Source organism: Amia ocellicauda, chromosome 15 (genome assembly GCF_036373705.1).
Source record: "Amia ocellicauda isolate fAmiCal2 chromosome 15, fAmiCal2.hap1, whole genome shotgun sequence".
NCBI lineage: Eukaryota > Metazoa > Chordata > Actinopteri > Amiiformes > Amiidae > Amia > Amia ocellicauda.
This window is the reverse complement of record NC_089864.1, coordinates 11,467,761-11,583,298: the sequence shown is the minus strand read 5'-3', so window position 1 is coordinate 11,583,298 and position 115,538 is coordinate 11,467,761. Positions and strand designations below refer to the sequence as shown.

Sequence of the window (115,538 nt, the reverse complement as noted above, 5' to 3'; positions counted from 1 at the left end):
ACGTATTTCGACTGATTTCCATCTGCTTTGCCCAAACCGCCACCCCTGGAGAGCACAATAATTATGTGTTGATTCTTGCTGCCACCTTGTTAGTATTTTTAGATAAGCAGCAACATTTAACAACCCTAAAATGTAGAACCTGTAATGTATCTTTTTATATTATGTATCTAGAATTTGAATGTATTAAAATGTAACTTCTATATGGGCATTCACTTTATATTAAATTAAATGTATTCCTAAGTAACAGGCACCTTAAACTGGAACCATCTAATTAACATATACTGATGTAAATTTACAGTATGGTAGAAGTCTGTATCACAAATTGCCGTAATACCTTTTAGACAGTTTTCTTTCTATCTAATGATCTGTAATCGATTTGGTACTTGCATACAGTATGTCTTTAAGTTTTGATTATTCAATTGTATTAAAGAAACGCAATCTCCCTGCATAACATTTGAAGTCTTAAAAGGAAGGGACATCAGTCACATAATTCAGCCTTGATAAAGTCCCTCTTTGTACTTATGTCTCCAAACACCAGATGGAGCCACAAAATCCTGAAATGAAGGAGTACAACAGAGACTGACCTAATTTAAAGCCGACTGTGCACAGACATTGATTAGCATTTCCTCACGCCTGTCATGCAAACATAAATGATGCAATCTGATCACCTGCTGGGGTGTCATATAACTTTGTTTCACTGGGAAAGAAAATGATGAAAGGCTATAGGATTGAATATGTGTTTCCACAAGATATCTTCATATTCAGTATATGTGACTGAATAAATTGTCAGAATACACAGTTTGGCAAATAATACTATGCTTAGTATGTTTTTTGTAATACAGATATTCATCATCAGATGTGTGTGTGTGTGTGTGCAGAAGACTGCAACACATTTCACTAGCAAAAGGACAAAGGATTAACATATAAGATAAAAACTAGTAGTGCAAAGTTACTTTTCATCTGCTGTGTATGTCAATCAACATCCCTCTCTCCACAGATCATCAGTATTTTAATTTTACTCTGAGATACAGTATCCTCAGTTTACTCTACCCGGGAAAATAAAATCCTTGCTCCCTTAACTAATAATTTACCTTCAAGTCATTAAGAATAAAACTATAGACATGACTATATATTCATAGTAAAGCAATTGTATGTACAGTCACGTCAATGGCTGTGAGCTTGTGTTTGTAGATGGTGGGGGAAATAAGGAAGCAGTAAAACTAATTATAAAAGGTTATTACTAGATACGTTTATTGTGAATTGTGCAAGGGACACCTCTTCCGCCACAATCTGTGGTTTAAGTTCCGGTCTGTTCGAATCCTGCTGAGAGAAATGAAGAAATGTATGAGAGAAATAAATATATAAAAATCATAATCATTGCATGGATGAAATATGGCAGAAAGCTGATAATATCCCAAGGCCAGGACACTATCGAGTGGCACTGCCATTTGCAGGACTGATATGAAATGTTATTTTCCATGTTGCAATCACACTTCGTATTGCTACAAGGCATCACAATGGCCTGTATATTGTACATGGAAGAAGCTGTGCCATTCATAGACACTCCTATACTACTGCAGAGCCCTGAGTGCCGCAGACACAGACAGTTCCTACATACTGTGCTGTACCTGCAGGACATCAAGATATCTCATGTCATTTGTATCCGAATGATGAGGGATGTAGGCAAAATTTTCTAAAGTAATCTACATAGCATTATGCAAGTAAACTTAATATAAAACTGGTGTGATGGCCTTTATTAAACTGGGCTTAATTTGAATATATGAGTAACAGTTCTTTTTTTCTTTGTTTTGTAGAAAGAGGGAAATTAGCACATTTTGGCTGAACAAAAACTTGGCACAGGAAAGGAGCAGGTAAAACTATGAAAGACGTCAGCACAGATCATTACTGGCAACAAAATAACAAGCAAACATTTCACTAGCTTGGCTCCACCTACGGCATGACTGAAATCAATGTAACTTTTATGCAGTTTGCTGCAGAAAGAGTAATTTAAAGATTATAGTGAGAAGAATTATTGAAACAGGGTATTACTTTTACTTCATTAAGCACAGGAAAGGGTGTGATGTATCCATGTCATCAGTTTTTAACCAGTTTTCTTATTCACAATACTTTTATTTACTCTTTAGACAAAATAATGATGTGTCTTGATATATTAATACATTACGCATGAACAGTGATGCTACACACTGAATAAATCAAATTAATAAGGGGACTGTTTCACTGCAATAACGATATCCCAGTTCTCTTTACTAGATTTACCTCTTTCAAGAAACCAGCCTCAATTGTTTGTTTGTAAATATTTATTTACAATACATTCGTCTAATCACAATTTCTGAGGTTAATGCAGAACATCATTCTGTGAAAATGCTGTCAACATGTAGTCTTGGTTTTCCCCTCACAATTCTTGAATGTCAACATCAATACATCTGTACCCTCATGTATATGAGGGTCATATTAGCCTTATTGACAGTCACTTGGATAGAATTCATCATGATAAAGGATATGTTAATCAAATCAAAGCACTGCCTAATGTTCTCATACATTTGTATATATCTTGATTGAAATAGGAATAAAATGGCTTTGTGGACATCTTTATTTAAAATATATTCTGCGCTTCAGAGTAATTCAGAAAAAGCTACTACAGTGCATTAACTACTGTTTAATTTATCATTGTTCTTATGTGGTAATATTGTGTGATATTGTAAAATAAGCATTTATATATTCAAATTAAACAAATGTATAACTGTGGCAAAAACAAAAAAGGATTTAAACCTTTATCTGTGACTGCGACTATCCTCTTTCCACTTTGTTAGAGACAAGTAGTGGCTTACTAATCAATACATGTCACTTCCACTTGAAACTAATATTGGCAAATTAAAACAATAATTTGGGGTTTGGGAATGACTATCAGCCAGTCTTTACAGAGACAGTGAATAGGCCTTTACTAAACTAACATCCTCTGAGGACATATAGCACAGACATGCCATGCTCCAGGGCTGGCAATGCATCAACTGGGAAAGATCTGAGCTGCTCATCTGAAATGGTGTCAGTGCCGTTATGCAATTGCGCCATCTAAACGCCAAAGAAAGTCTCTTGATATGTTTATGATTATTCTCATGAGGTGCTTCATATATCAAACATGAGTCAAAACTGCTATTTACGCTAAACAATCCCCAATTTTCATTTTAGCCACACAAAGCAAGTAAATCTTTTCATTTGTAATGGGAGCTGATGGACCTTGCACTTTCAATTGCCATGCTCTTTTTTCCTTTCGCACAATAGGATTTCATCACATGGCAAGCCAAAATCATCACATACATTTGTGCAGATTACTACGCTGTTGCTAATGACCCTGTTGATGGTGACAGCTTAACTTGGATGGTAGGCCAGCGAGTGTCAACCTCGACAGTAATCCCCAGGAAGCGGGTCACATTCGCACACACGATTATTTGCAGATTTCAGTTACATAAGGTGACAGTTGTTTGGGTGGGGATTCTGACATGCTGGGGATGCTGATTGGCATGTTTCTTCGTCTGACTGTCAAAAAAGAGTTTTAACAGCATTTGATAAGGATTTTCTTTTGTTTTGATGAGCTCTGAATTCCAATTCACATTAGTCTTTTGATACTATATGTTTATTGTTACTACTTAGAGTGTACAGGTGGTGTTACAGTGAGGGAAAAAAGTATTTGATCCCCTGCTGATTATGTACATTTGCCCACTGACAAAGAAATGATCAGTCTATAATTTTAATGGTAGGTGTATTTTAACAGTGAGAGACAGAATAACAACAACAAAAATCCAGAAAAACGCATTTCAAAAAAGTTATAAATTGATTTGCATGTTAATGAGGGAAATAAGTATTTGATCCCCTATCAATCAGCAAGATTTCTGGCTCCCAGGTGTCTTTATACAGGTAACGAGCTGAGATTAGGAGCACTCTCTTAAAGGGAGTGCTCCTAATCTCAGCTCGTTACCTGTATAAAAGACACCTGTCCACAGAAGCAATCAATCAATCAGATTCCAAACTCTCCACCATGGCCAAGACCAAAGAGCTGTCCAAGGATGTCAGGGACAAGATTGTAGACCTACACAAGGCTGGAATGGGCTACAAGACCATCGCCAAGCAGCTTGGTGAGAAGGTGACAACAGTTGGTGTGATTATTCGCAAATGGAAGAAACACAAAATAACTGTCAGTCTCCCTCGGTCTGGGGCTCCATGCAAAATCTCACCTCGTGGAGTTTCAATGATCATGAGAACGGTGAGGAATCAGCCCAGAACTACACGGGAGGATCTTGTTAATGATCTCAAGGCAGCTGGGACCATAGTCACCAAGAAAACAATTGGTAACACACTACGCCGTGAAGGACTGAAATCCTGCAGCACCCGCAAGGTCCCCCTGCTCAAGAAAGCACATGTACAGGCCCGTCTGAAGTTTGCCAATGAACATTTGAATGATTCAGAGGAGAACTGGGTGAAAGTGTTGTGGTCAGATGAGACCAAAATCGAGCTCTTTGGCATCAACTCAACTTGCTGTGTTTGGAGGAGGAGGAATGCTGCCTATGACCCCAAGAACACCATCCCCACCGTCAAACATGGAGGTGGAAACATTATGCTTTGGGGGTGTTTTTCTGCTAAGGGGACAGGACAACTGCACCGCATCAAATGGACGATGGACAGGGCCATGTACCGTCAAATCTTGGGTGAGAACCTCCTTCCCTCAGCAAGGGTATTGAAAATGGGTCGTGGATGGGTATTCCAGCATGACAATGACCCAAAACACACAGCCAAGGCAACAAAGGAGTGGCTCAAGAAGAAGCACATTAAGGTCCTGGAGTGGCCTAGCCAGTCTCCAGACCTTAATCCTATAGAAAATCTGTGGAGGGAGCTGAAGGTTCGATTTACTAAACGTCAGCCTCGAAACCTTAATGACTTGGAGAGGATCTGCAAAGAGGAGTGGGACAAAATCCCTCCTGAGATGTGTGCAAACCTGGTGGCCAACTACAAGAAATGTCTGACCTCTGCGATTGCCAACAAGGGTTTTGCCACCAAGTACTAAGTCGAAGGGATCAAATACTTATTTCCCTCATTAACATGCAAATCAATTTATAACTTTTTTGAAATGCGTTTTTCTGGATTTTGTTGTTGTTATTCTGTCTCTCACTGTTAAAATACACCTACCATTAAAATTATAGACTGATCATTTCTTTGTCAGTGGGCAAACGTACAAAATCAGCAGGGGATCAAATACTTTTTTCCCTCACTGTAGATGTCATGACACCATTTTGGAAAGCATCCAAAAGTACATTTAATAAAGCAGCCAATATCAATTTAAACATTTTCAGAATTCTACCAATGTATATACTATAAATATATATGTATAGAATAATCTGAACAGCACCACAGTGTAAATAAAAAAAAGGCTTGCATAATGCTCTGGTTCTGACCTTTTGTGTGCAGAACTATTGACTGTCAACATATTACAGTTTGCCACAGACTTCCTGTGCAGTTCATTCAAATTGTTATATAAACCTTGCATGAACCATGATTACATTTTGCAACTGTTTTCGCTGCCACACACAAACGGCCTTGACTTGTCCTTAGGGCCAATCGGAAGAATAAATGCCAAGTATAAATCTCTGGCAAGAATTCTGACTATGGGCCAAACTAAAAAGTCAGTAAGAGGACAGGTCACTGGAAAACTATATTTTGGCAATGAAAAACAGTTTTCCTTGTTCATTATTCAATGCTGCTTTAATATGTAGGTTTAGTGTGGGGTATTATTGCTGTTCTCCCAATACAATATCAAAGATGTCATGCCAACATGTTATCAGAACAAAAGACACAAAGGGCTCCAAATCAAACACTCTACAAAGAAGTCGTTTAATTATTTTCTGTAGAAAGCACACGTTTTTCCTGCAGTGAAATTAGAGAGAAGAATATGTTACGGTGAAGGTTATAGATCTGCTTATGAATGGGGTTTTCATGATATCAGCTGGTAGTAATACAGAAGCATTTTCCTCTTCCCGCCTCTGGTCAGGCTTTCCAGAGATTAGCTGTACTGTAGGATGATTCCAGGAAAACACTGAACAATCAAATTCACCTCAGCCCCCTACAAAACATAATCTTTGCTACACATTGTTCACAAATCCAGCTCGATATTGGATGGCACTAGCAATGTGCAGCTTGGATTTTCTTCTTAAAAAACCCTGCTATGGCACTTTGTGTTGAATCCTTAAAGTACTTAAATGAAAAGGGACTCCGAACCGTCCTTAATGTTTCTTTATGAAGAGCAGGCATCCACTCTGCTGACTCTCTTCGACTCCAGTCTCAAAAGACTGCTCAGCCCCCATTCATATTTAATAGCACGCCAGCGCTGCCATTGCCTGTACACAAGAAGGGCTGCAAACACAGTAATGATTGGTGTGGGAACGCCAGCACCTGCCCCTCCTCAGAAACAGGACTCCCGGCATCTCCCTAACACGATGAACCCCGGAATGCAAAATGGCGCTCGTTAATATTCATGGCGCGCTCATCCCTGCTGTCAATTGTTTATCAGAAATGTTGCTGAGGTGGGATTTTAAGCATCCACTTGGTTCTCCTGCAGAAAAGAGGGGGCTGCCTGCATGTGAAGTGGTGACGTCAGCATAGGAAGCATGTGAGCGCTGCTGCATGGGGAGGCGTGCTGCAGTGCAGGCGCCGACACTGCGCCATGAGGGGGACTCTGGGAGAGGAGAGGAGGGATGGGTGTGTGTGTGTGTGTGTGTGTTGGGGGGGGTAGATGCTGTATGTTTCCACTCCAGATGCATATGAGTAAGGGACTTCCTGTTGGGATAGCTCTTTAACTGTGCAAGTGCTAGACACCACAGCTGTGTGGTCGGCTGATTAGTGCTACTGCCATTGCAGAGGATTCTGTCAGCTTTCAGAAAATGCCTTCACCGGTAAAGGAAGTGGTGATGGGAGGAAGTTTAGCTGACTATTTGTTTTGTGCTTTGTATGTCCATGTAAAAAACTGGAAGGCAAATAGAAGTAAAAACATATACTAAATCAATGATTTATAGAAATGCATCACCATTCCTTTAAAAGAGAAAAATATTTTTTTCAATCACTTGCTCCCAAACTGAATTCTAAACAGGTCTCCTTGCAGTGCAGACAAACTGTCACAGAGCATTGAATCAAACAGGACAGATCCTGAAAATGCTAAATTTATTCGGAGATAGATAGTTCAGATTATTCCACTGTACTATTTCTAAATTAATTAATTAAAATCCCACAATAAAAACATGCTTAGGGAGAAAGAATTATAAATTCATCATGTTAGAGCCAAAGCTTTAACATGAACACTATAGTTGCATTTCTTTAATTATAGTAAAACTGTTCATTAACTTTTTATTTTAATTAAAAAGTATTTCAGTAGCTGTATGCATGTTTTGCTTTCTCTATTGCCACATATTGCCTCCACTTACAAAACATATAAACTACAATTGTGTACATCACAGTTTTAATGGCAATCCCAGTATCTAGGTCAGTCAAGACTCAGGCAATTTTGTGTACCTAAAAATGGGTTAAAAGCTTAGGGCTAGTGTTTCTCAAATCCGCTTGTATTTGTATGTACCTTGTCAGTTGCAATAATGAATTAAGTTCATTCCTCACATATTTTAAAGGATGTGCCTTCCATGTTTTGTATGTAGCCATTGAAGAAGCCCTTGAGGTTAAAGATGCTCTGTAATTAAACCAGATAGAGCCAACAGCTCTCATTATCTTTGACTGCTACAAAAAACAGACCAGTTTATTATGCATACAGTTATCCAAGCCGGGAAGGTACACAAATATACATATTCTGTATATAGAAGAATATTAGTTAAAAAAATCACTTCCCAGGTTGTAGTGTGTTTTTCAGAACAGATTTTGGTATATTATACAATAAATCTTAATAAATAAGAAATATCAAAGATTTATCCCTTTTCTTATTTCTAATACTTTTTAAAATATAGTGGTTAAGTGTAACTGCCATCAGAGAAGATAGCAAACCTTTTTTCTCAAGAGTATTAAGCACTTACATCAAGGAAAGTATTTTCCTGTATAATAAGTATAATTTGAATTACTGCCCTAGGGATCTTTTTCATCATTCTTCATGATAGCAATACTTCAATAATCATTTGCATGTCTCTTCTCCTATTACTCTTTTTTTGGGGGTCCACATAATTTCTGTTATTGTTTCTGATAACAATTCCAGCATAGCTTCAAAACTGAGAGCAAATACCATGAGAGAAAAATCAACCACAAAGTGATATTTTCTTAACAACACTAATATGCTTTCAGCGCTTTCTATTTACATTAACCAGAGCTGAACAATTTAATTTTTTCTTTGCTATATATTTTTTTGGCATTTCATATTTTTTATAAAACCATTTAATCATGTAGGAAATGTATTTATTTATGTATGTCTGTTGGTATTTGCTTGCCACAGGCATTCCATGAAATGTAAACATAATAGTTATCTTTTTACAATTTAAAAAAAAAAAGTTTGAATCTGCAACAGAATTACCTTTAAGTTACCATTAATTGACCTAGTATATAACACATTTACAAGTGTATTGAAAGTGTATGCAACTTATTTCCTCATCCTTTATGAAACACTACATTACATTACATTATTTGTCATTTAGCTGACACTCTTATCCAGGGCGACTTACATTTGTATCCATTTATACAGCTGGGTATTTTACTGGAGCAAACTAAGTGAAGTACCTTGCTCAAGGTATGCGACCTTCCAGTTATGAGTCCAGAGCCCTAACCACTACTCCACAGTGCTAACGACGCATTACAAAAAAAGTAATTAATATATATATATATATATATTTGTATTCATATACATATTCATAATGTGTCTGAGTTTCCCTAATTTGTTTATCATGGTTAACAATACATGTCTATGCTTTCCTATGAATGCACATGCTTTACTACATTTTACTATGCTTTTACCATGGTATATGACTGTATGAATGTATGCTGTGGATAAATATTCCTTTTGAAATTTAGAAAATATGTAGCCAATCAATACAGAACAAATGCAGAGAACATTACATTCACAGAGTACACTACTGTTACCATTTCCCTACCCTGTAATAAATTATTAAATTGTAATGACAGACACTGAAGAACCCAGCGATTCTTCTAGGCTAATGAACACATACAAACACTGCAAGATGTACTGGAGAGACTTAACACCAAACTCAAAACCACAGTTAATACAGTATGTACTGTATGGCAAAGTTAAGGTCAGCAAGACACTGAAATCTTTCCATCGACGTGTGAAAAATGCCATGTGCACGATGAATGTAATTTAGTCCAGAAATAAGATAAATTGTATCTGGCGTCAGGGCATCCATTTTCCTTTCAAAGGTTATACAATAACCATTGTAGCACCTTTCAAAACTCTCTGCACCCTCGTTGTGTAATCCTCGAAGATATTTCTGTGTGGAATATATGGGTCATATCCCAGGTGCTCATAAAGTAAGTCTTTAAAGAAGCAGTTTAAGGTCTTTAATTTACAATTAATTATCCTCCCTACATATTGTATTTTGTGCAAAATGGTTTTAAATGCATGAGTTAATCATGGTATCACATGGTTTCCTCACTGCTGAATTGCATAACTGTATGTCTACATCTGCTTATCCTAGCAGTAACATTTTGTTGTATTTTGATGATAATCTTTTGATTTATATGTCAGAAGTTATATATCAAGCAATTGAGCATCCCACGTATAAGGGATCCACCTATGGAAGTTTATTAGAGTACAGAAAGCAGAACGATGTTCTCCAAGTGACCGCAAAGATAAAATAAGCTTCACTTTTTGTTCTCGGCAGAACTTTCCAGATACCATCGTGGATTGTGCAACATGAATAAACAATCTGAAATTCCAAACCTTTGAACCAAAGACCATATTTTGAGGTAAAGCACCAGTAGAATGGACTGAAAAGAAAGGTCTTACAGAGATAAAGGAAGGTATGAGCAGCAGGTTTAACACTGTTAGAGCTGCGGCTTTCTTGTCTTTAAAATGTACAGCTTGATATTGCTCATCACTGTTAAACTCTTCTTACCACTACATTCACTGACGAGGATCATTGAGGCCAGTGACTGGATTTGTTCTTCCACTGAAAATCCGAAGAGTCCACAAAGAAGACAAATATTTAAAGATGACATATTTCAGAATAATTTGAAGACACACATATGTCAATATTTCAATGTCCACCTGAATATCTTTGTATTTGATGAGGCACATGATGATACACATGATGCCAATTGAAAATCTACATCCCCTTGAACTTTTTTCACATTTTGTGTCCGTGCCTCAGTGTTTAATGCATTTAAATGTTTTTGTTTCCACTTTTCTACACACCACACTCCACACGTTTAAGGGAAAGAACATTTGTATTGTGGAAAAATATAAATCTAATATTTCAGTTTTGTATTTTTTAAATAAGTGGATACATTTCCACCCCCCTGAGTTAATACTTGGTGGAAGCACCTTTACACCTATGAGCCTATTGGGATCGGTCACAACTAGATTTGGCAATAGTTTACCATTCTTCCTTCCTAAACTGTTCAAGCTCTGTCAAGTTCCTTGGGGAGTGGTGATGGACAACAATCAAGTCATGCCACAAATATTCAATTAAGCTCAGGGCTCTGACTGGGCTATCAAATACATTTACCTTTGTCTTCCTTAGCCACTCCAGTGTAGCTTTGGCTGTGTGCTTCAGGGCATTGTCAGGACTTTTCTATTATCCATTAATTTCCCTTCTATCCTGATAAGTGCTCCAGTCCCTGCCGATGAGAATCTTCCCCATAACATGACGCTGCCCCACCGTGCTTCACAGTAGGGGTGGTGTTATTTGGCTGATGCGCTGTATTGAGTTTGAGCGAAATATAACACTGTATTTAGTAAAAAAAAATCATAATTTAGTCACCTCATGTAAAAATGCCAATGGTGTGATGCATTCTGGGTATTGTAGTTTTATGTTGGAAGTCTGCTTATAGAGGGCTTTATGGATGAAAAGTGGTGAGAAAGAGACTCCAACTGCCATAAACTGTAGGATTTAATTAAAGTCTATATTGGACTCTTTGTAGGACATGAAATGTATTTGATCTAAATCAAGAGACAGTAAGTGACCGTGTTGTATTTATGTACTAAATTGTATACGTACTGTATGTGTTACAATTTATTGATAGCTCAATTGGGGGTTTATGTAATTTGTGAGTAATTATGTACGGTATCTGGTATTAATGTTATTTACACTTTTAGCACAGCTTATGATATATTGTGTCCTTAATTGGTGACTATAATTAGTGATTTTTAACAGGAAACTTGTTGATCACAATTTTATGTTGGTGACTTACTGTCCTGTCCGTAAGTTTTGTGTTATAAATTGTCGCTGGTGATTAATTGCCGTAGACCCATGATGTACTATCAAGGTAAAGTTGGTTTTATATTCACACATTCAACAGACATTCGCCAATAGCCCTTTAACGCAGTAAAATCAGGTATTGTCAAAGAAACCTCAAACTAGATACAATTTAGTCTAAAATCGTCTGGCATACTTTTACAACCTTTGTTTTGAATCAAAATTCTACTTTTGATTTTATAAAAATACATAATACATAATACATAATATTGCATTTAAGGCGGTAAAGAATCAATAACTAATTCAGAGATTGTCACAGAAACCTCAAACTAGATGTGATTATTGAAATTAAATTCTAGTTTTGATTTGATAGAGGGCATGTATTCATCCCAGAGCGAGTTTAGTTGAAGTCGAGTCTGCAGTATTCCATTCTGAAGGGGCCTGACAGAAAAGTCGCTGCTCAAAAGGAGTTACGGCAAAGAGGCCCCTTCCACTGTTCATCTTCTCTTGCTGTGGTGAAGCCTCTCTTGTTCATTCCCAGACACGAGGTGTGGTACCATCGCTGGCAGCTAGAACATTGTATCTGCAAAATGAATAAAAGAAACACATATAACTGACAGAACATACAGTTCATACATTACATTCTTTTTGAGATTATATCATGTGTGGCATAAAACATGTATATCAACATGACCATTGAATAACAGGTGTGTTATGTTTGTAGGTTATAAAACAGGTATGGCATCATTGTGGGTGTGTCATTCAGTAAGGAATCTCTGTAGAAATTACAGTACTCCAGGCATGACACGACAATTCCTAGGAGTAGGGCCTGTCTGTACTGTCTGAGGTGTCACCCCTCAGGTTTCACATTTAACGAAAAGGCCAACAACCAACGATATACAGTAATGGTGCAAAAAGTTATATATATTTTTTGCTCCAAGAATGTTTCAGTAACTGATTTGCACAGCCTAATTCTACAATATATGACAAAAACGACACTAACCCATTGGGAGAACCTTTGGGAATCTCCTTGTGGATCATTGCTTGCACAAATTGGGCATTCTTGACTGGCTTTTAAGACCGAAAACAGATCAGAATTACCACTTTTAAATTCAATGTTTACAAATTTACAGAAATAAAAAAATATTCATAGTTCAATAGAAAATATAGCCGGAATTTAGATGTCAGGTAAGACACTTCATCAGTCATAGTGCTAATTCCTTATTCCCCACCTGATGCCTGTAGAACGGCCTTCATTCTTTTCAGGGACAATTCCTTCTTTGAGGAATTTATGTTGCAGATATGAGTTGTAAGGTTGGGGAAGCTGCCAACAACCTGTGTGGCCATCTAAATATTCAGAAATATATGGTCAATTTAGTTGCAATCCAAACATAGACATTTGAAATTTCATTTCAACATAATGAGGTAATATAATACTATGTAAGTACTATAACTTTATTGTCCATATGTCACAGCGAACAACAACATTTCATTTTCTGCTCTGATCTCAATTATTCATTAATTTTATCAACTCACCTTCAATACAAAGACCCCACAGCTGAAGGAGTCTTTTTGCACTGTATGTTGGATGGTGGCTCCCTTCCACCTAACCCACACCCAGTCATCCATCCCATGGCGGTTCAACCATACTTTGAAGAATTCACTGTTTGGGAAAAACATTATTGTTTTAAGCTCATGTCAGCATTGTAATGTATAAAATTACATTACTGGTTATTAGTGGAAGTGAAATTATAATACAAAGGACAAAAAAACAGAGCAATAATGTGTTTTCAATACTAGATATTTTAATGACCTTGCTAGATCATAAACAAAATAATTCCAATATACAGGATTTACTTACATTTTAAATTTAATTAAAACTTGAATTAAACAGGAACAATAACTCACAGAATACTGTTTGGCCAAAGCACACACTCTGTGAGAAAGAGGGGGAACAAAGAAAACATGGCACTATAACAGAGGGGCAACACCCCTCATCAAATAAACAATCCTTAATTGTTAGGTCCAATCTATCTGTTCATTAATTGAAAATCTGTTAAATTACTATATTGAACTTAAAGGGGAGAATTTATTGAACTTTATTATTTATTATTTATTGAACTTTATTGAACTTAAAGGGATATAATTGTTTCATGCCACATATGATATATATCAAAAAGAATGTACTGTATGTTCTGTCAGTTATATGTGTTTCTGTTATTCATTTTGCAGATACAATGTTCTAGCTGCCAGTGATGGTTAGGCTCTGCAAATCAGTTACTGAAACATTCTTGGAGCAAAAAATATATATAACTTTTTGCACCATTACTGTATATCGTTGGTTGTTGGCCTTTTCGTTAAATGTGAAACCTGAGGGGTGACACCTCAGACAGTACAGACAGGCCCTACTCCTAGGAATTGTCGTGTCATGCCTGGAGTACTGTAATTTCTACAGAGATTCCTTACTGAATGACACACCCACAATGATGCCATACCTGTTTTATAACCTACAAACATAACACACCTGTTATTCAATGGTCATGTTGATATACATGTTTTATGCCACACATGATATAATCTCAAAAAGAATGTAATGTATGAACTGTATGTTCTGTCAGTTATATGTGTTTCTTTTATTCATTTTGCAGATACAATGTTCTAGCTGCCAGCGATGGTACCACACCTCGTGTCTGGGAATGAACAAGAGAGGCTTCACCACAGCAAGAGAAGATGAACAGTGGAAGGGGCCTCGTTGCCGTAACTCCTTTTGAGCAGCGACTTTTCTGTCAGGCCCCTTCAGAATGGAATACTGCAGACTCGACTTCAACTAAACTCGCTCTGGGATGAATACATGCCCTCTATCAAATCAAAACTAGAATTCAATTTCAATAAATCACATCTAGTTTGAGGTTTCTGTGACAATCCCTGAATTAGTTATTGATATTTTACCGCCTTAAATGCAATATTATGGACTATTTATTTTTATAAAATCAAAAGTAGAATTTTGATTCAAAACAAAGGTTGTAAAAGTATGCCAGACCATTTTAGAATAAATTGTATCTAGTTTGAGGTTTCTGTGACAAAACTTGAATTAGTTATTGATTTTTGTACTGCTTTAAATGGCTATTGGCGAATGTCTGTTGAATGTGTGAATATAAAACCAACTTTACCTCGATTTGTGTACCAATCTTTGGAAGAGGACCTATTTCCATGAATTTTTGATTTCATTCCTCTATTGAAATATAAAGTTAGACTCCATGCAAATCAGTTAGGATAGTGGTGCCAATTCCCATTAGACACCTGCAGACCAGTCTGGTATGGTCTCTTCAAATTACAGCACACTAAGACATTAGAAAAAGCATATATTGGTCCAATTAAGCAAACAATCAGTTCTGTAAACTAGGAGCTCACGAGGAATGAAAACTAGAAGACATTGTTGACCTGACTTCACAGTCACTAAACAAACCCTGTATTTCTGTACAATTTAAAAAGTGACTAAGAAATAATACCTGTGTGTGCAGAGGTGTAACTAAGCTTAAAATGGATCCAGCAAAGAAGGCCAAGCTTTTGTTAACAATGTGCTGTTCAATGGGGAAGTAGGTCAATAGTGTAAGGGAGGCGGGTGAAATTTCACCTGGCCTTGTAGCATTAATCATGTTTTGAGCACTGCATTATGTTTTGAAAACTTTATGAGGGTGAACTTCTTGTATTTATGTAATTTTACCAACATCTTCTAAACATTCAGCCAACAGGAATGTGAATCTGGGGTTCAACCCTAGATCAAAAAGAGACAAATAAGACATTTGTGTTTGCTTATGTTTATTTTCTAAAACGCCAAACAATCTAAATAGCCTCACATATTTTTTCAATTCAAATGGTATGTGCTGTTTAATGATTAATGGCATTTTAATTTAATTACATAAATATGAATATAAATATTTGAATAAAGTGTAAATGGAAAAAGATTGTAGTTTAATTGAAGGGAAATCTAAATTTAATTGGCAGTGTGATTAAGTCATTGTTCTCTTCTACCCATGTTTACAAAGAAAGAGTTTTGTAAAATTGAGGATTGTCAATTAGGATTGTATAAAGATCTTACTGAGATTTTTCTTTACTTTTTTTTGGAGGAGTTCCTATGATTAAAATACCAACTATGACTCTTTAAACAAAATCAATGACATGGAGCATACTTAGTTTTCCAGGATTTCACAACATAAAATAAAATATACACATTTAAACTAAATATAATAATTAAAACAGAATGTTGTCTGACCTACATCTGCCCGCACACTATTTGCATAAGGACACACACAAAAATCACAGGTAATATTTATCCTGATCTGGTACTCACTGGCTTTCAACAACAGTAGTCAACTGGAATACGTTGCATCATCTCCGTACTGTAACATACGGTTTTAGCAGATTACTATGGTGAACTTGAAAGACTTGTTTACGTCGTTTGCTAATCTCTACCCATCCATGTGATATACTTACTGTTTCTTGTTGATTGAATATGCCTTACTCAGTTGAAATTATACATTAATCATTTAAAAAGATACAAAATAAATGACACATTAATTAAAATATGTTCCTAAAAAAAAAAAAACTGTTACAGTTTGTATGAATTGTAAAACATATTTCTGTAACATTATCTTAACTTAAAATGTCTTACAATATTTCTGAGATGTGATTCAGCATCATTCCATTCATGTAAGTTCAATTAATTTACATGTCACATTTACATGTCACATGGCTTTGACTTTGAATTAGATTTCAATTACAACAAGCAGCATATTAAAAATCCCCTGTCACCCTTTACCTCAATTATGCTAAAACTCACAGGAATAATGACACACTGTGTTTGGGTCTTACAGGGCGGGGCTACAGTATATCAGCAGCCAATATAGTAGTACAGGACTTAAGCTGTTTATCCAATAATGGCAACAATTTCAAATAAACACTTAAAAAGTATTAGGGTAGTTAAGGTAATGCTAGCTGACATTAAAAGGTACATATTAGCCTCAATGATTGTACAGGGGTTACGCTTGTTTACACTTACCATTTATTTCTGTCAATGTAATACAATACGGTATTGCTATAGTTAATGCCTTTTGATTATGTTAATGAATCCCTAACTAGACAGTGTGTTACTAATGGGCTAGGTGATTGCTAGTCAAAACCCCAATCGCAGCCTTTAACATTCAGTGAGAAAAACACAGACACAGTCCTTTTTATGCCTTACATACCCATGTACTACTCTTAGGCAGAGGGACAGAGTACTGGCACAGATAGGGTGATGATTTGATCTGTTTAAACTGCATACATGAAACTTTATTTTGACTGAATTGCCCTGACAGCACACTGACGAGGCCACCATAGAGACCCCAAAACAAGTCACCATACGTAAAATCCACATTCCTGGAGCTAAGTCCTAATTATTCCCATTAAGACAGAGCATCCAGGCTTTTAAGAGGTCTTGACGTCGCCCCGTGAGGGATTCTTGCAGCTTAGCAGCTCTGTAATCTTTCTGCTGTGGTTGATCCTTGAATGATGTCTGCATACATGCCTAATCTTTCTGGGTCTCAGTTTTTCAAATCTCGCCACTAACCATTACAAACACAGGATGTTTTCACATTTTAGAAAATTGAGAACATACATTTGTCTGAATTTGATACATTGGAAAACATTACAAAAAATCCTAGTCACAGTTTTACATACATTGACATGTTTGTGAAGCAGAACTGAATTTATTGTATTTATCTGCAGGTCAGCAAACGTTGTGTTTCAGGTGAGGGCCAGAGTTCCTCCTTGGTCTCAGCTGGAGGTCACTGAGTGAAGTTTCAGCAGAACATGGCAGAGCTGGTGTCTAGCCTGGGAGGTGGGGACAAATCTAAGAAAAGAGAAGGTAGGTTTTAACATGCACTGTCTTTAAATTACATTGTAAAGGAAAATAACAATATAAGAAAGTTTACAAATGAGAGGAGGCCATTTGACCCATGGTGCTCGTTTGGTGCTCGTTTCATTAATAACTAAGTGATCCAAGGATCCTATCCAGTCTATTTTTGAATATTCCCATATTTTCAGCTTCCACCACATCGTAGGGAGTTTGTTCCAGATTGTAATGACTCTGTATGAAGAAGTGTCTCCTGTTTTCTGTCTTGAATGCCTTGAAGCCCAATTTTCATTTGTGTCCCTTTATTTAGGTTGGTCACATAAAATGGAGGAGATCTCAAAATATAACATTAATTGCAAGTTATTTTTCCACATTGTTCAATGTTCTATTTTAAGACCAGGTACTACTGTACACAATACAGAATTATATAAATGTAGTCATGGACAGTACCAGTACAATTGGTTCTTATGTTTATAAACAGGCAGGAGTGGTTTTGGTACTACAGAAGGACTGTTCTGCTCATTATGTCTGGAGATATCCAGTTATACGATACAAGAGCCCTCTGCCATATTACAACCACTTATCTAAAACAGACCTTTCATTTGTATCAACCTTTTTATGAAAAATTGAAATTGACATTGTAATGCTTGACATGGAAGGTCCTTAAACTTTCATTGGAGATTAAAAACAAATCTTAGAGCATCATGCATTGCTATTTCATTAGATTACAGTGATCCACTTACATATGTACCAGTTTGTATTCACTAGGGTCACTGAATGAACTGGAAAAGCGGCCATAGGTTTGCTGTGAGATGTGTGCCAAACACATGAGCTAAAGAAGAATATGGTTTCAATGGTTAATTATGAAGAAAGTTATGATCTGGGGAAAACCGTTTTCATTTTTTTCTCGTGTTGTAGTCGGGGTTGTTACAACAGCTTGTCATCTTCTGCAAGCATTGGGGGAAAGTACAGAATTAATGGAACCAAGTCTTAAGAACTCCAGGAATATCTGAGCCTATTAAGATAGGCAAAGTTCAGTATTTGAGAGCAGTCATGTCCTGTTAAGAATGTTTTTAACTTCCCATCTATTTAATGTAAGTTGACTCCTTTGTGACTTGCAAAAGTATGTGGGATTATACTGTAACAGTATTCAGGGGTTTCTCTCTGCTGGCAAGCTTTTATATTTAGTCTCATGAAACGACTTAATTTTCATTTTTTCATTGACTAAAACATCACATGCACCATGTGAAAATAAAGTGCAGCCCTTAATTTGACATATATATCATCCTAATTACAACAAATTATCACCATCTATTTGAGATTTTAAGGACAAAAGTTCAAACTATTATCATCTTAATCACCACACTAATTTATGTATAGATAATAATCTCAAATGCCCTTGAAATAGTTGTTTTGATTCAGAAAGATTTTACTGATATCCTGCCAAAGTTCTGGGCAGGTTTGCTCATCGGTCTTGAGATCTTCACGAGACTGTCCATCCATAGTGAACTGGGTATCTTAGTAATGTGCAGTGACCAAAAGTAACAAACCACATGAAAAGAATAAAACTAAAAGTACCTCTACAAATATGGAAAAACAATTATGTGTATCTCACTTGGATTTATACAGTACTAATAGAAAGTCTCCACCCCCCTGAGTTAATAGAAGGTGGAAGCAAGTACAGTTGTGAGTCTGTTGGGATAGGTCTCTACCAACTTAGCACACCTAGATTTGTATATATTTTACCATTATTCTTTGCAAACTGTTCAAGCTCTGTCAATTCCTTGGGGACTGTTGATGGACAGCAATCTTCATGTCATGTCACAAATCCTGAATTTGATTTAGCGTTTTAACTGGGCCACTTAAAGACATTTCCTTTTTTGCTCCTTTGCTTTTGATTCAGAGACACCCAGCTGCATACTTGTAAACCATCAAAAAGTACACTTCTGAATCAGTACACAAGAAAAACAAATCTAACATCTTCTAAGATATATTAGTGATCAAACTTCTTAGAATTCTTACCTTCCGATGTCCTGGCCTTCCTTGACCAGGAGACCTTGAAATGGGTCACTCTGAAGTGTGCCAGAAGTTCACACAAATAGCAAGTTGCGTAATACGTTTTGACCTGGAACATGCTGTTCCCTAGGAAAGTATTATAACACATTGCTATGACATGCTATAATATTAGATCTATGTGAAGGGGTCAGTGGAACCAGTCAAAATTAAATAAAGGTATGCAAGAATCCAGTACCTGACAAATTCCACACCAGTATATTAGGTCTGCTACCTTACTCGGTGTAGGAATGAAAGGTCCTTGCTGTAGGATACAGTTATCTACTGTAATGGAGCAGGGATTTGTCCAGTAAGCACTAAATATAGGAGTATGGTGTGCTTCTTTCTTTCCTTCTTCTCATTATTCCACTTCTTCTTTGTGATTTTGTTGTCGAGCAGCTGCACGTTAAATGATGGAACTCGCCATTACATTTCCCCAGATTTTAATTACATAATACTGAGATGTCCCATCAATCCCATAACGGTTTCAGTTTAATGCCACTGTAAAAGGAAACGTCTGAGCGAACAATCTCTACCATGAACAAATAGTCTTTATTCTGTCATTATAATATCTCATCAATGTGCGTTTTCATTATCACATTGTTCACAGTGGGAGAAAACACTTACAAGAATAAATTGGCACTGAATCTTGATGACTGACTACACAAGAGTGCAGTACTCCATGGCATATAAAGATGAAAACCTTTTAATTTATATTGCATTAAATCACAAGGGTGACAAAGTAGAAAACTTGTAAAACACTTCTATCATGGCATAGCTTCCCCTCCTGCCGATTTGCAAAAGGGTTATTGAGTTGAGAAAATCCATCACTGCAGAAAACCAGGAAAGCGTGCTTAAAAGTATATATTTAATACATAAACTAATAAAAACCAATCATAATCTAACCTAACCACCGTGAGAATTTCCTAGAATGCTAAATCTACATTAACTGAATTTCAGCTGAGGATTTATGCGTTTACCTCCTCATAAACGGATTTACTTAGAAGCCATATGTCTGGGAGATGGGAAAGGAAATGATGGTCAAAGCCTGCCAACTGTTGAATTCGAGAGGTTGAGTTCTGAGCCTAACCATTCTTGTGTTGTGAGAAAGAAAAATTAAATACACTTCTGTTTTATATAGAGCTTCAGTTGTAAATCTTTGGGCACACAGACATATTTCAAAGACCAAAATCAATATTGGCAGCTTCAGTATAGCAAATGAATGTACGACCTACTGTGTGTTTCTGGAGCAAACTAAACCTGAAGATATTAAGTCTTGAAGACAGGCAATGGTAACAAACTAGGTTGGTTGATCAAGATGTGGAATGTACCTTCCAGTGTGTAGAAAGCAAAGGTGTGTATTTATCAAGCTAGTAACTGGATTACATGATTCACCTGCATTTAATGAAAAGTGTGCCTGTAAAAGCAGGACAGAACACATTCATGGGGCCCACCCAGGGACTGAGATTAGAAAAACTGTTTGTGTGGTCTAGCTAGGGTTTGTGAGAATATAGCGCACAGAGCTATACCGTAGAGGTGCTGGAGACCCCTGCAATGTGCAGATATTACACACATGTTATATGAGACACTCAAAACAAGTTTTAATTGACCATTTGTTTGTTCAGATCAGACAATTTCAACGGACACAGGTTCAGCTAAAGTGCATTGTGACTTTTGCATCTGATATATTTGTATAAATGACTACATTTGTATTGTAAATCTTTCTTTACCTACTCTGCAAAGCTTTTAGCCTCATCTGTATCTCTACTTGATTCTCCAGCATTTCACTTAAGCAACTCTAAATTATTTTATAGACACGATTCTTGTTATATGCACAGAAAGCAGTTTTTAGAAGTGTAATAATTCAAGTTTTGATTATGTGCTTTGCACCTTTATTCATATACTCTAAAATCATCTCAAAGGGTGCATCTCTCGAGGATTTTAAAAGAATAGTCAGATTTTTCAGGTGTATGTATTCTCTCAAATGAAACATGAGTCATATATTAAATCATATTTATTTTCTGTACATTTAAACTGTGATTTTCTCAATCATGACCTAACATTAACTGTTTTAAAACCACTTATGGTTGTAATGTATATTATTTAACACCTCAGTGAGGAGAAGATATTGCAATGCTACAGGAGAGATGGTGGGCAATTTGGTCATAGAGGTCATTTGAAATCCTTACCTGCTATAAAGCTGTAGAAAAACGTTGAATTGGTTCAATTTACCAAACCTGAGTTTAATATGTATTAATGTTGTAATGTAGTAATTCAGAGCTCGAACGGAAAAAACCCATGATATCCCTGTAGCCCTCAAGGACCACAGCTGCCCACCCCTGTACTGCAGTATAGAGATGAGTGATGCCAAATCAATAAATAAGAAGATTATACATGAAAGATGAAGCAAAGAGTCTCTGGGAAAAATGTGTTCATTTTATTTATTTCTATAAGATTTATCTTGGGATATAGTGGTATCTAGGCTGATCAGAACAATGGTTTCATTAAATTTCTCATTTGAGAGAAGTGTATGAAAACAACACAAGGGCATATAGCATTATCTTTTAATGAAAAATGAAATGCCATCATAATGAATAGAATTACACATTGAAGTATTGGATTATGTTAATCGCCTAAATTTGCAGAAAAGTTTGGATCATACCCATATCAATATTGAAATAACTCCCTTACCCTGCTGGACACACAAAGTGACACAGGCAGAAACAGTGTCTGGTTTATGCATGAAAAATACCAGAAATGTGGAAAATGGTACCCAGAGCTCAACCCTGTATATGCATGACTCTTGTTCCTCTCTTCTTCTTTCCAGTAAGAGAGAGATCCATCCCCTGATCCTAATTGCTCAACAATACCACCTATTTGGATTAAATATCAAATCACTCACAATTTCTGGGTCTCGTTGTTTATTGAAAGGTAGATTGAAAAACCTACAGGAATCTAGTACTCTAGGACTGGAGTTGTCCATCCCTGATATGATGGTAGTAATGGTTTATTTCCACGTGGCAGTGCTAAAAATATAAGAGTAATGAAGAGAGGAACCCTTTCTCTTTGTAAAACCTCAAATACCATTTCCAGTTCACTGAAAAAATATACGTAATGACAGGGAGTATGGATTTTGTGACCACATTCAGATTATTCTCAATAATTCTGATTATCTGTTTGAGCTGATTTCAAGTTATTAACAGATTCATAGAATTCACTCCTACTACATTGTGATATGTAAACCCCCTGCTTAAACAGAAGTTGTCATTCATTCACATTCTGCAGATGAACGAACCTAGAACAGTCCATTAGAAAATACAAATACATACTCTATCCCAGTTCATTCATAGCTTAGGGTAATGGAAAAATCCCTGACACCTTCATTCAGACATTATTGATGTGTCTGCTAGCACAACACTGAAATGTTTGCCTTGTGCAACTATTCGTCAACTAAAATATATTTTATTAAGTGTTGTATTGTGTTACAGAGTACTGTTTTTTCCTTTTTCGGCCTCTAAAATCTTGGTTGCGGATTTGCATAATTGTTAACAGTCCGAATGTTTCACCAGAGAAATGCGTCTACTGTGGATCTGAGTTTTGGTTTTTGACTTCCAAATAATCTTCTAATGTGTGCTATGAATCACAATGTGTGACGTCCTGCTTCCTTACTCCTAGCAGCCTGTACTTAAAACAGCTGACACTTTTATTATCTAGTGACATGCTTTGCAGAACTCTGTTACATGCTGTCAGGATTTAGTGTGTATTTACAACCTTCTTGATTCCATAAAAGTACATGAGATTACACTGGCAATCTCTTCACAGACTTTTTTCCACAAAAATGTCCTTTCAGGTTTACCACATAAAACTTAAAGTTGCTTTAAAGGTTAATATTTTTCAAAGTAAACTGAACAGATTGATGAGCATTAACATGAGCATCGCTGATGAGGTAGAATTGCAAATAAATTACTTTACCAATGCAGATAAGTATCACAAGTAAAACTAATTTGTTTTGTAATATGTAGCAGTGTAATAATAATAAAATAAATTCAAGTACATTCTTCAGGGTTTATAGACTCTAAATCTCTCTATGATTCACAACCTTTCTAACCCCATATCACTCCTACTTATCATCAAATAATAAATATATAATATTTGCATTACATAGACTAGGAAATGGAGCTCCATCTTCCATAACAATTCTGACCAGTATATCAAACTTCTTCAAAGATGTCTGCTTGCTAATGCCAACTCAAATCTATTAAAAGAAAGCAGTGTTTTATGGGATATGTAGTTCTCTTATAGGGCTTGATTGCTGCTCTCTCCTTATCCTGTGTTTGATTATGTACTTACAGTGAGGGAAAAAAGTATTTGATCCCCTGCTGATTTTGTATGTTTGACCACTGACAAAGAAATGATCAGTCTATAATTTTAATGGTAGGTGTATTTTGAACAGTGAGAGACAGAATAACAACAAACAAATCCAGAAAAACGCATTTCAAAAAAGTTATAAATTGATTTGCATGTTAATGAGGGAAAAAAGTATTTGATCCCCTATCAATCAGCAAGATTTCTGGCTCCCAGGTGTCTTTTATACAGGTAACGAGCTGAGACTCTCTTAAAGGGAGTGCTCCTAATCTCAGCTCGTTACCTGTATAAAAGACACCTGTCCACAGAAGCAATCAATCAATCAGATTCCAAACTCTCCACCATGGCCAAGACCAAAGAGCTGTCCAAGGATGTCAGGGACAAGATTGTAGACCTACACAAGGCTGGAATGGGCTACAAGACCATCGCCAAGCAGCTTGGTGAGAAGGTGACAACAGTTGGTGTGATTATTCGCAAATGGAAGAAACACAAAATAACTGTCAGTCTCCCTCGGTCTGGGGCTCCATGCAAAATCTCACCTCGTGGAGTTTCAATGATCATGAGAACGGTGAGGAATCAGCCCAGAACTACACGGGAGGATCTTGTTAATGATCTCAAGGCAGCTGGGACCATAGTCACCAAGAAAACAATTGGTAACACACTACGCCGTGAAGGACTGAAATCCTGCAGCGCCCGCAAGGTCCCCCTGCTCAAGAAAGCACATGTACAGGCCCGTCTGAAGTTTGCCAATGAACATCTGAATGATTCAGAGGAGAACTGGGTGAAAGTGTTGTGGTCAGATGAGACCAAAATCGAGCTCTTTGGCATCAACTCAACTTGCTGTGTTTGGAGGAGGAGGAATGCTGCCTATGACCCCAAGAACACCATCCCCACCGTCAATCATGGAGGTGGAAACATTATGCTTTGGGGGTGTTTTTCTGCTAAGGGGACAGGACAACTGCACCGCATCAAATGGACGATGGACAGGGCCATGTACCGTCAAATCTTGGGTGAGAACCTCCTTCCCTCAGCCAGGGTATTGAAAATGGGTCGTGGATGGGTATTCCAGCATGACAATGACCCAAAACACACAGCCAAGGCAACAAAGGAGTGGCTCAAGAAGAAGCACATTAAGGTCCTGGAGTGGCCTAGCCAGTCTCCAGACCTTAATCCCATAGAAAATCTGTGGAGGGACCTGAAGGTTCGAGTTGCCAAAAGTCAGCCTCGAAACCTTAATGACTTGGAGAGGATCTGCAAAGAGGAGTGGGACAAAATCCCTCCTGAGATGTGTGCAAACCTGGTGGCCAACTGCAAGAAACGTCTGACCTCTGTGATTGCCAACAAGGGTTTTGCCACCAAGTACTAAGTCGAAGGGATCAAATACTTATTTCCCTCATTAACATGCAAATCAATTTATAACTTTTTTGAATTGCGTTTTTCTGGATTTTTTTGTTGTTGTTCTGTCTCTCACTGTTAAAATACACCTACCATTAAAATTATAGACTGATCATTTCTTTGTCAGTGGGCAAACGTACAAAATCAGCAGGGGATCAAATACTTTTTTCCCTCACTGTACAACCTGTCAGTGCTTACTTAGCCAACAGTGGTGCTGATAAATTAGTTTAAATAGTGCTAGATAGCTGTGTAATCACACATTAAGTGTCAGGCTACGTAAATACTGTATCACTAACTTATTGATGTGCTTATCCATCCAAATACTGTCTTTTTTATTTTAATAATGTGTTTTCTTGCCCTGACCTCTCAAAATTGTTTTGACAACTGGTGGCATTTGTCTGACAGTTGCTTGCCTTTTCAACTGGTTTTGTGTCTGGGGACAGGGATACTGGGACTCTTGGATGAAGAACAGTCTATCTGACAGACATATCTTTTATGTGTCAATGTTACTTCTGGGCAGCTGCTAAGTATGTAGCTTTGCTTTGATGTGTAATTACAGAAATATTGTACAAACAGTTGTGTTTTCAAGAAAATACCTCCCACGAAACATGCACTACTGTAATCCTGCTCAACCAGCTTGTTCCAACAGTTAAAATGTTATCATATTCTGACTTGATCTCACTGGAGAAATATAATGTTATAAGGGGGACAACTTGAACTAACAAGTCTACTGTATAGGTTCACAAAATGATTTGGTCTCTGTTGCATTAAATTCATATTACACACAGCAATGTACCGTATACCTTAATGAACCTTTGAGTCAAATCTTATATACCGTATAGAGCTACTCTTTAAAATAAGGGGCCTTTTCCTATAACATCAAAAATACTTAAAAACTGATTTTATTGCTAGACCCTTCTGGGGAATATTTTATTGCTTCTTAGTAGTTATAGATTATTAGAGAATTATGTTTTTTTGTATTTTCTTGTATTGATTTTGTCTCCTTTAGGCCTTAGACTGAACTAAGATGCAGGCGACTCTGGCAGCAATAAAAGAGACCAATAAAAAATATTACCTGATATGTTTAAATTACAACACTTTAAACTTGGTAGCGGTGGCAATAAAACAACTTCCATATCCTTCATAAATTAATTTAAACTACTCAGACAAGGTTTGCCTTGAACCACAATACATACACTTTGCTACCCAGTGTGCATTGCTCTGCAGAAAGGTATTCAGTTCTTTAGCAATGATGCAACAATAGATGGGTTGGCCTGACAATAGTTAAATTAAAGTTATGTTTCATCGGAGGCTCATGGTATTAAGATGGTAATGTGTGTGTGTTACTTCCTACGCAGACACAAATGTCACTGACCATCTGTTTCATCTGGGAGTGCCTGTGTCTGAGAGTGCTGGAGTGGGTTATGAATTATTTATTTTGTTGTGGTTAATAATTGTACCCAAAATGACTCCGGTTAGAAAGATGTTCGCTTAAATCATTCATTTCAGGAAGATGTATTTATCAGGATCAGGATGCTGATATACTAGACACTGCTGTACAGATATTGTGCCAAAAGTCATGTTAGTCATCATCAATGCCAAATACTGCAAACTGTAAACTTGTATGTATGCCCTACCAGGTATGTCAATAGAAGTGAGAAGAGAGAAAACTACATTCCTGTGTGTTCATTCTTTTAGGTTTACAGCCCGTACTGATGTAAACAAACATCAAGGTCGTTGCACCTGCACATATATTAGCGTCAGCATGTGATGATGGGAACAGATTGGGGGGGAAAGTGTAACCTAGGATCTCAGGCAGTGTAATATTGCTGGCTTAATATATTACTGTGCTTTTCTCTTTGAAACACAGCTGTTTGTATGTCCTTTCTTGAAAGCAAAATGATATGTGTCCTCTGCAGAGATATGAGTATATTATTACTGGAATATTATATTATATACGTATACTACAATAAATGGATGCAATTATGTTAATAATTGTAATTATAAAAACAAATTCTTAAAAATAATTGGCTTCCATATTTCATTATTCCTACCAAGATTAAAGTACATGTATACTTATTAAATGTAGTCATATTTATGGGAAAATATGTAAGTGGTTATCTTGTTCTATCCCACTAGCTTTCGAAGTTGTGATTTCTTATTGTTATTAAGTATATTGGAATCCTTCCACAAAAAAAGAAGAGCACCAAATACACAATGAAAATATTGTCATAAAGAGTAATGAGAACAGTGCGAGGAAAATCCCTCCATAATAACATTTTCTATCTTACTGTAATTTTGCATAGGCATCAGTGTTCGTCTTATGTACTTATACAGTACAATGGCTGACACTTCCTGTGAGGAACTGTAATCGAACAGAGCCCTGCTTTCAGTAACATTTCGACAAGTGTCACAGTGTCTTTTTAATGAGCTTTTGCAGACAAAACAAATGCCTTTGAAGTAAGTACTCCAACTTATCTGTAGAAGACGTAGTAGATGTTGTATTGTTATTGTTGGTAGTGGTGGTATTATTACATCTTTACAATGAAAAAGTAAACTAAGAAAGACAGAGCCACAGTATCTTTCCAAACAATTACAATCTTTGATTTATTAGAATTCAAAACTCTGATTAGGTTTCAAATCGTGCCTGTAATGCAGATGCATATCTATTAGAGACAGAGTGTGAAAGAGATGTTACTATACATATATAGTGTAGGTCTGTGGAAACGGCTCTCAGGAGTTATGATCTTCAACAAAGACGGATATGAAAGTGACAACTTGCTGCTCATCAGAATAATTCAGCATGAATTTCCTCATCTTACCATATGGCATTAAACTGTACATATAAACAAAACGATGTCTATTTTCAGCAATATCATTAAGCAATATTTATATTTGATTGAACATTTCATAAGCATATATTATGACCCAGGTATCCTGCTCTGGGAATTTCATACAGTGGACCTAAACATAGTTCAAACTTCAGACTCAAGACCTGGAAATTAACTTGGCCATTTTGTGTCTGAGTGGTTCACTAAATCAAAATCTTACTGTATATCTGCGTTTAAATGAATCCAGAAAAGAAGAGGTTAAAAATAATTTTGATGTTTTAGTTGAGCTGATTTACAATGTTTGGACGTGTTGACTGGGCGGCTGGAGTCAGTGGTGATTGGGGAAATTTCCATTCTGCAATCGTACGGTACAGTTCTTCATTGACCAGGCAGGTCCCCTCTTGTAACAACAGGATAAGCACTGTGTGGAATCAAGCAAATTGTGTCCACCATGCTCCATGCCCTGAGGGGAATACAAATAAAAACTGTGTTTTTCCACAGGAACCGGCAACCAAATCCTCCTGGCAACCCATTTGTTAACTACAATGATGAACCTCAACAAACCTAAGAGTTCAGAAGTCTTTCTCTAGCCAGGTTTATTACACACAGGGGTGACATGAAATGTAATGAGTCACATTAAGCGGCCAACAAGACTAATACCAATATTCTATCAAATAAAAGCATAAAATACAACGTAGTAATGAGTGCATATGCTGTTGTTATTCACTTTGCATTGCCATTGATGACAAAATAACATTTCCTAGGCAAAGCTTGGCAAAAATCAGCTCATTGTGGTATTTATGAACCTTTGGCCTTTGGATTGGAGGGACATTGTGCATCTTATTATGTTCTAATATCCTGCCCTTAACAGGAAATACATAAGAGCTGTGAAGTCACCCTTCTGGAATTCTCCGCTCACATTCTGCAGCCTGCATTAGAGACATGCAGTACCGGAAAAGTGTAACTGCAGAAGTATTTCATCAACACTTCCTGGTCGCATACAGCTGTCTCCTCTCTCTACTGAGCAAATACTTCTGTACTCTAAAAATTGAGCAAAACTGGAACATCGGCTCTGCTTATGAAAGTTTTTAACTGTGTTACTCAACAAACTGTTTAGACTCTGCATGCATGCATGTTAACTTTACATATTACAGATCTAGCAACATTAAAGGGTTTTGCTTACACTAAAGTCCAGTTCATAACAATTTTAAGTGATGTTTCAGTGTTGTGGTCCCTACATAATGTGAGTAGAAATGAAAAAGGAACTGAAAAAATGCATTTTGATTTCACCAGCCCTGAAAAAACAGATGAGAAAGAGTGAAATACTGAAATATATTTTAAAAATCCTGTGCATTTTCTATTTTAAAAGTGGTCACTTAAGTAATAAACAAAGTGTTTTGCATAGCTGTAATGAATCCTTACACTGAATGTATTAAAACAGAATCATAAAGTGTACTTATTTTTTTAAATGAAACTATGAATGGAAAGTTTTGAAGCTCTTTTGGGGAAAGGGCATGTCTCTATAGATTCTCTCAGCTGTATGATCTTCATTTATGTTTCTTTTAAAAATAATATCATGCTAAAATCACTTTCCCACCAGTAAGAGGATTACTAAGTAATACTTAATATCAAATTATGGTCCACAGGATCTGGGTATTGGGAGATTATACTGCATTTATTCATGTAGAAAATCAATGTAATAATTTTCAGACTAGCTGCCAAGGGTCACCAGTGTCAGTATAGAGCTTTTCAGTGGTTGTAGTATCCACACCATCAAGCAGTCAATGATTCATTTTAAACTAATCCAAATCTGCTCAATTTGTGTATATCAACACATATTTCACAATGCCTTTTGAATGTATTTTTTAAACAATAGTATATATTATATAAACCATACAATATTGACCACTTCCTAGATACATACAAAATTTCACCAGTAAACAAGTTAATATATTTGTTTTTTTTCCCAGTCAGCATTACAATTACCATTCTGAGGGCTAATTGTGTAGTATTAAAAGAAAACAGATGTCTTTAAAAATAAATTTCAGTCATGTTGAGTAATTTCCCAGAGATATTACTCAAAGCGGGTTTGGTATTTTCAAATAGTTGGAGCGTAGCCCTCAATGGAGTAATCAACTACTGCACGTTTCCCTTCTTCTCATCGGAGGTGAAAGAATCCATCCAACTCTAAGACTGAAATTGTATCCTTTACCTATCCTAATCCTACCGAATGGTTAGACCTAGCAATTACCTCAGCCCACATCATTGCCACACAGGTGGTTAGACCTGGCAATTACCTGAACCCACACCCCTGCCCAGTAGCGCGTGCCGGTCGGAGCCCCCACTCGGACTCGAACCGCACCTTCACAGACACACCTCCGCAGCCCACCGCTCCTCCGGCAGAGACAAACACGCCACGCCTAAACACCGGTCCAGATACTGAATCAAGCAGTGATTAAAATCTCATCCTTGGCCACAAATCAAATGTAACCCCCATCAACTAGAACCCTATCCCCAAAACATGACATTAACTTTAAACATTAACTTTCCCTGAATCAGTCCTTATTTTATGATTACTATACAGCTGGGCTCATTTTAGGTTTAATATTTGTGGCATGTTTATCGACGATACATTGACTAATTCAACTAAATTAAACTTGGACTTCCATTTGGGTTTGGGTTGGGTTTCTGCTCTTGTAACGTAGCTGGGTTGAGTTAAGGATTTGACCTTGATTCAGATTTTGTTTCGGGCTAGGGTCGGGCATCTGGCTGTTTTTCGGCCTTGTAAACAAGTAAATTCTTGATTTTTCAACATCATTAGGACAAATATGTAAAATGTAATAACCTGCAGATGGATAACCTCCTGTAATATATTAGCTACACATAAGCTTGAAGAACCATTTTATAGGAAACTCTAACAGCTGTATATGTAAGCATGTGAGTAATAAAAATGTCACAGTGAAGCATGGATTAACATTCAAATAATGTTTATGTCCTTTAGCCATAGCATAGCTCAAAATAGCCATACAGCTTTATATGGACATGTCCTTTCAATTAACCAAAACTGAACTTCTTATTTTGGAGCAACAGGTCAACAGTCATTCATTGAAATCCTACTTGCTCATGAAACAGTAGAAAGGACATTACAGGATATGAGACAACTCTTGTGAATTCTAAAAAGCTGAGTTAAAACATTTGCTGGACCACACTCAAATTAATCAACTTAAAAATAGAATAACCCTTCCAGTAAAAGTTCAGAAATAAATACACAAAGTTGAATTCTCCCAGCCTACCACATCCATGTGAAATGGAGCACAGCATGGTAGAAAGAATGAACACATCCCAAGATGAATTTCGCAAATGTGTCGAGTTACATCGATTTTCAGAGAGTAGCGTGAGGATCAGACTTTAAAATTACCTGAAATCCGTTCTTTCTGTGATCTATGATATAAATCATACAAGTGTATAATACAAACTGCAATTTTATTTCCATTAGTGTCTTCCTGTAGGATTTAATATTCCTTTTTACGTAACATTACTTAATACCAAACAAACAGAGCTGTTAGTATTACATAGAGCTCTGGATGTTAAATGTTCTGACTTGTAGATATTCTCCTGTTAAGGGATATTAAAAATATATATATCATATGCCTAGAGCTACCAAAAGATGGGTATGGTGTATGTAATAATAGCTATTTCGTAGTACTATGGAACATACATCTAAGCTATTATGTACCCATGAATGCAAGAATATGGGTAGACATATTTTTAGTTTAATTTGAAGGCTCATTTACAGGTGAATTTTATTTAATTTTATTTATTTGGAAAATAGAGATTTGTGGATAAACAAATAAATGGATACACTGCATGACACAAATTACAATATATCCATTACTAAACCTGACATTAATTTGAAAATGCTTCACTATAGAAATTAGCACATCTGAATGGGAGTTTTTACTGGGATCTGGTCTGAAAGTACAAATATAACAGTCACTACTGGAAAACAATCTCTGAGGTCTACATCAGTGCATTCATCCAGATATGCACACTTTGTTTTTTCCAATTATTTTGCTAACTATTCTAAAAGAGCATCAGGGATCTGGACTGGGTAAGAAGGATGTGGTACTCTTAGTTGTTTTCATTGCTTCATTGTCAGCTGAGAAAACAATTTAACAGTATGTGAGTCACAAGACATGTCAGAAATAATGTTTCATACAGGCATCATCTTAAAAATTATTAAAAGACCACAAAGTGAATGATAGAGTCAGAAATATAACTATGATGTTATTTAAATTCCTTGACACCAAGGAGGTGTTTAATGAAGTTAAACATCAACGGAGTCGCCCACTGCAGACAACACTGTGTGCAATTTATGGAGACAAATATAGTTTTTCCACCAGTGTGCCATGGCATCAGGCATGCACAGGTGTGCCACAGAGGGTTTGGACACATGAGAAAAAGTAACAAGTAAGATTTTCCAGGATCAAATGCATCTGCATCAAAACAAGCAGAAGTTTCTGACTGCAGTTAAGTTTCATTTTCACGTTTAGGAAAGAGGACAGGTGGGTGGGTTAGAGGGGCTGGTGTGAGGTAAAATGAGGTAGATGTGCCTTGAGCTATAAAGGGTTGGGAAACAGTTTAAGACCACAAACTAATTTAGTTACTTCTTCAGAAACAACCAAAACATATTTTATTTTATTTTTATTTTTTTATAACTTACCAAGCTCTTTTCCAATCTCCAAAAGAAGATGAAAAGTGTATAGCAGGTGGCTAGGTTTTCTCATAACATTTTTAGGTGGTCGTGACTATGAAATTCTGCACTGACTACACTTCGCAATCTTGAGATTAGTTTCTAATGGTTAAAAAATCAATCACAACCCTTAAATTACAATGCAAACAAAGCAAAGGCAGATTGTTGGTTTCTCTTGATTTTCTCCTTTTAGAAACATGTTCATCAGGGAAGTAAAAATAGTACAGCTGCAATCAAACCCAAACCTGAGATCTCCCCAAATGTCCGGCACATTAATGTCAACATTGTGAAGCACATTTTGATGTATAGTACATTTTTGCTATTTTGTAATGATGAAAATCAATATGTGAGTCAATTCAAAATTTAGTACAATATATATACATCTGGGTTACAAGACCCATGCCTACTTGACATGATCATTTTTACCTTGCTGAAGGTAAAAAGGTTGACTTCAAGGCAAAACAAGTTCAATAAAAAATTGAAATGCAAGAATAAAATGCATAATGTATATCCAATGCTTGGTAATTGGTAACTATGACAACAATTAGCCAGGACTTCCTTCAGCCTTTTCATTTAAAAGCCAAGTCACCTTTGACCTGTGAACTCTTTTCAAATCAATAAATGCCGGGTTTTGTCCCTCTGCTCTCTATTCATTCACGGATTCCTCTTCAGTCTTTGGCTCCTCTGCGGAAAGAATGGTGTTAGTTTTCCAGCCTGGAAGAATTATTCAGACTTCAAAAGAGAATGGCTTGGCATCTAAAAAACATTAGTATCTCCAGTGAAAAGTGGAATAAATCAAACCCGACCCACACCAGGCTGCTCTTCGTCTTCACACGAGGAAAAGGGATTATGTTGCTCTGTTTTATCCCCACAGACCGATACAAGCACACTTGCCATACTTTTTTATATGCTCATAAGCCAAAGTCTGTTCATTATTAATACTTACACATAATTAAAGGTAATGGAGGAAAAAGCAGCTGAGACTGAGTCTGTTGTTTGTAGAACTATGTAACCTCCTCATATTTCGTATTTAAAATAGGAATCTCATGACATGACACACATTTAGACCTTCATCTGACCACTGATAAAACGGCTTACTATACAAAAGCCAGGTGTTACAAAGTAAATGTTCTATACAGTCAATTTGAAACGTCGGTGCCTCAGGACTGTGGGAGGCCCCCACCTACACCTCAGATCAAAGGTAGACCCATGTGACTGGGGCCTCTTTACAAGTGAGCTAGATTTCAGGGATTGCTGTGTGATGCAAATCAAGTTTGACAAAGGCCTCTGTAAGTCCAGCTTGCTTCGTCTGACACTTTTCCTTCTTCACCAACTTTCTTTAAAACATATCTTAACACTTCTCTTCTTATTCTATTGCCAGATAGTTGCCTGTTGAGTTTAGTTTATTTGTATTATTATTTCTGGAAAATACAGTTGAACACTTTGCCCATTGTCAAAGGAGGATTTTGGCTACAATTAAAAATTAATCCTAGTTTGGGAAAACGTCCAGGGGGATCCAGAGGTTATCTTTTTACTGATATGGTGGTGCAGAAGGAGACAGAGTAGCCTGTTTAAACATCAGTAACCCTCGGTCACAATTACAGTTATAGAAAGAGTTTCGTTTTATGACAAAATCTGGGCATTAGGATTTCAAACGGGGAAGCAGACTCCTCTCATTCATTCAGGGAACCTATTGGTTTGTGGTTAATTGTCTTTTCATAAGTCTTTTAATTAGCATTATTTGCTGTGTAATTAATGTTAGCAAACCATATATTTATATATTTGTATGCCTTTATTCTTTTTTTTATTTTTTGTATCTGATCAATTCAATTTGATATGCTTTCACCACTCTGACATCACCCCTGGCTTTATTTTATAAGAACATGCAAAGGAGCATAATACATCTAACTTAGTATTAATCATATAAACAGGAGTGCCATTTAGCTGTTGGATTTCAAAACAGAACACAATGAATAAGCATATTGATATCTGAGGAGAAAAATGCCATAATCTATCTTCTACAAGAGTAAAGCACATCACCCTGAAGTACATGGATGCCGAAACTTTAGTTGGACTGTTTATTTACTCTCTACAAATAACGGTTTACAGCAGCAACCTGTATTTATTTACCGCTATATATTTAGCCAGAAGGACAGAGTGAATAATTTTGTCTGGTAAATGATGCATCATATTCCTAAAAACTAATCTGGGGACAAAACTGTATAAATAGATTTACATTATTAAAAAAATACAAAAATTATGGAAATTCTTCAATAAGCCCACGTGATTGAAGAGCTTAGCTGGAATGAAAACTAGAAGATCCATGGGGTCACAGGGGCTAGAATAATATGTGTGTTTTCTCACAGTCTCAACATTCATGGCATGAATCATCATCATTGCATTTAAGCCTGTCACATTCAAGGTTTGTACATTTGCGTGGGGGGATAATGATTTCTGTGGAAATGGCACTAACCCTGATTTTATATTTGCTACTGTCCTGTGTACATACGTGCTGTAGAAAAATGAATGTCCTCTCTTCTCTAACAGTTAACAAGGGTTTGTGAGCAGGTTGCAGGATTGCTTAGTTTAGTAACGAGCGGCAAGGATAGATCTCATGTCCCCACTTTTACTAGTGGATGAAAAGTGGATGAAGTGACACTATTTATGTATTTATTTGTTTATTTGTTGGCAGACAACCTTGTGCAACTTACAGGTTACATGAGAAATACAAAAGTGCCGAAATACAATTCAAAATTAAAATCAAGCATAACACAAGTACAGTTTACAAATTACAGAATATAACATGATTCTAAATACAATTAATATAAAATACAAAGCATACATCCTAGTTCAAATATGTAAAAAGTGCTAGATATATAGATAGATATGTAGATATATATATAGATATAGATATAGATGACATTTGAAGAATTCTATGATTAAGTAAAAATAACTATTTACAGATTATAGTTCATCCGTTTTCACATAGCTACAGTAATCCTTTAAATACAGTGCTTCTTGACAAACATAGCCTAATCCCGGAAAATGTAATGAGAATTCTCTTGTAAAGCACCCATAGGTTTTAATGTGATCAAAAACAAAATACACATTAAAAGTCTGCAGCCTTTAATTGACCTTCAAGTCCTGCAGTTATATACACACTGGGGGTGAAATTATAGGGTTACCTGTAAATCCGATTCAGTTGAAGCAACGGCTGACTCAAAATAAAATATTTATTATGCAGAAAATCTGTTAATTTTTTTTCAAGAGAAAAGGCTTTTTCTTGCAAATTATCTCCATGAAATGTAATACCATAATATTTCAATAGGGGAAATGTATACTGACTCAAGAGAAAAACAGATCAACTTCAACACCTGGTGTTTTTCTTTCTGTCTGTGTAGATTTAGTCTGGTAGAATGTTTAACTATGCTATCATAATGGAAATAAATGGAAATGTGTTTGTAACGCTAGTATCTATTGCCAATTTGACATGTTCCTCTTCTATCTGCTTTTGGTGTTCTCCTAGAAATGTTTCTTTACTATAACACGATTAATAGCAATACAATGTTACATTGCAATAGAATATGTGACAGAGTCTGCATACATCCATACATTAATGCTTCCATTTATACCTTTACAAATCCACATAGTTTTAATTTTCTGAATCTTGACAGAAGCTTGCTTCAAGAGCAGCATTGTAGATTTGCAATTTATCTGCTTTCCAAGAGGAGCGCTCTTGCCCAGCCAGTCCAGTCCACGGCAGTACAGAGGTGGAGGCTGGCGGGAGCCTATGAAACAACATGTACTGATCAGGCTGCTTCATGTTTGCTGTTGGCATGATGCTAACGTTAATCATTAATTCCCAATTCATTTTATTTCAGGATGCCACTGATCAGAGAAGTTTGTGATGAGGGAAGAAAATCCTTATGATCCAGTTGTAGTAGTAGCTCACCATTTCAGAACATAGTGGAGAGAATTTAAATGGTAAAGCGATGTAAACTTTAACACAACTGTGTGAGCTAATCAGCCATGTCTGCCCGAACTGGACGGAGTGGGATTTCTGACCCAGCGCTGAACAGATATATGTTGAATTTTTAGGAAGATTTTTTTCAGACAGAAAAAGGCAACCAATAATTACCTTGTATAAAGAATCTTGTTCATGGTTACAATACTAGAATTATGATCACGCCCCCTCCCAGTAAGTAATAATGACTTTACCTACTTGCAGACCACAGCGTTTGTAGCTCCACAGGCAAGTTAAGTTCATTAAGAAATGCAATTATTAACAGCCATACAACCTCTGGAATAAATGACATCCCAGAGCTACAAAGGAGAGCACAATCTGCAATCTGCTCATTTTTGGTTTATAAAGGCTGAACCCACACATAAGTACAAATGTTGTTTATCAAAGTCTAAGGAAACACAAACCATTAACCACAAACCATTAAATAAGCTGTAGCCTGAAGACAATGTTCTTGTCTTTCTACCAATATAACATTTGTATATCAGTGCTATACATATAGCCTGTTAAAAATAAAAATGATTTTCACATATTCTTTCATACGCACATAATTGTATTAACATATATATTTACTGTAAACATATATATTTAAATCTGAAACACAGGAAGAAACACTTTTATATATTCATACTACAAAGAATGTATGACAGATTTCATGACAGAAACCATAATGTCAACAACTTACCATAGGTGCACTGCAGTGTTATAGACTATATTAGTCTCAATGATAAGAAAAACAGTGAGTGTACAATATGCAGTTAAATTACTGAAGTATTGATAGTTTTAAAGGTTCTGTCTGTTTGTTCAGTTTTGTTTTGTTCTGTTTGTTTGTGTGTGTGTGTTTTTGTTTTGCTAATTTAGGTGATGTATTATTGTATTCTTCAGTCTAAATAAAATATTTAAATGCTATGTTGTCAAATAGAAAATGTTGCAGATTTACACACGTGTAATTTCAAATGCTTTATTACATTTTACCTGGAATGGAACAAGTGATTGAGCATATATAGTATGTTCTTTGTTAACTAATATATATAGAGAGATGTCTGACCATTTCTCAGCATTAGTAAGTTTTATCACTTGCTGTTAGTTTACTGCCTTTATCAGCACTGACTTTGTACAATGAATGTTTGCAAAGTGTGGCTTAAATATTCGTATAGGATTCACATCAGATTAGGATCATCCGTGTTCACAAGCAGGCAGTTGTTTTTGATAAAGCTATAGAGCCACATACCACTTCTTCATCTCAGACATGTTTGTTTTTCAGTCTGATAACCTCTTATCTCTGAAGCACATATCAATGTTCTCCTTCCCAAAGAGAGTTGCTTTTATCACAGTATCTTCATTTTACTATAATATATTCCTTAAATATACACGGGCAAAACAAGACTCTAGATGTGGATTAATATATGCAGTCAATAGAAGAAACATGTATTTAATCAAACCCACTTTTATCTGCTGCCACAAATGAAAATAATTAAAAACTGAATTAAATATAAGTATTGAGAAAAGTTGTAAGAAGCTCGCCATAAAATCATCCTTTGGTGGTTCTATATTAACTTTAATTATATTTTTGAAATGCATTAATCATAAACATACCTCTGAAAGATTTTTGCTAAATCCAATTACTTTACACCATAAATTACTTTACACTCTGTAAAGTTTACAGCATCGACCTATTCTGCAGTACTGAATTGATGTTCCCATATGTTATTCACACAAGGTCACTTACTGTACGGTGTGCTGAGCTTTATTCAAACAACCCAGAGCTTACTGAATTAAAGACACAATCTATGTCGCTATCCATAAATCCATGTTACTGATTATTACGCTTTTAACTCTGTTGGATTCTCAGGTGTCTCTTTATTCTGTATATATACTAACGAGTCCAACAATAGATTAATGCGAACACATCTGATTAATACTGTAAATACAAAGCATTCTAATCTAATTTAAAGACAACAATCTTCAACAATTCTTAAAACAAGGGGCCCAATTTGTGTATTACAGTCCCAGTTGTCTTCTGATCTAGATTTCAAGCCTAAAGTCCTGTAAGTTTTCTTATCTGCTTTCAACGCTGCTACAATTAACTATTTCCACTCTTACATCAAGTACTTTTCTCATGACTTCCAAAGCCTCTTCGCTAGTTTATCCTTCCTTCTCCATCCCCTAGTGCTGACCCTGTACTTACTATTAATACTACATGACTTCTGTAGAAACCTCTCTGCTCTATGACATTATTTCTACACTTGCTGCCTCAGCTTCTTCACACTTCTCCCCCCCCGATGTCTAGATGCAATACTGGCAGATTTCAACACAACTGACACCACCATCCTACTGTCCTCTCCTCATGGTGGGTTCACTTCTTCTCTGACCACTTCTTCAGGTTTCCAATGTGTGGCTTCACCTGCTCTGTAGCTTCTAATAATTTCTCAGATGGCTTATCGTATTACCTCTGTGCTGGTTGTCTGTTGGTATAATTCTTATATTTATTCAAGGATAACAAACTGATTTTCTGAGACATTTAGTCCCGGTTGCACTCAAACCCAAAAACTCTACATCCCATCTTCTTCTTGACCATCTTCTGATCTCTGGTCTTTTATTGCCTAAATACCATCAACATCTCTCTGTCCCCCTTTGCAGCAATTCATCCACCATACAATACCTCTTCCACACTCAGCAATGCCGACTCCAAATATAGGTCTCACACTCGCTGCTGCTGCTATGCAGTCGCACACTGTGCTACTTGACACTGACAGCAGCTACAGAAGATTGGATTACCAGCATCTTTCTAATTCCTGCTCCCACTGTTTGCTAAATGAGTGTATGTGTGAAGACCTAATATTTTCATAGGCTTTAAAACAGCAGAAAATAAAGAGTGTTGTCATCAGCTACAGAGCTTCTGCTTTCTTGTGAATATGGTTTTAACTCAACCTCTGCATAATCTTGAGGTTAACTAGAGAACTAGCTTCTCTATCACACACTTGGTTAGAAAATACCACTTATTATGTGTCTTTGTTCTCATGTTGTGTCAGTAATCTTTTATATCAGTGTTGCTTACAGACAGCATTGTTTTCCATCCATTTCCTGATATAACAGGGCATATATTTAACTAATTAAGTTGTTTTCCTGAGCCCCACCTTACAAAGTCCTGGCAGTACGGGCAAAACCCACGCGATTTGTCAAACAGGGGGGACTTGGGGTGCTGGCGATTTGTTGACTGGGGAATGGTGGACGAATAACAAAATACAAGGGTATACACAAAATTCCTTTTAAATTACGTGGGCATGTGCGTATGCCCTCGAATACACCACTGAACCCCCCATACTGCCACTATATGTATATAAATGTGTTTCTTACTGTAAATTCTGTATAATTTCTAGTAGTCTCTATTGAAATTTTCTCAAAAATAATTTAAAAGAAAGGAAAAATGGCTCCTAAAATGAGAAGATGTCCTTGTTCCAGAGAGTTAATTATCTTAATTCTACAGCCAAGGGATTTCAAATACAGCAGGAGGATACTAGAAACCTGCTCACAACAATGACCAGATATGAACCGCATTGAGCAAGAGAACGTTATCTTCGTTATCAATCAATCCTTGTGAAATAATCCTGGAAAGCCGTTCTATGGGACACACTAATACAGGCATTACAGACCAGTGCTGCTTATCACATCCAGACAATATTGTAAGGAATAATGTAATTGTATGTTGTAAGTCGCCCTGGATAAGGGTGTCTGCCAAGAAATAAAAATAATAATAATAATAATAAATGCTGAAGCTGGGGAAATTCCACCCTTATAATATTCCATCAGTTTAAAGTTGTCTCCCCAAATGTTCTTGGGTATTGTCCTAATACAGGTAAATGCAGATGGCTGAGCAGGGGGGTCTCTGGTATCTATACGAACAAAAGATTGATGAGGAGACAGTTTGCTTACCAGTCTTGTATCAGTAGCATATCAAAAGCTATTGATAAAGATGAGTAAGGAGACAGTCTGTCACTCTTGGGAGGGGTGAGTTAATCACATCCGAGAAAGGTACGGGTGAGGAGAATGAGTGAGCTGTTACCCTGGAATCTGGGAGCAGACTTCCTACATTGAAGTCCAGCTCACACCATCGTGTCTGTGTATCAAATGCTGGAGGCTTCTCTGAGTCATCAGGCATAGATGAGTTGCTGACATCACAGCCTAATGGGAAAATGAGATGGAGGGATCCTTTGAACCTTGAAACAGGCATTATTTCAAGCACATTCAAATGGGTATGAAAACAATTGCATCTACACCCACCATGGTGTTCCTCACAGCTCTGTTTTTGTTGATTTCAATTTTGCACCACCTGTCTTTACAAGGACCATCAATTTCAATGCATTTTGAATTTCTTCACCCTGTATTAAGCCGGCTGATCAAATATGCTGAAGATGCTTTTATCTGATCATATAAAGACTGGGATTCAACATAAGCAAATGAAGAAATGCAGTTGGGGTTGGATGGATTGGAGTCAGCAAAACAACTGGAAGGCCTTGTGTGTGATGACCATTGAGTTTCGTTACTTGAAAGCCCGTTGACCAATATAGAGATCTTTTTATAGCATTTAAACATTCACTTATCTTTTGAAAAAATGTAATCATAATTTCAACGTTTGCATTTTTTCATTTGGTGTTGTTCTCGAACCACAGTTGCCAGGCTTTGGTCAATTGGGAATGTAAACAATGACTAGACATAATTATCACAGCCCAGAGACAACCAGAGGAAAATTAGATTGCTTGTCATGTTTCCAGTGGAGTAATTATAGCATATACACAATCCACTAGGTAAAAGGTGAATCTTCACTCCAGTTTTAAGTCTTCAGCTGACAGAAATAAGTTTTTCTCTGGTATTAGCCTCTACTTTGCTCCATTCATTTTTCCTTCAATCCTAACAAGCTTCCCAGTCCCTGCTGAGAAGAAGCATCTCATAGCATGATGCTGCACCACCAGGCTTGACTGTAGTTGGTGTTGGTGTTGACTGGGAGATGTGCTCTGTTGGATCTGCACCAGATGTAACACTCCTTATTTAGACAAAAAGTTTAAATTGTATTTTGCAGTATCACTCAGGTGCTTTGTTGCAAACTGCATGTGGACTTATTTTTAGTATTGACTTCCTTCTGCCCACCAGTTTTGTAAAGTGATTCTGGATATGAACATTCTCTCCCATTTCAGCCATTGACTCAGTAGCTTTATCAAAGTTGTTGTTGCCCTCACAGTTGCATCCCTCACCAGTTTCCCGAAATTAACTAACAGGGGCTAAATACGCTGCTTCATTATGAATGGCTCCTCACCTCTATAAAACAGACCCTTTAGGAAGAAAATGTGAGTGAAAAATCAAACAAACACAAGTAATCAAAAAGCACTGAAGGAAGTTAACAGCTCCAAAGCAAATTGATCACAATTCACAGTGGATGACACCCATCTCAACACATGCTTCACTTTTATGCACACAATACACATGCACTGTTCTGCATGCATAAAAAGAAAAGCTTATGTTGAAGGCATCAACATATACTACTGCACTGCCCTAAGACATGTGCTGCAATGTCTCTCCAAATTGCATCATTGGCACTGGGGTCCATGACTAACACATCTCATCTGCAACCCATTCAGTGTGTGTATAAATAGTCTAAATGCACCTTTTCAATTTATGCTTTGTTTTTGTTAACAATTGGTATTTATTTTAATATGTATTTTTGTCATTAGTTTGTAAATCAATTTTCTTTATGTCTAAAACCAGACACATGGATCCAGGACAGTGGATCCATGTTGAGGTCACTAAAAGTGCAAATTAAAATTAGACTATTGTATGTATAAAAGGTTTCTTGAGAAACATCATCTACATTGTAAAATGCCCACATTGACGGTATACCAGTATGCATCTCAAAATAAACGCTGCCTCACAGAATAGTACAGAGCAGTGCTCACATGTTAAGGTCATTGAAAGTTCAAAGTAAAAATACATGAAAGACTGCACGTTGTTCAGTGTGTGGTTGTAGACATCTCAGTTTTAGTACGCAAATGATGGACAGACATTTAATTTATATGATCTACATATTGCTGTACCAATTGTCACCACAACATTTCAAAGAAGTGGGGGTACTGTGCTGTTGGACCAATAATATTGAGACAACTTAGTGGTGATATAATGTGTAATATCACACTGTGTTATTCTTTCTAGTTCTTTCACAGTTGTCATTTAGTGATTAAGTGATTAGTGTTTTTTATTCTCCATTGTTTTCCATTTTACTTTTTTTTTTGCTAGCTTACAGACAATCCAAATCCAATGTTTGATAAAACCATGCACAATTTCTTCCTAAATTCATTTACATTCATTTAGGAGTTTAACATTTTTTTCATCTCTCACTTCTAGTTGTTAAATTAAAAGCAGCCCCTAAATTGTAGTTTGTACTGGGAGTGTCTGGTGTGGTTAGCGTGATTCATTCAGAGAAGTTAAATTACAGTGTGCTGTCATATTATTATATCCAGAATACTTACCTTTGCTTATATAAACAATCACAATTTAACTACAATTATACTTATTATTTTTGATTACATGCATACAAAAATACTCATTAACATTTGCTTTGATGTTATATTAGTAAATATCAACAGTGCTCTATGCTATGTCAAAAGGACCATTCTCTACCACTTTTTACTTTACTATCTTTTCAGAAAGCATTGTTTTGAATAGTTGGTACTGTTTGACTGTTAAAGTACTGCATTTATTCTATTAAACAATTACTTGGAAGAGTGTTTTTTTAATGCAAACGCCTTATTAAATCTTCACTCTAGTCCCTGCATTGTGTATGACTATAGAATTAAGGTCAGTTAAATTCAGTGGAGCTGCAGTGAAGCGAGACAGTAGGTGAAATAAATCTGAGAATGTATTTAAAAATATGTTTAGATAGTTATTCCAGTATGGGACTGCAATCAATCAATTTCAGAAGATGTGCTACACCTGAATCTGAACCTTAGAAATTGTCAATTCTCTTCAGTTTGTATAGATTTTTATTTTCCTTTTTGGAAAACTTTGGCCTAATTTATCATTCATTAGTCTGTATTTGGGAACATGCTGAGTCATGTAATCTTGCAAGATCTTTTCCATTGAAGAAAATCACTGACTCCTCCCACAGGTTGGGCGACACCTACTAAATTTTGCACAGTCATTCAACTTGACACCTAGTAGTTGGTTGCTTGAGGTATATATATATATATATATATATATATATATATATATATATATATATATATATATATATATAATGAGCATGAACGCGCCTCCTTTATAGTACATCTACAACTCAACTCTAACTTAGGTTAGCATTCGACTACTGATGTTTCTCCGAATTATCTAAATGTATCTAAATTATACTACTTTCATTATAAACTATCACTGATATTAATTAACCTGCATACAAAATAAGACATCCAATAATAGATCATGCAAAAAGTACTGTCACGCACAAAGAGTTTATGCCTCTCACACTTTAAATTGAGTTCATTGGGATTTAAACCTAGATTATTGAGTGTGGTTTGCCCCCAAGTGAAATAAAGCCCTTGCTATGAGTTTGATTAAATTAAGAGAGAAAGGGATTGTTGAGAAAATGTGTTTTAAGAATGACGTATATCATACAAATAAATACATCGATCATATTTGGAACAGATCCCATTACATGATGTGCATAAACGCAGTAATAAAACAATGTGTGCTTGTCGAAGGTTTAAATGAAATTGCGACTGCGTCATTATACGGTTTACTTTCCATTACAATGTAATACAATAATATCATAGTCTAGTGATAGACGAATATTGTAATAATTTGGAGACATGGCAGATTTTTTAAATGATTTGAATTGGGTAATTGGGATTTAACAGCTTGTCAGGGAAAAAAATACAACATTTAAGTTGGGATAATTAATTACAGTGGTTGTAGATGGCATACCTTTAAAACAAGAAAGAAAGAGATTGTGATGAGGCTGAACAATGTCACATGATGACCCTGCGTCCTAATCTCCTTTGGGATGCGCTGGGGGACAGACCCACACCAGCAGAGGACACTCGTCATTTCCCTCTAGTTACTAACAGCTGCTGCCTTGTTTCCCTTTTCCGACCAGCAATGGTAATGTATTGAATACACGAGGAAATTACACATTCAGATGCAACCGACACAATCCTCAGAACTCAATTGTGTGTTTTTTTCTTCTATACTGTTTTATGTTGTATTTGTTTTAGTGGAAAACATTACCAACCAGAAAAAGAAAAGAAAGGAAACGTCATGATGATCTCGTATAGCCGTCATGCGTTTTCTCGGAAGGAAATGCGCCGTAAAATAGTATATGTGTGGGAGAATAAAATGGTGTAAACGTGAGTGTTTGCGCATCTGTTGATCCACAGGCAATTCCTTTTTCCATTTTTATAAGATAGACAAGCATCGAGAGAGAGAGAGAGAGATGGAGATGGAGGCGTTACATTGTCCCGTGTTTGTACACAAAACTCGTCATAAGTAGTGGGCAATCCTTGCCAGTAGCTTTACATCATTGGTCCTTTTCAAGTAGCGCAGATGTCCGCAGATTTGCGCGGGCTCCACCAATGAGATCGTGGGATTGTGCAAAACTACGCAGAATTGCGGAAATGTGCGCTCCAACAATAAGACCATTGGTTCCTCCCTCCTCAGTCAAGGCTGATGCAACTGTGGCTTTATAAAGTGACGGCAGCCGGCTCCACAACTTACAACAACGTAGAAATCAGCGTGACAACATCTTGGGAAATAAAGCCTCCATTTAAAAGAACAATCTAATTTATTTTAGGATATCCTCAATTGAGCGTTTTGTTTTACATCGTATTTATTTGGTATTGTATTGCGGCTGATTTTTTTTTTTTGAACATAGCTTTTTGTTTTCTGTGTGTGTATTAAGAAACCCAGTGCTCGGTGTTATTTAATTACACAATCCGTGAATGACCGCTGCATTGGATTTCTTCAGTCGGTGAAGGATTAAAAACACTGAACCCAAACCACCGCCGACACATTTGTTTCCAGTCAAAGGATTTTAAAGAGCCGCTGTTCTGCCCGAGGTAAGAAAGATGGTTACCGGCTTTTTTGAAGATCAATGTCAGGGGAATGAAAATGGATACACAATTGTAGCCCGTGATTATCCTAATGCCGCCGGGTATGTCTCGGTCGTGTGAATCTGTGATTTATGTCGGATATGTGGTTTCATTAGAGTCGGTGCGAATATGGAGGGCTGCATCCACTATGGTGGTTATTGTTGGCTGTATGATTACAATATAACCCTTTTCATGCGTCTTGTGTGTTCATTGAATGCGCTGCCCTTCAGGTGGAATTAGCCGCATCCAGACTGGGGCCCAGGAAATGAATAAATAAATGAGCCGAGCCGTAGCACAATGCCGCCGCAGTCTGGTGACGAGTGATGTCCATGTTGCCGGGTGAAGACGGGTGGGGGTGGAGCACCCAGGCGCTTTCAACAGTTGCTCGCATTGCACAGCCTCTGCACATTTATGCGCATCTGTTATACATGCTGCAGTGCCCCCCAGTAGCGGCGGCGGGGCGAGCCCAGCACCGGCCAGCACGTGCCTTTGTTTCCCTGCGGCCCCCCCGCCGCGCGCCGGGCTCGCGCTCCGCCGCGGAGTAAAGCGAGAGTGGGCTGTCCCCCCCCACCCCCACCCCCCCAGTCAGCTTTTGTGTTGCAGAAATCTTTCTTTATTGATATAACCTCGCATGCATGCATTGAATGGCGTTAGATTGTGTTGGCTCGCCTGATTTTCAACCTCCCGTGTTCTTAATGTTTTTCATTGATTTGTATGTCTGGGTGGGGAGCTGTTGGGTTTTTACATGGCAATGCAAATGATGGCTGGTTGGGCAGGAACCTCGGATGCCGGCTGGTATTTTTCCATTCCTTGCATGAGTCCGCCCCTCTACCCCCCCCCGCGATGATCACATGACTCCATCGAGGATGCTGCTGCTGCGGCGCAAGCGAGCATTGCCCACTATTGATTATTCAATGTCTCCTTAGGGACGCGCAGTACAGCGCAGTACAGCACAGGCAAGGACAAAGCCAGCGCAGCCCGCAGCCCGCAGCCCAGCCCGCAAGACCCCTTTGGATTGGGTTTGATTTCTAAGATGAAGCAAGGCACGGCAAAGACAGAGATGAGCCGCTTTAATATCTCCCCGGACGAGGACAGTAGCTGCAGCTCCAACAGCAACGAATACGGCTACCCAGAATGTCCCACTAAAAAGGTCCCTATTACCAGGTGAGAAACGCTAGTAACAGCACATGTATGTGTTATGAACCAAATTAGCTCATCAGTTTAATACAATTATTAAATAAACCCGGGAAACCTTGAGTCGAATGGGTGGCAACCTGCCAGCAAATTTAAATTCTAGTATGAAGGGCATATTCAGAAACGTAGGCTAAATGTTATAGATGCACTGCTACTTGATTCCTAAGCACTATGTTACATGCTATATTTCCCCTTTTCTTTTCTTTTAGTCAATATCAAGATATGGATCCAGAGAGTCAAAATTTCCTCCCAGACTACCACCTTGGGAAGAAGAAATATGAAGCTGAATACGTAAGTGTTTTGACCATCTTGCAGTTCTCCACATTTGTGTAATCTCCTGCAGTGGAGAGTCGTGTTGCTGCTGCTGACATTTAGTGGTGATTTGCCAGCCGGCGCTTTAGACCTAAAGTGTGATCTGCGTTTTTCCTACCCAGCAGAGTCCTGGCACCACTTCCTTCGGCATGTCCGTGTTCAACCTGGGCAATGCCATCATGGGCAGTGGGATCCTCGGCCTCTCGTATGCCATGGCAAACACTGGAATTGCTCTTTTTGTGTAAGTAGTCGAGTATCACAGCTGCGTTCACTTCAGCGAGAGACCTCTGATCAGGCAACGCTATGCTGGGCTGACTGCTGCAGTTTTCTGCAGAGAATTGACACCGAATATGTTGGCATATGATGGGGGGGGGCGACGACACGGTAATAGACCAATGGATGTAAATGCCTACAACACTGCATATTGCCTCTATAGATGTAAAAGGATTAAACTATATGGAAGGGATCCGTCACAATTTTCAGCTTCATGAGAGGACACTTCTCTAATTGAGGGATTTCCAAATAGAATCTACAATATTTAAACTCCTATCTGCAATATGGTTGGATAAGTCCTTTACATGGCCTCTCTTGGTTGAGAAAGAAGTGAATTCCCCAAATCTACATGTAGTATTTGTCCTGTGTGCATTCTGAATGAAAAACTGATCATGTGGTACTGCCACTCAATTTCCAGTAACTAGTGTTTACAAACAGAGCTTGCACCATCTGGCTGCACATAGTACACTTTGGTTTCATACAACTAAGTGGAAAGAAGCAGCTTAACGTTTTAATCCCCTGCAATCAGGGCAAGGCCACTTCATATTATATAAAGGTTTAAAGACATGGGCTTTATTTTCCCTCCAAATACATACATACATTCAAAAAAATTGTGTGTATGTATATGTATATATATATTACTTCCATATGAAACCTTCACAAATTCAGCTGTTTAAATCTGGGTGTGATTATATTATACATATATACAACTCTCCATAGAAAATGGTAAACCTCTCCTACATTTTAATGCTACTCTACATCAATTAAATTCTTCCGGAGAACGTCTGCATGTGCCAGTTACTGTTCGTATTTGTAAACATGTAATCTGTCAGTCATGTATGTATCATCGTAGCAGTTGCTGCTAGTTGTGAGCGTGGCTCGTCAAAAATTTTCGTCACTGCTGCCCTCAGTCTTTATGATCTGAACAGAGCTCCCATAATGCAGATTAGAGATAATGACAGCCAGGTTTATTTATAAAGAGTGCGCAGGCTTTACTTGTTGTGCATTCCATAGTGTGACAGTAATAGGATATGTAAAGTCACATGGAATTCGTCTCTTAGGGGATATAAAATGAGACCACGATACAAAGGGTAAAGTATTGCTGGGAATTGGATGCAGTTCTAGAAATAGGCCATGCATATGTCAAGAGACACCCTGATGTAATTGTGACAAATGTATAAGAAAAAAAATCATACCCTGGTCTCCCTAAGTCTTGCACCTCTCAATTTATGTGTTATTGACTGTTTGTTGGGACTTTTTCAAACTTTAAAATGTTGCAGAAACCAGGAGCTTGGTTTTCACTTCAAAGTAATGGCACACCATTAATAATAATAATAATAATAATAATAATGGGTGTTTACCAAGCCCTTTTCCCTGTTTGGACAAGTAACGGAGCACTAGGGAACCCTCCCTATCCTTTAAAGTTGCACAATCTTTGCCAAAAAATGTCACTACTTCCAGAAAATACCGAGTGATTACTCAATTGTTGTAACTACACAGATTCCTCATTGCAGTGTAGTTTCACTGGAACTGACAATCTTTCTAAATGTAGAGAGTGCATTATAATGGTAACTAATGTTCGTTCACATTATGGGGGAAAAAATCTAATCTTATTTTTTTATATTCTTTCTTTTGTAGGATTCTACTGGTTGCTGTATCAATCTTTTCTCTGTATTCTGTGCATCTGCTGTTGAAAACTGCTAATGAAGGAGGTATGTTTTGTCTTGTTTTTACATTGAGTTCATTTAGGTTTTAATTTTTAGTGTGCATTAAAATTAATTCTGTCACCGTTTCAATTTCTTTAGGTTCGTTAGTTTATGAACAGCTTGGGTACAAGGCCTTTGGAATGCCTGGGAAGTTGGCTGCTTCATGCTCTATTACAATGCAAAACATTGGAGGTAAATAAATGTCACGTCTTAATTTCAATGTATTGTACTCCCCATGAGCTGCATGTGAATATTTTCTGTTAAGTCAATCACAGGCTAAATTTAACATGATTTTTCCTTTCTTGTTTGCAGCAATGTCAAGCTATCTCTACATTGTGAAATATGAGCTACCTATTGTAATCCAGGCATTTCTGGGTATTAAGGAGAACACTGGGTACGTACAAAACCTATTTAGTCATTTCCCTTTTTTCTATAAAAGCATGAGCGTTTTAAAACTGTTTTGCTCTTGAAATCACTTCTGTTTCTTCTCAAATGTTTGTTTGCCTGTGACTTATTAATGTTCCTATACAGACAGTACTTTTTGCCATGTAGTGTAATTCCTGGTTAGATATAATAGACTCAAGTAAACTAATTCATGTAAGATTTATTTCATTTTATTTTTTAATTCTCCTTTAATGTTTTTGTATATCCTAACCATTTGTCAGTAAAAATAATGGAACTTAACAGAAATACACCCTTTTAGCTTTCGAGATAATTAATTTTAATTTGCTCTGTTGTATTTTCAGGGAGTGGTACATCAACGGGGACTACCTTGTGCTCTTAATATCCGTGCTAATTATTCTGCCATTGTCCCTGTTGCGAAACTTGGGTGAGTAAATATCTAAGGTGTCATGTTACAATACACTGCATTGCTCCTTTTTAAAAAAAATTATATACCTGGTGCAGGCTGGACATGTTGTCATGTGAAGGTGTGGAATGTAAATATTCTTCATCCGTCACACCAGTATTGAGTAATAACATACAAAGGGAATGGAAATGGAGTTCTTGTTCTTTCACTTATTGTGGTTTCTGCATTTTCTTTCTCAGGTTATCTTGGGTACACCAGTGGCTTTTCCCTGCTTTGCATGGTCTTCTTTGTGATTGTGGTAAGGACATTTTGCAGTATATATCTATATCAAATAGTCAGATTGAAAACTTATTTTAACTATTAGATTTATGAAGTATATTATTGGTCTTTTAATAGTATTTCATTCTGAATGTTGCTTTTGTCATGTTTAGGTTATTTATAAGAAGTTCCAGATTCCCTGCCCCATGACGCTTGAGAAGGATGCAGTGAACATGACTCTAAACCACACACTGGTTCACTTATCTGAAATCCATGAGAGGATGAAGAATGTGACTCCTTATGATGAAGATGTGTGCACGCCAAAATATTTCGTTTTCAACTCCCAGGTATGTGCTTTTATAAGCCTTTCACCCCAGTGGGAATTTGTGAGATTGATGTGCCCAATAACAAAATCTCACACAGTAATTTAGGAGCCTGAATCGTCTTATGCTAAAGTCTCTCTTTTCATTCTTTAGACGGTCTATGCTGTACCTATCCTGACCTTTGCCTTCGTGTGTCACCCTGCTGTGTTGCCCATCTATGAGGAGTTGAAAGAGTGAGTAAATCAGATATTGAATGTATTATAAAAGTACTAAGTGCTCTTAAATTAAGTTTGAATATGATGATTGTTCAAATGCCATCTGACTGCAAGTGTTCTGTTTTGGAACTTAGAAATTGCATATAAAAAATATTATTTGAATAAAAGTTTAAAAATCTTCCATTTCTCCACAGTCGTTCCCGCAAGAGGATGCAGAACGTTTCTAATGTTTCCTTCTTGTCCATGTTTATCATGTACCTGTTGGCTGCTCTGTTTGGATACCTGACCTTCAACGGTGAGTCTCCAGCCAATGGTCCTAGGAGTAGGTGACTCAAACGTAGGGTATTTCTCCTGACCCTTTAATAAGAGTCATGGTCCCTAATGGCTACCATTTTAACTGTTGCGATTTAGTCATCAAAGCAATAGTCCAGTGCAAGATTAAAAGGGCAGAGGTTGCCCTTTTGACGCTGTGATTGTTCAAGGCAGATGACGGGGCCTGGCTCTGTTCCACAGCCGTGCTTGTCAACTTTTTATATAATAAGCTGTCACTGTTTAATATAATTACAATCTGTTTGAAATGCTAAAGGGATCCAGTTAGGCATTCTAGTGTCTAATTTGCTTTTGTTTCCTTCAATAGGGAATGTGGAGCCTGAACTTCTTCACACCTACTCCAAGGTGTACAAGTTTGATGTGGTCCTCCTTATCGTGCGCCTGGCCGTGCTGACAGCTGTTACTTTGACCGTACCTGTGGTGCTCTTTCCTGTAAGTATTTTGTTTCAGTCCCTACCCAGTCATGAATGGTGTTTTGCAGTTTGGTGTGATTTCATTTTTTTTCTAAATTGTGGTGATTGCTGCTTCTCCTCAGATCCGTACCTCAGTTAACCAGCTGCTATGTGCCTCCAAAGACTTCAGCTGGATCCGTCACACCATTATTACCTTTCTTCTCCTGTGTGGAACCAACGTGCTTGTGATCTTTGTACCTACAATCAGGGACATCTTTGGATTCATTGGTACGTCCATGTTAGTTTTGTTTCCCAGTCCTGTAACTGATATATTATTGAGAGTAATTGAGTAGGATGTTGAATCTATCCATACTTCAATCTATCTGGTATAGTGCCCTTCAGAGTGCTTGACAGGTTAAAATTATCTATAGCTTGAGTGTGCTGGGGATAATAGGAATTGTTTCTGTTTTAGTTTTCTGATGGATTCCTTGTCCTTTTTACAGGTGCTTCTGCTGCTGCAATGCTGATCTTTATCCTCCCATCTGCATTTTATATCAAACTGGTGAAGAAGGAGCCAATGAAGTCAGTCCAGAAGATTGGGGTATGCAGATACTTGTATACCAACCATATACTGTCAATAAGTAAATCTTTTTAACAGGTTAGGTTGCATGGAAAACCACTGAAGTATTCAGTGCTGCAGTGAAATGGAAATTAAGACCAAGTGGACACTTCTGTCTATATGAAAAGGAAAGATTAGATTTCAATGTAAGACAGTTGACATATGATAAAGAATATTGTATTACCTGTCACCATGTTATTGCTATAATGATTAAAATGTTTGTCATTCTGGCTGCCTTCCTTGCAGCAGTAGATGTGCTTTTAGTAGTTTACTGATGTGGAAAATCTAAATCAATTTAAGATCTTTGCACACAATATATGCATCATATCTATTCTACATAGAGCCCCTAGCTTTTCATGTAATTATCTCCCTCAAGTCAATATGGAGTATCATCCAGTCTTTTATTGGAGGGGGGAAAAAAAGTTCCCTTAGTGGGGTATAAACTAATTGGGGATTCATTATTTTCCCTGCAGGCAACAATCTTCTTGGTCAGCGGATTCATTGTTATGATCGGCTGCATGACGTTGATCATTCTGGACTGGACCCAAAGCCCTGCTGCTGTGCCCGACGGTCACTAAACACCAGAGAACAAACCGAGAGAGAGAGCTTGAGCCACATCTTAGGGCGCACACCGATTCCTCAGACCTTGCATAGCCGAGAACCGGATTTCCGTAAGCAAAACGGATCTGATTGTAAAGACTGCATTGCAAAAACGCGTAAACATTTGCTCACCAACAAACAATGAGCGGTGATTTATATACCATTCCGAGAGAATGTATTAAACTTTGTACAGTACGCTATTAGGCCACATGGATGGCATTTAAAACCTGTTCTTGTTGCAATTGTAATTTTTTTTTTTTAATGTGTGTTTTTTTTTTTTTTAGTTCACGGTACAGTATAGATTTTGATTGTGCCTCAAACAGGGACTTACAAGTAATCCAGTAAAATGCAGCCAAGACATTCAAGTTCAGGTACTAAAAGTGAATTTTGCATGGATTTAATGGACCATGTTTGAGCACTACTGAAATTAATATTGAAGCCTGGTCTATGAGTCCAATTTCACCTGGACAGCTACTGGGTTTCAAAGAAGACACTGAAAGACTATTAGTACGTAGACTTTAACCAAAAGTCCGTTCACATCTCATTTTACTATGCCAAAACTCTAAAGTAATACTTGGTTTGTTTTCAGAAGCATTCATGTTCACTACACTACTATTAACCTTGTCTGTTATTTGACTTAAGTATAAGACATTTTAAGTGTTTACTCCAAAGTCCTTTGACCTAGTCTATGGAAATCTTGTCTGCATTAGTAAAACCAAAAGCTTTAAAATGAATAATTCCCTGAAACCTGCCTGCAAGATCCATGACCTACACCCTTAAACCAAACTTCAGACAGTATAAACGTACTTACTGGAACAGTCCACCTTGTCTGCTGTTCTCACAAAGCATGTTTGTCATTACAGATGTGCTGGTGATGCCTAAAATACAGCTTTAATAGCAGGCCAATTAATCCTACTATGTATAAAGGGGTGCAATAATTTAAATACATTTTACCATCCTGGTACAGTTTTTTGTTTTGTTTTAAAGCCACCTGCTTTTGTGTCATTTGCAGTATGTAAAATGCTTTGAATGAAAGACTGCACATAAGTAGTAATATAATAATAATAAGCAGCTACGTAGAATGGCTTCCTGGTACTCAAGAAGAGCCAGTTCATGCAATGTGGCCATTAACCGCTTTAGGTTGCCGTAGCAATCTCTGGTCGGATTGTGATTTTATTTCCCCCCTCATCTGTTCAGTTTTTACAACCTTGTCAAAAATGTGATGTTTCTGGATTGATGGCAGCTTTATTTTTAACATTGTAAGACTTGTATAATGTGTATGGCTTCCTCAATCTGAGTTCATCCCTACCGAGTTCCCTCTGTGATGCGATCACGTCTGCCGTTATGTCGTCTCCTCGTTTTAAGAGTGATCTCACTGTGCTTCCGATGCAAATTTCACAAGTCGTCAGTGGTGTTATTGTCCTGCGATATTTATGGAACAGCATTAAATCAATGTAATTTAATCTATTTTACTATATTTATAAAAATGTACATATGTATATACTGGTTGAACTGTGTATATAAGCATTGTTTTCTTTTTAATTATTTTAACTTTTTGCAAGTTGTTGAATACTGTAGAGCTGTCAAAGGCTGGTACATTGTTGCATTACCTGCCTGTTGAGTTCTCCCACACGTGGACCAGCTAGCTTTCATTTTCATTTAACAGTAGTGGACGTTGTCACTCAGACCACTAATTGTACTTTTGCAAACTATACATATATTTTAAGTAGAAAGCACCAAAACTGAAACCTATAATGTATCTGAAGTTTATTTATTTTTTAATTTGTGTCCTCCTTTCACAGAGCACACACATGACAGTATTGTATTTTCGTGAACCTATACCAGGTCCAATTGAAATAAAAATGTCACTTCAGAGTTATGATGCTGATGATCACTGTAACATTCATTATCCTGAAATTAATGTAATCTTAGGTCTTATATATATATATATAAGACCTAATTACACTTGATAGAATTACTGCAGATAAACTGTGTAAATGAAGTCTTTATTTGCTAGTTTACAAATGGTTTGTCCTGCATACATGGTTTTTCTGTATTACATCGTGTATGCCATATTCAGTACTGTTGGAGAGCAAGTTATCTAGATGATTACCCAGGCAACGAGAGAGCATTACTATCAGTGCTACCCTCTTGTTTCAATGAAACATTATGTATATCCTGTAATTATGATGAAATAAAAGTTATAGATACCTAAAAACCTTTGTTTTTTTGGGGTGGGGGGTGTGTGGTTATGATTTTGCATTTTACAGTGTTGGGCATAAATTCACTGCTGCAGAGAAGGCTAATGTATTATTGTCGATTCCTGGGCAATAATTGGATACTTTTATTTTTAAGGGGATTGTTATCTTAAGACATAACAAGATGATACATTGTGTTTTGACTGGAAGAAAATAAGCAATCCCCATATCTACCACATGGCCTTGTCCATTGGAGCATACAAGCTAATGCTTTGAGAGACTGAAACCTAAACTATGATTTAATACAAAATGCCAGCAGGCTAGTAAAGTGACCATTGGGGCCTCAACCCACACACCAGCCAGGCACGTGCAGGGTGGGTGCCAAAAAAACAATGCACACTTGTTTAGTGCTAAATACTAGTAGGATGATTCAATATTGATTTGAGGGTGAAAACCAGGTTTCTAATCAAATATTACTAAAGCATGTGTTTTTTTTTTTTTTATAGATAATGTAATGTATCATGGGTTTTCAAAGTATAGTCTTCAGCCTTCAGATTAAACTTTGCCTTGTTTTGTCTCAAATCCTTGATCTAAATTCTCTCTCAAACGACTGGACTATAAGAAGATCTCTTTTTGGTGAGAGTGCATGGGAAATGTGCCCTGTTTTGTATACTGTAACTCTTTGTTCTCCAAAGCGCTCGGCAAATTTCACAGAAGTGTCCTTGGTAAGAACATAAGAGTTCCTCAGAAATGTCTGGAAAAGTACAGCAGAGAGAACAAACCACCCTTTATTCTTGCTGTATTGGTTTACACAAGAGACTGGTGTTAGTCTCTAAAACAAATTCCCTCACTTTCTGGTCAGTGTCTCAAAGCATTCCACACCTGTAGGGTCACTTTGTGTAATGTAAGGGGATGGATATTGAGGCCTGTCTAATATTACTACAGATTGTTTAATTTTCCCAATGTAATGCATTGGTAACAATCATTCAATGTATTAATTCAATTATATATCTGTACACTTTATCAATGAAACGTGTCATAACATTTCCCCTGATTATTGTAGTCTGTAACAACTACTACTCCTGCTTCCACATGATCACGAAGAGATATTTAGGAGTGTTTAGATATGAAAACATACTGTATTGAAGGGGAACTATGGCAGTCCCTAAAATGATTGGTTTATGTGTGTTAGTAGTAAAGTATCTTGTGATTTTTCAGTTCCATGCCATAATTTTAGTAACTAGTAAAGCTTTAAAGTGTAACCTTCCTCAGAATCATGGCTACGGTAAATAATGTGACGTTTCAACATTTACCAGAGAGCAGAAAGACTGCATCTATACAACAGCTCCAGATTTGTCTTCCTGCAGCAGCCTGGGATTCATTATGTTTACACATTGAGATGGGATGGGATAGCCTATAAACAGAACATTATCTGAATCATGCATTATTTACACTGTTGCAATGCAATAAATATATGAAATAAACGCCCATAACACATTCAACAATATTCAACTTATTTATTTACCATTATTCATATGATAATGTCACTGTTTATCTTTAATATTGTTCACTATTAATACATTACAATGATAAACGCTAAATGTAACATTGATAATTATGTCTGATCTGCCGACTGCATGCATTAGGCATGTAACTGTACTTTTTTCTTTCATGTTAACTATATATACAGATCACATTGTACTATTTTTTAGGCTTCTCTTGTGTTTTTTTTTCATTGACAGTACTACACTCTATAATTAAAACACAACCTTAAAGGATTTAAGTTGCATCTTCTGTATTTTTAAGTATCATTGGTTGCCTTATGTTGTCAAAAAATCCATTAACCAAAATTAAGTTAGACATTTTAAATAAAAACATTTTTTAACAACTGCAAAATGTCTGAGAGACAGTAAACTCATATGATAAAGAATACAGTCCATATTGGATATTTTAGTTGCTGTAATTAACCAGTACTATTTCGTTATTTTTTAAATGTTTCAGCCATTCAGTTGATGTCAAGGCAGCAGTGATGAAACCTGCATTTCTTCCATAAAAATGCAGTTCTTCAGTTTCCATGACAATACCAGACAATGACTTGACACGTGAGCAAATCGGAGGCCTGGCAGGGTGCGTCTGTTCCAATGTCTTTTCACTCCCCAGAAATGGGAGAAATGACGTCAGCCTCTTCTTTGAGCGTATGTGTCTAGGGTTATGCTGAGAAATGTGCCAGAAAGTTCTATTTTGACGTATTTGTCTCAAAGCATCTCTTAAGTCAGTCAAACGAAGAAATAACAGTGTATCTTGAATACCTTCCTGGACAGCACTGTCTGAACTCCTCTCCAGAAATCGACATCATTAACCAAATATTCCCTTGAAAGGCATGACTCCATAAGGGTACAGTGTGTTATAAATCCCGGGATCTGCGTGTGCTTACATGAACATGCGGGAGCAGGATGTGGCAGGGCTGATGATGACTAAACCCGACGTGAGTCTGAATGCCAATGGCTGCCTAGTCTCCTGTATGGGGGTGGCAGGAATCGCCATGGCAACCGCTCTCTGGGGGCAGGTGTTTCCCTTATCAAAAACAGCAACAATGGATTTCTGAAAAGCAATGGAAGGCGCTTCAGACGGTGAGGTGACTTATCTGACAAAACTTCTTATGTAGAAAAATCTGTTTTGCGAGGTTATTACTCACACGTTCTGTGACAAACAACACTAGGAACAGGTTTTTAAAAACATAATACACACTCAGACTGACGTGAACTAGAAATCAGACCTCTGGACAATCCTTTCACCATCTTTCTGAGAACCGTTAAGGAAGGAATACCCATCAAGAAAGGAGAAGTCTAACCTCTGCAGTCTTGTTTATTCTAGAGCGACCACCCATAGTGTCTACTAATTCTTTTTGTTTTCAGGTCAATCACATGAGCCGTCTCAAGTTCATGGGATATACATAAATAGAAAGCAGGTAAAGAGACACAGGATTTTAGATAAAGGATCACAAGGCTGAGACGTGAGACGCAGGTCTCTTAGCCGAGGGTCAGTTTCATGGCTCACACTTGATTGTCACTTCTGGTTATCATCAGTGCTCAGCTTCTTTATGTTGCATCTCACATCCCGACACTTCCTTGTTTTCTCTTCTCCTTTCCTGCAGAGGTTTGTGCTGAACTATTATGCTATGAACAAGATATGTGAATAAAATAAAATAAACTAATAGTGCTGTATTGTGTTCAATACTACTATTTCATGTAGCCATTTCTTTAAGGGTTCTACTGCCCAGACTTTGCGCATATCTGGAAACATCCGTGGCATTCAGATTTATGAGATGATTAAAGTAGGGCTCTGTCTATGATCAGGACTAATATTAATTGCCAGAACCCCTAATTGAGGCCAATCTCAGTTTGCCACTAATTGTTTTTACCGTTACTCATTATCAGACACAACCCTAACACTAACGAAAGCCTATATTTACGAGTTTATCCAACCCTATCCTTACATGAAACTTAATTGTAATTAATTGGGCTGGCTCAATGGTCAAATTAAACTGTACATCATCAAATGTTTTGGTTTTCTATACTCAAAATTACATAATGGGATTATTTAACAAATCAAAGTTGTGAGAAAAGTCGTGTGACTATCTGTTTCGCTGCATGAAAATATGAATATAAATGATGGAAAAAATAAGCAGAAAAACAAAACTGGTGTAGGATACTGGCAGGACTAGGAGACTCCACATCAGTTTTTCCAGGGTGGATATACAGTTAGGCAAAACACCCAAAGAACAAGCAGGAACTAAAGATAGCTGCAGTGCAGGCCTGGCAGAGCATCACCAGGGAAGAAACCCAGCATCTGGTGATGTCTATGGGTTCCAGACTTCAGGCAGTCATTGACTGCAAAGGATTTGCCACCAAGTATTGAAACTCACAATTTAATTCATGACTGTTAGTTTGTCCAAATACTTTTGAGCCCCTAAAATTGGGGAACCACATATAAAAATGGGTGTAATTCCTACACCGTTCACCCAATTTGGATGTAACTACCCTCAAGATGAAAGTCTACACTTAAAGCACATCTTGTTTCCTTTCAAATCTATTATGGTGGCGTACAGAGCCAAAAACTATGTCACTGTCCAAATATTTATGCACCTAACTGTATGTACTTCTACTTATAAGCAGTAGAGGTCCGTCAATAAGTATTAAAAGGTCTCCTATTTCACAAGGTAATTAGTTGTGGAATCCAGTGGAGGAATTCTCCAAGATCACCACCAGAGCTCACACTTGTCCCAGCTTCCCGTCTGTTTCCAACTGATTATTTGATAATTAATCTGTGCCTCATTGAACAACTACCTTAACCTGTTCCTTGTCTCCCCGCTCATCTGCTCCAAGTATTTAAACCCTTCCATTTCTCATTACCAGTGTGAAGTCTTGTTCGCCTCCTGAGCAACAGTCCAAGCCATATACCACTTGTTATTCCTTCCTGTGTTTACGACCTTCTGCTTTCTCTCCCATTGACGACTCCTGTTACGGACTGTTACCGTCTACCCCGAGTCCCTTCTGCCCTGGAACAACTCAGAGGAGCCAAACTTTACCAAACTGGACTTGAGAAGTGCATACATTCTCATTCGCATCAGAGAGGGCGACAAATGGAATACCACATTATCACCACTAGTGGTCATTATGTGTATCCCATCATGCCCTTTGGATTGGTGAATGCCCCTTTGATGTTTCAGGCATTTGTAAATGAAGTACTTATACCCTGACTGGAAACACCATCTTCTCAGGGGCTGCAGCAGAAGAGCCTCTTCCACAATGGCATCTTCATTTGCCTCTGTTGCCGGCAGTGCTGGGAGACAGTCCCGTAACCGTGGGCCAGAAGTGTGCAGTTCCACACCTCCTTGTCACTGGGCTCCTCCTGCATGACCCGCTTCAGACCTGGAGACACGAGGAGAGGACAGGCTAAACAAGCAGCACTGGTGTGTCTGAGTGTCAGAGAGAGCACAGCAGCAGGCCAATCGACTTTGCTCCAGGCCCAACGCACTGATACTCGCTCACATGCTCATATACCTAGGAGGATCTCATCTATCTGTCGAGTTCTGGGAAGCAGGGTCTCTGGGGTGTTTTTAAACAGGAACCCTAAAGATCAGAGAGAGCAACACTGAGTCACAATTCAACAGAGATATTGAGCAACACAAGGAAATGTCATCCTGGCTTGCAACAGTAGTTCCATGGAAACATTTAAATTCAGTGGTTTTCTCTGAGGATCTCCCCCCCAAACTGAAAAGCTAAGCGCAGGAATTCATTGCAGATTCATGCTGCCCAGGTGTTTATCATCTCCTCACCTATGAAAATGGCAGCGCTGGCTCTGACTTCAGGAAGTGTTCTGCTCAGGCAGTCCATGGCACAGCTGAAGGACCGGTCCAGGGTCTTGGGGAAATCAGACACCTAGAAAAACAGGGAGCTTTTGGTTCCCGAGCTCAAAACCACAGGGAGTCAGATTCCTGGACTCAAAGCAAAACTGGAACTAAAGAGCCCTGCACCAAACATGAAGTATCTTTTTGTCTTTCCTACGAAACTTCATAAACATCTGCCTCAAGCCCTGCATGATGCACAAGCCAAACTATTGCTTGTGTCATCTGTCTAGTGCTTGGTGCCATGTCATATACACATCTGTCTGTCAGGGCTTCTCTCTAAATAGAGCACATTGGAAACTGGTGTGACAGTAGGGTCTCAGGGAGATGGACAACTACAGAGAGTGGACAAACTAGAGTGACAGTGAAATGGCACCACGAGAAATCATCACCGCATTCAGCTCCATTAATTGTCATAATCATGTCACTGATTGATAGTGATTGATAGTGATTGATAGTGTAACAGCCAATTCAATTCCAGATGCCACTTTGCACAGAATGGCTATACTTACTAAGAACGTAGCAAAGTCATCCAGGAAGTCATGATAATCGAAATCCCCTTGGTCCTCGATCCTGGAGATCAGGATGGTGTTCAGTTTCAGTACTGACCCACTGTTGACCAGGGACCGGAGGCAGGCCTGCACACAAGACACAAGCTGAGCCTTAAAACTTGGCAATGATTTAATGATACAGCTTCACAATCTACAGCAGAACGTCTCCTGAAAGCCAGAGCACATCTCTTCTTGGCACTGTCTCATAGTGATGGTCGGCCCCACAACAGAATCACAGACAGCAACAGACCATCTAGAACTGTATTCATACTTTATTTTATTCTAGTTGGACAGGAATATTTCAAATTCTACATTTGTAACTTTCGTATATTCTTTGAAAGTCCCTGTAGTCCCTACTGCAGGGTTCTTTCCCTTTTCTCATCGACAAATTAAAGACTTTTTCAAGACTTCTTCCAAACTGCTTTATAAGATCTCAAGGCAAATCTGTAGCCACTTTCCGTATTAAACAACTGCATGTTTATAGAGTATTTTGACAAATACAGTGCAATTCTAATCAATAAATCAAAAAACAAATGCGCAAAGAATACATTAAAATATTTAATTAAACATTAAGTATTGTGTATGCTTTTCCACCCGCCTACAACATTGCACAGAAAAAACGATACCAGTTTAGAAGGTCAGAGAGAAATCGCTGTCTTTATAAACTGATTGTTGGTAAAAACACACTATCTGATCCATTTGACAACAATATTAGATTAAGATTCTCCAGTAACTTAAAATAAAAGTTTTATTGAAAGTACATACCCAGACGTCTAGCATTATTTGGTTGTGGTAAAGTACAAAACATTTGTGGTAAAATATTTGTATATACTCAGTGGTGATTCTAGGATTTTGGAAATGGGGGGGACACAAGGGGACCATGATTATTACAGAGGGGCTGATATCTGCTAGGGGGGTCTGGGGGCATGCTCCCACGAGCAGATATTTTTGTAAAATGGATTTTAAAAACTCAGTCTGTAAGCTAAGATTGAAGCAAATTACAAGGAAAAACGGGGCAATTCATACAAATCCAGCAAAAATGTACCACCATATTTGTTACCATTTGCTAGTGACAAAATTATTTAAAAATTGACATTAACACAATATGCAACAATGATACCTTATTGTCATAACACAATAGACCATATAGACAACTTCTCCACCACCCAAAAGTGCTTCGATATGGAAACATCCCTGAGCATTTGTTCAGTGCAAGTGGGAATGGTATTAGTGAAAAACATAGGCTCCCCTTAATATAAAAAAGAAAGAAAGAAAATGCCTGATTTGGCAGAATGGGTACACAATCCCTCCCCCAAAATTCACTGGAATCCATCTTTAACACTGTACATTAAAAAGCCCCATTTAACCCATTAGCTAAAGTTACTGCTCCCCTGGTAATTAGTTGAGCAGTATTTTAGTTTAGTAGTATTATTTATATATATATATATATATATATATATATATATATATATATATATATATATATATGCATGTTTGTTTTTGTTGATGAATTAATGTATATAAAAAGTATTAACTTTGCAGAAATACATTTTCACACTATAACAAGGTCTCACTCGTACGCTCCCTTCTCGTCTCAACCTCACCTTTTCCTTATTTTAATTGTTAACGCCCCAACAAAATAAACCTTCCTGACTGGTTGTTGAAGTCTTTAAAGACGTCAATCATTTATTAAAAACCAATAGTTTTTCGAAAAGGTTTGACATAGAAGAACACTATCACCTCACATATCATCGCTCATATATGATCGAATTGAAGCGGTGCCGGGGCGGAAGGGTTAAACTCGCAACCTGGGAACTGTAGTTCAGTGCTGGAAAAAGGACGAGCAGGCAAATCCGGACATTTTTAGATCATTAAAAAATCCGACCGGACGGAGATTAAAGGACCGAAAAAGTCAGGTAAAAACTGGATGTATGGGAACCCTAAACTAGTGCAGCTTAGGTATCACCATTAATCAAATTGTCAATGTCGTAGAAGAAATAAAATTCAGCACGGCAAGAGTATTTAAATTATCGATTTACCATAAACTGTCCTGTGTTGTCTTGAAGCTGCCGTGCAGTCTGGCTGTGGCTATGCGCATGCAGAGTGCAACAACAGCAACACTCTTGCCTGGTTTCTAACCAGGCAGAATACACACAAAAAAGGACAACTTTGGTAAAAGAAACTAACATACCCCTGTACATACTGGTCTGAAGACAGGGCTGTTTGTGTTGCATACGCAGAAGTCTAGCTGCTCGTAATTCGTGCTGTGCTGGGGTGTGGTTAATGTAGTGCTGGGGTGTGCAGCGCTCACTGCACCTCCATGGCAGGGTAGATGATGGTATTTTAAAAAAATTACAATATGTATTTTTTCAGTAACAATGTGAAGAAAGCGAATGTCATTTTTGTCACAGTCTAGGCTTGGGGAGGTTTGCAGTCACGATGCTGCAGTGCTGTAGTAGTAGAGCAGTGTGTAAAACTGGGCTGAAACACACCGTAAATAACTTCCAGCCCAGTGTGTGGTCTGGGGTTGAGAAGAAGGTGAATACAAACTTTGTGTCAAAGCAGAAAAAACAAAAACAAACAAACACATTATTAAAAAAAAAATGTAATTGCACCACAATCAAATGTAACTCCCCTGTCCTCTGGAGTGTACTGTAGTTAATATGACTAAAAAAAAATATATATTTAATTAAGTTTATTTAACAACAACAACAACAACATATAACCCATCGATTTCTAGGGCACAGTCTTGACTCCTGGTAGCTCATGATTAATATATAAGCGCTGAGGTTCTCCTACTGCAGTGCGCATAAGTGAGCTGAGGACGGGAACCCCGTGTATGAAGCAAATGTCGACAGTCGACTTTAGCATACATTATTTTGACAATAGAATTTCCGTACATTTCCCGAACTTACATTTAAATTTCCATACTTTTCCAGGTCTGGAAATCAGTCTTTTTAAATTCCATACTTTTCCAGATTTCCAGACCTGCGCAGAGCCCTGTACTGGGTTTGCCCAAGTTTGGGCAGGGCCACTGAGCTGCCCTTACCTGGGCCACCTCTGGGCTGGGGTCTCGAAGGTACAGCACCAGACGCACCAGCGCCCCCTGCAGCTCCTGCTCGATGTGGGCCGTCACTGCCTGGCACTGACACAGATCCCCCAGTATGTCCGCGCCAGCAGAGCGCAGCTCAGCATCATCCTGGAAACAGAGCAGGAATTCCCCCTGGCTTGATCAATTGATCAATAACACACATGTGTTCCCAGTATTTAAAAATGTGTGATTTGGGGTTTCCTATAAGACTAAGTGGATTGGGGCCCAGGGTTGGAGACCACTGGAGTCGAGACAATACGGGAAAATAACCGTGTCAATGTGTTTGAAATGAGCCGAGGCTGTAGCGCAGGCGAAATCCCCAGCAGAGCTCTGTAGGACAGACATTAGATGCCTGAGGAATGAAGAAAGGCCCATCAGAAGACTGGAATACAGTCAGGATAGGGGTCACCTGTGCAGCGGGGGCAGAAAGAAGAGCAGAACAACGACTCACACTTTTCAAGAGCCAAGTGACACTCTGCCAGATCTCTGCAATGACATCCTGGCCGATGCTGTCCTGTCTCAGGTGGCGCAGGACCTGCAAAAGGGCGGAGAGAGCTCCCAGGACCGTCTGCCTGCCAGCTAGATCGTTATCCTTCAGGCCCGAGGAGAGGATCGCCAGCAGCTCCTGGCAGTGTTCTTCCACCTGGACAGACACCCAGAGCGACCCTTAAGCACAGAAACTCCCAAAGCGGTGATGTTTGAATTGAAACATGCATTTCTCTCATGACTGTTAATCACTGATTCAGCACAAGTATCCGTGTAGTTTCAGATGAACACACTGTCCTTACCTGGGCGGCCGTGGCTCTCCCCAGGCCCTGGAACAGCAGCACTCTCACAGGCACAGAGGGGTCCTGGACTCTGTGCTTCAGGCTCTTCAGCAGCACGTCCCTGAGATTCCGCTTCAAGCAGCCCTTCAGCTTGAAGACAGGACAGCGGGGCACCGTGAGGCCAACACTCCAGCACAGCCAAGTACCCACCTCAGAGAAGAAGGCCGTCGCCGCCACTCTGTGCTGCTCTCGGTCAGCGCTGAGGTAAGGGACGAGGACCTCCACAATGCCAGGCAGCAGCGGGCCACAGTGCTGAGCCATGGCCCTGGAGAACGAAGGGACGGCCAGTGAGGAGACAATAAATAATGCACTACCCACTTCAGACACCTGATCTGTACCTGCCCAGGAGACCGACACCCTCATTGTGGGTCTCGGGGCTCTGCAGCTTCACCCAGGCCAGGTCCCGATCCATCTGGTCAATCACCGTCCCCAGCTGGGCCTGGGGCAGCAGGGCCTGCATGACCAGTACAGTGACTCTGAGGGGAGAGGAGAGGACACTGCTAGGCCCAGGACTGGTACAGCTTCAGTAGAGCACTGCTAAACACCCTCTTCCCCCCAGTGCTGCTCTGCTCATCCAGGGACCCCCGCTCACCTGCAAACACTCTGGCTGGGAGTGTCGGCCTCCTGAGCAGACAGCGGGATCTCCTCACTGCGGCCCATCTGGAGAAGAACGGCTGCAAAGAGCTGAGGAAAGACCTTCTGAAAGGCCCCCGCTGCCCCTGGGACGGTCAACAGCTCCCGCAAAGCACAGGTCACCTGACACCGGGGAGGAAAGCACAGGGTCACACTCACCATGAGAGAAGGCGCCCTATTAAAAACTATAATGTTCCTCAACTGCAGGTCTCCCAGGGAATCAATCCAGCAGGATATAAAGGTCTCTCTCTATCCATAGCTGCTGCTGCAGACCTGGGCTGTATGGGTTTAACTTATAATAAGAATAATATAATACTAGCTCAGGCTGAGTTCTGTCTCTGGGGACTCACAGCCAAGGTCATGAATGCAGCGGACACCCAGTCCTCAGCCGGGTCCCTAGCCAGTAAGACGCTCAGCTTCCCCATGAGGAACACCTGCAGCCTGCGGGACAGTTTCTCCTCACCCCCAAAGGCCCTCCACAGGTTACACCAGGAGCTGGGGAAGACAGAGCCACAGTGAGACACACCAACCAATCAGTATCAAGTCATTGACAAAGACAGCTCCCCTGTGTCAGGCTCACCTGTCCAGAGGCAGGGCCCAGCTCAGCAGCATCTTGGCCACCTGCACTGGGTGCTGGGTGGCCAGACTAACAGGCAACCTCAGCTGGCCGTCACTCAGGAGAGGCAGGCAGGGCAGCAGGGCATCCATGATCTCAGGGACCTGGAGGACAGAGGAGATAGGCCGTCAATCTGCACACGAAACTGCCATCCACCACAGTGAGATTAAATAAAGCAGGCTGTGTTCGCCTCTTTTGAAGAACCCCAATATCATGAAATACAGAACAAAATGGGTCTTATCTTTCTCCTACAAAAATTAAATCTATATTCTTAAAGCATAATACACAAAATACAGTGGAAAACTAAGCTTACATTGCTGTCAGTCTGATGAGAGTCAGATGCACAGACTGGCTGTTGCTGCCCGACCCTTCCCTGCAGTCTGGCCCCGTGGCCCTTACCTGCTCTCTCAGCTCGAATGCTCTGTGCCCCAAAATAAGGCAGAAGATGGAGCAAGAGCGCTGGGAGAAGGAGCGCTGGGAATCCTGAAACTCACGTTCACTGGGGTCCCACAACATAAAGAAATCGGCTGCGCCTGTAATGAGATCCGGTCATGTGAAAACAAGCTGACGTGGCAGCAGGTATCGATGACGCTAATATAACCGTATTGCATTTGCGTTGGTAGACGTCACCATGGTTTGTGACAATGATAACAGGAGGTCAACCAGCACTGAGAGCACTGTAGTGCAACGGATCAGGGCGCGCGGTGAGAGGACGGTACCTGCAGTGCTGAGGAGGTGTGTGAGCATCAGCAGGGAAGCGGCTCTGCTCGGCTCGCTGCTGCTCTTCAGCTTAGAAATGACAAAGTCGCCCACCTTCCATGGGAAGGCGTTGGCTGTTGAAAAAGAAGTGAGGTCACTCGACAGGCCATTGGATCAGCACCAGGCCAGCACCAGCATCAGCAAACAACGCTGATGTCAATCACAGCTAGAGCCTGACCGATGAGAGAGTAACACCCCTGAAAGCCTGCACTGCATGAGAAGGAAACCAGTGCTGGTGAATGAAAGAAGCGAGACGTACCGAGCAGCGTGACGGAGCACAAGACCTTGCTGTGCTCGTGTCCAGCCAGCCGGCTTTCCGGACGGGTGCTGATCTGAAGGAGAAAGACAGTGTCAGTTTGTACAGTGGCCTTGTGTCGGTGTGTCTCAGCAGCTCCGCAGAGCAGGACCTACCTCCTGGTGCAGGACGGCCAGCAAGTCGTGGACGAAGGGGTTGAGCAAAGTGTGGCCCAACTCCAAGGTCGCCTCCAAAATCTGGTACATGTTCTAAAATGAAAGATAAACATCCTCTAATATATATGACTCTTTCACAGACTCCAATCAGCACGACTCATGGGCTACACAATATACGTTTTGGAATCCCGTGATGAGCTTTTAACATGAATTCTAAAACAATGTATCATACTAAAAACTCTCTGTGAGATTAAAACCCAAACAACCCAAACCCTTAATCCTAAACCTGTCTGACATCTATCCCACACCTGTTATCCTAGTCGGCAGAAAAAGCACTACCTGGCCGAGGGCGTCAGTGTGGGTTCCGTCTTTGTACAGTGTCAACGCTGCTGAGATCAGCCTGGGCACATTCGCCTGGAGAGCTTTAGGGGGCAGCAGGGGGGTCATGGCAGCCAAGGCATTCAGTACCGGCTCCCGCAGCTTCAGCACAGAGACAGGTTAGTGTGGGGAATGTCAAGAGGGCAAAAGTGCAATTACAGAAGTAACAACTCAGAACAAGTCTTACTAGATGACTCTCTCAGGCACCCCACAGAACAAGCAGGCAGAGGATCACTGGGCCATAAAGCCTGACTCGTGACCCGACATTTCCCGGCGGACCGTACCTCCGGCTCAGGCCAGAACTTAAAAATGGTTCTTAAGGCAGACTCCACGATGGCAGCAAAGTCCTCCCTCCTCACTGTGAGGTCAGGGCTCTCTCCAGAGCAAGCAGAAAACTCCTCGATACTCCTGATGAATTTACTGAGCACTGGGAGATGACAAACAGAGGCAGGGATCATTCTCCATTACACACACACGAGTCACGGCTCAGCTCCATTGAACTCAACATTAAACAAAAATAGAAACATCCTCGCCTTGGGGATATCAGTCATTACAGGAATCAGCTGCAAACCTCATTCTCCTAACCTGAGCAGAACGCCATGTGTGCCTCAAACTCGTTGGCCAACATCAGGGTAGACTTCACATAGTCAAGAATAGCCCTGAGGCGGTGCACCATACCAGACACTGCAAACACAGAACACAGGCAGTTAAGGCTACTTATCAGTCCACTCACAGTGTACAGATGCTTTGCAAGGATAGGGTGACAGATCCCACGACAACTGGAGCCCTCAAATCTCCACTATGAGAAACCACCTTCTACAAAGCACAGTAGCTTCAGAAATCTAAGGAGTTGGCAGACTTACCAATGGCTCGGGTTAAAGAGGCCAGCATATTCAGCCACACAGGGTCTGCTCCCACATCTCCCCGGAACACAAACTCCATGTGCTCCGTCACCTCCCCCGGAAACCTGCTTCCCACAGACACCAGGATATCGCTGGCTGCCTGCTGGATGTCCGGAGGCACTTTCTGGGTCAGGGGAAGACAAGAGGAGGCGGGTTAGTTTGAGAAGGCTTTCTGGGGAGAGCAGTGTTTCTGGCAAACCTCTAAGTGAGAATAACTATTATACAAAAATCCATGAAGGTCTTTGTCTAACGTACATGTTTCATAGTGCTTGAAAGGAGGAAGTGGCTCACCGCATGCCTGCCCATCTTTGTGAGAGCCACAGAGATGGTTTCCTTGGCTGTGGAGAAGCTGATGGCCTCAATCTGGCTTCTCAGTACCTTCTCCATGGCCTGCAGGATGGAGAGCTGATGATGATCAGCCACCTGACCAGAGCAATACAGGAGAATGACTTAAAACGTGTAAAAACTCATCAAGATGTGACAATAAAAATAAAAAGAACGGGCATGATAGCAAAGTGTCTCAAGTCTCACATCGGGGTACATCTGAAGGTAGCTGAGGCAGCACCAACAAACACCATCTGGCTGTATGATGTGGGAGAGACCCACTATCTTCTCCTGGATGAGCTCTTTTGACAGCTGCTCGGCAGTGTCAAGGGCCTCCAGGAGACCAAACAACTTTTCTGAGGAGAAAATACAAACACAAATCACAGTCAAAACAGTTATGATCAAGTCCAGCACATCCTTATAGAACAACAGCAACAGGTGAGAACAGCATTACATTCACATTCCCCACTCAGCCAGGCCTTAAAACTACATGTTAACAACAGAGCCACACTTTTGGAACAGTCCCATCTTCCCACAATGCACTCCTGTCCAGGTACCATTACTCCCAAAAGACAGGTTGGCAATGCACACAGATTTCAATTAATCAATGTGACACTTGGGGTCTCCTCTCAAGGAACACCAGATGGAAAATCTAATATTCTGCTCTATTATTATTATAATATTCTGTCTGTAATTGCTCTGTAGGATACTGGGCGAACTTTCAGATAAAATTAAATATCAGATATTTATCTCCAGTCTGAAAATGTTATTCTTATTTATTTATTTCTACTATAGTCAGTGAATAGTACTCAAAACAGATACTCACCTGTGGACTCAAACATATCCATCTTGCATAAGTATTCAAACTAAAATAGAACAGAGGAATTCTGGGTTTCATTTGATTTGATTTGATTGATTGTATTATGTTGTGTGTATATAAATTATAAAGTTTAATTTAAAAGCAAAAAATACAGCAATTAAAAAAAAACAATACCGTAATTCAAAGTGATTTACTTTATTCAAATACGAATCCCCATCTTCAAAGACATTTTCCATTGCAAGGGACGATATGAAGGCATCAATCACGCAAGCGCAATCACAATAGGTAGCTACTACAATATAGCACACGTTTTCTGTTGACGTGATTTGTTATGTAGTCCTACTGTACAATTGTTTATCTAAAATACATATGATTATTACTGTATAAGTAATAGCAGTATCACTATGATTATGAATACGAATAAGCATTATCCATACAACAATAGTTTCAAACCAACAGCCAGGGGACGACTGGCCAAAGTCAGGTTTGTCCCTAATATGCAAAACTGAAAGGAAAGCCTCAGAACCAAATGCTTACATTATATATAATTAGATTTGGTTTTATATTAACATTTCATCCTCAAAGAAAGGGGACTGTACATTTTCAGGCCGGGAAATGATACTCCCGGCTGTTTTCGACGGTTACTGTGCATAAATAACGTTGGCATTGTCACGGGGACGTTTTTCTAGAAGTGTCTTAAATGTAAATATGGATTTTATTTATTGTCTTTCGAGTTTTTTCCACAACAAATACCAACCATAAATCATCCCACGTCAACACTAATTGACATATACACATACCTACATCACCTGGGTCCCGCTCCTCGCAGCTAGCGAAGGTGTTCAGTAATGCGCATGCGCATGCCGACACTTGCTCACTGTATTGCGAGGCTCTTCTTCTAGCTTTGAACAGATCAGTAATTGAGGCTATTCGTGAGGCTTCAGAGGGGGGATCCACATTGTCACAGTCATATTAAATCACAGACTGTGTTCACATGTATTTTACCAGTCATGTTGACTAGGATTTTGATATCTAGGTAATTCAATTTGACTGTGCTGCTATCCAGCGATCATCTATGAAGACAAAAGGCAGTTCTGTGATTATATCTGTAATCTCACCCTTCTGACTCACCTTCCATCCCCCAGTCTTGGTTTGTTTCAATTTTGTATAAAATAGGATGGGTTTTTTTTTAACCAAAAGTGTATTGCTATTATAAATAACAAAGCAGGCACTATGACGATATGGGGGAGGGGATTTATCAGTGCTTCCCTGCTTATAGTTGCACTGAATATACATTTTTCATTCAATCAACTGAAATATATTCTGGCATTTAATTTGATGAAGTGCCAGTTACCCACTGTAGACAGATGGCTTCACTTGTCCTATTATGCACACTCAATTTACTGGGGAAATGAAGCAGGTTGTCCACTTACAATTATATGATAAAGGGGGGAAATGCTATCAGGGTAGACACAAGTGCAATCCAGTGTAAACAGCCAAACTGAGACATGAACTGCAAATATTAACATCACAGAAGGCATATGACTGGAATTTAGAGAAAAGAGAACCAGACTGCGGACAGAGACTCCAGGGCTTTCATATGAACCTTATCACCATCTCAGCTATAACATAACTGCAGGGTGACAATATCTTTGCTGCAGTGATGGTGATGATAAAATACTTTGTATACAGGAACAACAGAACTGTGTCTGTAAATGCAATATCACTTTTATCACTGCAATTATAAACTGAAGAATGCATTATATGTTTAAAGCATTTTTGAAATCATTCAATTAGCTTACAATTCCAGCTTATTCTAATTGTCAATTTTACTCAGCCAAAATGTTCCCATGTTAGCTATGACATAGTCCAGACTCAAACCTGCAACCTGTGAATAGTGCACAATATATCCCTCATCAAACAAGAATATATGTATATGCTTTGACAGCATGACTCAGCTCCCAGCCTTTTATACAAATTAATTCTGTCTAATTCCTTCCCCTCCAATCTAATGTTAGGCAAGAAGTATGCAGATCTCATGTTGGGCTTTTTAAGAAGATACTAATATTAAGTCCAGGTCACTACGGGAACATGATTGTTTTAATCAGCTTCAGCCCTCTTTTCACAAATGTGACTGGCTTATATATCATATGGCTTATGTGCACTTTTCCAAGAAACATTAAATACAATTGATCCCTTATCTACAAATCCATTTAGACGTTTTAAGATTCTCTGTTCTAGTTTGACGTCGTCATATTTGAAGGCTCAGTTTTGCATGATAGGCGTAGTGGTACTTTATTGCAAAATGAGGATCCAGTGACCTACAGCAATCACAAAATTGGAGGCCAGTGTCAGTGATGTATTCACATCATCCAGGAAGTGGATTTGAGGGGAAACTGCTGAGAGAGGGACAGCCGGCCAGCACTGCATATAATACAAAAAATGTGCCTTTTCACCACCATATCCTGGTTGATCTGTCCTCTCCCGACACTGTTACAGTATGTGTATGCATATGGATATGAGGAAATACAGTTATTATTATATAAACACACACATGTACACACACACACACACACACACACACATTTTGAGATACTGAAATACATACATACATTTTGAGAAAGGTCAGTCTGCTACTGAAGTAAAACAACACATAATTAAAACAACTAAGAAATAGCATCTGACAAACCTCTAGTATAATGAATCTAGACTACACTCATATTAAGGTTTATATCTACTATGGTGACACTTCCTTATTAGTAACTCATTATTAATACAGTAGGGTTTCTCCTCCCAGTTTCTGATGCAATTTGAGCACTCGTGTACACACAGCAAAACGCTTCTGCTCTGGAAGGGAACCATTCGTTAATAGATATAGATATATATATATATATATTATTGTTATTTATGTATTTATTTTTTTCATGTGATATTGCGTCAATTTGGATTTGGATTTGTTTAGATTTAAAACCATCTCCCACAAACACACACATTTCTTTCAGGCTCTTCAGATCTTCAACAAGACAAACAGTTTTTTACACAAGAAGATCAGCCAGCCACCACATTTTAGAGCAGGTCTGGTTCATTTTGGCCGAGTAGGTAAGTTCTGCCAATTTTAAATATGAAGAATTGCACAATCGCTTTATTTATACACTGGTTACAAATAGCTACATCGTGTTCACTCTGAGAGATACTAGCTACATTGTTTCGAATGAAAACATGTCAACTTGTACTATATTATCAATATCATGTGTTTGTGCTTAACTAAGTTGTATTTGTACAAGTGTTTAGATATTTGTAAATGTTGTAAGGTATGGTGGGGGGTGGGGGATTTCCTGTATGAACGCGCCATGTGCTTTGTACATTAATTTCATTTTTAAATCAGTATTATACACACACCCCAAATTGGCGCGTAGAATCAATAGACTTAGTGGACTTCTTTATATTTTGATATTAGTACTAATATTAGACTGTATTGTACGCGCTTTGTTTCCCCCCATCCGACACTCCCTATTTTTTGTGTGCAATGATGTAGTAGTTTGTGTTTTTGTACGTTTGCTTACTTCTCTTTCTCTCTCTTTTCATGCAGAGCAAGTGCACGATTTCCAAGTTGAAGTATCAACTGTTACTTTTTCCAGTACAAATAAATTCATATAAAATGAGAAATGGAGTGGTTTACTCGGCAGAGTTGCAGAGCTTTGATAATGCAGACGAAGATGATCTGGAGGACAGCCAGAAAAGTGCACTTGAAATGTATGTACTGATGAATGACCCCAGTCCTGTTTTCATTGTCCAGATACAAGAGTGACAGCAAAGTTCAGTGTCACTCGCCTGATCTGGACCACAACAGAGATGTTCTGTTTTGGCACACAAATATGTCTGCTTCCTCTAGATTACATGTGAGCAGCTGTCAAATGTTACAACACACAGATGTTTCCTCCATGAAACAAACATGCATTATATAAATACTAGTTTGCAAGTAGCCAACTCTTAGCTTGTGAAAATGTGTGGAATTGCTTTTCTTTGTGTTAGGGTATACCATGTGTGTTGAGATTGCACATGTATGAAGAAGCACATGGGCCATTGCACATGGGCTTCTTGTGGACTTCATCTATATACATGAGCTTCATTGTGATGGACTGTTAAACTTTCTAAATGAACATCAAGTTTCACTTTTCAAAATAATCATTTAATGTTGTATGCTTTGTTTTTTCAGGGACTTAGAGGAGGAGGAGGAAGTGTTTGAGAGTCAAGCAACCCTTACAAAATTGCACTCGAAGCACACGAAGTATGTAAGTATCACAGTTGAATCAGACAAATAAGATGGAATAAGATCCTGGATTTTAATCTTTGGTATTTTTTAGAGCCATGGATTTAATTAGGGAATAGCACAATTTATTAAACAAAATATGTGGCATTTATGTATTATCCTTGAATAATATGCTACTCATTCTAATGTAAGTCCGGAGTCAATTGCTTTCTAATGTTTTAAGCTGCTTTAAAATGTCATGTTAACTGCAGCAGGAATCATAATTGGTTCTCCCAAGATTTCAGCTTTCAAGATCCAGTTTATCCACAAGAAACAGTGCAAAGTAGAATGGGATCGTTATTTAGAATGTTTGTTTTAAGTTTTGCATTTCCATTTTCCAATACGATAAAATAATATAGACATCTGGTTTTAAGATTCAGTGTTTTATTCATTTTTTTTTTTACTTGTGTACCTTCAGCATGTGACATTAACTCCCTGGCAACCAACTTTTGGCCAATCAGAAATCAGGACATTTCGGATAACAGGTGGCTGTGAAATTAAGTGAAATTAGGAAGATCAAGAATTTGGTTAAAATGAAACCGTTTGGATATACTTAAAAGTACACTAGAGATTATAGAATCGCTTCTTGAACTGAGAAAATGAAGGTGTCTTAGAATTACGATTAATTGAAATAATTTATTATGTACTAAAACCTGTTGTGAGAACTGATTGGGTTTTTTTTCTGTCTAGGATGATGGAAGGACTTCATTCTCGATGTCTGTCTTTAACCTCAGCAATGCAATTATGGGCAGCGGGATCCTGGGTCTTTCCTATGCCCTGTCTAACACTGGATTAGTCTTGTTTCCGTACGTATGAAAATCTTTACATTAGCTTTAGGTCTTTTGAGGGTAGTATGTTATTTTGTATTGAATCTGCATCTAAGTTATTGTTTAATTGGTTTTCTTTTATGTGAAAGAATTGTGTCTTTTGTAATATGCAGCATTTTAATGTGTAGTAGGCTAATATATAGAAGACCACAAGCAAGAATGCAGAAAGCTCTATTAAGCTTAACATGTTGTTTGAGAAATACATCTAAAATCCGCCAGTAATAGCAGTATAAATATAAAGTTTGCCAGCAGTAATTTTGCCTCATAGTACAGTAGTACCTTTACCTTAATAAAAGCAAAAGGGAGATCATATAGTTTTCCTGTATTACTGTGTGCTCAGCTTTATGTTCTTTAATTTAGTCTTTCATTATAAATCATTATTTGTTGTGTCTAAAATCATCACTGGCTTGTTACAACTGGAAGAGCACTATGCACATGTTATTGACAACTCATATGTAAATGACACATGTCTTGCAAGGATTCTAAAAACGTACTGCCAATATATTTGTATGGGTTGTATCCTGAGTTCTTGTCAACAAGCATAGTGGATATGTGAGTTCACAATTGTTTTACAAGCCACCATTAATCTCTGAATTTTTTTTTCAAGCTTTTTCTTCTTACAATGTTAGGGCATGACATAGATAATATAAACACAGTTTTGCAGTGTTCATGTCACCTAAGATAAACAACATCTAAGCAGCATTTTCTTCCAGTTGGTTTCTCATCTAGGTCTGCTTATGCTACTAAATAAATGTTCTGTTCATTATAAATATTACACACTCAGTTTTCTATATTATGTACATAAGATTTGCTTAACAGAGAAGTCTATATATTTTAGATTAAGTCTCTGTTAGATAAAGTAGTGCTATTTGTTTTCCTGATATATGGTTCTTGTATTTCGGCAAAGGTTTGTACTTGGCATGATAATTAACCAGAAGGAAATGAAAAGTTAATTTGGTGGTAGTGTAGAAAGGAAGTAACTAAATCTTTCAGATCATGGTTTATGCTCTTTAATATGAAGCATTGCCAGAGAATAAATTATAAATAATACATCTGTTTGTTACTTAATTAATTTAAAATTACAATATGCTTCAATGAAAAAATCACAGTTTGGTCAAATATAGGGCCTTTGAATCATGTAAAAGGAATATCTTTTTAGGGTTAAATAAACATAGAGGAATTGAGACTTTGTTAATTCCAATACTATTATTTTCTAACATGGCCTTGGCTGCTTTATCGTCATTGTAAATACACTAATCCCTCGATATATGAAATTTCAGTTTTAAGAGACACAGAAATTAATACCCGTTATTCCTTTAAACAAGCGTATTTTCACTCTTACACAAAGGGAGCTCAGCTCTCAAAGTGGCCGATCGCATTGCGTCTGTGTAAGACGTACAATACGTCACAAATTACACTATAACACCTGTCCAGACACAACTTGTTCGTCGAGTGTTGTTAGTTTTGGATTAGGACATTGTTCGTCAATTAAAAGATTTGTGGTCAGCTGTTGTAACGAATTACGCTCATATAACAAGGGATAACTATTACATTTCACTATTTTGAAACTTTAAATGACTGTGACTTAATTAAGTAGAGAATTGTGGCTAATTTTCTTGAATTACTTATTTTGTTATCAGCACTGACTAAATTTAAAAACTTGAAAGCATATGCATATTAACCTATGATAAATTCCTTAACTGTATCATAAACATAATCTAAACTTTATTTTTTCCACACAGGCTTATGTTACTGTCAGTTACACTCTTGTCACTGTATTCCATTAACCTGCTGCTGAGATGTTCTAAAAAAGAAGGTATGTCTGATAGTCTCATCTTCTTTTCATTGAATCCTGATGAACGTAATCTAAAACATGTACTACATTAGAGATTGCAGATGGGTTTGTCTTGGAAAAGCATACATTTGTTAATCTGCAAGGGAACCCTTTTTTATCATATTATTTGTTGTCAGACAACAGCTGGTACATTATGTAAATATAATGCTAATACAGGTTTAAAAATTATTTAAAAAATAACTAAAAATGCTCCATAAATGTTAAGAGGCAAAATGAAAAGTGTGAAATGCCGTGTCTAGCCTGCCGAAACGTGTAGTTGACCGTGAGAACAGTAATAAATCAAATACATTTTCTTAAGGATAGAAGTTACAAAATACTATATGTTTGGTTCCTTCAGTTTGGCAGCAGTAAGTAAAATATCCTGTGAAAAATGTCAAATTTTCCATCAAATTGCTGCCTATGTTAATCTATGTTAATGCATACAAGATTATAACCACATGAGATATTATAGCCACTATGGCCACTTTATCAAGAGATTGGAATATGATCACAAAACGTGGAGAGGTTTTAGAAAAAAATAAAATGTTTGTCTTTCTTCTAAGATTGTATGGTTTATGAGGACCTGGGATTTAAAGCATTTGGGATGCCTGGAAAGCTTGCAGTATTTGGATCAACATTTTTGCAGAACATCGGAGGTGAGATACTGCTGTATTAGATGTTATCTGAAAGTGGAGCCACTTTTACAGTTTCTACAGTCTCATATAAAACAGGCATTGGGCTCCTCTAGTAAAAAATCACCGCCAGCCTATAGATCACAGGTCTGAGTCCAGGTTATTCCCAGCTTGGTGAGCCAATCCCTACCGGAGTCATAGGGACAGAAACCTCAAAGGATGAGGTTGAAACTTGACATGAAGTTAACACTGTGGTGAAGCCCCTTGTCTTTTTACACAAACTGACGTGCTCACACTAAATTCCACTGCTGTGTGCAGTTGGTTGGTTCTCTGCTTTCATAAAGACCATTAAGAGTCATAAGGTGAATTCCAAGTTGTGTTGGATGATGGCATCATCCAAGATTCAAAATAATGATAGTGTTCTCAGTCAGGGCATTGTTTTTGCTGTAACAGTATTAGTAGAATTACATTTCAATGCTAGAGCTAAAAGTCACCGGCTAAAAGTCACACTAAACCTGTTCATATTTGTTTATAAAATGTGCTGTTCAATTTAATCCAATATACAGTTTACCTGATATAGATCAATAAAGCTTGTGATCTTTAGGTGCAATTCTACTAGTGTATAATTGGAAAATAGTTTAAGGAATTAAAAATGTTTTCAAGACATTCTAGTTACATCCTATGTCAATATCTAACAAATTGCATGTATTTGATAAGGAAAATGCATTACATCTGTATCTGTATAGCTTCAGAACTGTATAATATTACTTTCCATCAATGATTTAAACTTTGTGTAACAATTATTCAAATTTTCTAAACTAAAGCCAGTATTTTTTTCCACACAGCAATCCTATCTTACATGTTCATTGTGAAAAATGAATTCCCATTGGTCATCAAATATATGTCTGGCTTGGACGATGGTCACGAGTAAGTACGAATCCTCTGAACATGTTTAGATACTGCAGTATAAGAGATAGGCATTACAGATGCAGGGAAGGGCCATAGCATGCATATTAATTTAAATATATAAATATTTCCTTTCAATGGTTGCATGTTATAGAATATAAATCCATATTTACAAAGCAAAAAGAAGCTCCTTAAGATCATTGCTGTCTTTCAGGTCTTGAAATAAGGGTGGCAGTTAAACTTCGGTTATGTACACATTAGTCAGGGATTAAGTGCTTCAGTAATAATCTTTGTTTGTTTGTTTGTTTTCTGCTTAGGGCCTGGTATGTTGATGGAAATAATCTTATTGTTATTGTCACTATTGCTGTCATCCTACCACTGTGCCTTCTGAAGACCTTAGGTAAGTGTCTGTCTACACATCTATAGTATAGACTGAAGCATTCGATTTTGTTTTGCATCCCACTTTTTTAAGCATTATACTTTATAGATGACTTAAATATGACACATGCTATCTTTTTGTATTTTAAAAGAGGACTGTATAGCAACAAATGGTAAAATGCATTGGACTTAAATTGATGGAATTGTAGCATAATTACTATTGGATGTTACTCCATTATCATTCTATCACATAAGAACCTGACTGGATGAGAATTCAATTCTGTGATATCAGAATACAGTCCTTTGTGCAAAAAGGTCAATAGCTGAGAAATATTGTGTAATAAATGTCCAAACTATTGCAATGCTGAATCTGACTGACTCAACAAGCCTTCCAAAATCTCTGACCTGTATATACCAGTGTTTTCCTTCTCAAAACTGTAAGCAAATTACTGAATGTCTACATGTGTTCTGGGTGCACTGTGTCTTGTATGAATCCAGTCAGATCGCTTTCGAGTTGCGCAATACTCCTCAGATGGCTCAATGAATTTACAGGAACTCAGTACTAAGTGAGAACCAGTTTGCAAACAGGCTAAACAATTGAAGGGCTCATTTGGTAGGGAAAGACGTGTAGCCAAAGCTGAAAGGTGATGCTGACAGAGGATGTGTCAGCTTTTCAAAACACCACTAATGGCTTATTTTTGATGTAGGGTATCTTGGATACACTAGTGGATTCTCCTTAGGATGTATGGTGTTCTTTCTATTTGTGGTGAGTACATTTCATTGAATATGCTCCTATATATGTGAACATCTTTCTCTGAAGAACAATGATTACATACATACATATCTGTGTTTTCATTTTTAGGTTATCTTCAAGAAATTTACATTGCCTTGCCCTGGCATTGAGCTGAATGTCACTCTTGTGACCCATAACGAAACATGTGAAGAGTCATACATATCATTTAACAGCAAGGTATGGTATTTCTGTAAGAGCTTCAAGGGGGTTTGTGTGGAGCTAAACAAACTGGTGTAATGAAATTATATTTACATGCTTCTGAAACTTTATTTATTGGGTTACATGGTGTGATTGAACATCTCTATTGTGACAAAAGTCAGTTGCTGCACAGAAACTTGCTGGCATGTCTGACCTTTGACCTTACCAGTTAGAGGATTTGTCCAAGATGATGTTACATGTGAATGGTTAATGGTTTAATAGAGAAATTAAGTAAAATAAACTGATAAACCACATTCTAAAAGCTTTGAGATGCTGCAAAGTGAAAGACTTAAACAAATAGGTGAACTGCAGGTTTAGGCCATTATCTGAAGCCGACGTTTGTATTTGAACCTAGAGGAAGCAGAAGTTAACCTATAATATTAAAAATAGGAGAATGCAAGTTGACGTATGAGTTTGTTTTTAGAAATAATATTATTTTTTCTTTACAGACCATCTATGCTTTGCCAACCATTTTATTTGCCTATGTGTGTCACCCATCTGTTCTTCCCATCTACAGTGAACTTAAAGAGTAAGGTGTTTTATACTAATCAGTCAAGCTTGGTTTCCTCAGGATGTTTAAATAAAATGTATTAATATGTAATTACATGTAATCTAAAATGTGAACTGTGACATGTACTCTAATACTGTTATTTGACAGAAATGTTTCTCACTCATACGTAATTACATTTTAATTTGTTCATTGCCATCCTTTTCATAGCAGCTCAAACTTTGTGGTGCATCAGTTTTGTTTGACAGCATACAACAATGTACCGTATGAATGTGATGCATATTTACAGTCATCTCAGCATTGTACTACAGACACATTAACTGGTGACTAAATGACTCAATCACATTCTTTTTTTTCCCTCTTCAGTCGCTCAATAAAGAAAATGGAAGCTGTGTCCAAAGTCTCGTTTTTCTCCATGTTTGTGATGTACCTGCTGACAGCTGTGTTTGGCTACCTGACATTTTACAGTAAGTCCGGACATGCCTCTTGATTTATTCCTGTGGATGATACACATTATTTTGTTTATATTTCATCTTGATTTCAGGCACTGTCAAATAGTGTGATGCTCAGATAAATATTTGACTTAAACCAATTCACTAAAGTTAGAAAGATATGTTTGTGGGGTGGATGGGGTTGATGCCAACAGGCTTAAAATCCCACTTCTCTCCAAACAGGCTATGTGAACGATCAGCTGCTCCACACGTACTCCCGTCATGACGACATCCTCATCCTCATTGTGCGCCTGGCTGTTTTCACTGCAGTCATACTCACTGTACCAGTTCTGTTCTTTGTTGTAAGTATGATTATTTTGTTTGTATTCTTTTTAATATTGGCACAGGCCGAGTCGGCTCCCTTTGATGTGCTGACTCGCACAGCTGTGTTGTAACGCTGCCCTGAGGAAACCCAAATTGTCGGCCTAGTTTGTCCTACATCGTCAGAAGGAAGACCGTTGAGTTGCTCTTGGGGTTTGAGTCTTTTCTGGTGACTTTCTTTCATATGCTTTGTCCTGATAGGTGCGTTCCTCTGCTCTGGAGCTGATGAAGCAGAAACAGTTTAAGTGGAGCTTGCACATTGGGGTCACGTTTATTCTTTTGGCGTTATGTGTGCTTCTGGTCATCTTTATACCTTCAATCAAAGACATATTTGCTGTTATAGGTATGTCTATTGATTTTTTAATTAACTCTCTTGCATTACCCCTAACATAATTTGGTTCAAAAGCTAACAAAATATATTTATCTGATCCTTACAGGTGCAACATCGGCCAATATGCTGATCTTCATTCTGCCGGCAGCAATATATCTGAAACTTAATGATTCCCTGCCTTTTAAAAAGAGGATAATGGTATGTTTAGGAGTGATTTTGTGCATTTAAACCTATACAAAGAATCAAGATCTTAAAAATAAAGTTAGGTTGTAATTAAAGGAGAAATATGTTGTGCTTCTGCTTACAATTTTACACAATAACGGCGGTTTTCATCTGAAATCTAAAGTTTCTTTACTGCGTTCCTTATGTTGAGGGGAATGCAGCCTCAAAGACAGCTGAAGTCTCTTGTGTTTGTTTAATGATCTTAAAGAACAGTTTATTCTCCTTTATTATCACTAAGGAACTTTCGACAGCAGCTCATGCTAATTCTAGTATTGATTTGAATTTGTAAAAATATCTGTTTTCATGAAAAGAACAAGCTCAAGCACAAAATCCTTAAAAGCACATCTTTATTTCTCTTTTCCAGCCCATTCTTTTCTTGACAGCCGGAGTCATCAGCGCTCTTATCACCGTGCCGTTGGTGATCATCGACTGGGTTCACACAGTGCAGAACAACGAAACCACTGCGCACTGAAACTGATCCGCACGGCCAGATGACAAGAAAACATTCCTAAAGACTTGACAAATATATATTGTAATGCAGGCTATACATCAACAACCTCAACTTAACTCACCATTTCTCAAATACGGTTCTAAAGTACACTGAACTAAAATTAAATGAATAATATAATAATTTTATTTAACTGATCGGTGAGTATGGTAGTTTGAAAACACAGGAGGACGAACATACATACGATCGAGATACAACCTTAGTTTTCCTGCTGTTGTAGGCATGTCTTGTAAAATATGTTAACTTCCTAATGGAATGAAGAATAGTGCTTTTGATGGGTTTCATGCTTTCCCTCAATAGCCAGTTACCACAGATCTGAGGTCAGACAAGGCTACGGCATAGTAGAATCTACAGTTGCTATGGTCAGCTTTGACCAATTTAGATGCCTTGACATCTTGAACGTATGTATGTTCCTCGTTATAAGTTCTTTACTAGAATTATTTTAATGAGAAGGCAAACCTTCCCAATTGCTTGAACTTTCTAGAAATCGCATAATTCCTGTGTTTTGATTTGTTGTATGCGATTTTATTCTGTCCATGTAATTAAACGTGCACAATCTCAGTGAATGGTTTTAGCAAAACAATACATGCAGAAATGTATATATGTACAGTATGATATCACGTGATACATTTTAAGTTCTTAAGGTGCAGGCAAATCCATGTCTTTCCAATGCCAAATGGTTTTCACCTGTAGCCTTTTTTAAAATTCAGTTCTAGTAATCCATTGAAACTTTTAGGATTACAGATAATTTTTAGTTGTGGTAGCTATAGAAACTCAGGAATTTATCACTGCCGCCCTGCAAAGACACAGACTGCTGGTTTCTGAGCTGCAATTCCAAAATATCTCCTTACACTCAGAAATGTACCCAATCATATCATTACTTTGTTTTACAGCTTCCGCATTATGTGCCATTACTTCATGCATCTGCCAATTTATTAAGAAATATTGTTTTTGGTATTGGGGTTATTTATTGGTTTGTATTTTCCACATTTTCTTTATTGTTGCTGTTTTAAAAATAGTGTACTAATTGTATTCTATATAGGTGGGTGTTTGTGTATTTATCAGAAAGTCATGAATGTATTTTTTAAAGTAATATGTTTTATGATGTAATATTTGTAGTGTATTTGAGGAGATCTTCTTAAACAAGTGGGTAAAGTACACCGTTTTACCTGTATGGTCATTCAGTATGTATATATTTTTAATAAATAAAAAATTGCCTATGACTGAACTAATATTTTGTTAAATATTGAGTAAATGAAGAATCACATTACCCAGCACTGGCTTAACAAAGATTATTGAAATACAAATCTGTTCAGTTAGTATTTCATTGACACAGCCTGGTCATAGACATTTTAAAGGGTACCGTATATATCATAGTAGCTTTTCACATCTATTAATATCGCTATTGATGAAGTAGGTAAAAGCAAAGTAAATAATCTGAAGAGGTCTGGAGCTGAAAACGTGGAATTAAAATAATGTGTTCAGCAATACATGTGATATAGGGTCTTTATTATTCCAAACATTCTAAATAGATACCCTCACAGTTATGATACATTAGACTGTACGAAAAGTGAGGAATACTGTGACCACTGATGAAAACCCCAAACATCCTTCAGAAACTAACCCTTGAGTGAGGAATTTACAAGTTACCATGAGTCTGGTCAGGACAACAAGTAAAGACTGGGCAAAATAAAACAACCTTGGTAACCCAGAATGAAATGTAAAACATCATTGCTGGTCTTAAATATGTGATCAAAGTGGATGAGCTGTACCCATGTCTGAGATCAATCAATCAATCACTGTGGAATTTGGTATAGTGCCCTTCACAAGGTAGCCACAGAGCACTTCACAGATTCAAACAATATAAGGTGTAGAAAGGCATGGAAGAGAGAAAAACAAAAACTCCTATAAGACTGTTATAGGAGAAATTAAATCCCTAGGGGCCCACAGCTAGGCCTAATGGTTGCCACCACTCCAGGCAGTGTAACTTGGCAAACATCTGACATGATGCTGCTGTCTGTGATTTTCCCTCTGGTGGGAGCACTTAATATTTATTTAACTTCCAAAAGCACCAATATATTCTCAAATGGGATGATCCTAATAGTCTTAATCTGGTAATTCCTTGTTTTGCCTTTTGCACTATATCCCTTTCCTTTTTGGTGCGGGACACAAACGATGTGGTGACTCAACATGGGTACACGGTGTCCTGACGCGTCCTGGCAGTCACAGGTCTGTTGTTGTCAAAATGCCAGAAAGAAAAAGGGCAACAATACGGTCAAAATATAAACTACAATTGATGATCTCATCACGCCCTGCTGGCAACTAGTCAGCCACAGAAGTCAGTGTTGTGTGGCAGACAAGAGTAAGGGCGTCTGGCAAGAATGAGGTAATAAAAAGGATCTCCCTAATCCAGGCCGCGTTAGTACCAACCAGTCACTGAGCCAGAAGCTGAATGCAAGTAGGCTACAGAGTATAGCTTTTTTTGAAATGTAAAATACAATACTGAACAATATTTCATCTTGCATTAAATAGTTATACCTTCATTTAAAGGCTTAACTAGCTCATCTCTCATGGTGGTGTTGTTAAAAAAACAGTGCACAATCCTAAAGCACAATCAAATGGCTAAACCTTTTTTCGGATGAAAGATGAGACTAACAATGTGCCCTGCCATAAAAAAAGCTCTTTCAGATTCAGCACTTTGATCTTTGCCTAGTAAGTACATACACTGCTATTATGTTACATGACTGAATGGACTCAGAAACTCATCTGCATAGGCACGTTTATAAAAGCATACCAGACAAAATGATACAACGCTTCCAATTTCTTAAAGGAAAGTGCTATTATTTTTATTATTATTATTATTATTATTATTATTATTATTATTATTATTATACTGTGGATCTGACTGAATTCCTTCTGTAAACCATGTGTCATTAAAATTACAGTAATTCGTTATTAAAAGCACAAGGCAGGAAATCTTTAGGATTTAATGTTTGTGCCCCTGATAAAGATAAATACATATACATGGCTTACAGACTTGTCTATACATGTACACACCAGTCACAAGCAATATGAAGCCTGTTTCACTCAGCATGCGCTACCTTCAACAAAGACTGGAAAACTATTTTCCAGCCCCACCCCAAGGCAGAGCGAACCCGCTGACAGCTGACGCACACAGACTCAGCTGGTAGGCAGCTGTTATGGGGGGGTTTCTTGACAGTTTATAATGTCCCCTGGTGCAGTGAAGTGATTGTGAGTCATGGAGGTGCACAGGCAGAGTGCTCAGAGCACCATGTGACAGGAAAAGGAACTTCTGATGTCTGACTTTCACTTATTCTGTAGTTTTCACTCGTCAAATATTTATGGTGTCACAAGTCATGCTTTAGCCTATTGTTTCTCATCAGGGAGGTCTGCAACGCCACAGCAAATGTATTTTAACAGCAAGCATAAATGGCTTCCCATTCAAAGTCTTCCAGTTTTTTTTATGCATCTGTGTGTCATCTGTGTAAAAGTGACTCCTCAAAATGTCACCCAGCAGCAGTGCATACATGCTGGGCCTAGGATATAACCCTGGGGAACCCCAAACTGGACATCACTAGATCGTGAATTCGCTTTATGAAATTAAATGTATCCTGACAGGCCAACATATGACAAGCATTGCAACAATATTTCATGTTCAGTGGTGTCAAATGTGGCCAATAGATGCAACTTAACAAGAACTGAAAGCAAGCCAGTCGCTTGCTAAGTGAAGGTTATTACAGACACACCATGGACTGAATGTTCTCGAACAGAACATTTCTGGCAAGTAACTCATTTTTTCATTTTACTTTGCCAATAAAAGGAAGATGATAAATAAGTCAATAATTTTCTAAAACCTCGGGAGACGGAATGTGTTTGTTGACGGGGGTTTTACATTTGACATTGTTAGATTCAAAGATGCATTGTTTCTTGTTAAAGAGGCCTTCGCACTATCAGCTAAAATGGGTCAGATAACGGGCATACATTCTTTCAGGAGCAACATAATCCAGGGTGCCATATTAAATATAGTGGAGTGAAGTTTAGACACTATTGTCTGTAGCTCCTCTGTCGTGATCTCTCTTTAATAGTTTCAAGGGAGTGTTCAGTTTAAGTTGTGCATGTATTATATATCTGAAAAGAAAAGCAGAAAACCAGGAGACTGGCATGAAGGGTTGACTAAGGCCTTGTGATGAATACAGTGGACTTTGTTTTTCCTTTTGGTGATCAGTGTTGGAAAAAATTGGTCTTTTGCTGCTTTCAAACTCTATTTATAGTGTTTAAGACGGAGATTCCACATTTCGTTGTCAACAGGAGGATCAGTGTTGTTCCATCGCTGTTCTACTCTATGACCATCAAGTTTGAGATCTTAGATCCTCATTAAACCGTGGCACATGATGTTTATTGTTTACCATTGTAACATCTTGATTGTAAATTTGCCCTTTAAAGCCCTTCACACACTCAAAATAATAAATAAATCAGAAAGCTGAGATTTCACAATGCAGTTATTGGGAGTTACACACTTGTCCAGTACATCGTACCTTATTTCACCACATTGCCAATTTCATGGCTAGACTGAAAGTGAACTACACTGAGGGCAGGTGGAAATGACAGCTGACAACAGACAGGTGGAACTGATTTGGAGAATAAACAGCGTAATGAGTCTAAAGTAAGTGGTTCTTGTACTTATCATTCACCCAACCCCAGACATAAAGATGTACCAGCAAAACAGGTTTTTTGCAGGTGAGCTAGGAGCTGTGAAGCACAGAACATTCTCAAATGGTTAACTAAATGTTAGTAACAGGTTTTCACGATCTTTGCAATATTTTTGCAGTTTAAGCACTTCAGTACTTCTTTCTTTCTCTCAAAATGCCATTTGCAATCACAGGCTTTTGTTTATTTCCCTCAAAGTGCATTAATACACAATGCCTTATGCTATACTCATTACCAAGTTGGTAATTTGACTCAAATAACTGAGTTTAATAATTTGACTTACTGAGGCTGCTGTACATTGCAACAGCTGTGCCATATTTAGTTCCCAATGAAGTGTCTGCTGTCCATAGACCTGAAAAGCTCCTTAGCATGACTCATAATCTGGAGCAAAAAAAGAAATGAAAAGAAAATGTAGTTAAAGGATTAGTGACTTCAACCTGCATTGTAAAGATCTTGTAGGGCAGCTTGAGGTTTTGTTCTTTGCCAACTGGGATAGAGGTTGCTGGAGCACAGAGTTTAAGATTATGAGGCACATATAGTCAATGGCTTTGAAACCGAACATTAGTCTACTAGGAATTTCATCCCACCATCCCCCACTTCACACCTACCCCCTTCACTGCAAGAGCTTTCGAGCACAGAACTGTGGAGCCATGAGGAAGATTGAGCTCACTTCTGTTTGCACTACATTTAGTGAAAAGATAACATTAATACAACCACTTTCATGCAAATGGTCAGATAATTTTAGTTTTGAATGTCAACCATCACAGAATTGTATTGACCCAGCTATATCCTGATATTTGAAAGCCAGGAAACAATGTGCTGAAGTTCAGATCCATTACTCTCTAACAAATGATCCCAGCCATTCATCTTCCTCACCTGGATAGCATGAATAGACCACCAAAGCCACCAAAGCAGTATTTTAACTTTACTTGATATTTTATAGATCAATTAAACAATTTAGCATATCGAGACACCACCATTGTAATTACAGCACCATTACTGTTAAAAGTATTGCTATCAGAGTACAATAACTCTGAATTGAATTGTCTCTACTGTGAGCACAGACTTTTGAGAAATGTGAACTTGTTGTTTTATTGAACAGACAGCAAGAACAACACAGAATAATCTAAGGAGAAAATAATCCCCAAAACTAGAAACAAAACAAATTTATTTTCAGAACACATTTGAGAGAATAAGACACTAAAGATACCCAATGTACTACCAGTGGTCTGATTTGAATAGAAACAGTGTGCAATGAAATCACACATCCCAGTGCTGTATTGCTGTCTTTTTCACAGAACCTCCTGTCAAAGAGCCTTCAGTTCTGCGCAGTGGGTCGGTACAGGGGTCAACCGAGCACAGCAGCTGTGCGATAGGAGAGCAAATACTGTGTAATGTGAAGGGCATAAAAGCCCTTTAAGAGAGCAACACTGGAGTGGAGTACAGAGGGCTGTGCTATAATAGGCCATTGAGAAGCACAGTGGAGGATTCAATGCTACAATATGTGGTGCATGCAACGGCTAGTAAACCTTAAAACCATGATAAATATTTAATTCCATGTATATTTATATATTTTGCTTTCAGCCCAAATACAATCTCTCATAAAGTGATACATATCCAAACACAAAGATTACATTAAAATGGATAGGAATGAGTACATGCTGACCTTTTCCTAACAAGCTTTTATGCACAAAAGAAATGTTCCCTTTTTGTGTAATGCAAAAATATAGTTTGTTAATATGTTCATACAATCTGTGCAAAATGACACAAATGGAAGTCACTCTACATGTTGTGTGTGAACAGGAACAGATATTGTATGTGGCACCTGAGGAATGAAGCAAACATAAATATTCTATTGATAATGCATGTCGTTGTCCTAACAAATGTTATTGTTATAAATATGTACTTATTTAAGAAATAAACATTGTATTGGTTCACATGAACTTTATGTGTTTGATCCATTACTCAAACTCTCAGTCACGTTTTGTGTAGCCAAAGTTGTTTTAGTTAAAGCAATAGCACCATCTTGTGGCATAAGCATGAAGCTCAATAACTTATTAAATACAGTCTGCATTGTGTTTTCTACTTCTATATATAATAGGCAATAAGGATGTTGAAACAAACAAACATTGGAGGGCCCTAACAGCACTTTGAGAACAAAACACATTTGGATGAAAATAAACAAAATGAGTAAACACACATGCACCCATTTTTTGTTTAAATATCAACATCAGCCCTTATCGAACCACTGCTGGATGAAGGCCTCCTCAAGATGTTTCCACTTGCTTCTATCTACAGCTTCTCTTTTCCATGTTACGCCTGCAAAGCGCATGATTTCATCTTTCCATTTTTTATGAGTTCATATCCTAATTATTTTCTCATCTTAGTATCCATTCAACAGCTTCCTTTGTCCATCCTTGATCTGTTCTTCTTGAAGAGTGTCCGGCCCTTTGCCCCTTTAACATTTTCACTCTTTCAGTATTTTGGTTGGTTCTCGGATTCATCTTTTCTTGTTATTCTAAGCATACATCTTTCCATTGTCCTTTGTGTCGGCCAGTTTCTGTATCTTTCCTGCATTAAGTGACCAGATCTCTAACTCTTAAGTGAGCACTGGTAGTATGCATTGATCTAATGCACTCCATCCCATTTTTACTGTTGATTTCTTCCACATCTGCTCTGATTTGTTTTCCAAGGTAAACATAACCTTTGACTTCTTCGGGTATCCATTAATCTCCATACATTTTCTTAGATTGAACAAAGCTGTTAAACGTGACTTTGGTTTTACTCAGGTTAATTTTAAGTCCAGTTTTCTTGCTTGCATCTGAGACTGAGAATTGTAGCTGCAGGTTTTCAGGAGTTTGTGCAAATCGTAAGTTGTTCAAATAGCTCTGTTTCACCTGATTCCTTTTTCTGCCATGAAGACTTTTGAAGAGATTGCGTCTCCTTGACATACATCTTTACAAATCTTGATCTTGTCAATACATACGTTAATGGAAACCACAAAATGAAGAACACTGTGGGTCCAATTATATTTGACAAGAGGACATTTATTCTTACCCGAGTTGAAAAAAGTGGGAACATACAATCACAAATGTCACTAACATACAAGTTAAAGTTTAAAAGTATTTAGGCACAAAAATGTTTAGTTGACAGTAAATGCTGTAAATTAAACCGCACTTATTTATCAAAGTCTCCTATCAGAGTGTATTGAATATTGGCTCAACCTAGAAAAAACTGTACAATTGCCACTTGATTTGTATGGATTTCGCCTGCATAATTAAACAGGTGTGTGTCATTAGGAAGTGTTAAGGTCATGTAACCCAGTCATATTCTGCAAGCACAACAACATAAGAACATTGCGCTTCTCCAGTATTTTAACTGGAAACAGAGATACAAAAAATAAAAAGAAAGACAAAGAAAGGGATTGTCAATTAGAAGTATGTTTGGGAAGGATATCTGAAATAAAAATGTGTAGCTGATGAAATGATAAGAGATCTAAAAGCTTTTATAACATTTTCCTGCCTGTGAAGGACACGATCCTGTTTAATATCCACGGGGCCTGTAATATATTTCAGCTCGGCATTACTTATTCAGGTACAAATGTGTGCCTGCAGTTTCCTTACCTGATCACATTGTTCTGCCCTTAGGTTATGCAACACTTTTTCGAAATTCAGAAAATTACATGTTGTGTAGGTATTTATTCCTTCCTTCCTTCCTAAACTCAATTTTCCAGAGTTGAAGAAAACAGGTTGCAGTATATTTCCGTAAATCTAATTTAACATACTCCTAACAGAAATAAATGCCTGTAATATATTTGTTAAGAAGCTTGGTAGTTAGTTGCTTTCATAGGCTGCTTGACATGACACACAGCTGTTGTCTAGGGGTTTTCTTTCAATTTCTATGAAAAATGTCTAGAGAGTAATTGTAATTTCCCTATCAACATAAATCAAACATACAAACTTGGGGTGATGAGGACCTATAACCTATAACATATATAGGTGCAGATGGCCCACCCCTCAGCTGCTAAATTTGCATTAAGAAATAAGTCTTAGACCATATTCTTATAACATGTATTATCTCAATGTTGTTTTGGCACGATTATTGGTTCATTATCGCAAGTGTAATGCGCAATCTGGCCACACCGTGTCGCTGTGACTATTACTGCACACCCCAAAAAGACTCAATGTCCCAGCGTGCCCTTCTTCCCGGTGCTGACGAACCCATCCGCCGGGACTCCCACCTCCTTGCGTGTCTCGGAGAAAACCGGCCGCCGGCGGCACAGCGCCTCCCCGCGGCGCGCCTTATACACCACGGATCTCGGACCGACATGTGGCCGAGACGCTCACAGACCCACAGCCAGCTTTCTGTGCATTCAAACCGGGGGGATTCGTATCATTTTCCCGCAGTCTAGGGACGCAGATTCCCGGACATACAGCCACACAGGACCTCGGGAGACTCCATGTTGGCTTCTGGACAGACAGAGACGGTGTTTTGTACCTGAATCGGCCGCCTCTTCAACAAGGTAAGTGCACGGATGGGAAATCGCTGTTATTAAACTGGAAGGAGAACTTCGAAGTGTTTCAAAGGCCAACCAAGCGCCCCCAGACACCACATTAATCTCCCCCGGATTTCATTCACGTTTGTCGGCCGTCTTGGGAGCGACGCAGGGCCCTCCGAGGCCAGTTGGATCCGGTCAACCCGCAGGATTTCCCCATTAAGTTGGGCTGGCAAAGTTTAGGCCTCTGGAGTTGAAGGGTCACGTTAGTTTACATGTGGCACCGACACTAGTCAAAGTTTAAACGGCTTTATCTGGCGCTACAGGTCCTCACGATGCAGCCGGGGTGTCGGGCTGGAGAAACCGCCCGATCCTGCGTGCATTTCCCCGGGCTTTGCAACTCCAGACCAGTGCAGCCCTCGGAGGTGCTCCCTCGACGAGACGGCATCACTGCGCACCTCGGGAAGGGGGTCGTGTGGAGCTCGTCTGGGTGAACCGGGGAGGGAGAGGCAGCCCGGTGTGGGCAGGACTAGGCCCCAGTTGTGATCCCTGCCTCTCTGCACATTTGAACCCCTCTGGGAGGATTGTCCCACCGGCGGCGTCCATTGAGAGACTGTTGCTCTGCTCAGGGGCTGGGATGGGTGCTTTGTAAACAACACGGCAGCCGAGGCAGGGGTCCGCTCTCCCCCCCGACCCCCTTTCCGTCTCCCCCGGTATTATGGGCGCTCACGAAAGGTCCTCCCTGCCGCCCCGCGATGGCAGCTGAAGCAATGGCGGGGCTCCGGGGCCGGGGACGCCAATGGAGGCGTAAAGCCGCCGCGTCCCGATGCGAGGCCTGCGTCTGCGACTCGTCCGGGGTCTGCCGGTTGAGCTCCGTGTGTCATCGGTGTCTTTGTTGTAATGGGGAAAACGGTCTTGGGACAGATGTTACCCACTGGTGGTTATATTTGAAGTGGTTGATCCTTCACTGGTTTAGCTGGGGGGCTGAAGGGGAGACTCTTCAAAAAGTGCTGCCTAACTTACACAACAGCAGCAGCCCTGCTTGTCTGATGGGATTAAGGATCTTTATTACTAGACATTTGTATTCTGGTGTAGACTATTTAAAAACTAAATCTTGTTGACATGACATTTATACACTTTATAAAAACAATTCCTATTAAAAATAACATCTCATTTTAACACGTTTGATTACAATAAATACAACTTAAGTAGCTGATTGTTTTATACCCGTTTAATGATACTTTGCTAAAACTGATCTAATCTATTTCACATTTATTGCCTTACCGCCCACTAATCATGGCGCTAGGATACTAGAAGTAGCTCTTTCTGGCAACATCCACATCGGTTTTTAATCTTTGGGATAAATTGTTTCTGAACCATAATTCATTATCAAATCTGTTTTACATTAAGGAATACTTTCAGCACATCAGTAAAGTGGTTGTAGGTCACTTGTGTTCAGAAAATAGCAATGGTAACTATTAAAAGCAAAAGCTTTATTTATCAAAGACAATTATTTAATATATTAGGCTAACATGTTTAATCTGTTATATCAGGTTTATCAATTAATGGAGCAGTTTAATTAGTATCCATCAGTTTTAACTCTTCAGATAACTACACTTCTGTTGAATTTGATAGCTTTTTAATTTTCTTACATTTCTGAAATCATAACTCAATTTATACAAATTATCGTCTATTAGTTAATATCCTTGCACATCTGTCATTAAGATGGCTTAATTCATTTTAAATTGAAAGTGACGTCTCTATAATAAGCATAGTGGCTATTTAGTACTTGCAGAATACTGTTTTTATTTTTGTTGTTGTGTAATATAGGCCATTTGTGGTGTGTGTTCCTCTTTCATTTACCATCTTTACAATTCAAAAGACTTCCCTCAAAAACAGGCAGAGGAAATGCTTTTGCAAATTATACCTGCACTGGAAGACCTGCAAACCAATAGTGGTTTAATCTTTAAATAACAAGAATCTTTACACTTACAGATGAGATAGGACCATTCGGCAGATCTTGCTTAATTACTTGTTTGTAGTGTTATGATCTAAGAAGCTCACAACATTTAAGTCGCTGCATGTTACATATAACATCCTCAGCCCTATGAGTTAAGAATAGCCTTTTGTTCTTTTACTTGAAATTAGTTGCACTTAATTTCTTTGTACACTCTGTTATAATTGTGTACTTTCTGAGTGCTCGCTCCCAGTCATTATCTTTCAGGTTATTTTTGGGGGAGTAATTGCTTGATCTACTAAAGCAAAAAAAGGATCACAAAACTCAAGAACATATTAGATCTGTAAGTATGGTACTGTATATATATATATTTTACATTTTGAAAAATAAAATGAGATTGAAATACATTCATTTATTGATTGATTGTATCACGCACAGGAGTGGTTTCACAGACCCAGATTGGGACACGTCTTGGACTGTCCAATATTTTTTTAGGTAGATTTAAGATTAATGCTGCTATTCCGGTAATGTGAATCGAGCAGAAATTGTGTTCAATTTGATTCATACTTACGATTAGAATGCCAAATTCAGTTCTTGTAGTTAAACTTGAAAAGCATAGAAACGTACTGCAATTCAATTATTTATAAAGTTTGTTTAAACATCATTCTGATAGTTATTCACCTTGACGAGGATCAAAAGATTCAACAGCATACTTTTTTTTTTTATATATTGCGCCCTTTACTGAATGGCTTATTATGCTCAAACACAATGTAACGTCTGAGAGTTATGGGCAGTGAACATTCACAGTCCCACTGGACGTTTGCCATATTCACATTCGGATATGTTGGAAGCCCTTTTGGAAAAGTTACCAAACTGAGAAGTGACCTTCAGAAGGTAGCAGGGGTTAGAGTTGCTTCCGGCATCTTCTGGAGGCTGGGGTCAGGTAAAGAGATTCATCCATCTGTCTCTGACTGCACAAGACATCCATTCAGGAATTACTGATAGCCTATGAAAGGGGACAACTATGATTGGAGTATCCTGAATGAGTTTATAAACCTTATTTTTTTTAATAGGCATCATTTTTAGATCAGTTAAACTGTAGGCTATGTTTCATAAGCTGTTCATCACATGCCACAGCATAAAAATCATTTTGCAACAGCAGTATAAAATAAAATATGCTCTTGCAATAGATAAAACTCAAATGGAATTTATAGACTACTTAAAGAAGAAGACTTTTAAAGCTTGTGAACAGTGCTAAAATGACTCAACCTCTTAAACAGGTTTTCACTGTAAGATTCTATTGATTGTGGCATTTGTTCCCTCATTTCCTGTCTCTGCAATTTCAAAATATGTCAACAGGTGGGTTGTATTTCCCTGCAACTGCATGCACATTGGCAGTTGAATTGTGCAGGAGAAAATATGATTCTGCTACTAATATTTACACTTCTGTGTAGGCTGAGGCATTGGAATCATTACATTTTCAAATTGAGTACAAAAGAAAGTTTGCTTTATAGTTTGGAAACAAAATGTTTTTAGAAAAAGTCAATGGAAGGAGTATAGAAAGAGCCAATTAATACGGCAAGTGGAACTTGGGTCTTAATTAGACGGGAAAGACATTCAAACTAAGCTGGGCATCTCTATTAAAAAAAAAAAAAAAAAAAAGTATTGAAAGTACACTGATTTATCTTCTGGCACTCAAAAATCTAACATTTTCATTGAGTTGCTCTCATTTTTGAAGTGAATTTTGTGACACATTCATTTGTAACATACAGTGAAATTCAGTACGTTGAAGACAACATGTATATTTAGAATGCTGATAGCCTTCTATTTAGTGTTCATATGATTGAAATCAGTGTTGGGTAAATGTAGGAAAATGGATGCGATATTTGTGTAAATCCATAGGCCTAGATGTTGAACTTAGACCTTCAGTTAGCATTTAGACAACAAGACGATTGTTGTCACAGAATAATGAGTGGCTACAGCAGCGATGCTTATTCTAGCAGTTGTAGCACAGCTGTTTTCACTTGTGCTGCTCTTAGACTGCAGAAGTTGCTGCCTGTTTGTGGACACCATGCCTTAATCGTTGATAAAGCTGTGCTTTGCCTGCTTGGTTGATTGAAAACACATCGCTATCCCAGGTTTGTGAACTGATAAAGATCCAAATGAGAAAATGCACAGTACAGTGGTCTAATCGTACAATGCATGTAGCAATACGTGCAAAGCAGTGTTAACATAAATTACAGCTAGCTAGAAAGGCAAAGTTTGTCTACTTGTGCTCACAAAGGTGTTGGTATTAATTAGTAACCTTTGAATGGAATAATGGACATATGGGCAGGCTGCAAAATAGTGGGACTGCTGAAGTCATCATTAGTTTAGCTAATTAATGCACATGGTGGGAAACCATAACTTCTGAGATTGAGCATAAGTCTTGGCTCAGACTACCAGCCACTTCAAGTAGTTATTTTCAGGAACTTTTTGAAAGCAATGGCTGATACTATAATTATTTAATTCCTTATTATTAATTCAAATAACCTCACATCTTTTTGTTTTTGTTTTGTACTCACTGATGCTGGCATGTTTGTGTAGAGACTGTTTTGATGCTCTTGCACAGGTGCTGCCAAGTCTGCAGCTGTAGGGTAGAGGAGAGGGGTGGTTAGACTTATGCAAACTTGGACTAATATTATCAGAAAGGATGAAATTCCTTACTAAACAGAAGAAATTCAGTTAATCAAAAAGTATCGTGTTTATTAATCTAAACTGAAATAAGCCTACATGTTTTAAATGTGAGTGATCAGAGTTTTGTTGTTGTTATTGCTGTTGCTAAAATACATATTTCTCATGGGATAATGACTTACAGCCTACTCAGAAGTAGGGTACCATGTATAGGAAGTGAAAGAAACTACAGTTTATGTAACAAAGGCATCATACACACGTTAGTAACGTTTACTATTCAGCATAGAAATATAGTAGTGGAGGAAGGGGTCAAAGTAACTTATCACCTAGGCTGTTTATTTTAATATGAAATGGGTATCGACGAGCTGTAGCTCCAGTCCTATTTTGGTGCCATTGCTGCAAACACTTATTATTCCCTTAACCCCAGCACCATGTAGGCTGCTATCCTGCCATAGTGCCTAACTGAACAGCATTTGTAATTACAATTCATGACTCGTATTAAAACGATATATATTTATAAAAAAAGCAAAAACCCATTTGTTCTATGTAAGGTCAAATATAAATATTTGTACGTTTTGGAACAGCAGTTTATATGTGAAGTGGTGGGGACAGTGTTGTTAATTTGTATTTCTTTTGCACTTTGCAATGCCAGTTCTTTTTATATATTAACTTTTTATTTGAAAAGGTACTCGGTGGCAATGACCTTTTGATGACACTGGACTTGTTCTGCACTTGTTTCAAACACCACAGATCAGTAAACATGCATTTCAACATGCAGTTTCTCTATTTACTTTAACCTTTTTACACACTTGGAGATTGGGGTGTGTGTCTTAAGCAGTTAAATAGCTGGTACTTATTTCTCTTAACTCTGTAATGTATTAATTCAGGTAATACCCACAAACAATTTCAGCAATCAAAGGTGAGTTTGTTCAAGACCTTTTATTTTAGGGATGTGACAGAGCTGACAGAAATCCACATCCGTCAAATGTGGATTTTATAGCATTAAATCCGTCGAATGCAGATGCGGATGCAGACGTACTGTATTTAGTTGTAGGTTGAGGGGCATTTTGTATTTGCCAGTATTACTGTAAAATCAGCTTGCTACATTTTTTATTTAAAAAAAAAATATATATATAGCACCTTATTTAAAGGCTGTAAATGTGAAATAGAGCTGAATAAATAGCAGCTCGTAGTCCTAAAATTGAATATAATGGAATACTTTTAGTCTTCAGACATTTTGAATTAACTGTTCAGATGCAGAAGTTACAATTCAACTTGGTTTCTTAAGTTCTTAACATGTATCTAATACTACTATTACTAGTCACTTCACTACTTACATGTAGTTTAGGCTAGTAGTTGTACATTACATTTCAAAAGCACAAGCAGCTCTGAGCATCGCAGGGGAAGTTGACATGCAGGGAAGCATGTCATGGGGTTGAACTGTGAAACGATGATGTACAGGCACGTCTGGCATCAGTTATGTGGTCAAGAAAAAACACCCAGAGAAGGACAGGGTCACACCCAAATACTCGAGTAAATGATGTAAAAATGAGGAAAAACGAAAAAGCACGCCCATTCCAAATATAAACGGCATTACTCTTATATAATGCGGTCAATTAAGGATATATAAGTACAAGATTTAAAGGTAAAGTAAGTTACCGATGGACTTTTCATTGTTGGCAATGTTGTATTTTTTTTTTTTTTTTTCCTATTATCATAATGCTTTCCATCTTGTGGGTCTTTTGTGCACCGTTAGCTACTTTACATCATGTTGTAATCCTACCTTTAAAACACCTTTAAAATAAAGTATTAAAGCCGCAAGGCACAGCTACCGGTTTAATTTGAACACGTTATCGCGTGTGTAAGTGTTATTCTCGCGCATGTAACCAGGCATTTTCCTGCAAAACCCACCTGAGAGCTGCACTAGAGCTACTGTGTGAGTGAGTTAAACACACACGCCAACTCCACCATAGATGCACCATCGCTGAAAATACATTCACTTTGTAGGGTGGTACAGCAAGATACACTTCAGCCTATTTTGCAAGGACAAGTAGTCAATACTGGTTCATTCTCTACCACAACAACAGGCTTTCTTTAGTTGAATTATAGTTTCACATCATCCCTTCTCTCTGTAAAACAACATCTGGACTGTACTGAGTGAATGAGCGGACTGACTTCATGCATGTGCGTGTTGCAATGGTAGACAAAAATATTTTGCTACAAAGTCAAATTCGTTTAGTTTAGTATTCTACGGAGTTTGAATTTGCTAAACGTGCGAATGCGGATTCGAACTTCGTCACAACCCTACTTTTTTCAGTCTTGGAAATACATAAGTGTTTGAAATCCTATCAGTATGTTAGCTGTTCGTGTCTGCTTTCAGAGCCCAATGTCAAAGAGTTGTATATTGTTGTTATAGAGGGATGCTTTGATACTGGCATATTCACACTATTTTCAGTATACAGTAATACAGTTTCATTGCAACACTAATTTCTAATTTCTTCATGTGCATCACACACTTTCTTTTGACCTTTTGTACCGGTGCATAAATTTAAAATAAGTCAAATTCAAGTGATGGAGGACCTTAAACCTAATTACAAACAAATGTTTCATTTAAGTTTATTGCACTGTAATTACTGAGGCTTTCGTTAGGCCCTCAGGCTGTTGAAACAGTATTTCTGCAGGTTTTCAAGGACATTGGCAGATGTTGATATTGGTAATAGGTTATTTTACTGAGCTTTAAAATATGATTCATAAAACAGAAATGTGAGCCATCTATTTCAGCTGTGTTCATGGACGTAATATTGTATTCAGAGCCGTATTGTATTCCTTTTTTTAGGAGGGAAGCCGCCATTTTCATGTTTACTTGGCAGCATTCAAGAACTTTTGTGGGTCTGTTATTTGGAAATTGATTTAAACTATAAAACTGGTTGCATTATTTAAAATGTGAATAAAATGTTTCAACAGAGGCCAACTTGTGACCTGAAATGAGAAGCAACAAGCCAAAGACTTCAGATGGAACGGACAACGGTGAGCATCTGAAAGTTTTTTTGGTATTTCGGAGTAAAGTTACCAGTTACAGGTCCCCTCAGGTGAATCCTGACGCTGCCTCTATATTTACCTCACTTTACTGGACGCCCTTCGATTGTTGAAAGTAAATCCTCATGTGTGTCTTCGCTAACATGTTCACTGTGGTCCAGTTACTTTATTATGAAATGGATGCAAAACGTAGACCTAATCTTCAAGGTCAACGCTGTGTTAGAGACTGTCGCCTATGTGTGCAGTTTTTGCTTTGCTTTCATGCGAGCCAACTAAACGTCAGAATCAGAGCGTAAGAAGTGCTCAGAGCACACGACGCTTGTGCTGCTAGTTTGCTGCCTTTGTTTGTATGAAATATAAATGCTAATTATGTCAAATTTACCAGAAAATAGATGCATTTGACCATGGGTAAAATTAATAGTGGAAAGTGCTTCTAGTGTGGAATTCTGGACATGTATTGCCTTGTTTACCATTTTAGTTTTCGATGACAGTTGTTTTTTTCCCCCCTTAACAGCCACTAAGAGGATTAAGGATTGGAAAGGTAGTCAGGTCTGCTGATTGTAAGATTATAATAATATTTATTTGGGAATCGTTGATAGATGTTTCATTGTGTCTTAAACTGTCAGGTAAAGGGAGATCAGGGACATATTAGAAGCTAGAACTACAGAAAAGTATTTTGTGGCGATAGCGTTTTCTTCCCCCAACTTTCCAAAGGAAACTCCCATCATTCCCAGTGCTTAAACATACACGTTTCCCCATCAGGTGAGAAGAGCCAGGAGGATGAGAACCAGGCTGTTGTTGTGGAGATCGATGAAGCAGACAGGTGTCCTATCTGTCTAAACCTCCTCCTCTGGCAGGAACTGGCTGTGCCTGAAAGCTGCTGTCATGTGTTTTGCCTGAGCTGTATTCTGAAGTGGGCTGAAGTAAGTCTGATTTCTGCCTATGCGTTGGATAATTCTCCTCTCAAGCATGCAGTCTTTGTACTCCGAGTGTGCAGGTTGGCTTTGGTTCTTACTAAAGAATGGCTGTAATATTCATCCATGTTTAATGCTGTATTAATATTTCAGGCCAGAAATGGTGTGTTCTGTGAATAGCACTTTTCAAATGAAATCTTGTTTTCCAGACAGTCACATCCTGCCCTGTGGACCGAAAGCCTTTCCAAGCCATCTACAAACGGGATGCCACTCTGGGATGTATAAAGGTTAGTGCTAAGATTTGTGTGCGAGTCAGTACATTCAATTTATTTATTGATTTCATCCGGCAGTGAGTTAATAAAGGCATCTGATCAGGGTTGGGGTCGATTCTGATTTTGGTTAACTTTATATGCATTCATTTAAAAGTGTAACTAAATGTTTATGTAACATAGTGCAGGTGCACATCTTGTATTTCAGTTATAATGGGAAAATATGAACATCAATATCAATAATATACCCAATATATGCAAATTGTCCAAGGTCAAAGGCCTTTTATCCGCTTTCAGAAAGCTGTTGGAGGATCTGCTGTATGAGACTTGGCTGAAGGTTACAGTAGTGTGTGACAGGAATATATGACGTGTTGTGCTTTACAATTAGAGTTTTTAGTTTTTTTTTGCATGTGTAATAATTGATAAACTTTTAAATATTGTCTTTGAATGTCTGAAGTGATTAATAAACATGGGAAATCGCTGCTGCGAATCTTTATACTTGTCTTCGATGTCCTCCGAAGCTTTAAGAGCTGCCTAATGTACATTTCAGATTCCCATGAAGGAAAAAGCAAGCCAAGGAGAACTGCAGGCGTGTTGCTGCAACAAAGAGAAGGAAAAGAGAAAGGGTTGCTTGTCACATTGCAACGGCACATCAAGGTGGGGATGTACTCCGTCTGTAATACTCCGCATCACAATGCTAAGTGTCACTGCTTTCACGGTTTTAAAGATGTTGGCTTTAGACTGGGTAACAGTATAACTCTTCTGTTACAATGAAAAGCTTTTTTTAAGGACTACTTTTTTATTTCAGGAGGAGAAATGTGGGGAACAAATCTGAGAGGGTGTTACTTCCCAAAGTGGTTGAAGATCCAAACCGAAAATGTAAGTTTCTATTCAAATATGCCTGTGATTAGAGCGATTTGTTTAAGAGCAGGGGCGTGGGCGTCGTTGTGTGAACAGAACAGGTATTGTGGATTAGATTAGATTAGATTAGATGAGGTGGTATGCTTCGGATCATGAGCAGTTCCTTCCCTTCTCCATACTCTTCTCTTCCCATCATTCTGGTACAAGTTGATCTTTGTCTCATGGGTCCATAGGATGTTGTTCCAGAACTGTACAGAGTTCTTTAGATGTTTTTTTTTAGCAAACTCTAATGTGGTATTCCTGTTTCCTGTTTACATCTTGTAGTAAACCCTCTGTATTTGCTGTGGTGAAGTCTTCTCTTGATTGTTGACTTTGACACAGATACGCCTACCTCCTGGAGGGTGTTCTTGATCTGGCCAACTGTTGTGAAGGGGTTTTTCTTCACCAGGGAAAGAATAATTCTGTCATCCATCTTGGTTGTTTTCCGTGGTCCTCTGGGCCTTTTGGTGTTCCTGAGCTCACCAGTGCATTCTTTCTTTTAAAGAATGTAGCAAATGGTTGATTTGGCCACACCTAATGTTTTTGCTATCTCTCCGATTGGTTTGTTTTGATTTCTCAGCCTAATGATGGCTTGCTTCATTCGCAGTGGCAGCTCTTTGGACTTCATATTGAGGATTAACATCAACAGATTCCAAATGAAATCAAATCTAGACCCTTTATCTGCTTACCTGTAATTGAGCTAATGAGGGAATAACACACCTGGCCATGGGACAGTTGAGCAGCCAATTGTCCAATTACTTTTGAGTCCCTAAAATGGGTGGGGGGGACCACGTATAAAAATTGTTATTCCTACACCGTTCACCCAATTTGGATGTAACTACCCTCAAATTAAAGATGAAAGTCTACACTTAAAGATCATATTCATGGTTGATGGTGGTGTACAGAGCCAAAATAATGACAATTGTCACTGTCCAAATATTTATGGACCTAACTGTGTATAGTATTCACATCCTTGGTTTTCACTGAGGTAGGAATTCATGTTATTTACACAACAGTAGTAAACTGATAATAACTGAAATAAAAATGGAAAAGTCATGATTGCGTAAGTATTCAAACCCTTTTGTGTTGCAAACCTAAACTAATTCAGATGGGCAAAATGACCACAATGAGTTGAATTGCCTCTCTGTGGGCATTAATAGCAGTCCTCATGGTTTCAGAATAAAAACACCCGTCTCTGTGAGGTTCTTTGGTCAGGTAGTGAATTTCAAGCAATGTCTCAACCATGAAAACAAAGGAGCTTTCAGAGCAAGTCAGGGATAAAATAATTGAAAAGCGCAGGTCAGGATACAAATATATCAAAGTCTCGGCATGTCCCTTGTGAGCTCTGTGTACTCATCAAGAAATGCATTGTAACACCCAGACAGTGCCTAGATCAGGCTGTCCCTCCAAACTGGCAAGAAGGATGCTATTACTAAAAATAAATCATCTTAAAGCCCACATGGAGTTTGCACCAAAGCATCTGAGTGATTGGAACTTATTGGTCTAAATGCCAAGCGTAACATTTGATGCAGACCCCACACAGCATATCTTCCAGTCAACAGCATCCCTACATTCAGGCCTGGTGGGGCAGCATCATGCTATGGATGCGTCTCCTCAGCAGGGACTGGAAAGCTTGTTAGGATTGAAAGAATAATGGAAGGAGCAAAGTACAGGCAAATTCTGGAGGAAAACCTGTCTCAGTCAAGACTTATAACTGGGATGAAAATTCCCCTTTCAGCGGTACGATGATCCAGAGCACAAGGCCAAAGCTACACTGGAGTGGCTAAAGAATAAAAAGTGAATGTCATTGAGAGGCCCAGTCAAAGCCCTGACTTGAATCTAATTGAGAATCTGTAGAAAGACACAAAAACTGCTGTCCTTAAGTGATCCCCAAGCAACTAGAAAGAGCTTGAGTAAAGCCAGAACGAATGGGAACACAATTGCACCAAGCCAGTGTACAAAGCAGGTAGAAACTTACCCCAAAATACTTGCAGCTGTAATTGCTGCCAAAGGTGTTTCTGCCAAATACTGAGTTGATGGGTCTGAATACTCATGCAATCAACATTTCATTTTTTTCGGATTTTGCTGACATTTACTGTAATGCATCTTACCCTTAAGTGTTCAGTTTGAGCATTTGTGTTTTTAATAAAATATTAAGTTCAAAAACTGTATGCATCATTTTGTAATTTCACAAACTGGGACACCATAGGAAGGGTCTTTTGCAAGTCATATCAGACATGAAACTGGTGAAAGTAAAACATTTTAGTCCGATGGGTACTGTTTAGATATATTTAGTCATCCCTAAAGAACTGTCTGCATGTTATAGTTGAATAGATTAGATTTTTTTTTAATACCTACCTCTGAATGACCTAGTTTTGTAGTATATTGTTTATTCGAAAGCATTTCGTTTTTTTGCATTTAGACCTGTATGCATTGTGTGGTAGTTGGGTAGAAATATAGAGCATTGCTGCTTTGCTTTGCAGACCTTTCCAGAATGCCAAACAAAACAAAACCAAAAACACTTTGGTGTTTGGTGGAACTTGGTTTGCAAACCCGTTAATTTCATTTTTATTTTTAAATTTACGAAAGTGTTAACTGGAGAAATTCTTATTCGATCCTAATTTTAATTAACTCGCCTTTTCTAAAGTCTCACCAGAACAGAAAATATTTCAACGAGCATTTTTCTGTGTTCCAGGTAATTCAATCATCGGCAATGAATGCAAAAAGGACACTACAGCGGTGAGGAAGAAAAAGGTTTGTGCTGCTTTAATGTGTTTCTTTAGTTTATAGAAATAGCTCATGTCAAGTAATTTGTATTCACTGCTTAGATCTAAATTTGGATTGAATTCAGGTTATTGCAATGTGCACAATTGTATGTATAAAAAAAGAGGACATGAATTAATCACTTGGCTGTATTTTTAGTTTATTTCATGTGAAATAAGATCATTTCCTAAATGTATTTATTATTGAAAAATCCAAATTTGATGTAGACTTTGTCTCCTCTTGTATACAGTAATAGCCTTTGCATCTCAATGGCATTTCCTTCACAGGTTACAGTGTTATTCATTTACAGCTATTCACGGGCTGAAAAATCTATTCTTAATTAAATGTGTGTATAGACCTGTGCTTTTTAAAACTAATGTATTCTCAAAGCGCTTGTGAAATCCAGCTTTACTGATTTTAAATGTCACTTAAAGCATTCGCCACCACTGAGACCTGCAAGAAAATGCACCCATTGATAGTTCTGTTCCAGAAGTATTACCAACAACTGGTTGCCAATGTTTATAGAATACTGGTCTTTTTGATGTAATAGGACCTATATTCACCATGAATATGTGTTCATTTAATTGTCCCTGATCACATTCCAGACACTAATGAATCCTGAACAAAATGACAGAATTCCCCCTGGTTCTTCCACAGGGTATAAATATCAGGCTTTGGTTTGACTGCCTGTCCAGCCCAGGGTGATTGACAAGGCCTAGGCACCAGACACAGATGTCATTGTGTCACCCGTTTCTTTTGTGTAGAATTTCGTCCTAGTCGTTCATCTCACTCAGGGTTTGCTCGTCATTATATCAGAGGGCTCTGCTGCTTACCAGCAAAGCCATGATGTAAAACTTGGATAAAACAAGCCATTAGCAGACCTTGACCTCCAGCTGCTTTGAGACTCGCTTATATTTCACTATTTTAATTTCAGTAGAGCAGGCTGAATTAGAGAGACTTCCTACAGTTTTTTATGTTCAGATTTAAATGCTACAAAAGGCCGCAGTGTGCCAAGGTGTTGCTGTTTATTGTGTCCAGAGTGCTTAATTATAAGACGGGGTTATCTACTTCCTACCTACCTTTTAGTATAAATCTTCCAGACTACTTTAGCACACTTTAGTATCTTTAAACACAGTATCTTTAAGCCCATATAGGTTTTTTTTAACTCCTATTCTTCACAGACCTGAAAATAATACAAATACAATTCCCTTTTAGGTCAGTAGGGGGACCTGTTCACAGCAACTTGTAAGAAGTGATTTCTCTTCCACTTCCTCATCGCGTGGCCAGCTCAGTGGATCATGTATCTCAATAACGGAAAGCTGGTAAGTGAAACCGTGACTTCAATCAAAACCCTTTCCTTTGTTACTGTTCTCCTTTCTTTTTTAATGAACCTTTTAAGAAGGTTTGGACCTTCCACTTTCACATACTTTTGATCTGGTACAGAAATTAATTGATAAGCATTTTTAAAAACTCCTAAGTTATGATTGTTTGTATTTGCTGCATTCAGTAGCACTCACATTTAGATTCTCAATGTTCTTCTGATTTAGTTTTATACTGGATTTACTCTCATGCTAGAGACCTCTCCCAGCTGTTTCCTAACATTTCAAGTTAGAATTGTTTTTTCTAATGATCAGCTGTTAAGGATTTAAACTCCTGTAATTGTATCTGTTTTAATCCTTCAAAGCGATCATTAGAGAATCGGAGTTTAAAACTTCAAATTAACTTTTGCATTTTATCCACGGAGTAAGATGTAATCCTGGGGCGGGACAGAAGCCATGATGATTCTTCTCTGTACAATATGATTTTATTTACAGCGTTACATGTTCTGCGGGTTGACGTTGCTGTACCTTGTCATTATTCTCCAGTGCAGACTTCCTGGATGTGTATGAAGGGGAACCCCTGTTACAGCAGAAGCGCTGCCGACTCGAGACACACGAACGTCCCTGGCTGTCCGTCTCTGGCGCCATCCCTGTCGGAGGCCTGCTTCGGTGAGCCTTTATTATAGGGTCACATTTGAGTTGAACACGGTTTTAGGAAGATTTGTTTAAATGAACCTGGATATTTAAAGTTGAAAAAATGAAAACAATCAGATGTCATTTGAATGTGTAAGTATTGTCTCTCGTCCCGGTCTTATGCAAACTAATTAGTGAAGTGTAGAGCAAAAGCATCCGCAAAACTCGCTTTTCATATCCCCCCCTCTGTCTTACAGGCAGCGCTTTGATCCCTGTGAAGTGCTTAACGATGTATTTCCTTTGAGATCACTATTACCAGACTCTACCTCTCCAGCAAATCCTCCTGCAGCCGGACATTTCAGTGAGTGTTAAAACCGATCTTTTTGCTTTGTTTCTTTTAATTTTTACTGGAAATTACTGATTTAATGTGAATCCAACTAGATAGAGCTTTCAGATGTTTGATTTATTCATAGAAGTATCCGGTGATGTCATTTTCTACCTGTTCTTTTGTGTTGTAAGGCAGTTGTATGCCAGCTCTCGCATCGCCTTGATATGTAAACGTATAGTTTGGCTTCATTGCAGTATTTCTTGGAAAGGAGTGTGCAGTCACTTGTTCCAAGGGAGAAGAAAAAAAGAGTGCTTCGAGGACATCCAGCACAAAAGGGTCAAAGAAAAAAACGGAGACTTCAGCTACAAGGAGGAGATCGACCCGGAACAGCCGCACGGATGATTCGCCTCCAGTACAGGATCCAAGTTCCCCACAGTCCAACCACTCGGATTCAGACTCCTCGGTCACAAACACGTCTACGAGGGCGGGCGGTACCTCCAAAAAGCCTGAGCGGCAGACGGCCAAGAGGAAGCCGAAGCAGCCAACTAAAGAAAAACGATTAGTGAAAAGAAAAACCAGAACAACCAGAAATGCCTCCAAGAAACCGGCCAGTAGCCCAGAAGAAAGTGATGCTGAACATCATGATGAGGAAGATGAGGAGGAGGAGGAAGAGAAAGAAGCTGCCGAAGGTTCAGAGTCACTACTTTCCGATGGTGAACAAAATCCAAACGCACAAACGGGCGACTCCAGCCAACACTCAAATCAGGAAGACAACGGCACCGGAACCTCTGGGCAGAATTCTGAACACGAAGACTGCGATGCTGAAACCTCTGCGGAGATGAGCGTGAATGACAAAAACAAAGACAGCAGCCCTGAAGAGGAGGAGTCCAGTTCCCAAAACCACAACCTTCCACTCTCATCTGAGGAGGAGGAGGAAGAGGAAAAGCAGGACGACGAGCCGGAGAGCAAACTCACCAACGAAACTCCTCTGGCATCAGATGAAGAGGTCTCCAAAGACCCGCCGCGGTCCCCCAGCAGCGAGGAAGCCTATGTCCCTGAAGACGAAAACGACTGCAGGTCTCCCGAAGAGAGAGCCTTTTCACATGGCGGCGATTCTCCTTCCTCTCCCCCCGACATAGAAGAGGCAGAGAGGGCTGAAAGTCCCTCGGAAAAAGAGGATTCCATGTCCCCGAACAGCAACCGACCCTACTCCCCTGTAGACATTGATATGGATGCGGACAAAATGGCTGTAGACGAAAACATGGAGCGCACAGAGAGAGCCTCAGAAAAACAGCCATCACCCCTGCCAGACAAGCCAATGAGCGAGGTGGACAAAGAACCGGACACGTGTTCAAATGATATTGAGGGGTCTCCTCGTTCTGATGGAGAGGATTCTGTACAAGCCGATCAGCCAAATGAAGCCGTTTCCAAGGAACCTCAAGTGGAAATGGACGATGGAGAGAAATCATTAGAGGAAAGTGAATCTCTCCATGTGAAGCCCATGGTTGCGGAGTCTGTAGACAGTGAAGAAAACAATGGGGAAGCTTTCTCTGAAGATAATAATGAAATGGTTCCAATGGAATGTGACTCCCCTGGTAGTGAACAACCTGAGACTAAAAACGATCAGGAAAAGAAAAGAGATAATGCTGTCTCTGAAACTGTGCCTCCTGTGACTGAAAGCCAGGCATCCGAAGAGGATAAAAAAACTGAACTGAAATCCCAAGAAGAAACGTCGGAGAGTTCCACGGAACAGAAAAAAACAGAGAAGAAGGAGGGAAGGCAGCGCAAATCCCGATTCCACTCTCCTTCTACAACCTGGTCCCCGAAGAGAGAGTCCAGAAAGGAGAGGAGGAGATCGAGGTCTAGGTCAAGGGAGCGTGACGCAACCCCACCGTCCAGACGCAGGTCTAGAACACGCAGCAGAGACCGGGACAGCGACCGAGATGGGCAGAAAAGTGACAGTCACAGAAGAGACCGCAGCAGGGAGAGAGAGAGAAGAGGCAGAAGGCGATCTAGAAGTAGGTCTCGATCCAGAACATACGCTAGAGGTTCCTCCCCGGAGAGGCCCGATAGGTCTGAGCGGCCCGAGAGGACCGACAGGGCTCACTCCCCGTGGAGAAGGGACAGATGGTCCAACGACAACTGGAGGAATTCCAGGGGAAGCGACCGGCCGAGAAGAAATGATCAGGAAAAACAAGGCGATTGCTTTGGTAAAGAATCTTCTGAACCCGACAACGAGGGCTTTCCAGAGATCCCACCAGAAAGAGGCCGGACAGAAAATCCCGACTGGGTGAAAGAACAAGTGAAAACCGATGACTCCGGAGTCCTGAATGAGTCGAGATGGGACGAAAACAAGAAAGAAAGTACAGGAGATTCCTGGACCCGGAATTTCAGCCCAGGGGGTTGGAAATCTGATCGTGGGCGCGGTGGGACGCGTGGGCGCGGCAGCACCAGCAGCGGCTTCAGGGGTGGCTTCGGACAGGGGGAGCCAGCCGAAAACCGCTGGCAACAGAGGAATTCTTTCTCAGGGATATCTAACAATTCAGGGAATGACTCTTACAGTAGGTTCAATGAAAACCGCACGAACAGACGGAAAGGCGAGCAGGACTTCGTGTCCGAGCCTCCCGTGGATCGCTCCGGCTGGTCCTCGGCCTCCAGCTGGGCCGTGCGCCGCACTCTGCCCGCAGACGTGCAGAATTACTACTCCAGGAGGGGGAGGAACTCTGCAGGGCCGACAGGGGGATGGATGAGACCGGATGAGGAGACACCTGGGCAAGGTAGGACTCAGAAACGGGACTTATTTCAGTTCAGTTCACACATTTAGGCTTGAGGCTGTTCATCTGTAATAATGTACCACTAGATATATATATATATATATATATATATATATATATATATTTTTTTTTTATTTTTTTTATTTCCTGTTTTAACTTTTCCTATTGACAACTCTTTTGTGGCATCTTTAAATGACCGCTTACTGAAAGTTTAAATCGCATCCCTAAAATACCAAAAATTGTAGCACATACTTTAAATCACAGAAAATGTCAGTTAATAGTAGAACATTTAAATTTGTTTGCCTCTGTATTTGCAGATGCGAACGCCAGCGAACCCAACTCTCAGCCCAGCGACGGCCAGCAGCTGCCTGTCAATGTGATGCACCACCCACTGAATGTAATCCCCGCGCCCATCAGTGCGCCGCCCCTCAACACGCCGCCCGTGAACATCCTGCAGTTCCCCCTGGGGGTCCCCACCCCGGCCATGAACATGCAGTCTGCCCCGTTCAACATGTCCCATCAGCTGCCAGTGCACCTCCACTCCACCGTGCCGCTCCTGCAGGTGCCGGCTCCTGCCTCTCAGGGTCTCCCCCCTCCGCCACCACCGCCACCACCCTCCCAGCAGGCCAACTTCCTCGCCGCGCAGAACGACGGCAAACCACCTCAGGTAACGTACGGCTTCCGGCAGGATCGTAGCGTGCATTCCCTTCCCGCGGCCGGCGGATTTGTTGGAATTCTGCTTTAATTGACGTCCGTTCTGTGCCCAGAAAACTGGTGAAATCGTGTATCTTCTCATCAGATACGGTGCAGCTGCTAATGAAGCAAAGAAAGATTAAGCTGGAACAGACGCATGTTTAGTTCATTCTTTATCAACAGACAGTGTTTGAAATATTCACTTCTGTGTACTGGTTGGTTTTCATTCCCACTGCATTTTATAATGTTTAATAATTCAAACGGTGCGTTTCCAGATGGAGAGAGGATTTTACATTATTAGCCATTTAATTTGTATTGTGATGGTCTGATAATTAATAGTGGACTCATATGTTCATGTATGACTGCTGATTGCATTAGTTTACCATCAGTAGGGAATCCACTAAGTATGTTTGGAGACGACTTAAAACTTGCTAGTGATCACGGAGTGAGTACCTTTGGACCTCGAGTCTTCACAATATTTTGTCGCCAATACTCAGTCATGAAAACAGTTATTGTACTTCATCTTTCTCTGATTTACAACTTCAATAAATCATGGCACAAAAGGACAGGTAGAATACGGCCAGTCAGGCTGAATCAGCGGTCATGTGGACGCTGACTTCCAACCCCTGACTTGAGCAGATGGCATTGTGTGCAGCCCTGCAGCCGGACGAGTCCACGTCTCCCCTAGTAAAAGAACTCGCTTAACGACTGTTCGCTAAATTGGATCACTCAGTGAAAGCCACTGCTCTTAGAGGGCAGGTTTGGTCCCAGAGCCTGCTGGTTGCCAGCTCAAATCACCACCTGCATTTATCCTCCCCCTCACTGCTGCTCACTGTGGGATTCGAAGGCTGTAGTGATTCTGTGCCGTGAATTCAACACGTCGCCAACATAGAGGTTCTGTTGGACCGATTTATCATCCTGCCTGAAGCCGATTGGGACCTGTGACATCACGGAGAACTAGACTTCCCTCTGGAACTGAGTGTGTCATACCAGTGTACCTCACAACCCCCCGGACAATCCTCCTGACTACAGAAAAGCTGAATTGAAACATGTCTGCCAAGGTGGAACTGTTTCATCGTCGCTTCTGCTAAAGACGAGCGTTTCGGATAATATGCACAAGTATTGTCATCCAATTTCCAAACTGTCTATATTTCAGGCGGTAACAGTAGTCCTTTAGAAGAGGTACAGATGTTTCTTCACAGAACTCTAGGTGGTGGATCTGGAGGTTTATTGAACTGCCACCGACCTCAAGCTTAATAATAAAAACTAACTAGCAGAGGTTGTGAAAATATAGGCTTCATTTGAATGCTTGAAGGCACGTAGGTTGAACCCTTTTGGTTGATTTGCGTTTGCTTTGTCTCCTAAGCAGGCAATGACCAGTGCCCAAGGGAGTAACAAGTTCAGTGCCCCTCTCCTGCCCACCCCAACAAAAGCCCCAGCAAGCTCAGTTCAGGGACCACCTAGCGGCATCCTTCCTTCCTCCACAACCCAGAGCAGTACGTCTGGAAGAGCCATTATGAGTAAAGAATCCATCAGAGTGGAAGCTAATGCTGACAGTTCAAAGAAAGAAAAGGTACACGTTTTATCCAGCATTAGTCGTAGTGATCATGCCTTAAAACCATTCCTTAGAAGTTACCAAAAAAAGAATCCCACATCCACTTTTTTTTATTTTGCGTACTTTCGAGTGGGAGATCTCTTCACATGGTTTTGTTTTCATCTAGAAGCAGCAGATCCAGGAAAAGGCTATACAAGAGGTAAAGCTGGCCATCAAACCCTATTACCAAAACAAGGACATTACCAAGGATGAATACAAGGAGATTGTACGCAAAGCAGTTGATAAAGTGAGTGAAGAAGCTTCTTATGGGAGTTTACCTATAGAAGTACAGTATTTTAACAAATATAAATGATACCGTTGGGATTGCCAGATTACACAATAAGATTTGCAGTCATCCAAAAAAACTTTTCTTACTAGAATTTAAAAAGTACATCTAAAATAAGAGTGGGAGGAATAAATCCCTACTTATTTACTATCCTCTGTCTTTTATGATCTCTCAAAAGGTTTGATGTTTAAAATGCTTCAGATAGTACCGTAAATATTGGCACAAGATGGTTTGCATAGCGGTAAAATAATTCTCTGTATGCATTGTCTCTCATGTTTGTTTTCCAGGTTTGCCACAGCAAAAGCGGAGAAGTGAATTCTGGGAAAGTGGCAAATCTAGTCAAGGCCTACGTCGACAAATACAAACACGCCCGCAAGAATAAGAGCGACGACCACGGGAAATTCTGAGGCGCTTCTCCGGAACCTTTGCTAAGTGCAATTTCTACCAGCTGTAACATTATCTAAACTTTTAGGGAGAACAGACTGGAAATCAGGTTTTGATATCGTCAACATTAATGTTAATGTTAATAATAATAATAAAAAAATAAAAAAAGTAATAATGGAGAAAAAAAAAGTTTTCTAAAAGACTTCATATTTTGTTTAAAAATAAGAGCAATGGAAATTCTAGTTGTAAACCCTTTGTTTTAAATTGGTCTGATGGATTGGGAACTACGGTTATTTGCTGACTTTAAGTGTTTAAGCTTAATATGGTGACGCTGGGCCAGTGGAGTGTGTGTGGGTCGGACGTGTACAGATCGAGTACCGGCAGTAGGGAGATCGAACCCGTTTATCTCCCGCAGCTCGATGGTACCGGACAGGCATGTACAGTTTTCATCAGATAAGTCTTTTCTTAAATCTCTAGGTTCAATTTTTGTCTTTTTTTAATCTCTTTAAAGCCTAGGTAAATGTGTGTTGCCTTCATGATAATTTGTAGTAAAAACAAAAAACGCAAAAAACAATAAGAAACAACTGGAAAGCAGAGTGCAGGACTTCACCATGTATTTTATCATGTCAGAGAGCAGTATCTTGTAAGGGTTTAATATATCCCGATTAGGTTAGGCATTTCAGGGTAGTTAGCGAGGGGGAAAAAAAAGTTTGCTGATCAGAAATCCATGCCCTTTAATTTTTGTAAAATGTGCTGCGTGGACACTGTACCTATAATCCAGAAAGCAATGAAATAAATGATATGCTGCTTATTGTGACTTTCATGCGTATTGTTTATAGGAGCTCTGACTAGACAAAAACCAGCAGATGCGATTTCAGTGTTATTTTTTTACGGCTAGTTCCCTCGATTGTTGGCTTTTCGGTTCACAATGTAGATCACACTGAATTAGTTTTTTTTTATCAATCTATATTTGTATGCGTTTTTTAGTTTGTTGAACAATGAAGTGTATTTATGTGATTTTTGTTTGGGGGGGGAAACGACTTCTGTGACCGTGAAAATCTTGTTCAGACTCTTTATTTTCCTTTCCCTGCAGATTACGAACCTTAAAGTTCCCTAGAATGAGTGCCGATCCGTGTGTATTGCAAACCCCCGCCTTACCATCATTTCTGACCCGCTATTCATTGTAGTCACCTGTGTGTGTTTCTCTGTCATTGCAAACAAGCTCTTTAATGCTGTTTTTGATTTACACAAGATCTTTCCATGGCTTTCATTTCAATACGGCTGCACCACATTGATGTTGACCTAATTTGGCGATTTACTTTTCCTTGAAATGTCAAATTATTAAAGGTTGGTAAGAGCGTACTGTTTGTGGGAAGGGGTAGGGTGTCAGAAACAGGCAGTAGAGTAATCAGGTGCTTTAGAGGAATGTGACTGTAAAATGTATATATAGAAATCGGATGGAGAGAAAACATGCGTAATAAAAACAAAAACAAAAATGGGTGAAATTGTACCTTTTATTAATAGCAATTTAGACACTTTCTCTGCTAAAAACAAATCTTGATTGCACTCTTATTTGTTATGCTGTCTCCTCAAGTCTTGGCTACGTAGCGAGCATTTGATGTTATTGTGAAATCCTCTCAGAGTAGCATCCAGCTGTGCTGCTGGGAGGATGGAGGGTAGAAAACCATCCTTCTATGCGGAGAGCATTTAATGCAACCTCTGTTGAAGACCAGGACACAACTGCAGCCGAAATGGAGTTCATTCTCACACGCCGATTGTTTGCTTAGCAAGAACGAAAGAAGAACTGACTAATGATTTAAATATTTTTTAATAAAGGTAGTTTATGAAAGATGATGGTGATCATGCAGAAAATATTCAATGGAAACCAGTTGCTTGCCTGGGTCTATTAGATGCATGTCTGTTAGTTTTAAATTTGATGGATATACAGCTCTGGAAAAAATGGAGACCACTGCACATTTTTCTTAAATCAGCATCTCTACATGTATGGCAGCCATTCCATTCCAATGTCTGTTGAATTCCAACATAGGCACACATTCTACTGAATGAGCTACTGATTAGTTGATCACCTGAACCAAATCTTATTTAACGAGTATAAAAGTATAAAAACCGCTGCTGTGGTCATCACTATCCTCTTGCAATAGGACCAGCTGGATGGCAAATACAGTGCTAGTAGTACCTCAAAGTTAACTGGAATCAAAAAATAACTATTTGACCATGCCAAAAGGAAAGCGTGAGGAAAAGAAGGGTTCAGTTCTGGCTTTACTGGCAGAGGGATACAGTGAGCGTCTGGTTGCTTCCATCCTTAAAATTTTAAAGAGACGGTTCATAAGAACAAGGTCAAGCAGCAGCCATTGGGGACAACAAAGCTAGAGACCGGCAGAGGGTGAAAACGACCTTCCACTGACCAGGATGACCGCCAGCTAATTCGAATGTCACTCAACAACTGTAGGATGACATCAGGTGACCTACAAAAAGAATGGCAAACGGCAGCTGGGGTGAAGTGCACGGTGAGGACAATTCGAAACAGACAATGATCCCCAACTCTGAGGATTGTTTTTTCCCAGCAGGACAATGCTCCATGCACACAACCAGGTCAATCAAGGTGTGGATGGAGGACCACCAGATCAAGACCCTGTCATGACCAGCCCAATCTCCAGACCTGAACCTCATTGAAAACCTCTGGAATGTGATCGAGAGGAAGATGGATGATCACAAGCCATCAAACAAAGCCGAGCTGCTTGAATGTGTGCGCCAGGAGTGGCAAAAAGTCACCCAACATCAATGTGAAAGACTGGTGGAGAGCATGCCAAGACACATGACAGCTGTGATTGAACATCAGGGTTATTCCCCCAAATATTGATTTCTGAATCTCTTCCTAAGTTAAAACATTAGTATGAACTTATTTTCTTTGCATTATTCGAGGTCTGACAACACTGTCTTTTTTGTAATTTTGTAATTTTCTGCAAACAAATGCTCTAAATGACTATTTTTATTTGTAATTTGGGAGAAATGTTGTCAGTAGTTTACAGAATAAAACATGTTCATTTTACCCAAACACACACCTATAAATAGTAAAACCAGAGAAACTGATCATTTTGCAGTGGTCCAGAGCTGTAGTCCTCTTGACTGCTTTCTGAACGCCCGGGGAATTGGTGACAGTGCCTGTAACAAAATGTGCAGCTCAGCCGCTCAGCTGGTGCCAAACAGTTAAGAGCGATTCGCATCCGCTGGTGTTATGCAAATCATTCAGGTGAAGGGAGGCACTTCCAGATGTCTACATAACTGGAGTTAATGGTTATGTGAAAGGATACACACCCATCATTTATGGGCTTTAGTGTAATAAATATTGTTTCATTAATTTATTTTTCTATGATGCATTTTCTGACAATGTAACTAAATTATGTACCAACAATACTTAATTTACATGAAGGAATAAAACTAGAAAAGTCAAAGCAACTGCCAAGTGGCAGGTTAGAAACAAAAGGTTTGTTTACCGGGTCTGGCTGGAGTGTCCCATCCTGCGCCGTCGAGTCAGTGCGCCGTCTCCAGGGTGAGCGATCTGACACCATGACACTGAAATGTGTTAGAACAGGCTGCAACACACAGCTCAGAGGTCAGCAGTACCGAACAGACGAGCGAACTGGAAACACTGCCTGTAATTTATTTTTGCTGATAGACTGAAAGCAGATTTAAGAGCGCACAATA

The 115,538-nt window shown here is 38.7% G+C and overlaps 3 protein-coding genes across 11 annotated transcripts; all 3 read left to right on the top strand.

Moving 5' to 3' along the window:
• Positions 1 to 45,475: 45,475 nt before the first annotated feature.
• Positions 45,476 to 55,109, top strand: slc38a2 (solute carrier family 38 member 2). Of its 3 annotated transcripts, none has more exons than XM_066724639.1 (16): positions 45,476 to 45,828; positions 46,798 to 47,025; positions 47,265 to 47,346; positions 47,490 to 47,608; positions 49,279 to 49,352; positions 49,446 to 49,538; positions 49,659 to 49,740; positions 50,093 to 50,175; positions 50,394 to 50,452; positions 50,586 to 50,759; positions 50,889 to 50,968; positions 51,145 to 51,245; positions 51,588 to 51,712; positions 51,816 to 51,960; positions 52,176 to 52,273; positions 52,765 to 55,109. In XM_066724639.1, exons 2-16 carry the CDS (start codon positions 46,895 to 46,897, stop codon positions 52,867 to 52,869), a joined length of 1,551 nt encoding a protein of 516 aa, XP_066580736.1. In that variant the 5' UTR covers positions 45,476 to 45,828; positions 46,798 to 46,894; the 3' UTR covers positions 52,870 to 55,109. The 3 variants fall into 3 exon arrangements, with proteins under 3 accessions (XP_066580736.1, XP_066580737.1, XP_066580735.1); XM_066724640.1 differs by having other exon boundaries at positions 46,788 to 47,025; positions 47,493 to 47,608; XM_066724638.1 differs by having other exon boundaries at positions 46,788 to 47,025.
• Positions 55,110 to 72,621: 17,512 nt separating this feature from the next.
• LOC136772004 (sodium-coupled neutral amino acid symporter 1) lies at positions 72,622 to 83,298 on the top strand. The gene is made up of 16 exons (XM_066724641.1): positions 72,622 to 72,907; positions 73,398 to 73,561; positions 74,025 to 74,100; positions 74,808 to 74,923; positions 76,687 to 76,760; positions 77,342 to 77,434; positions 78,256 to 78,337; positions 78,634 to 78,716; positions 79,402 to 79,460; positions 79,557 to 79,664; positions 80,135 to 80,214; positions 80,560 to 80,660; positions 80,868 to 80,986; positions 81,207 to 81,348; positions 81,443 to 81,534; positions 81,923 to 83,298. Exons 2-16 carry the CDS (start codon positions 73,467 to 73,469, stop codon positions 82,028 to 82,030), a joined length of 1,428 nt encoding a protein of 475 aa, XP_066580738.1. The 5' UTR covers positions 72,622 to 72,907; positions 73,398 to 73,466; the 3' UTR covers positions 82,031 to 83,298.
• Positions 83,299 to 91,081: 7,783 nt separating this feature from the next.
• Positions 91,082 to 113,311, top strand: scaf11 (SR-related CTD-associated factor 11). 7 transcript variants are annotated; one of them, XM_066724429.1, is made up of 15 exons: positions 91,082 to 91,316; positions 98,884 to 98,946; positions 99,718 to 99,878; positions 100,079 to 100,156; positions 100,689 to 100,795; positions 100,947 to 101,017; positions 103,734 to 103,792; positions 105,017 to 105,123; positions 105,667 to 105,789; positions 106,011 to 106,114; positions 106,336 to 108,858; positions 109,173 to 109,522; positions 110,915 to 111,121; positions 111,276 to 111,389; positions 111,716 to 113,311. In XM_066724429.1, the coding sequence occupies exons 2-15, from the start codon at positions 98,904 to 98,906 to the stop codon at positions 111,833 to 111,835; spliced, it is 4,167 nt and encodes a 1,388-aa protein (XP_066580526.1). In that variant the 5' UTR covers positions 91,082 to 91,316; positions 98,884 to 98,903; the 3' UTR covers positions 111,836 to 113,311. The 7 variants fall into 7 exon arrangements, with proteins under 7 accessions (XP_066580526.1, XP_066580525.1, XP_066580523.1 ...); XM_066724428.1 differs by having other exon boundaries at positions 111,273 to 111,389; XM_066724426.1 differs by having other exon boundaries at positions 111,270 to 111,389.
• The last annotated feature ends 2,227 nt before the right edge of the window (positions 113,312 to 115,538 follow it).

Coding starts and splice junctions, on each gene's coding strand:
- slc38a2 (XM_066724639.1), top strand. CDS start 46,895: ATGAAGCAAGGCACGGCAAAGACAGAGATGAGCCGCTTTAATATCTCC. Junction 50,453..50,585: donor TGGTCTTCTTTGTGATTGTG/GTAAGGACATTT, acceptor TGTCATGTTTAG/GTTATTTATAAGAAGTTCCA. Junction 51,961..52,175: donor GGACATCTTTGGATTCATTG/GTACGTCCATGT, acceptor TCCTTTTTACAG/GTGCTTCTGCTGCTGCAATG.
- LOC136772004 (XM_066724641.1), top strand. CDS start 73,467: ATGAGAAATGGAGTGGTTTACTCGGCAGAGTTGCAGAGCTTTGATAAT. Junction 77,435..78,255: donor ATTTTTGCAGAACATCGGAG/GTGAGATACTGC, acceptor TTTTCCACACAG/CAATCCTATCTTACATGTTC. Junction 79,461..79,556: donor TGGTGTTCTTTCTATTTGTG/GTGAGTACATTT, acceptor TTTCATTTTTAG/GTTATCTTCAAGAAATTTAC.
- scaf11 (XM_066724426.1), top strand. CDS start 98,904: ATGAGAAGCAACAAGCCAAAGACTTCAGATGGAACGGACAACG. Junction 101,018..103,733: donor TGAAGATCCAAACCGAAAAT/GTAAGTTTCTAT, acceptor TCTGTGTTCCAG/GTAATTCAATCATCGGCAAT. Junction 103,793..105,016: donor CAGCGGTGAGGAAGAAAAAG/GTTTGTGCTGCT, acceptor ATTCCCTTTTAG/GTCAGTAGGGGGACCTGTTC.